This window comes from Bufo bufo, chromosome 1 (assembly GCF_905171765.1).
Source record: "Bufo bufo chromosome 1, aBufBuf1.1, whole genome shotgun sequence".
NCBI lineage: Eukaryota > Metazoa > Chordata > Amphibia > Anura > Bufonidae > Bufo > Bufo bufo.
The window spans coordinates 842369624-842513802 of NC_053389.1; the positions used below are offsets into that span (position 1 = coordinate 842369624).

Genomic DNA, 144179 nt, shown 5'->3' on the forward strand with positions numbered 1-144179 from the left:
ACTGAACTGAACAGAACGGAGCGCTCCAAAATGCATTCCGTTCCGTTTAGTTGCGTTCCCATACCGGATGGCAGCAGCACAAGGAGACCACAGCGTGGCAAGGTGACATAGTGTGGAGGTGGCATCAGCATGAGGAGGCCACAGAGTGGCAAGCTGACAGTGTGGAGGTGGCAGCAGCATGAGGAGACCACAGAGTGTCAAGGTGACATAGTGTGGAGGTGGCAGCAGCATGAGGAGGCCACAGAGTGGCAAGGTGACATAGTGTGGAGGTGGCAGCAGCATGAGGAGGCCACAGAGTGGCAAGGTGACATAGTGTGGAGGTCTCAGCAGCATGAGGAGGCCACAGAGTGGCAAGGTGACATAGTGTGGAGGTGGCAGCAGCATGAGGAGGCCACAGAGTGGCAAGGTGACATAGTGTGGAGGTGGCAGCAGCATGAGGAGGCCACAGAGTGGCAAGGTGACATAGTGTGGAGGTGGCAGCAGCATGAGGAGGCCACAGAGTGGCAAGGTGACATAATGTGGAGGTGGCAGCAGCATGAGGAGGCCACAGATTGGCAATGTGACATAGTGTGGAGGTGGCAGCAGCATGAGGAGACCACAGAGTGGCAAGGTGACATAGTGTGGAGGTGGCAGCAGCATGAGGAGGCCACAGAGTGGCAAGTTGACATAGTGTGGAGGTGGCAGCAGCATGAGGAGGCCACAGAGTGGCAAGGTGACATAGTGTGGAGGTGGCAGCAGCATGAGGAGGCCACAGAGTGGCAAGGTGACATAGTGTGGAGGTGGCAGCAGCATGAGGAGGCCACAGAGTGGCAAGTTGACATAGTGTGGAGGTGGCAGCAGCCTCAGGAGGCCACAGAGTGGCAAGGTGACATAGTGTGGAGGTGGCAGCAGCATGAGGAGGCCACAGAGTGGCAAGCTGACAGTGTGGAGGTGGCAGCAGCATGAGGAGACCACAGAGTGTCAAGGTGACATAGTGTGGAGGTGGCAGCAGCATGAGGAGGCCACAGAGTGGCAAGCTGACAGTGTGGAGGTGGCAGCAGCATGAGGAGACCACAGAGTGTCAAGGTGACATAGTGTGGAGGTGGCAGCAGCATGAGGAGGCCACAGAGTGGCAAGGTGACATAGTGTGGAGGTGGCAGCAGCATGAGGAGGCCACAGAGTGGCAAGGTGACATAGTGTGGAGGTCTCAGCAGCATGAGGAGGCCACAGAGTGGCAAGGTGACATAGTGTGGAGGTGGCAGCAGCATGAGGAGGCCACAGAGTGGCAAGGTGACATAGTGTGGAGGTGGCAGCAGCATGAGGAGGCCACAGAGTGGCAAGGTGACATAGTGTGGAGGTGGCAGCAGCATGAGGAGGCCACAGAGTGGCAAGGTGACATAATGTGGAGGTGGCAGCAGCATGAGGAGGCCACAGATTGGCAATGTGACATAGTGTGGAGGTGGCAGCAGCATGAGGAGACCACAGAGTGGCAAGGTGACATAGTGTGGAGGTGGCAGCAGCATGAGGAGGCCACAGAGTGGCAAGTTGACATAGTGTGGAGGTGGCAGCAGCATGAGGAGGCCACAGAGTGGCAAGGTGACATAGTGTGGAGGTGGCAGCAGCATGAGGAGGCCACAGAGTGGCAAGGTGACATAGTGTGGAGGTGGCAGCAGCATGAGGAGGCCACAGAGTGGCAAGTTGACATAGTGTGGAGGTGGCAGCAGCCTCAGGAGGCCACAGAGTGGCAAGGTGACATAGTGTGGAGGTGGCAGCAGCATGAGGAGGCCACAGAGTGGCAAGGTGACATAGTGTGGAGGTAAGTTGCAATTTTCTGTGACGCGCGTTTCGGCTCCAATACGAGCCTTTCTCACACATGATACAATATACATGATTTGAATAGACCGCCTAGGCAGAAGTGACATCAAGTAACCATGGTGATCAATTAAACAAAATAAAGCAAAAACAGAAACACGTGAAGAAACAGCCCAACTGCAGCAGCATCAATCAAGACAAAGTTACTTAAATAGTATAAGGAATTCTCCAAGAATTGAGACTTCTTCCCAGTCAGATGATGCGGTTGGGGGTTCTTCACGTTTTCTGAAAAGAATAAAGAAAAAAACCAAATAAACACATGGAATATAACATGCACATAATGGTGGAGCTTGGAAATCACAGGAAGCTATGCAGATCATACTCCCGGTTTAAACCCATGGGCTCAAGTGTCTGCAATGTGTGAATCCAATAGGATTCGCGTCTTTTTAACATTTTAATCCTGTCTCCCCCTCTGCGCGGTTATGCCACATGTTCGATAATTTGAAAGCGTAATTGCGCGATGTTATGTTTGCAGCGATCAAAGTGGTAGGGAATCGGTAAGAGCAGGTTCTTTTTTCGTATGGTGGACTTGTGTTTCGAGAAGCGATCCTTCCTTCGCATGGAAGTTTCTCCTATCTACAGGAGTCCACATGGACATTTCAATAGATCCACTATATAGTTACTGTCCCCTAACAGGAAATCGCTTGCCCGTGTGGGGATGTGAGAAATATTCCCCTCTAATCGCACTCTAACCGTGTATACATCCCAGGCAGGGAAACCTACCCGTCCTTGGAGTAGACCATGTTTGTTGGGGCTTCTCAGTCTGGCCACTGGCCACTGCCCACGTCAGCCGGTACCACCATATCGCCAATGTTCTTATTGCGCTTATAACATATTAAAGGAGAGCTCTTGAACTCCTCCACAGAGGGGTATGCCCGGGACAAAACGTTCCAATGTCGATTTAAAATATGCCGACACTTGTTAACCCATGGATGGTATTTAGTGACACATGGAATACGTGACCTCTTTGCCTCCTTCTGAGGAGCCGGAGAAGTGACCCTTGTCCTCTCACCATTCAGCACTGAAGTGGTGTAACCCCGACTCTCAAATCTCACTGACATCTCATTTAGGCGATTTTCCTTAACCCTTGCACTAGAGACAATCCTATCAGTATTTTTATATACAAGTCAGTCTCTACCGCTCCGTTCTCACTCCTAATCACCAGGTGTCCAAAAAATGTATTTCATGGACATCATAGTGCAGCGTGAACCGAAGTTCAGGCCAAATCGAGTTTAAGTAGTCTGCAAAATCGCGAAGGGATCGAATGCCGCCCCGCCACACGCAAAACACGTCATCGATGAATCTTCGCCAAAAAATACAATGGACTTTAAACAGTTCATTACTGTAGATATATTTATCCTCAAACCATGACATGTAGGAATTTGCGTATGGCGGTGCGGCATTCGAGCCCATCGTGGCCAAGAAAAACACAAGACGAGCAGGACGTCATTATCGGCGGCATCGATGCACCGAGGACAACGCGCTCTCAGGTACAAGAGACACTCTAGTATTTAACATCTCTTCCAAAAGCTTGAGTCCGCTACAACTACAGGTACTGAGAAGGGACTATCGTTTTGCCCGACCAGTCCACTGGACAGTTTCGAACTTGACATGGACTGCCAGCGCTTCTTTCGGAATGTCCGGCCTAAGGCACACTTTGTAAGCGCACATTCAGATAAAATAGGTGAAGAGAGGGTTAATGTAGCCGATACCTGTCTTATGTTAAAGGATTTTGGCCTGAGAATAAAAAGCAGTTTTCAGCCACCCAAATGTTACCCCCTCTGTGGAAACATTTGTCTCCTTGGCACAGCTGATATCTCACAGGCTTCTTTACAGGAGGTGACACAGTGCGGCTTTCATTTAAGGCTGTTGAGGATCTGACACAGGATAATAGCCTGATTTTTAAACCTGCTGACGAAGGGGGTGCCCTTGTCCTAATGGACAAAGAATACTACATTAACGAGATCTTGGGTCAGTTAGCCAATACTGATGTCTATCGCCCTTTAAATGAAGACCCGGTGTTTATTATCAAGAAGAAGCTTTGCACTTTGGTTGATGCGTTTGTATCCAATCAGACCATTGGAATATCTGATTAATCATCATCCTGTGACGCCAGTCCTCTATTCACTTCCCAAGGTGCATAAGTCCTTAACTCAACCCCCTGGCCGTCCGATTGTGGCCCTAACTGATTCTCTTCAATCCCCACCAGCGATTCTCCTTGAAAAACTCATGACACCTCTTACTAAAAATATGCCGTCTTTTTTGCTGGATACTAATCAGTTTTTGGGTGAGGTTGGGCACCTGGTGTTACAGGATGAGGATTTATTGGCCACCTTTGATGTGTGTTCATTGTACACTTCTATCATACATTCTAAGGGTATACGGCAGGGATGGCCAACCTGAGGCTCTCCAGCTGTTGCAAAACTACAACTCCCAGCATGCCCAGACTGCCTATAGGTATCAGCCTACAGCAGGGCATGATGGGAGTTGTAGTTTTACAACAGCTGGAGAGCCGCAGGTTGGCCATGCCTGGTATACGGGCTGTAGAGTGGCTTTTGTCCTTTTCCTCTCATACTGAACGTGAGAAACAATTCTTCCTGTGTTTGCTCCAGATTATTTGGGGTTATTTTTTGTTCCAGGACACGTACTATCAGCAGTGCTGTGGGACCGCGATGGGCTCGAATGCCGCACCGCCATACGCAAATTCCTACATGTCATGGTTTGAGGATAAATATATCTACAGTAATGAACTGTTTAAAGTCCATTGTATATTTTGACGAAGATTCGTCGATGACGTGTTTTGTGTGTGGCGGGGCGGCATTCGATCCCTTTGCGATTTTGCAGACTACTTACAGCCGGTTCAGACCTGAGCATTTTACAGTGCGTTCCTACGCGCTGTAAAACACTCAACAAGGAGAGACCAATGCTTCCCTATCGGCATGGTTCTCACCTTGGCGTTTTACAGCACGTACGATCGCGCTGTAAAATGCCCGACGCCCCAAGAAGTTCAGGAGCTTCTATGGGGCGTAGTGTCGCACGTTCCCATACATAGACTTCCGGGAACGCGCGACAATAGGCGTTCGCTTGTCTCTGCGGTGCGATTGTAAACGCCCGTACAATCGCACATACAGAGCGTACGTTCAGTACGCTCTGGTGTGAACCCAGCGTGTAACTCGATTTGGCCTGAACTTCGGTTCACGCTGCACTATGATGTCCATGAAATACATTTTTTGGACACCTGGTGATTAGGAGTGAGAACGGAGTGGTAGAGACTGACTTGTATATAAAAATACTGATAGGAATTCTCTCCTCCATTATTCTAGTTATCATCCTCCTACAGTCAAAAAAGCACTGCCCCATTCTCAGTTCCAGAGGGTCCGTAGGATTGTCTCTAGTGCAAGGGTTAAGGAAAATCGCCTAAATGAGATGTCAGTGAGATTTGAGAGTCGGGGTTACCCCACTTCAGTGCTTAATGGTGAGAGGACAGGGTCACTTCTCCGGCTCCTCAGAAGGAGGCAAAGAGGGCACGTATTCCATGTGTCACTAAATACCATCCATGGGTTAACAAGTGTCGGCATATTTTAAATCGACATTGGAACGTTTTGTCCCGAGCATACCCCTCTGTGGAGGAGTTCAAGAGCTCTCCTTTAATATGTTATAAGCGCAATAAGAACATTGGCGATATGGTGGTACGGGCTGACGTGGGCAGTGGCCAGACTGAGAAGCCCCAACAAACATGGTCTACTCCAAGGACGGGCACGTTTCCCTGCCTGGGATGTATACACGGTTCGAGTGCGATTAGAGGGGAATATTTCTCACATCCCCACACGGGCAAGCGATTTCCTGTTAGGGGACAGTAACTATATAGTGGATCTATTGAAATGTCCGTGTGGACTCCTGTAGATAGGAGAAACTTCCATGCGAATGTTCTACATGTCTTTGATAAAAAAAAAATGTTTGGGTAAAAAAAAAATGGTTTGGGTAAAAGTTATAGCGTTTACAAACTATGGTACAAAAATGTGAATTTCCGCTTTTTGAAGCAGCTCTGACTTTCTGAGCACCTGTCATGTTTCCTGAGGTCCTACAATGGCCAGACAGTACAAACACCCCACTCGGAAAGTAGACACCCTAAGGTATTCACTGATGGGCATAGTGAGTTCATAGAACTTTTTATTTTTTGTCACAAGTTAGTGGAAAATGATGATTTTTTTTTTTTTCTTACAAAGTCTCATATTCCACTAACTTGTGACAAAAAATAAAAACTTCTATGAAATCACTATGCCCATCACGAAATACCTGGGGGTGTCTTCTTTCCAAAATGGGGTCACTTGTGGGGTGGTTATACTGCCCTGGCATTCTAGGGGCCCAAATGTGTGGTAAGAAGTTTGAAATCAAAATGTGTAAAAAATGACCGGTGAAATCCGAAAGGTGCTCTTTGGAATGTGGGCCCCTTTGCCCACCTAGGCTGCAAAAAAGTGTCACACATGTGGTATCTCCGTACTCAGGAGAAGTTGGGGAATGTGTTTTGGGGTGTCATTTTACATATACCCATGCTGGGTGAGAGAAATATCTTGGTCAAATGCCAACTTTGTATAAAAAAATGGGAAAAGTTGTCTTTTGCCAAGATATTTCTCTCACCCAGCATGGGTATATGTAAAATGACACCCCAAAACACATTCCCCAACTTCTCCTGAGTACGGAGATACCACGTGTGACACTTTTTTGCAGCCTAGGTGGGCAAAGGGGCCCATATTCCAAAGAGCAGCTTTCGGATTTCACCGGTCATTTTTTACACATTTTGATTTCAAACTTCTTACCACACATTTGGGCCCCTAGAATGCCAGGGCAGTATAACTACCCCACAAGTGACCCCATTTTGGAAAGAAGACACCCCCAGGTATTTCGTGATGGGCATAGTGAGTTCATAGAAGTTTTTATTTTTTGTCACAAGTTAGTGGAATATGAGACTTTGTAAGGGAAAAAATAAATAAATAAATAAATAAATCATCATTTTCCGCTAACTTGTGACAAAAAATATAAAATTCTAGGAACTCGCCATGCCCCTCACGGAATACCTTGGGGTGTCTTCTTTCCAAAATGGGGTCACTTGTGGGGTAGTTATACTGCCCTGGCATTTTCCAGGGGCCCTAATGTGTGGTAAGTAGGTAAATGACCTGTGAAATCCAAAAGGTGCTCTTTGGAATGTGGGCCCCTTTGCCCACCTAGGCTGCAAAAAAGTGCCACACATGTGGTATCGCCGTATTCAGGAGAAGTTGGGGAATGTGTTTTGGGGTGTCATTTTACATATACCCATGCTGGGTGAGAGAAATATCTTGGTCAAATGCCAACTTTGTATAAAAAAATGGGAAAAGTTGTCTTTTGCCAAGATATTTCTCTCTCCCAGCATGGGTATATGTAAAATGACACCCCAAAACACATTCCCCAACTTCTCCTGAGTACGGAGATACCACGTGTGACACTTTTTTGCAGCCTAGGTGGGCAAAGGGGCCCATATTCCAAAGAGCACCTTTCGGATTTCACAGGTCATTTTTTACACATTTTGATTTCAAACTTCTTACCACACATTTGGGCCCCTAGAATGCCAGGGCAGTATGACTACCCCACAAGTGACCCCATTTTGGAAAGAAGACACCCCCAGGTATTTCGTGATGGGCATAGTGAGTTCATGGAAGTTTTTATTTTTTGTCACAAGTTAGTGGAATATGAGACTTTGTAAGGGAAAAAAAAAAATAAAATCATCATTTTCCGCTAACTTGTGACAAAAAATATAAAATTCTAGGAACTCGCCATGCCCCTCACGGAATACCTTGGGGTGTCTTCTTTCCAAAATGGGGTCACTTGTGGGGTAGTTATACTGCCCTGGCATTTTCCAGGGGCCCTAATGTGTGGTAAGTAGGTAAATGACCTGTGAAATCCGAAAGGTGCTCTTTGGAATGTGGGCCCCTTTGCCCACCTAGGCTGCAAAAAAGTGCCACACATGTGGTATCGCCGTATTCAGGAGAAGTTGGGGAATGTGTTTTGGGGTGTCATTTTACATATACCCATGCTGGGTGAGATAAATATCTTGGTCAAATGCCAACTTTGTATAAAAAAATGGGAAAAGTTGTCTTTTGCCAAGATATTTCTCTCACCCAGCATGGGTATATGTAAAATGACACCCCAAAACACATTCCCCAACTTCTCCTGAATACGGAGATACCACATGTGTGACACTTTATTGCAGCCTAGGTGGGCAAAGGGGCCCATATTCCAAAGAGCACCTTTCGGATTTCACCGGTCATTTTTTACACATTTTGATTTCAAACTTCTTACCACACATTTGGGCCCCTAGAATGCCAGGGCAGTATAACTACCCCACAAGTGACCCCATTTTGGAAAGAAGACACCCCCAGGTATTTCGTGATGGGCATAGTGAGTTCATGGAAGTTTTTATTTTTTGTCACAAGTTAGTGGAATATGAGACTTTGTAAGGGAAAAAAAATAAATTAAAAAAATCATAATTTTCCGCTAACTTGTGACAAAAAATATAAAATTCTAGGAACTCGCCGTGCCCCTCACGGAATACCTTGGGGTGTCTTCTTTCCAAAATGGGGTCACTTGTGGGGTAGTTATACTGCCCTGGCATTTTCCAGGGGCCCTAATGTGTGATAAGTAGGTAAATGACCTGTGAAATCCTAAAGGTGCTCTTTGGAATGTGGGCCCCTTTGCCCACCTAGGCTGCAAAAAAGTGTCACACATGTGGTATCGCCGTATTCAGGAGAAGTTAGGCATTGTGTTTTGGGGTGTCTTTTTACATATACTCATGCTGGGTGAGAGAAATATCTCGGCAAAAGACAACTTTTCCCATTTTTTTATACAAAGTTGGCATTTGACCAAGATATTTATCTCACCCAGCATGGGTATATGTAAAATGACACCCCAAAACACATTGCCCAACTTCTCCTGAGTACGGCGATACCAGATGTGTGACACTTTTTTTGTAGCCTTGATGCGCAAAGGGGCCCACATTCCTTTTATGAGGGCATTTTTAGACATTTGGATCCCAGACTTCTTCTCACGCTTTAGGGCCCCTAGAATGCCAGGGCAGTATAAATACCCCACATGTGGCCCCATTTTGGAAAGAAGACACCCCAAGGTATTCAATGAGGGGCATGGCGAGTTCATAGATTTTTTTTTTTTTTGGCACAAGTTAGCGGAAATTGATTTTATTTATTTTTTTCTCACAAAGTCTCCCTTTCCGCTAACTTGGGACAAAAATTTCAATCTTTCATGGACTCAATATGCCCCTCACGGAATACCTGGGGGTGTCTTCTTTCCGAAATGGGGTCACATGTGGGGTATTTATACTGCCCTGGCATTCTAGGGGCCCTAAAGCGTGAGAAGAAGTCTGGAATATAAATGTCTAAAAAATTTTACGCATTTGGATTCCGTGAGGGGTATGGGGAGTTCATGTGAGATTTAATTTTTTGACACAAGTTAGTGGAATATGAGACTTTGTAAGAAAAAAAAAATAATTTCCGCTAACTTGGGCCAAAAAAATGTCTGAATGGAGCCTTACAGAGGGGGGAATCAATGACAGGGGGGTGATCAATGACAGGGGGGTGATCAGAGAGTCTATGTGGGGTGATCACCCCCCTGTCATTGATCAACCCCCTATAAGGCTCCATTCAGATGTCCGTATGTGTTTTGCGGATCCGATCCATGTATCCGTAAAAACCATACGGACATCTGAATGCAGCCTGACAGGGGGGGGTGATCAATGACAGGGGGGGTGATCAATGACAGGGGGGTGATCAGGGAGTCTATATGGGGTGATCACCCCCCCGGAAGGCTCCAGGGAGACGCCTGTATGTGTTTTGCGGATCCGATCCATCTATCAGTGGATCCGTAAAAATCATGCGGACATCTGAATGGAGCTTTACAGGGGGGTGATCAATGACAGGGGGGTAATCAATGACAGGGGGGTGATCAGGGAGTCTATATGGGGTGATCACCACAGTCATTGATCACGCCCCTGTAAGGCTCCATTCAGACGTCCGTATGCGTTTTGCGGATCCGATCCATCTATCAGTGGATCCGTAAAAATCATGCGGACATCTGAATGGAGCTTTACAGGGGGGTGATCAATGACAGGGGGGTAATCAATGACAGGGGGGTGATCAGGGAGCCTATATGGGGTGATCAGGGGTGATCAAGGGTGATCAAGGGTGAAAATAAGGGGTTAATAAGTGACAGGGGGGGGGTGTAGTGTAGTGGTGCTTGGTGCAACATATTACTGAGCTACCTGTGTCCTCTGGTGGTCGATTCAAACAAAGGGGACCACCAGAGGACCAGGTAGCAGGTATATTAGACGCTGTTATCAAAACAGCGTCTAATATACCTGTTAGGGGTTAAAAAAATCACATCTCCAGCCTGCCAGCGAACGATCGCCGCTGGCAGGCTGGAGATCCACTCTCTTACCTTCCGTTCCTGTGAGCACGCGTGCCTGTGTGCGCGCGTTCACAGGAAATCTCGCGTCTCGCGAGATGACGCATATATGCGTGACTGTGCGCAGGGCTGCCACCTCTGGAACGCGATCCTGCGTTAGGCGGTCCGGAGGTGGTTAAATCGTGTATATTGTATCATGTGTATGCCATATTTGTTTGAGAAAGGTTCGTATTGGAGCCGAAACGCGCGTCACAGAAAATTGCAACTTATATGTGACGAATAAAGGATTTAATTCGCAAAAGACAAAGTGAGTGCCGGTCTCTTCTCCTAATACATGTGGGATTGTGATCTCGGACACGTGCACCACGCCTCTTGGACAGAGTGCCGGCTGACCACTACCTGATAGTGTGGAGGTGGCAGCAGCATGAGGAGACCACAGAGCGGCAAGGTGATATAGTGTGGAGGTGGCAGCAGCCTCAGTAGGCCACAGAGTGGCAAGGTGACATAGTGTGGAGGTGGCAGCAGCCTCAGGAGGCCACAGAGTGACAAGGTGACATAGTGTGGAGGTGGCAGCAGCCTCAGGAGGCCACAGAGTGGCAAGGTGACATAGTGTGGAGGTGGCAGCAGCATGAGGAGGCCACAGAGCGGCAAGGTGACATAGTGTGGAGGTGGCAGCAGCCTCAGGAGGCCACAGAGTGGCAAGGTGACATAGTGTGGAGGTGGGTGGCAATTCCAGTACCCGCGGAAGATGGTGGGTGAAAGAAAGAGCACTTGGCATCAGATGTGTGGCATCAGGCGGGTGACAGCATCAGAATTGAAGCTGAGGCAGGTAGCAAGAAGAATCCGGTCTCTTTTGTCAAAATGTTGGTGTGGCACCATGGATGATCTAGTCTGATGCATCAGGAATTGGTGGGTGAAAATCCTGGCTGATCCACGCCTGATTCATCTTGACAAAGGTCAGTCTCTCCACATTTTGTGTCGACAGGCGAGTTCTTCTTGGGGTAACTATAGCTCCTGCCGCACTAAACACCCGCTCTGATGCCACACTACTGGCCGGGCAGGATAGCTTTTCCAGGGCAAACTCTGCCAGTTGCGGCCACAAATCCAGTTTGGCTGCCCTGTAGTCCAGCGGATCTTCAATGTGGGGTGGCAGGGTGCTATCCAAGTATGCCACCACCTGCTGGTTCAGGTCCTGCTCCGGGTCTAGCTGCTGCTGCTGGTGAGTAGTTTCTTCACTAGGCGCATGAAGAAAGCTGCTCATCATGGACTCTAGACTGAAGTTGGTGCTGATGGAGCTGGAACTGCTCCTACCCCCGACCCTGCCATAGCAGCCATGGCAGAGGAACGTGAGCGCAGAGGGCCACCCCGATCAGACCTGCGAGAGGATGGATGATGGCGCAGATAGGCAGTAGCCAACTGACTACATAGGGTGTCTCTAGAGTAGTTTAGTTTGTTCTCCCTCCCAGCGGGTGTAAAAAAGGACCCCATCTTGGACCGATAGCGAGGGTCCAACAAGGTGGAGAGCCAGAAGTCATCCCTCTGCCGAATGATGACTATTCGTCTGTCACTACCCAAGCAAGTGAGCATGCATCGGGCCATTTGCGCAAGTGACTCGGAGGGACTCCCTGCCTCCATCTCCACTGCATACTGCCACGGTGTGTCTGGGTCCTCGGCCTCGTCTTCCTCATCGCCCTATAGCTCCTCTGGCTGCTCCTGCTCCTCCTCTCCTGTCACCTGTGTGTAAAAACCACCCATTTCACTACACACTGCTTGTGCTCCAATGTCCTCCTCCTCCAGATCAGCCCCCACAGGGCTCATGTGGCCATGAGATTTAGGTGCCACATCTCCTGTTGTGCCTTTTCATAGGTATATGCATTGATATCCAATTCATTCTAGTCAAGATGGATGTTCATTGCCTTTAAGAGCCATGCTCGACTATATTTACAATTTTGTATGTCTTGAGTAGGCCGAAGTAAGGTCGCACAAAGATTTCTGTGTAAAAAGGTTTCTACTCTTCAGTGTTATTCTTCCCATAAATGTACCAGTCTGAGAAGAATACTCTTTGTCTACTTATAAATTTATGACGGGAGATAAAGATAAGCTCTATGCAGCTGGTGATAATTACCTATACAATTAGGTATTTATTAATGAAGCAAAATATATAATATTCATGTATTCATTTAATGAGCCTTAGTCCTTAGCATAAGACAATCAGTAGGACATATATATATATATATATATATATATATATTACTTTATATTATATTGTTATATGCTATGAAGACAAAATGTATCCAGTATATTATATATATTTCTCATTAGAGGAATATTTGTCTCTAAAAGAGTGTCTGTAAAGATGTGTATTTTGTAACAATTAATCACATCTTTGGTATGACAGGAGGTACTGATATCTCTGTGAGAAAACAAGGCCATTCATATCATTGTGGTCCATAAATCAACAGTGTGAGAAACATTCAGAGAGACGCCTAGAGGTCTGTCTCTAATTGCTACAAGTGTCAGAATTAATCCCTATAGCTTTGAATTAAAGCTTCTAAGGTCAAATGTATAGAATACATTTTATTCAGACTTACATAAGTTAACCCTTTATACTATGATGTAAATCGCTTATACAGCAGTGCCACCTAGGTATCAGTAGGTGACATTACAACAGTAGCAAAAGTGCATTCTGGGTTAGGTTATGATGTCACATTTTTTATCAATGGTCACGCCCATCCGACAATGATTGGAAAGTTCCAAACTAGGAAGGTGTGTCTAACTGATAAGTTTGTGATCATAAACCACACAAAGAGAGAAAGGGAGAAGTGGAGCTCTCTAGAGGGGTCTATCAAGATGAAAGCCATGGAGAGATGCGCTATGATGGACCACCCAGCTTTCCTAGGAGCAGAAGTGAGATTCCTACTAGGACTTGGTAAGAGACACAGAAAATTATATTTCATTTTATTAAGACTAATTTGATAGTGTGGGTGAAATTATACCATCTAGATTGGCGAATAAATAAATTAATTAATTGATCATCTCCATATTGAGATGTAGTCTTAGGATATTGTGAGGCTTCATTCTACCTGCAGAAGAATCTAGACTCATAATCTAGCAAAGCATTAAATGATTGCTTATATATATATATATTTATAGAACATTCTTCGCCAAGCTAAATGATGGATTCCCACAGGAAAGACTTATTTCAAGTCCTTCCCATTTAAGATATGGTCCAGCAAAGATCCTAGATCCCTGTTATTTGTCTTAATAGTCTTACCAAAGTTATATATGTGAAAATAGTCCAGGATGGGGCGGAAGGATACAGTTATCTCTTCTAAGTTATATCCTTGGATGGATTTGCCCATCTGGAAGTCATGTGATGTGACTTGGTTAGAGGGGGGTGGAATGTATTTAGCATTCCAAATTGATGTCTAGGATTAGACATGCCCATCCTGATATCATGAGGTTTTCTCTGAACAGAAGTAATGTATATAAATTATGTTCATATTTTGATATCCCAACCTAATAATAGCTTGTGTATAATGTGACAAGTTATTTCCACTCACATGTATTGTAAGGCTTGTAATGCCTTATATTAACACAAAATATATTCATTTGCATGTATCATTGTGTTTATTTACTTATATATGTTTATAACCTTGTAACCAATAAATCTGCATATTTTTATAATACCTGTGTATTATTGTATAATGCAGAACTACATGTTTATACTTAACGTCACCTCACGTCAAAATAACTTATTTATCTGAGGAAATAGTCGGACTCAGATGTGAATTGTATCAATTAGTTTGTCTACAATTCACCAGGTCATGATTTTAAGAATTTATGACAAATTTTATAAATTTTATTTCTTATGGTTAATTATTTTTATGACCATAATTAATAATTCTTAATTGAATTATTACTTCCCGACACTCCAGTCCCCTGACTAGCCAGATTTACCAAGATCTGTTCCAGGACATGAAGCAGTGAAATGACATTGTTCATCCCGTAGTCCTGGCGACTGACAAATAATGTGGCCTCCTAAAAGGGCCTGAGCAATCGACAGGTATCATGCATGAGCTGCCACCTGCTGACGTTAAAGTTACACAGGGGAGTACTCCTGTCCACTTGGATCATCAAGAAATCGTTATGGCCTTTCTCTGTTCGTACAGTCGGTCCAACATATGGAGGGTGGAATTCCAACGGGTGGAAACGCTGCATATCAGACTATGCTGGGGGATGCCGTTCTGCCACTGCAGTTCAAGGAAGGGTGTGTTTTGCGGTGTACGAGTGGCTGAAGTGCATGCAAAGTTTCCTGGCCATTTTTAGGATGTCTTGCAGATGGGTGGAAGACTTCAGGAACCGCTTGACAACCAGATTGAACACATGTGCCATGCAGGGCGCATGGCTCATCCCTCCTTGATGCAGCGCCGACACCATGTTCTTCCCGTTGTCGGTCACCATGGTTCCGATTTTCAGTTGTCGCGGAGAAAGCCAGGATTCAATTTCTTGATGAAGGACAGGAGCAGTTCCTCCCCTGTGTTACTCAGTTTACCCAGGCAAACGAGGTGCAGAACAGCATGACACCACCGTGCCCTGCAAATGTGGTATGCTGGAGGGGCACTGTGAATTGTCCCTGCAGTGAAGGCTGAGGACACGGTGGAGGATGAGGAGGCAGAGGCGGACATCGTCACAGGACCAATGGAGTGAGAACGTGGAGGCAGAAGTGGCGTCACCTGGCCAAGTTGCTGGTGTGGCTGGGTAGGAACCACATTCACCCAATGGGCCGTAAAGGACATGTATTGTCCCTGACCGTAGTTACAGCTCCACACGTTGGCGCTGCCGTGCACTTTGGCAGACACCGACAGGCTCGAGGACTGGCCCATCTTCTGTTCTGGATGTGTGTGCAGGCCTGGTACTGCCTTTTTGGCAAAGAAATGATGGCTTGCGACTCTCCACCTCGACTCGGCACAAGCCATCAGTTCTCTGAAAGGTGCAGAGTCCACCACTTGAAAAGGGAGGGACTGCAGCACCAGAAACTTGGACAGGAGCACGTTCAGCTTCTGCGCCGTTGGATAAGTGCACGTATACTGTTGTCTCTTGGCAATCGCTTTGGTGATCGATTGCTGACGGAATGACTGACGAGGAGTAGGAGGAGCAGGAGCATCAGGACCAGCAGATAGTAGGAAGGACAGACAGCTTCCTTCGGCTGAGGTGGTGGAGCCTTGACTACCTGAAACCAGGTTGCTGCGGCAGGCTGGACTACCACATCAGAGCATCGGTTCTCCCAGGCCACTTTATGGTGATGCTGCATATGTTGATGCAGGGCCATGGTGCCAACATTGGCACCCTGGCCACGCTTCCCCTTCTGCCCACAGATTCTACATATGGCCACGTTCACCTCTGTCTGATGCAAGAGAGGCGGCTACCACAGTAAAAATTGCTGACAGCCTCTCCTCTAAACAGACTCAGGAGGCCAGGGAGTTCGTTAGTCGGAACACGGATGTGTTCTTGGACCTCCCTGGATGCACGTCCATAATCCAGCATGACATTGTCACTGAGCCCCAGGCAAAAGTCTGATTAAAACCATACCGGGTACCCGAGGCTCGGCGACAAGCCGTATCGGAGGAGGTGCAGCTAATGTTGCAGCTAGACGTCATTGAGGAGTCAAAAAGTGAGTGGGCCAGTCCTATAGTATTGATACCCAAGCCGGACGGGAAGTTGCGGTTTTGTAACGACTTTCAAAAACTTAATGAGGTTTCCAAATTCGATGCGTATCCCATGCCCCGGGTGGATGAGCTCATCGAGAGGTTAGGACAAGCCCGGTATTTTTCTGTTTTGGACCTCACTAAAGGTTACTGGCAGGTGCCCTTAATGGAGGCTGCCAAAGAGAAAACTACCTTCATCACGCCTGAGGGGCTGTATCAATATAAGGTCTTACCCTTTAGTCTGCATGGCGCCCCCGCCACCTTTCAGCAACTAATGGGCATTGTACTTCGTCCACATCGTCGGTACGCTTCGGCTTACCTGGATGATATTGTTATTCACAGTACCGATTGGGAAAGTCACCTACCCAAAGTGCAGGCTGTAGTGGACTCCCTTCGGAAAGCTGGCCTAACCGCCAACCCAAAGAAAGGTGCGATAGGGTTAGAAGAGACTAAGTACCTGGGGTATGTCATTGGGCGCGGAGTCCTCAAACCCCAAGTGAACAAAATAGAGGAGATACGGAATTGGCCCGACCTGTCACCACGAGGCAAATAAAGTAATTCTTGGGAATGGTGGGCTAATACATGAGGTTTGTTCTGACTTTGCTACTCTAGCCGCACCCTTGACAGGGCTCTTGAAGGGACACAAGTCAGTGATGGTTCGCTGGGATGATCGGGCGGAAGAGGCTTTTTCCACTTTGAAGTCGGCCCTGTGCAGATCACCAGTTTTGTTGACACCTGACTTCAATAGGGAGTTCATAGTACAGACCGATGCCTCTGAAGTAGGTCTCGGTGCTGTACTGTCTCAGGCAGTCAATGGGGAGGAGCATCCCGTTGTCTTCCTCAGCCATGAGCTCACCCCAGCCGAGACCCAGTATAGTGGAGAGAGAGTGCCTGGCCATCAAGTGGGCATTAGAATCTCTCCGCTATTATTAATTTGAGAGAAAATTCCGCCTGGTGACCGACCACTCCCCTCTCAAGTGGATGAGCCAGGCCAAGGACAGAAATGCCCAGGTCACCCGATGGTTTCTCTCCCTACAAAACTTTAAGTTTTCGGTGGAACACAGGGCAAGCCGGTTACAGGGAAACACGGATGGCCTGTCCCAGGTACACTGTCTGGCGTGTGTTCACCCCCTCAGGGTCGAACAAGGGGGGGGGTATGTGACACAGTGAGAGGTTTGGTCTGGGAAAACAGATATTTTCCCCCCAGCATGTGCTGCTGGGCTGATTTACAGCCAGGTGAGGTCAAATACCGGACCGGATTTTAAATGCCGATCCGGGTTTTGGCAGCACCTGGCTATCCTTAAATAGGCAGCTGGGCTCAGAAGCCAGGTCTCTGTGTTGGGATCTGGGAGCCTTGTGTCTGGATGAAGGCTTGCTACCTGTATGGAGTGAAAACAGGTTGGTGCTGCTATAAGCAAGGACTCTTTGAGGCAGAATGGCCGCATGGTGTGAATTACCACCAACACCGCAAGGTGACTTTTTGTTTGAATATGACTGCTTGTTTTGTCACTTGCCTAAAATGTGAATAAAACACTGAACTGTTCTGATTCAAAGAACTTGTTTGTTGCCTCTGTACTGCATCCGCTAATCCTGTCTACCAGAGCAAGTCCCCACAATATATATATACACACTCATGAACCTAAAGAATCATCAATAACCTGTACTTAGTAATGTAAGGGGGTATGTGCAGCTCCAGGGGTGTGTGTTCACTATTACTTGTGTATAGAAAACCATATTATTACTTTATATATACACATGAGCCTAAAGAATCATCAATAACTTGAACTTAGTAATGTAAGAGGGAATGTAAATCTCCAGGGGTGTGCGTTCACTATTACTTGTGTTCAGAAAACCATATAATTACATAATATATACACATGAGCCCAAATAATCATCAATAAACTGTACTTAGTAATGTAAGGGGGTATGTGCAGCTCCTGGGGTGTGCGTTCACTATTACTTATGTATAGAAAACCATATTATTACATTATATATATATACACTGCTCAAAAAAATAAAGGGAACACTTAAACAACACAATGTAACTCCAAGTCAATCCCACTTCTGTGAAATCAAACTGTCCACTTAGGAAGCAACACTGAGTGACAATCAATTTCACATGCTGTTGTGCAAATGGGATAGACAACAGGTGGAAATTATAGGCAATTAGCAAGACACCCCCAATAAAGAAGTGGTTCTGCAGGTGGTGAACACAGACCACTTCTCAGTTCCTATGCTTCCTGGCTGATGTTTTGGTCACTTTTGAATGCTGGCGGTGCTTTCACTCTAGTGGTAGCATGAGACGGAGTCTACAACCCACACAAGTGGCTCAGGTAGTGCAGCTTATCCAGGATGGCACATCAATGCGAGCTGTGGCAAGAAGGTTTGCTGTGTCTGTCAGCGTAGTGTCCAGAGCATGGAGGCACTACCAGGAGATAGGCCAGTACATCAGGAGACGTGGAGGAGGCCGTAGGAGGGCAACAACCCAGCAGCAGGACCGCTACCTCCGCCTTTGTGCAAGGAGGAACAGGAGGAGCACTGCCAGAGCCCTGCAAAATGACCTCCAGCAGGCCACAAATGTGCATGTGTCTGCTCAAACGGTCAGAAACAGACTCCATGAGGGTGATAGGAGGGCCCGACGTCCACAGGTGGGGGTTGTGCTTACAGCCCAACACCATGCAGGACGTTTGGCATTAGCCAGAGAACAGCAAGATTGGCAAATTCGCCACTGGCGCCCTGTGCTCTTCACAGATGAAAGCAGGTTCACACTGAGCACATGTGACAGACGTGACAGAGTCTGGAGACGCCGTGGAGAACGTTCTGCTGCCTGCAACATCCTCCAGCATGACCGGTTTGGCATTGGGTCAGTAATGGTGTAGGGTGGCATTTCTTTGGAAGGCCGCACAGCCCTCCATGTGCTCGCCAGAGGTAGCCTGACTGCCATTAGGTACCGAGATGAGATCCTCTGACCCCTTGTGAGACCATATGCTGGTGCGGTTGGCCCTGGGTTCCTCCTAATGCAAGACAATGCTAGACCTCATGTGGCTGGAGTGTGTCAGCAGTTCCTGCAAGACAAAGGCATTGATGGTATGGACTGGCCCGCCCGTTCCCCAGACTTGAATCCAATTGAGCACATCTGGGACATCATGTCTCGCTCTATCCACCAACATCACGTTGCACCACAGACTGTCCAGGAGTTGGCAGAGGCTTTAGTCCAGGTCTGGGAGGAGATCCCTCAGGAGACCGTCCGCCACCTCATCAGGAGCATGCACAGGGGTTGTAGGGAGGTCATACAGGCACGTGGAGGCCACACACACTACTGAGCCTCATTTTGACTTGTTTTAAGGACATTACATCAAAGTTGGATCAGCCTGTAGTGTGTTTTTCCACTTTAATTTTGAGTGTGACTCCAAATCCAGACCTCCATGGGTTGAAAAATTTGATTTCCATTTTTTTATTTTTGTGTGATTTTGTTGTCAGCGCATTCAGCTGTGTAAAGAACAAAGTATTTCAGAAGAATATTTAATTAACTCAGATCTAGGATGTGTTATTTTTGTGTTCCCTTTATTTTTTTGAGCAGTGTATATACACATGAGTATAATGAATCAGCAATAAACTGTACTTATTAATGTAAGGGGGTATGTACAGCTCCAGGTGTGTGTTTTCATTATTACTTGTGTATAGAAATCCATATTATTACATTATATATATACACATGATTATAAAGAATCATAAACATACTGTACTTAGTTATGTAAGGGGGTATGTACAGCTCCAGGGGTGTGTGTTCATTATTACTTGTGTATAGAAAACCATATTATTACATTAGATATACACATGAGTATAATGAATTATCAATAAACTGTACTTAGTAATGTAAGGGGGCATGTACAGCTCCAGGGGTGTGTGTTCACTATTGTCTATAGAAAACCATATTATTACATTATATATATATATATATATATATATATATATATACACACACACACATAAGTATAAAGAATCATCAATAACCTGTACTTAGTAATGTAAGGGGGTATGTACAGCTCCAGGTGTGTGTGTTCACTATTACTTGTGTATAGAACACCATATTATTACATTATATATCCACATGAGTATAAAGAATCATCAATATACTGTACTTAGTATTGTATGGGGGTATGGACAGCTCCAGGGGTGTGTGTTCACTGATACTTGTGTATAGAAAACCATATTATCACATTATATATATATATATATATATATATATACACATACACAGAACTGTAAAGAAAGCAATAAATGACAAAAAGAAAGCATATAAAACACTAAAACAGGAGGGTAGCGAAGAAGCACTGAAAAACTATAAGGAAAAAAATAGAACATGTAAAAAACAAATACAAGCGGCCAAACTAGAGACCGAGAGATTAATTGCCAAAGAGAGTAAAACTAACCCTAAAATGTTCTTCAATTATATAAATGTTAAAAAGTATAAATCTGAAGGTGTCGGCCCTCTACAGAGTAATGAGGGGGGAGTCGCAGAGAGCGACGAGGAGAAAGCAAAGCTGTTAAATATTTTTTTCTCCAATGTATTCACTGAGGAAAATAAACTGTCAGATGAAATGCTGAATGTTGAAATAAATTCCCCATTAAAAGTGTCCTGTCTGACCCAGGAAGAAGTACAACAGCGACTTAAAAAGATTAAAATAGACAAATCGCCAGGACCAGATGGCATACACCCCCGTATCCTAAGTAAATTAAGTAATGTCATAGCTAGACCCTTATTTCTGATATTTGTGGACTCTATACTGACAAGGAATGTCCCACAGGATTGGCGCATAGCAAATGTGGTGCCAATATTCAAAAAGGGTTCAAAAACAGAGCCTGGAAACTATATGCCGGTAAGTGTAACATCTGTTGTGGGTAAACTGTTTGAAGGTTTTCTGAGAGATGCTATCTTAGAGCATCTTAACGGAAATAAGCAAATAACGCCATATCAGCATGGCTTTGTGAGGGATCGGTCATGCCAAACTAATTTAATCAGTTTCTATGAGGAGGTAAGTTCTAGACTTGTCCGCGGCGAATCAATGGATGTCGTATATCTGGACTTCTCCAAAGCATCTGACACTGTACCACATAAAAGGTTAGTATATAAAATGAGAATGCTCGGACTGGGAGAAAACATCTGTAAGTGGGTAAGTAACTGGCTGAGGGATAGAAAACAGAGGGTGGTTATTAACGGTACTGTGGCGAAACCAACCTCGCCACTGGGTTTTGGAGAGGCCTGTTTATCAGCCTCTTGCCTCAGAATTATGGCCCATACTAACTTTTAAACCCCTGAACCTATTCAAGTGAATTTTGGATAGGTTTGTCCCCAAGTTATACTGTTTAAATTGATGTTAGTTATATGTATGGCCAATGTAAACTCACAAAGTTGTAACAATTTATAATAAGTGTAACTTGTCAGCTTGGGAGGAATATGCTGGGTGTGTTTCTATTGTGCCATTGTCCCATTGTGTGTTTAAATGGTGATGTCTGTCCTGTTATATCCACATGTGTATTGGTGACTTCTCTTTGTCTTGAGAGATAATTGGATTACGCCTCGGGTGTCTCCAGGGCAGAGAGGAGGAAACCATGATGCATTGTGGGGATGTGTTGTGTCTGTGTGTCCTAAGTGCTGTTTATCTGTCCTATGTCACAGTCTTCATTCTGGTCCCCTAGGGGCGTGTACACCAGATGGGCTTGGTTGTTTTATACCTCCCTGTGGGCGGACCTGTATTTGCAAACAACTGTAATAAAAACCAGGCTGGGTGTGCCAGCACCTGAGACCACTGCTTGACCCTCAACACGGAGCCTTGTCTCGTTATTGGGGGGATCCGCAGTATGCTGTTAGAGACTGATTGCCAGGAGTGTAAGCTGATTCCTGTTCGTCTGCTAGCAGCTATTCGTGAGGTTCCAGTTTGGAGTGCTATTTTGTATCCAGTTCGGGAGTTGGTGTCCTGCAGTAACTGTGCCTGTCTCTCAGAATAGGGGCATATCGCCTAAACGGATTTTAACCCCTTGTCTGCTGAAACGGTCCGTTATATTGGTGGCAAGCAGCGGGATCGTTCCTACAGCCAGAAGGACAGCTACAGGAGACACCATTTCTTTGGATTTTACAACTTAAGGGCAACGCATGTCTCAGTACAGCGACCCTAAAAGCACCAGGATGGAACCAGCAGTGGAGTACAGATACTCTGTGGAGGAATTTGACCGTATGATGTGGTTGCGGCTGAACTTCTTTGGACCCAATCCAGCTGAGAAATATGTGAAGTTCGTGAGGAGTCTAGTGTTCAAGACCCTACTATACCGGGCAGAAGGTGACGGTCAGCTGCCACGTTGGGTGGCCCTCCATCGGAAATTACAGTTGCAGGACAGAGAGAGCTCAGTCTCCTCTCCCCAGCGGCAGAGTGTCCAGCAGGGAATTGGGAGCCCAGTCTCCATTCCCCAGCGGCAGTGTGAATTGCAGGGAATTGGGAGCCCAATCTCCATTCCCCAGCGGCAGTGTGAAGTGCAGGGAGAGGAGAGCAGCGTCCTCCCTCCCCAGCGGCAGGCTGAGTTACAGGGGGCAGAGGTAGTTGTTCCTGCCCCCCAGCAGCAGAGTGATATGCCGGGAAGGCAGTGTGAAATGCAGGGAGAGGAGAGCAGCGTCCTCCCTCCCCAGCGGCAGGCTGAGTTACAGGGGGCAGAGGTAGTTGTTCCTGCCCCCCAGCAGCAGAGTGATTTTTTGGGAATTGGGAGCCCAGTCTCCATTCCCCAGCGGCAGAGTGTCCAGCAGGTAATAGAGAGCCCAGTCTCCTTTCCCCAGCAGCAGGACACTGTATTGGGAGCGGAGACGGTCGGTCGCCCTCCCCAGCGGCTGGAAGTATGTATGGGAGAGGAGCTCGTTACCCCCTCTCTTCAGCGGCAGCTTAACGCACCAGGGGGAGACAGTAAGCCCCACAACAGTGCAGATGGGACTGTGGTCTCTGCACCTACAGCACAGGGGGTAGAGACAGTCGGTCTCCCCCTGCAACAACCAGACTCTAAGCCAGGGAGCAACACAGAGACCGGGAGTACCAGCTTCCAACATAACCTTGGTGGACTCACTGGACAGAGACAGGCTACCAAATGCAACAGGTCCAGTATTGGGTTGTGGGTGGGCTGCCAGACTAACTCAGGTACCGACCGGCGTGAGGTCAGGTATCTGGTTAGTCTTCCCTAGGGGGGGGGGGGGGAGATGTGTGGCGAAACCAACCTCGCCACTGGGTTTTGGAGAGGCCTGTTTATCCACCTCTTGCCTCAGGATTATGGGCCATATACTAACTTTTAAACCCCTGAACCTATTCAAGTGAATTTTGGATAGGTTTGTCCCCAAGTTATACTGTTTAAATTGATGTAAGTTATATGTATGGCCAATGTAAACTCACAAAGTTGTAACAATTTATAATAAGTGTAACTTGTCAGCTTGGGAGGAATATGCTGGGTGTGTTTCTATTGTGCCATTGTCCCATTGTGTGTTTAAATGGTGATGTCTGTCCTGTTGTCTGCACATGTGTATTGGTGATTTCTCTTTGTCTTGAGAGATAATTGGATTACGCCTCGGGTGTCTCCAGGGCAGAGAGGAGGAAACCATGATGCATTGTGGGGATGTGTTGTGTCTGTGTGTCCTAAGTGCTGTTTATCTGTCCTATGTCACAGTCTTCATTCTGGTCCCCTAGGGGCGTGTACACCAGATGGGCTTGGTTGTTTTATACCTCCCTGTGGGCGGTCCTGTATTTGCAAACAACTGTAATAAAAACCAGGCTGGGTGTGCCAACACCTCAGACCACTGCTTGACCCTCAACACAGAGCCTTGTCTCGTTATTGGGGGGATCCGATGTATGCTGTTAGAGACTGATTGCCAGGAGTGTAAGCTGATTCCTGTTCGTCTGCTAGCAGCTATTCGTGAGGTTCCAGTTTGGAGTGCTACTTTGTATCCAGTTCGGGAGGTTGGTGTTCTGCAGTAGCTGTGCCTGTCTCTCAGAAAGGGGCTTATCGCCTAAACGGATTTTAAACCCTTGTCTGCTGAAACGGTCTGTTACAGGTACACACTCAGATTGGGTCACTGTCACTAGTGGGGTACCCCAGGGGTCAGTACTGGAGGGGTCACTGTCACTAGTGGAGTACCTCAGGGGTCAGTATTGGGCCCTATTCTCTTGAATATATTTATTAATGATCTTGTAGAAGGCTTGCATAGTAAAATATCAATTTTTTGCAGATGACACTAAACTGTGTAAAGTAATTTACACTGAAGAGGACAGTATACTGTATATATACTACAGAGGACAGTGTACTACTACAGAGGGATCTGGATAGACTGGAGTCTTGGGCAGATAAGTGGCAGATAAAGTTTAACACTGACAAATGTAAAGTTATGCACATGGGAAGGAATATTGCAAGTCACCCGTACATACTAAATGTAAAACAATGGGTAACACTGACATGGAAAAGGATCTAGGAATTTTAATAAACAGCAAACTAAGCTGCAAAAACCAGTGTCAGGCAGCTGCTGCCAAGGCCAATAAGATAATGGGGGCATCAGATGGGGCATAGATGCCGGTGATGAGAACATAGTCCTACCACTTTACACATCACTAGTCAGACCACACATGGAGTACTGTGTACAGTTCTGGGCTCCTGTGAACAAGGCAGACATAGCAGAGCTGGAGAGGGTCCAGAGGAGGGCAACTAAAGTAATACCTGGAATGGGGCAACTGCAGTACCCTGAAAGATTATCAAAATTAGGGTTATTCACTTTAGAAAAAAGACGACTGAGGGGAGATCTAATTACTATGTATAAATATATCAGGGGTCAGTACAGAGATCACTCCCATCATCTATTTATCCCCAGGACTGTGACTGTGACGAGGGGACATCCTCTGCGTCTGGAGGAAAGAAGGTTTGTACACAAACATAGAAGAGGATTCTTTACTGTAAGAGCAGTGAGACTATGGACTCTTTACTGTAAGAGCAGTGAGACTATGGACTCTTTACTGTAAGAGCAGTGAGACTATGGACTCTTTACTGTAAGAGCAGTGAGACTATGGACTCTTTACTGTTAGAGCAGTGAGACTATGGACTCTTTACTGTTAGAGCAGTGAGACTATGGACTCTTTACTGTTAGAGCAGTGAGACTATGGACTCTTTACTGTAAGAGCAGTGAGACTATGGACTCTTTACTGTAAGAGCAGTGAGACTGTGGACTCTTTACTGTAAGAGCAGTGAGACTGTGGACTCTACTGTAAGAGCAGTGAGACTATGGACTCTTTACTGTAAGAGCAGTGAGACTGTGGACTCTACTGTAAGAGCAGTGAGACTATGGACTCTATACGGTAAGAGCAGTGAGACTATGGACTCTATACTGTAAGAGCAGTGAGACTATGGACTATATACTGTAAGAGCAGTGAGACTGAGGACTCTTTACTGTAAGAGCAGTGAGACTATGGACTCTTTACTGTAATAGCAGTGAGACTATGGACTCTTTACTGTAAGAGCAATGAGACTATGGACTCTATACTGTAAGAGCAGTGAGACTATGGACTCTTTAGAGTAAGAGCAGTGAGACTATGGACTATTTACTGTAAGAGCAGTGAGACTATGGACTCTTTACTGTAAGAGCAGTGAGACTATGGACTCTATACTGTAAGAGCAGTGAGACTATGGACTCTTTGCTGTAAGAGCAGTGAGACTATGGACTCTTTACTGTAAGAGCAGTGAGACTATGGACTCTTTACTGTAAGAGCAGTGAGACTATGGACTCTTTAGAGTAAGAGCAGTGAGACTATGGACTCTATACTGTAAGAGCAGTGAGACTATGGACTCTTTACTGTAAGAGCAGTGAGACTATGGACTCTTTACTGTAAGAGCAGTGAGACTATGGACTCTATACTGTAAGAGCAGTGAGACTATGGACTCTTTACTGTAAGAGCAGTGAGACTATGGACTCTATACTGTAAGAGCAGTGAGACTATGGACTCTTTACTGTATGAGCAGTGAGCCTATGGACTCTTTACTGTAAGAGCAGTGAGACTATGGACTCTTTACTGTAAGAGCAGTGAGACTATGGACTCTTTACTGTAAGAGCAGTGAGACTATGGACTCTTTACTGTAAGAGCAGTGAGACTATGGACTCTTTACTGTAAGAGCAGTGAGACTATGGACTCTATACTGTAAGAGCAGTGAGACTATGGACTCTTTACTGTATGAGCAGTGAGCCTATGGACTCTTTACTGTAAGAGCAGTGAGACTATGGACTCTTTACTGTAAGAGCAGTGAGACTATGGACTCTTTACTGTAAGAGCAGTGAGACTATGGACTCTTTACTGTAAGAGCAGTGAGACTATGGACTCTTTACTGTAAGAGCAGTGAGACTATGGACTCTATACTGTAAGAGCAGTGAGACTATGGACTCTTTACTGTAAGAGCAGTGAGACTATGGACTCTTTGCTGTAAGAGCAGTGAGACTATGGACTCTTTACTGTAAGAGCAGTGAGACTATGGACTCTTTACTGTAAGAGCAGTGAGACTATGGACTCTTTAGAGTAAGAGCAGTGAGACTATGGACTCTATACTGTAAGAGCAGTGAGACTATGGACTCTTTACTGTAAGAGCAGTGAGACTATGGACTCTTTACTGTAAGAGCAGTGAGACTATGGACTCTATACTGTAAGAGCAGTGAGACTATGGACTCTTTACTGTAAGAGCAGTGAGACTATGGACTCTATACTGTAAGAGCAGTGAGACTATGGACTCTTTACTGTATGAGCAGTGAGCCTATGGACTCTTTACTGTAAGAGCAGTGAGACTATGGACTCTTTACTGTAAGAGCAGTGAGACTATGGACTCTTTACTGTAAGAGCAGTGAGACTATGGACTCTTTACTGTAAGAGCAGTGAGACTATGGACTCTTTACTGTAAGAGCAGTGAGACTATGGACTCTTTACTGTAAGAGCAGTGAGACTATGGACTCTATACTGTAAGAGCAGTGAGACTATGGACTCTTTACTGTATGAGCAGTGAGCCTATGGACTCTTTACTGTAAGAGCAGTGAGACTATGGACTCTTTACTGTAAGAGCAGTGAGACTATGGACTCTTTACTGTAAGAGCAGTGAGACTATGGACTCTTTACTGTAAGAGCAGTGAGACTATGGACTCTTTACTGTAAGAGCAGTGAGACTATGGACTCTATACTGTAAGAGCAGTGAGACTATGGACTCTTTACTGTAAGAGCAGTGAGACTATGGACTCTTTGCTGTAAGAGCAGTGAGACTATGGACTCTTTACTGTAAGAGCAGTGAGACTATGGACTCTTTACTGTAAGAGCAGTGAGACTATGGACTCTTTAGAGTAAGAGCAGTGAGACTATGGACTCTATACTGTAAGAGCAGTGAGACTATGGACTCTTTACTGTAAGAGCAGTGAGACTATGGACTCTTTACTGTAAGAGCAGTGAGACTATGGACTCTATACTGTAAGAGCAGTGAGACTATGGACTCTTTACTGTAAGAGCAGTGAGACTATGGACTCTATACTGTAAGAGCAGTGAGACTATGGACTCTTTACTGTATGAGCAGTGAGCCTATGGACTCTTTACTGTAAGAGCAGTGAGACTATGGACTCTTTACTGTAAGAGCAGTGAGACTATGGACTCTTTACTGTAAGAGCAGTGAGACTATGGACTCTTTACTGTAAGAGCAGTGAGACTATGGACTCTTTACTGTAAGAGCAGTGAGACTATGGACTCTATACTGTAAGAGCAGTGAGACTATGGACTCTTTACTGTAAGAGCAGTGAGACTATGGACTCTATACGGTAAGAGCAGTGAGACTATGGACTCTATACTGTAAGATCAGTAAGACTATGGACCTCTTTACTGTAAGAGCAGTGAGACTATGGACTCTATACTGTAAGAGCAGTGAGACTATGGACCTCTTTACTGTAAGAGCAGTGAGACTATGGACTCTTTACTGTAAGAGCAGTGAGACTGAGGACTCTTTACTGTACGAGCAGTGAGACTATGGACTCTTTACTGTAAGAGCAGTGAGACTATGGACTCTTTACTGTAAGAGCAATGAGACTATGGACTCTTTAGAGTAAGAGCCGTGAGACTATGGACTATTTACTGTAAGAGCAGTGAGACTATGGACTCTTTACTGTAAGAGCAGTGAGACTATGGACTCTTTAGAGTAAGAGCCGTGAGACTATGGACTATTTACTGTAAGAGCGGTGAGACTATGGACTCTTTACTGTAAGAGCAGTGAGACTATGGACTCTTTACTGTAAGAGCAGTGAGACTATGGACTCTATACTGTAAGATCAGTGAGACTATGGACTCTATACTGTAAGATCAGTGAGACTATGGACTCTATACTGTAAGATCAGTGAGACTATGGACTCTATACTGTAAGAGCAGTGAGACTATGGACTCTTTACTGTAAGAGCAGTGAGACTATGGACTCTATACTATAAGAGCAGTGAGACTATGGACTCTTTACGGTAAGAGCAGTGAGACTATGGACTCTTTACTGTAAGAGCGGTGAGACTATGGACTCTTTACTGTAAGAGCAGTGAGACTATGGACTCTTTACTGTAAGAGCAGTGAGACTATGGACTCTTTACTGTAAGAGCAGTGAGACTATGGACTCTATACTGTAAGAGCAGTGAGACTATGGACTCTTTACTGTAAGAGCAGTGAGACTATGGACTCTTTACTGTAAGATCAGTGAGACTATGGACTCTATACTGTAAGAGCAGTGAGACTATGGACTCTTTACTGTAAGAGCAGTGAGACTATGGACTCTTTACTGTAAGAGCAGTGAGACTATGGACTCTTTACTGTAAGAGCAGTGAGACTATGGACTCTATACTGTAAGAGCAGTGAGACTATGGACTCTTTACTGTAAGAGCAGTGAGACTATGGACTCTTTACTGTAAGAGCAGTGAGACTATGGAACTCTCTGCCTGAGGAGGTGGTGATGGTGAGTACAATAAAGGAGTTCAGGAGGGGCCTGGATGTATTTCTGGACTGTAATAATATTACAGGCTATAGCTACTAGAGAGGGGTCGTTGTTCCAGGGAGTTAGGCTACTTTCACACTTGCGTTCAGAACGGATCCGTTTGCATAACCATGAACAAAAAAAAAAAAAAAATGTATTTATTTTTTTTTGTTCATGATAATGCAAACGGATCCGTTTTGACTTTACATTGAAAGTCAATGGGGGACGGATCCGTTTGAAAATTGAGCCATACTGTGTCATCTTCAAACGGATCCGTCCCCATTGACTTACATTGTAAGTCTGGACGGATCCGTTTGCCTCCGCACGGCCAGGCGGACACCCGAACGCTGCAAGCTGCGTTCAGGTGTTCGCTCACTGAGCGGAGCGGAGGCTGAACGCTGGCAGACGGATGCATTCTGAGCGGATCCGCGTCCACTCAGAATGCATTAGGGCTGGACGGATCCGTTCGGGGCCGCTTGTGAGAGCCTTTAAACGGATCTCACAAGCGGAGCCCCGAACGCTAGTGTGAAAGTAGCCTTATTCTGATGCCTGATTGGAGTCGGGAAGGAATTTTTTTTCCCCTAAAGTGGGGAAAATTGGCTTCTACCTCACAGGGTTTTTTGCCTTCCTCTGGATCAACTTGCAGGATAACAGGCCGAACTGGATGGACAAATGTCTTTTTTCGGCCTTATGTACTATGTTACTAGTATAAAGAATCATCAATAACCTGTACTTAGTAATGTAAGGGGGTATGTGCAGCTCCAGGGGTGTGTGTTCACTATTACTTGTGTATAGAAAACCATATTATTACATTATATATACACACGAGTATAAAGAATCATCAATAACCTGTACTTAGTAATGTAAGGGGGCATGTACAGCTCCAGGGGTGTGTGTTCACTATTACTTGTGTATAGAAAACCATATTATTACATTAGATATACACATGAGTATAAAGAATCATCAATAACCTGTACTTAGTAATGTAAGGGGGTATGTACAGCTCCAGGGGTGTGTGTTCACTATTACTTGTGTATAGAAAACCATATTATTACATTATATATACACATGAGTATAAAGAATCAGCAATAACCTGTACTTAGTAATGTAAGGGGGCATGTACAGCTACAGGGGTGTGTGTTCACTATTACTTGTGTATAGAAAACCATATTATTACATTATATATACACACGAGTATAAAGAATCATCAATAACCTGTACTTAGTAATGTAAGGGGGCATGTACAGCTCCAGGGGTGTGTGTTCACCATTACTTGTGTATAGAAAACCATATTATTACATTATATATACACATGAGTATAAAGAATCATCAATAACCTGTACTTAGTAATGTAAGGGGGTATGTACAGCTCCAGGGGTGTGTGTTCACTATTACTTGTGTATAGAAAACCATATTATTACATTATATATACACACGAGTATAAAGAATCATTAATAAACTGTACTTAGTAATGTAAGGGGGTATGTACAGCTCCAGGGGTGTGTGTTCATTATTACTTGTGTATAGAAAACCATATTATTACATTATATATACACATGAGTATAAAGAATCAGCAATAACCTGTACTTAGTAATGTAAGGGGGTATGTACAGCTCCAGGGGTGTGTGTTCACTATTACTTGTGTATAGAAAACCATTTTATTACATTATATATACACACGAGTATAAAGAATCATCAATAACCTGTACTTAGTAATGTAAGGGGGCATGTACAGCTCCAGGGGTGTGTGTTCACTATTACTTGTGTATAGAAAACCATATTATTACATTAGATATACACATGAGTATAAAGAATCATCAATAACCTGTACTTAGTAATGTAAGGGGGTATGTGCAGCTCCAGGGGTGTGTGTTCACTATTACTTGTGTATAGAAAACCATATTATTACATTAGATATACACATGAGTATAAAGAATCATCAATAACCTGTACTTAGTAATGTAAGGGGGGTATGTACAGCTCCAGGGGTGTGTGTTCACTATTACTTGTGTATAGAATACCATATTATTACATTATATATACACATGAGTATAAAGAATCATCAATAACCTGTACTTAGTAATGTAAGGTGGTATGTGCAGCTCCAGGGGTGTGTGTTCACTATTACTTGTGTATAGAAAACCATATTATTACATTATATATACACATGAGTATAAAGAATCAGCAATAACCTGTACTTAGTAATGTAAGGGGGCATGTACAGCTACAGGGGTGTGTGTTCACTATTACTTGTGTATAGAAAACCATATTATTACATTATATATACACATGAGTATAAAGAATCAGCAATAACCTGTACTTAGTAATGTAAGGGGGTATGTACAGCTCCAGGGGTGTGTGTTCACTATTACTTGTGTATAGAAAACCATATTATTACATTAGATATACACATGAGTATAAAGAATCATCAATAACCTGCACTTAGTAATGTAAGGGGGTATGTACAGCTCCAGGGGTGTGTGTTCACTATTACTTGTGTATAGAAAACCCTATTATTACATTAGATATACACACGAGTATAAAGAATCATCAATAACCTGTACTTAGTAATGTAAGGGGGTATGTACAGCTCCAGGGGTGTGTGTTCACTATTACTTGTGTATAGAAAACCATATTATTACATTAGATATACACACGAGTATAAAGAATCAGCAATAACCTGTACTTAGTAATGTAAGGGGGTATGTACAGCTCCAGGGGTGTGTGTTCACTATTACTTGTGTATAGAAAACCATATTATTACATTATATATACACACGAGTATAAAGAATCAGCAATAACCTGTACTTAGTAATGTAAGGGGGTATGTACAGCTCCAGGGGTGTGTGTTCACTATTACTTGTGTATAGAAAACCATATTATTACATTAGATATACACACGAGTATAAAGAATCATCAATAACCTGTACTTAGTAATGTAAGGGGGTATGTGCAGCTTCAGGGGTGTGTGTTCACTATTACTTGTGTATAGAAAACCATATTATTACATTAGATATACACACGAGTATAAAGAATCATCAATAACCTGTACTTAGTAATGTAAGGAGGTATGTACAGCTCCAGGGGTGTGTGTTCACTATTACTTGTGTATAGAAAACCATATTATTACATTAGATATACACGAGTATAAAGAATCATCAATAACCTGTACTTAGTAATGTAAGGGGGTATGTACAGCTCCAGGGGTGTGTGTTCACTATTACTTGTGTATAGATAACCATATTATTACATTATATATACACATGAGTATAAAGAATCATCAATAACCTGTACTTAGTAATGTAAGGGGGTATGTACAGCTCCAGGGGTGTGTGTTCACTATTACTTGTGTATAGATAACCATATATTATTACATTATATATACACTTGAGTATAAAGAATCATCAATAACCTGTACTTAGTAATGTAAGGGGGTATGTGCAGCTTCAGGGGTGTGTGTTCACTATTACTTGTGTATAGAAAACCATATTATTACATTAGATATACACACTAGTATAAAGAATCATCAATAACCTGTACTTAGTAATGTAAGGAGGTATGTACAGCTCCAGGGGTGTGTGTTCACTATTACTTGTGTATAGAAAACCATATTATTACATTAGATATACACGAGTATAAAGAATCAGCAATAACCTGTACTTAGTAATGTAAGGGGGTATGTACAGCTCCAGGGGTGTGTGTTCACCATTACTTGTGTATAGAAAACCATATTATTACATTATATATACACATGAGTATAAAGAATCATAAATAACCTGTACTTAGTAATGTAAGGGGGTATGTACAGCTCCAGGGGTGTGTGTTCACTATTACTTGTGTATAGAAAACCATATTATTACATTATATATACACATGAGTATAAAGAATCATCAATAACCTGTACTTAGTAATGTAAGGGGGTATGTGCAGCTCCGAACCTTTCTGTCTCAATGCCTACAATGTACGGTCTTTGATGTCTGTTTTCTTTTTGTTACATGGTTTTAAGCTGCGTTACACCTTAGCTTGGTGGTAGAGAGAGGACCACTTAGTCTTAGGCTGAGTTCACACTTGTTATTTGTTCAGTTATTTCCATCACCGATTGGCAACCAGGTGCGGGTCAGAAACATAGGACAGGTGCAGATCTTTCCATTATACCTGATCTCTGTGGAGGCTTTACTACAATAACTGATGGAAATAACTGAAGTGTGAACTCAGCCTTAATGTACACGACTATTCCTCGTGTTTATATCCTTTTACACTGTGAGACTAATCACAGAAATACAGTATTAGGAAACAGATGCCTTTGTTAACAGCACAAGCCGGGGTATTGAAGAATGATGCAGACTTACAATGGTATAAGACAGGGTTGGCCAACCTGCAGCCCTCCAGTTGTTGCAAAACTACAACTCCCAGCATGCCCAGACTGTCTACAACTATCAGCCTACAGCAGGGCATGGTGGGAATTGTAGTTTCACAACAGTTGGAGAGCTGCAGTTTGGCCATCCCTGGTATAGGAGGTAGTGCAGCTATAATGCTACATACCCTGAAGATACTCATGTTTGTTTTAGACAGATGATGTACCCCTAGAATACAGATGAGCCTTTTCCTGGCCAAAGTGATATTTCACGCCCTCCGGAGCAGAAACACGCCGACATCAGTGACATGGAGGTTTCCCCTGAAATCAGCTCTCAACCATAGTCACACAGTCCCTCTGAGAGTCTTCCTGTACACGAGGATGTAGTAGTAGGCATGGAAGAGGTAGAAGACCGGCATTTGGTTGTAGGATCTACCGGCCTGCTATTTGTACTCAGTCCTTATCAACCAACCACTATGGATAAAGAGGTAGAAGTTGTGCTCTCTTGGATAACAGCAAGTGCAAAGAAAGTCAGCAGCATTGGTGCATTAATGAAGAAGTATCACGCTTCAAAATGCAAGGAGGAAGCGCTGCAAAATATTGAAGCCAAAAGCTCATATTTGAGGTGTTAAAATGTCTAGGGAAACAAGGCCATGGCACTAATGAAATCACTCTACAACCCTAAGAGCTCTGCCATCAGCCATGTCTTAGAAATAATCTCACTGCCATCCCAACATGAGACGCCTTGAAAAAAATCACCTCGACAAATGTATTCAAGAAAGTGAAAAAAGCGCCTACAGGAAAGAGGAGAAACGTCAGTCGCCGAGGAAGTCTTGAGACTTTATCATACAAGACTGGAAGTAAAGGTCTGCTGTCCCTAGTACATTGTATTAGGAAACGATTGCTTCAGAAATAGGTGAAAAAAGGCATCCACCTTGATTCCACCCAGGGTGCAGGTGAAAAAAGACATCCACATTGTTTCCACCCAGGGTGCAGGTGACAAAAGACATCCACGTTGTTTCCACCTAGGGTGCAGGTGAAAAAAGACATCCACATTGTTTCCACCCAGGGTGCAGGTGACAAAAGACATCCACGTTGTTTCCACCTAGGGTGCAGGTGAAAAAAGGCATCCACCTTGATTCCACCCAGGGTGCAGGTGAAAAAAGACATCCACGTTGTTTCCACCCAGGGTGCAGGTGAAAAAAGGCATCCACCTTGATTCCACCGAGGGTGCAGGTGAAAAAAGGCATCCACCTTGATTCCACCCAGGGTGCAGGTGAAAAAAGGCATCCACCTTGATTCCACCCAGGGTGCAGGTGAAAAAAGGTATCCACCTTGATTCCACCGAGGGTGCAGGTGAAAAAAGGCATCCACCTTGATTCCACCCAGGGTGCAGGTGAAAAAAGGTATCCACGTTGATTCCACCCAGGGTGCAGGTGAAAAAAGGCATCCACCTTGATTCCACCGAGGGTGCAGGTGAAAAAAGGCATCCACCTTGATTCCACCGAGGGTGCAGGTGAAAAAAGGTATCCACGTTGTTTCCACCCAGGGTGCAGGTGAAAAAAGGCATCCACGTTGATTCCACCGAGGGTGCAGGTGAAAAAAGGCATCCACGTTGATTCCACCCAGGGTGCAGGTGAAAAAAGGCATCCACGTTGTTTCCACCCAGGGTGCAGGTGAAAAAAGACATCCACCTTGATTCCACCGAGGGTGCAGGTGAAAAAAGACATCCACGTTGATTCCACCCAGGGTGCAGGTGAAATAAGACATCCACCTTGATTCCACCCAGGGTGCAGGTGAAAAAAGACATCCACGTTGATTCCACCGAGGGTGCAGGTAAAAAAAAGACATCCACCTTGATTCCACCGAGGGTGCAGGTGAAAAAAGACATCCACGTTGATTCCACCGAGGGTGCAGGTGAAAAAAGACATCCACGTTGATTCCACCGAGGGTGCAGGTGAAAAAAGACATCCACGTTGATTCCACCCAGGGTGCAGGTGAAATAAGACATCCACCTTGATTCCACCCAGGGTGCAGGTGAAATAAGACATCCACCTTGATTCCACCCAGGGTGCACGAATTGTAGACCAGGCAACAGTTATTGTTTGATAGGTGAAAAATGAAGACATCCAAGAAGACCTTCGGTGATTCCTATTACAGATGCATTTGGTGGAGGATTTTATGAATTCTTGATGGGCTTTACTGCCATAAAATTGCTGGCGAATCATTTGATGGTGCTGCAAACATGTGGAGCTCCTACGTGGGCCTCAGAGCACAAACTGCAAAAGTAGTGCCCGATTCCATCTAAATCTGGCGTTCCAGCCATGTCCTAAATCCCTGCAATTCTGATTGCTGTGACGTCCTTTTAAATTGCACGCCAGCTTTTATTGGAGAAGAACATATGGGCAGAACAACTACAAAAAAGGCAGCGGAAAGAAGAACTTTTAAGATGAAACTAGATGTCAGGCAGAGGAGAAGAAGGCTCTTGGCTGTCCGGAGAAAGACTCTCTTTATTTAGACGCTATTGAGGTTTTAATCTCAGAATTGGACAACTGATTCAAGAACCACCTCTGAGGCCACATCCCGGTATGAACAGCTGCTCCCTGTGAGACCGCTCTAACAGCAACGCTATTCCTATTTTTAATGTGATTGGTTCGGTTTCAAAATATTTGTAAACTAGTGGCCTGGACTTCATGGTGGCCTGGACTTTATGGTGGCCTGGACAATGATTGTCATGGGGACACTAGCTGAGAATATCAGTGGATGACACTGTTATATGGGACCGGTGGATGTCACACTGTTATGGGGGATCTCTGGATGTCACACTGTTATGGGGGATCTGTGGATGTCACACTGTTATGGGGGATCTGTGGATGTCACACTGTTATGGGGATCTCTGGATGTCACACTGTTATGGGGGATCTCTGGATGTCTTGAGGGGCGGCGCTGTACTACACAGGCTGGCGGCACTACATGGCATACAGAGATGCCGCCAGCCTGCAGACAGTTACGGTACTGGTCCGGATACTCCTAGACCAGCTCACATGGAGGAGATCGGGCGCAGCACTTGGTCATCAGTGAAACCGCCAGCCCGCTGCTTAGTGCCGCAACGTATGCACGGGCTGGCGGCTTCACTGAAGGGTACCGTGAGCGCTGCCCACCCGTTCTCGGGTCTGTCCTCCCGCCTGTTCTCCCATTGTTTTATGGCAGCTCAGGAGCAGTTAGTGAGAGCTCATGAGCTGCATTAAGTTACACATTTGGGCCACATTCGTTTTATAAGACGCACTAACTATTTCCCTCTACTTTGGAGGGAAAAAAAGTGCGTCTTATAAAGCAAAAAATACGGTACTTTACATTCCCCATATGTCTACTTCATGTTTGGATCATTTTGGGAATGATATTTTATTGTTGGGGGACGTTACAAGGCTTAGAAGTTTAGAAGCAAATCTTGAAATTTTTCTAAAATTTTCAAAAACCCACTTTTTAGGGACCAGTTCAGGTCTGAAGTCACTTTGCGAGGCTTACATAATAGAAACCACCCAAAAATGACCCCATTCTAGAAACTACACCCCTCAAGGTGCGCCGTATGGTTTTTGGAAGGCAGATTTTGCTGGAGTGTTTTTTTTTACACCATGTCCCATTTGAAGCCCCCCCCTGATGCACCCCTAGAGTAGAAACTCCAAAAAAGTGACCCCATCTAAGAAACTACACCCCTCAAGGTATTCAAAACGGATTTTACAAACTTTGTTAACCCTTTAGGTGTTCCACAAGATTTAATGAAAAATAGAGATACAATTTAAAAATTTCACTTTTTTGGCAGATTTTCCATTTTAATAATTTTTTCCCAGTTACAAAGCAAGGGTTAACAGCCAAACAAAACTCAATATTTATGGCTCTGATTCTGTAGTTTACAGAAACACCCCATATGTGGTTGTAAACTGCTGTACGGGCACACGGCAGGGCGCAGAAGGAAAGGAATGCCATACGGTTTTTGGAAGGCAGATTTTGCTGGACCGTTTTTTTTGACACCATGTCCCATTTCAAGCCCCCCTGATGCACCCCTAGAGTAGAAACTCCATAAAAGTGACCCCATTTTAGAAACTACAGGATAGGGTGGCAGTATTGTTAGTACTAGTTTATGGTACATATGATTTTTGATTGCTCTATAGTACACTTTTTGTGAGGCAAGGTAACAAGAAATAGCTGTTTTGGCACCGTTTTTATTTTTTGTTATTTTCAAATTTAGGGTTAGATCATGTAATATTTTTACAGAGCAGGTTGTCACGGACGCGGCGATACCTAATATGTATACTATTTATTTATGTAAGTTTTACACAATGATTTCATTTTTGAAACAAAAAATATCATGTTTTAGTGTCTCCATAGTCTGAGCGCCATAGTTTTTTCAGTTTTTGGGCAAATATCTTGGGTAGGGTATGATTTTTGCGGGATGAGATGAGTGTTTGATTGGCACTATTTTGGGGTGCGTATGACTTTTTGATCGCTTGCTATTACACTTTTTGTGATGTAAGGTGACAAAAAATAGCTTTTTTTACACCGTTTATTTTTTTTAAAAAAATTAACGGTATTCACCTGAGGGGTTAGGTCATGTGATATTTTTATAGAGCAGGTTATTACAGACGCGGCAATACCTAATATGTATACTTTTTTTTTATTTATGCAAGTTTTACACAATTATTTCATTTTTGAAACAAAAACAAAAAAATCATGTTTTAGTGTTTCCATATTCTGAGAGCCATAGTTTTTTCAGTTTTTGGGCGATTATCTTAGGTAGGGTCTGATTTTTTGCGTTATGAGGTGACGGTTTGATTGGTACTATTTTGGCGTACATACAACTTTTTTTATCACTTTTATTACCTTTTTTGGGAAGTAAGGTGGGCAAAATTTCAATTTCATCATAGTTTTTTATTTTTTATTTTTATGGCGTTCACCGTTCGGGTAAAGTAACATGACCGTTTTATAGATCAGGTCGTTACGGACACGGTGATATCAAACATGTGTAGGGAATTTTTTTTTTTTTCATTTTTAATCAGTGATGAGTGTTTTTTGATTTTTACTTTTTTTTCCACTTTTTTTTACTTTTTTTTGACCTAGACCCACTTGGTTCATGAAAATCCAGTGGGTCTGATGTCTGTATAATACAGTACACTATATAGTGTATTGTACTGTATTTTCACTTTACAAAGTCTGATTAGACTTCTGCCTTTAGCAGAAGTCTAATCAGCACCATGGACAGCCTCTGACCAGTACCATGGACAGCCGGACGCCTGTGAAGGTGTCCGGTTGCCATGGTAACCATCACTCGCTGCCACAGCAGAGCAGTGGGTGATGGGGAGGGAGGGTGGCCCGCTCCCTCTCCCATCAGGGGCTGAAAAGGCACAGCAGCCCCCGATGGGAGAGAGCTCCCTCCCTCTTAACCTTTTCCATACATCGGTCCCTTCGGACCGCAGCATGGGAGGGGTTAAACGCATGGCATCTGATGATCGCATGCCTGCCCGCCCCCCCAAGCACCGCCCGCTCCGCCCGCCCTCTTTGCCGCACTCCCCGCACCCCCCTGCTGCGCCCGCCGGCAGATAACAAAGAGGGCAGCAGGGGGGGGTTAAACATTAAAATAAAGCTTATTTGAAGTTTCACAGGACCCCCCGGCGCATCTAGCCAAGGTGCCTGCTCAATGATTTGAGCACTCACCGGGTTCCGATCACCGCCGCCCGCCGGGCGGTGGTGATCGGAACCATACATGACGTACCGGTACGTCATGTGTCCTGAATGTCTACCTCACATGTCCTATATAAGTGTATGGAACTTGAATAAAGCTCTCAGGGGGATGGGGAGATGCATTCATGAAACCAAATTGTGCGTCTGGTCTCATTATGAAAGCAGTATGGAGCGCTTATACTTATACTTCTAATTGATTTGGCACCACACAAAGAAGATGAGAATCACATGAATTGCGATAACAGTACTTACTGACTATCATTTACACAAGTGTCATGTGAAAGAGCATTCAGCAAACCAAAACTCATAAAAACAAGACTGCGTGTTACAATGAGACAAGACCTGCTAGAGTCACTCATCATTATGTCGGTAGAAAGAGTTCAGTTTCAAGATCTGATGGAAATTGTCTGAAAATTCACAACTATTGAGATCTTTGTTGACTGAAGAATGTTGAGTATTGTGAAGGGGACCTGTCTCCTGTCTTGACATTCAGGTAATTCAAATATTTATTTAAAATACATAAAATTGTGAATCAACCCTACAAAGATGTGAGGTATAAATTAAAGTCCATATAACGCGTTTCGTGGGTCTGTGCCTTCTTCAGATGTAGGACTAGTGGATGTGATAGCATAGCTTAGCTGAGATGAGTATTTGGCAGAAGCGAGTGGTCAACTGCAGAGGACAAGTCAAGGAGGAGGAGGAGGACAGAGTAATGGAGAAGGCAGAGGACAGGTCCAGGAGGAGGAGGACAGAGTAATGGAGAAGGCAGAGGACAGGTCCAGGAGGAGGAGGACAGAGTAATGGAGAAGGCAGAGGACAGGTCAAGGAGAAGGAGCACAGAGTAATGTAGAAGGCAGAGGACAGGTCAAGGAGGAGAAGCACAGAGTAATGTAGAAGGCAGAGGACAGGTCAAGGAGGAGAAGCACAGAGTAATGTAGAAGGCAGAGGACAGGTCAAGGAGGAGAAGCACAGAGTAATGTAGAAGGCAGAGGACAGGTCAAGGAGGAGAAGCACAGAGTAATGTAGAAGGCAGAGGACAGGTCAAGGAGGAGGAGGACAGAGTAATGTAGAAGGCAGAGGACAGGTCAAGGAGGAGAAGCACAGAGTAATGTAGAAGGCAGAGGACAGGTCAAGGAGGAGAAGCACAGAGTAATGTAGAAGGCAGAGGACAGGTCAAGGAGGAGAAGCACAGAGTAATGTAGAAGGCAGAGGACAGGTCAAGGAGGAGAAGCACAGAGTAATGTAGAAGGCAGAGGACAGGTCAAGGAGGAGAAGCACAGAGTAATGTAGAAGGCAGAGGACAGGTCAAGGAGGAGGAGGACAGAGTAATGTAGAAGGCAGAGGACAGGTCAAGGAGGAGAAGCACAGAGTAATGTAGAAGGCAGAGGACAGGTCAAGGAGGAGGAGGACAGAGTAATGTAGAAGGCAGAGGACAGGTCAAGGAGGAGAAGCACAGAGTAATGTAGAAGGCAGAGGACAGGTCAAGGAGGAGAAGCACAGAGTAATGTAGAAGGCAGAGGACAGGTCAAGGAGGAGGAGGACAGAGTAATGTAGAAGGCAGAGGACAGGTCAAGGAGGAGAAGCACAGAGTAATGTAGAAGGCAGAGGACAGGTCAAGGAGGAGAAGCACAGAGTAATGTAGAAGGCAGAGGACAGGTCAAGGAGGAGAAGCACAGAGTAATGTAGAAGGCAGAGGACAGGTCAAGGAGGAGAAGCACAGAGTAATGTAGAAGGCAGAGGACAGGTCAAGGAGGAGAAGCACAGAGTAATGTAGAAGGCAGAGGACAGGTCAAGGAGGAGAAGCACAGAGTAATGTAGAAGGCAGAGGACAGGTCAAGGAGGAGAAGCACAGAGTAATGTAGAAGGCAGAGGACAGGTCAAGGAGGAGAAGCACAGAGTAATGTAGAAGGCAGAGGACAGGTCAAGGAGGAGAAGCACAGAGTAATGTAGAAGGCAGAGGACAGGTCAAGGAGGAGAAGCACAGAGTAATGTTGAAGGCAGAGGACAGGTCAAGGAGGAGAAGCACAGAGTAATGTAGAAGGCAGAGGACAGGTCAAGGAGGAGAAGCACAGAGTAATGTAGAAGGCAGAGGACAGGTCAAGGAGGAGAAGCACAGAGTAACGTAGAAGGCAGAGGACAGGTCAAGGAGGAGAAGCACAGAGTAATGTAGAAGGCAGAGGACAGGTCAAGGAGGAGGACAGACAATGACGTCTGCCCAAATAACCAATGGAAACACTAATGTTTGAATATGTTGTATGTTAACATTATGTGCGTATATTTTAATGTGATTTCTATATTTTTGTGCTTGTTGCATTGTTGGTTTATTTTCTTATTTTATAATTTATTTTCAATACATTTTACACAGTTTACTTAAGGCTACTTTCACACTTGCGTTGTTCTTTTCCGGCATAGAGTTCCGTCACAGGGGCCCTATACCGGAAAAGAACTGATCAGGTATGTCCCCATGCATTCTGAATGGAGAGTAATCCGTTCAGGATGCATCAGGATGTCTTCAGTTCAAGCGTTTTGACTGATCAGGCAAAAGAGAAAACCGTAGCATGCTACGGTTTTATCTCTGGCTAAAAAAACTGAAGACTTGCCTGAATGCCAGATCAGGCATTTTTTCCCATAGGAATGTATTAGTGCCGGATCCGTCCTTCCGGTATGCGCATGCGCAGACTGAAAAAAAGGTGAAAAAATAAGCTCATGAGCTGCATTAAGTTACACATTTGGGCCACATTCGTTTTATAAGACGCACTAACTATTTCCCTCTACTTTGGAGGGAAAAAAAGTGCGTCTTATAAAGCAAAAAATACGGTACTTTACATTCCCCATATGTCTACTTCATGTTTGGATCATTTTGGGAATGATATTTTATTGTTGGGGGACGTTACAAGGCTTAGAAGTTTAGAAGCAAATCTTGAAATTTTTCAAAAATTTTCAAAAAAGCACTTTTTAGGGACCAGTTCAGGTCTGAAGTCACTTTGCGAGGCTTACATAATAGAAACCACCCAAAAATGACCCCATTCTAGAAACTACACCCCTCAAGGTGCGCCGTATGGTTTTTGGAAGGCAGATTTTGCTGGAGTGGTTTTTTTGACACCATGTCACATTTGAAGCCCCCCTGATGCACCCCTAGAATAGAAACTCCAAAAAAGTGACCCCATCTAAGAAACTACACCCCTCAAGGTATTCAAAACTGATTTTACAAACTTTGTTAACCCTTTAGGTGTTCCACAAGATTTAATGAAAAATAGAGATACAATTTAAAAATTTCACTTTTTTGGCAGATTTTCCATTTTAATAATTTTTTTCCAGTTACAAAGCAAGGGTTAACAGCCAAACAAAACTCAATATTTATGGCTCTGATTCTGTAGTTTACAGAAACACCCCATATGTGGTCGTAAACTGCTGTACGGGCACACGGCAGGGCGCAGAAGGAAAGGAACGCCATACGGTTTCTGTAAGGCAGATTTTGCTGGACCGTTTTTTTTGACACCGTGTCCCATTTGAAGCCCCCCTGATGCACCCCTAGAGTAGAAACTCCAAAAAAGTGACCCCATTTTAGAAACTACGGGATAGGGTGGCAGTATTGTTAGTACTAGTTTAGGGTACATATGATTTTTGATTGCTCTATATTACACTTTTTGTGAGGCAAGGTAACAAGAAATAGCTGTTTTGGCACCGTTTTTATTTTTTGTTATTTTCAAATTTAGGGTTAGATCATGTAATATTTTTACAGAGCAGGTTGTCACGGACGCGGCGATACCTAATATGTATACTATTTATTTATTTATGTAAGTTTTACACAATGATTTCATTTTTGAAACAAAAAATATCATGTTTTAGTGTTTCCATAGTCTGAGAGCCATAGTTTTTTCAGTTTTTGGGCAAATATCTTGGGTAGGGTATGATTTTTGCGGGATGAGATGAGTGTTTGATTGGCACTATTTTGGGGTGCGTATGACTTTTTGATTGCTTGCTATTACACTTTTTGTGATGTAAGGTGACAAAAAATAGCTTTTTTTACACCGTTTATTTTTTTTTTTAAAAAATTTACGGTATTCACCTGAGGGGTTAGGTCATGTGATATTTTTATAGAGCAGGTTATTACAGATGCGGCAATACCTAATATGTATACTTTTTTTTTATTTATGCAAGTTTTACACAATTATTTCATTTTTGAAACAAAAACAAAAAAAATCATGTTTTAGTGTTTCCATATTCTGAGAGCCATAGTTTTTTCAGTTTTTGGGCGATTATCTTAGGTAGGGTCTCATTTTTTGAGTTATGAGGTGACGGTTTGATTGGTACTATTTTGGCGTACATTCAACTTTTTTGATCACTTTTATTACCTTTTTTGGGAAGTAAGGTGGGCAAAATTTCAATTTCATCATAGTTTTTTATTTTTTATTGCGTTCACCGTTCGGGTAAAGTAACATGACCGTTTTATAGATCAGGTCGTTACGGACGCGGTGATATCAAACATGTGTAGGGAATTTTTTTTTTTTCATTTTTAATCAGTGATGAGTGTTTTTTGATTTTTACTTTTTTTTCCACTTTTTTTTAACTTTTTTTTGACCTAGACCCACTTGGTTCATGAAAATCCAGTGGGTCTGATGTCTGTATAATACAGTACACTATATAGTGTATTGTACTGTATTTTCACTTTACAAAGTCTGATTAGACTTCTGCCTTTAGCAGAAGTCTAATCAGCACCATGGACAGCCTCTGACCAGTACCATGGACAGCCGGACGCCTGTGAAGGTGTCCGGTTGCCATGGTAACCATCACTCGCTGCCACAGCAGAGCAGTGGGTGATGGGGAGGGAGGGTGGCCCGCTCCCTCTCCCATCAGGGGCTGAAAAGGCACAGCAGCCCCCGATGGGAGAGAACTAGAAGACGTCTGCAAGGAGGAATGGAGGAAAATCCCTCAAAAGAGCAGAGCATGAAAGACGGCCCAGGAATCTCACAGAACTAGAAGACGTCTGCAAGGAGGAATGGAGGAAAATCCCTCAAAAGAGCAGAGCATGAAAGACGGCCCAGGAATCTCACAGAACTAGAAGACGTCTGCAAGGAGGAATGGAGGAAAATCCCTCAAAAGAGCAGAGCATGAAAGACGGCCCAGGAATCTCACAGAACTAGAAGACGTCTGCAAGGAGGAATGGAGGAAAATCCCTCAAAAGAGCAGAGCATGAAAGACGGCCCAGGAACCTCACAGAACTAGAAGACGTCTGCAAGGAGGAATGGAGGAAAATCCCTCAAAAGAGCAGAGCATGAAAGACGGCCCAGGAATCTCACAGAACTAGAAGACGTCTGCAAGGAGGAATGGAGGAAAATCCCTCAAAAGAGCAGAGCATGAAAGACGGCCCAGGAACCTCACAGAACTAGAAGACGTCTGCAAGGAGGAATGGAGGAAAATCCCTCAAAAGAGCAGAGCATGAAAGACGGCCCAGGAACCTCACAGAACTAGAAGACGTCTGCAAGGAGGACATTCCCTTAAATAAGAACTGAAAGACTCTGTGATGTTACAAAAAGTGTTTACAAAGCTGTGATACTTGCCGATGTGTGCGCTACTAGGCACTAACCATGCAGGGGGCCCAAAGTTTTCCTTCGGGCCCTTTACATTTTTGGAAAATGTAAAAGATAAAAATAAAATAATGTTTTTGCTTAAATTACAATGTGAATGCGTGATCTGTAACTTTCTGTCTTTTGGAGATCATTTCATCTTTAACTCAGCTGTTCCCAGTAACAAGAATATCAGGGGCCCAAACCTTTGCATGCTACTGAACGTGATGAGAAGGTCTGTACGGCGCGATCCCAGGCAATGTGGCCATGTAGACGTTTGATATGACTTTGCCCTGACTGCTCCATGTAGGTGACACGTCTGCCACCATTGAGGTGCAGTCTCGTTGCGGCACGGACACCATTTGCAGGTGGCGGTCAGCAACTAAGACTCCAGGCAGCAGCAATGGGCACAAGGCTCAGAGATTAGAAAACCAGATCTTTAATGATAAGTGGAGCCGACAAGTCTGACATTAAATATGTTATATACACACACACCTATGTACAGGACATGGGGGGGGGGTCAATATACACAGATTGGGGGGGGGGGCCTGATTGGTAGAAAATGGGCGATAATAATGACAATACGGCAACACCAGGCCATTCTGGTGACATCTCATGGAGAGGACAAGCGTCTATCCTTTGTTGATCCTCAATTTAAAGATGACTCGCCCTTGGTACAAGTCCCGGGAATCCTGATTGTTGATGTTGGCTGCATTGACACGGCACTCCACCATGTGGTCCACGTTCTTCGCCACATTCAGGAACTTTACCGCCACGAATGGCTGCGTGTAGTTTTGCTGTGGGAAGAGGAAGAGATTCTTCAGCAGGGTGACACAATGTTCTCAGGCATCACCATACAGCACATTGTGAAAGAAATGAAATGGTTAATGAACATGAATTGTGCTAATTGCACTTAATTGTCAAGTATTCTCAATTTTAAGCATAACTACTGCTTGGGGTTGGACATTCCATTGTGAGACTGCTCTTACTGTAAAGAAGCTTTCCTATATCAGTGACTAGGAATGCTAGCATAGCCCCTGACATTACTACTGCTTGGGGTTGGACATTACATTGTGAGACTGCTCTTACTGTAAAGAAGCTTTCCTATATCAGTGACCAGGAATACTAGCATAGCCCCTGACATTACTACTGCTTGGGGTTGGACATTCCATTGTGAGACTGCTCTTACTGTAAAGAAGCTTTCCTATATCAGTGACCAGGAATACTAGCATAGCCCCTGACATTACTACTGCTTGGGGTTGGACATTCCATTGTGAGACTGCTCTTACTGTAAAGAAGCTTTCCTATATCAGTGACCAGGAATACTAGCATAGCCCCTGACATTACTATTACTTGGGGTTGGACATTCCATTGTGAGACTGCTCTTACTGTAAAGAAGCTTTCCTATATCAGTGACCAGGAATACTAGCATAGCCCCTGACATTACTACTGCTTGGGGTTGGACATTCCATTGTGAGACTGCTCTTACTGTAAAGAAGCTTTCCTATATCAGTGAGCAGGAATGCTAGCATAGCCCCTGACATTACTACTGCTTGGGGTTGGACATTCCACTGTGAGACTGCTCTTACTGTAAAGAAGCTTTCCTATATCAGTGAGCAGGAATGCTAGCATAGCCCCTGACATTACTACTGCTTGGGGTTGGACATTCCACTGTGAGACTGCTCTTACTGTAAAGAAGCTTTCCTGTATCAGTGACCAGGAATGCTAGCATAGCCCCTGACATTACTACTGCTTGGGGTTGGACATTCCATTGTGAGACTGCTCTTACTGTAAAGAAGCTTTCCTATATCAGTGAGCAGGAATACTAGCATAGCCCCTGACATTACTATTACTTGGGGTTGGACATTCCATTGAGAGACTGGTCATACTGTAAAGAAGCTTTCCTGTATCAGTGACCATGAATGCTAGCATAGCCACTGACATTACTACTGCTTGGGGTTGGACATTCCATTGTGAGACTGCTCTTACTGTAAAGAAGCTTTCCTGTATCAGTGACCAGGAATACTAGCATAGCCCCTGACATTACTACTGCTTGGGGTTGGACATTCCATTGTGCGACTGCTCTTACTGTAAAGAAGCTTTCCTGTATCAGTGACCAGGAATACTAGCATAGCCCCTGACATTACTACTGCTTGGGGTTGGACATTCCATTGTGAGACTGCTCTTACTGTAAAGAAGCTTTCCTATATCAGTGACTAGGAATGCTAGCATAGCCCCTGACATTACTATTACTTGGGGTTGGACATTCCATTGTGAGACTGCTCATACTGTAAAGAAGCTTTCCTATATCAGTGAGCAGGAATACTAGCATAGCCCCTGACATTACTATTACTTGGGGTTGGACATTCCATTGTGAGACTGCTCTTACTGTAAAGAAGCTTTCCTATATCAGTGACCAGGAATACTAGCATAGCCCCTGACATTACTACTGCTTGGGGTTGGACATTCCATTGTGAGACTGCTCTTACTGTAAAGAAGCTTTCCTATATCAGTGACCAGGAATACTAGCATAGCCCCTGACATTACTACTGCTTGGGGTTGGACATTCCATTGTGAGACTGCTCTTACTGTAAAGAAGCTTTCCTATATCAGTGACCAGGAATACTAGCATAGCCCCTGACATTACTATTACTTGGGGTTGGACATTCCATTGTGAGACTGCTCTTACTGTAAAGAAGCTTTCCTATATCAGTGACCAGGAATACTAGCATAGCCCCTGACATTACTACTGCTTGGGGTTGGACATTCCATTGTGAGACTGCTCTTACTGTAAAGAAGCTTTCCTATATCAGTGAGCAGGAATGCTAGCATAGCCCCTGACATTACTACTGCTTGGGGTTGGACATTCCACTGTGAGACTGCTCTTACTGTAAAGAAGCTTTCCTATATCAGTGAGCAGGAATGCTAGCATAGCCCCTGACATTACTACTGCTTGGGGTTGGACATTCCACTGTGAGACTGCTCTTACTGTAAAGAAGCTTTCCTGTATCAGTGACCAGGAATGCTAGCATAGCCCCTGACATTACTACTGCTTGGGGTTGGACATTCCATTGTGAGACTGCTCTTACTGTAAAGAAGCTTTCCTATATCAGTGAGCAGGAATACTAGCATAGCCCCTGACATTACTATTACTTGGGGTTGGACATTCCATTGAGAGACTGGTCATACTGTAAAGAAGCTTTCCTGTATCAGTGACCATGAATGCTAGCATAGCCACTGACATTACTACTGCTTGGGGTTGGACATTCCATTGTGAGACTGCTCTTACTGTAAAGAAGCTTTCCTGTATCAGTGACCAGGAATACTAGCATAGCCCCTGACATTACTACTGCTTGGGGTTGGACATTCCATTGTGCGACTGCTCTTACTGTAAAGAAGCTTTCCTGTATCAGTGACCAGGAATACTAGCATAGCCCCTGACATTACTACTGCTTGGGGTTGGACATTCCATTGTGAGACTGCTCTTACTGTAAAGAAGCTTTCCTATATCAGTGACTAGGAATGCTAGCATAGCCCCTGACATTACTATTACTTGGGGTTGGACATTCCATTGTGAGACTGCTCATACTGTAAAGAAGCTTTCCTATATCAGTGAGCAGGAATACTAGCATAGCCCCTGACATTACTATTACTTGGGGTTGGACATTCCATTGTGAGACTGCTCTTACTGTAAAGAAGCTTTCCTGTATCAGTGACCAGGAATACTAGCATAGCCCCTGACATTACTACTGCTTGGGGTTGGACATTCCATTGTGAGACTGCTCTTACTGTAAAGAAGCTTTCCTAAATCAGTAACTAGGAATGCTAGCATAGCCCCTGACATTACTACTGCTTGGGGTTGGACATTCCATTGTGAGACTGCTCTTACTGTGAAGAAGCTTTACTATATCAGTGACCAGGAATACTAGCATAGCTCCTGACATTACTACTGCTTGGGGTTGGACATTCCATTGTGAGACTGCTCTTACTGTAAAGAAGCTTTCCTGTATCAGTGACCAGAAATACTAGCATAGCCCCTGACATTACTACTGCTTGGGGTTGGACATTCCATTGTGAGACTGCTCTTACTGTAAAGAAGCTTTCCTATATCAGTGACCAGGAATACTAGCATAGCCCCTGACATTACTACTGCTTGGGGTTGGACATTCCATTGGGAGACTGCTCTTACTGTAAAGAAGCTTTCCTATATCAGTGACCAGGAATGCTAGCATAGCCCCTGACATTACTACTGCTTGGGGTTGGACATTCCATTGTGAGACTGCTCTTACTGTAAAGAAGCTTTCCTATATCAGTGACTAGGAATGCTAGCATAGCCCCTGACATTACTACTGCTTGGGGTTGGACATTCCATTGGGAGACTGCTCTTACTGTAAAGAAGCTTTCCTATATCAGTGAGCAGGAATACTAGCACAGCCCCTGACATTACTACTGCTTGGGGTTGGACATTCCATTGTGAGACTGCTCTTACTGTAAAGAAGCTTTCCTATATCAGTGACTAGGAATGCTAGCATAGCCCCTGACATTACTACTGCTTGGGGTTGGACATTCCATTGTGAGACTGCTCTTACTGTAAAGAAGCTTTCCTATATCAGTGACTAGGAATGCTAGCATAGCCCCTGACATTACTACTGCTTGGGGTTGGACATTCCATTGTGAGACTGCTCTCACTGTAAAGAAGCTTTCCTATATCAGTGACCAGAAATACTAGCATAGCCCCTGACATTACTATTACTTGGGGTTGGACATTCCATTGTGAGACTGCTCTTACTGTAAAGAAGCTTTCCTATATCAGTGACCAGGAATACTAGCATAGCCCCTGACATTACTATTACTTGGGGTTGGACATTCCATTGTGAGACTGCTCTTACTGTAAAGAAGCTTTCCTATATCAGTGACCAGGAATACTAGCATAGCCCCTGACATTACTACTGCTTGGGGTTGGACATTCCATTGTGAGACTGCTCTTACTGTAAAGAAGCTTTCCTATATCAGTGAGCAGGAATACTAGCATAGCCCCTGACATTACTACTGCTTGGGGTTGGACATTCCACTGTGAGACTGCTCTTACTGTAAAGAAGCTTTCCTATATCAGTGAATTTGGGATTTTTACTTCTCAGACTCATGTGTCCACACTTTAAAATTGTCCATAAATGGTGCATCGAGAGATGAAGATGTCTGGAGGATCTCAGGGGAAGGTCAGATAGAAGACGTCTGGAGCAGCCACTTACCTGCGCTCTGTTCCCATAATACGGAAAGTACTTCAGGTCAATTCCTCCCAGGCCGGAAGGTGCGAAGGTGGGGAAGTACTGGATGTCGCCCAGGAGACTATTATTATTCTGGAAATGAGGAGAATATATGTGAGGAAGACTGGAAAACAGACAGCGAGCGTGGAGCTCGCATCGTCACAGCTACGTGTATAGCGTCTATAGTGCCCCTATAGAATGTGTGTAAGGAGGACTGACACAGACCGGACACATCACCTATATATTATATAATATACACCTACAGTACAGCGTCTATAGTGCCCCTATAGTATGTGTGTAAGGAGGACTGACACAGACCGGACACATCACCTATATATTATATAATATACACCTACAGTACAGCGTCTATAGTGCCCTATAGTATGTGTGTAAGGAGGACTGACACAGACCGGACACATCACCTATATATTATATAATATACACCTACAGTACAGCGTCTATAGTGCCCCTATAGTATGTATGTAAGGAGGACTGACACAGGCCGGACACATCACCTATATATTATATAATATACACCTACAGTACAGCGTCTATAGTGCCCCTATAGTATGTGTGTAAGGAGGACTGACACAGACCGGACACATCACCTATATATTATATAATATACACCTACAGTACAGCGTCTATAGTGCCCCTATAGTATGTGTGTAAGGAGGACTGACACAGGCCGGACACATCACCTATATATTATATAATATACACCTACAGTACAGCGTCTATAGTGCCCTATAGTATGTGTGTAAGGAGGACTGACACAGACCGGACACATCACCTATATATTATATAATATACACCTACGTGTACAGCGTCTATAGTGCCCTATAGTATGTTTGTAAGGAGGACTGACACAGACCGGACACATCACCTATATATTATATAATATACACCTACAGTACAGCGTCTATAGTGCCCCTATAGTATGTGTGTAAGGAGGACTGACACAGACCGGACACATCACCTATATATTATATAATATACACCTACAGTACAGCGTCTATAGTGCCCCTATAGTATGTATGTAAGGAGGACTGACACAGACCGGACACATCACCTATATATTATTATAATATACACCTACAGTACAGCGTCTATAGTGCCCCTATAGTATGTGTGTAAGGAGGACTGACACAGACCGGACACATCACCTATATATTATATAATATACACCTACAGTACAGCGTCTATAGTGCCCCTATAGTATGTGTGTAAGGAGGACTGACACAGACCGGACACATCACCTATATATTATATAATATACACCTACAGTACAGCGTCTATAGTGCCCTATAGTATGTGTGTAAGGAGGACTGACACAGGCCGGACACATCACCTATATATTATATAATATACACCTACAGTACAGCGTCTATAGTGCCCCTATAGTATGTGTGTAAGGAGGACTGACACAGACCGGACACATCACCTATATATTATATAATATACACCTACAGTACAGCGTCTATAGTGCCCCTATAGTATGTGTGTAAGGAGGACTGACACAGGCCGGACACATCACCTATATATTATATAATATACACCTACAGTACAGCGTCTATAGTGCCCTATAGTATGTGTGTAAGGAGGACTGACACAGAACGGACACATCACCTATATATTATATAATATACACCTACAGTACAGCGTCTATAGTGCCCCTATAGTATGTGTGTAAGAAGGACTGACACAGACCAGACACATCACCTATATATTATATAATATACACCTACGTGTACAGCGTCTATAGTGCCCTATAGTATGTGTGTAAGGAGGACTGACACAGACCGGACACATCACCTATATATTATATAATATACACCTACGTGTACAGCGTCTATAGTGCCCCTATAGTATGTGTGTAAGGAGGACTGACACAGGCCGGACACATCACCTATATATTATATAATATACACCTACAGTACAGCGTCTATAGTGCCCCTATAGTATGTGTGTAAGGAGGACTGACACAGACCGGACACATCACCTATATATTATATAATATACACCTACAGTACAGCGTCTATAGTGCCCCTATAGTATGTGTGTAAGGAGGACTGACACAGACCGGACACATCACCTATATATTATATAATATACACCTACAGTACAGCGTCTATAGTGCCCCTATAGTATGTGTGTAAGGAGGACTGACACAGACCGGACACATCACCTATATATTATATAATATACACCTACGTGTACAGCGTCTATAGTGCCCTATAGTATGTGTGTAAGGAGGACTGACACAGACCAGACACATCACCTATATATTATATAATATACACCTATGTGTATAGCGTCTATAGTGCCCCTATAGTATGTGTGTAAGGAGGACTGACACAGACCGGACACATCACCTATATATTATATAATATACACCTACAGTACAGCGTCTATAGTGCCCCTATAGTATGTGTGTAAGGAGGACTGACACAGACCGGACACATCACCTATATATTATATAATATACACCTACAGTACAGCGTCTATAGTGCCCCTATAGTATGTGTGTATGGAGGACTGACACAGACCGGACACATCACCTATATATTATATAATATACACCTACGTGTACAGCGTCTATAGTGCCCCTATAGTATGTGTGTAAGGAGGACTGACACAGACCAGACACGTCACCTATATATTATATAATATACACCTACAGTACAGCGTCTATAGTGCCCTATAGTATGTGTGTAAGGAGGACTGACACAGACCAGACACATCACCTATATATTATATAATATACACCTACGTGTACAGCGTCTATAGTGCCCCTATAGTATGTGTGTAAGGAGGACTGACACAGACCGGACACATCACCTATATATTATATAATATACACCTACAGTACAGCGTCTATAGTGCCCCTATAGTATGTGTGTAAGGAGGACTGACACAGACCGGACACATCACCTATATATTATATAATATACACCTACGTGTACAGCATCTATAGTGCCCCTATAGTATGTGTGTAAGGAGGACTGACACAGACCGGACACATCACCTATATATTATATAATATACACCTACGTGTACAGCGTCTATAGTGCCCCTATAGTATGTGTGTAAGGAGGACTGACACAGACCGGACACATCACCTATATATTATATAATATACACCTACAGTACAGCATCTATAGTGCCCCTATAGTATGTGTGTAAGGAGGACTGACACAGGCCGGACACATCACCTATATATTATATAATATACACCTACAGTACAGCGTCTATAGTGCCCCTATAGTATGTGTGTAAGGAGGACTGACACAGGCCGGACACATCACCTATATATTATATAATATACACCTACAGTACAGCGTCTATAGTGCCCCTATAGTATGTGTGTAAGGAGGACTGACACAGGCCGGACACATCACCTATATATTATATAATATACACCTACAGTACAGCGTCTATAGTGCCCTTATAGTATGTGTGTAAGGAGGACTGACACAGGCCGGACACATCACCTATATATTATATAATATACACCTACAGTACAGCGTCTATAGTGCCCTATAGTATGTGTGTAAGGAGGACTGACACAGGCCGGACACATCACCTATATATTATATAATATACACCTACAGTACAGCGTCTATAGTGCCTCTATAGTATGTGTGTAAGGAGGACTGACACAGACCGGACACATCACCTATATATTATATAATATACACCTACAGTACAGCGTCTATAGTGCCCTATAGTATGTGTGTAAGGAGGACTGACACAGACCGGACACATCACCTATATATTATATAATATACACCTACAGTACAGCGTCTATAGTGCCCCTATAGTATGTGTGTAAGAAGGACTGACACAGGCCGGACACATCACCTATATATTATATAATATACACCTACAGTACAGCGTCTATAGTGCCCCTATAGTATGTGTGTAAGGAGGACTGACACAGGCCGGACACATCACCTATATATTATATAATATACACCTACAGTACAGCGTCTATAGTGCCCTATAGTATGTGTGTAAGGAGGACTGACACAGGCCGGACACATCACCTATATATTATATAATATACACCTACAGTACAGCGTCTATAGTGCTCCTATAGTATGTGTGTAAGGAGGACTGACACAGACCGGACACATCACCTATATATTATATAATATACACCTACAGTACAGCGTCTATAGTGCCCCTATAGTATGTGTGTAAGGAGGACTGACACAGACCGGACACATCACCTATATATTATATAATATACACCTACAGTACAGCGTCTATAGTGCCCCTATAGTATGTGTGTAAGGAGGACTGACACAGGCCGGACACATCACCTATATATTATATAATATACACCTACAGTACAGCGTCTATAGTGCCCCTATAGTATGTATGTAAGGAGGACTGACACAGACCGGACACATCACCTATATATTATATAATATACACCTACGTGTACAGCATCTATAGTGCCCCTATAGTATGTGTGTAAGGAGGACTGACACAGACCAGACACATCACCTATATATTAGATAATATACACCTACGTGTACAGCGTCTATAGTGCCCCTATAGTATGTGTGTAAGGAGGACTGACACAGACCGGACACATCACCTATATATTATATAATATACACCTACAGTACAGCGTCTATAGTGCCCCTATAGTATGTATGTAAGGAGGACTGACACAGACCGGACACATCACCTATATATTATATAATATACACCTACGTGTACAGCATCTATAGTGCCCCTATAGTATGTGTGTAAGGAGGACTGACACAGACCAGACACATCACCTATATATTATATAATATACACCTACAGTACAGCGTCTATAGTGCCCCTATAGTATGTGTGTAAGGAGGACTGACACAGACCGGACACATCACCTATATATTATATAATATACACCTACGTGTACAGCGTCTATAGTGCCCTATAGTATGTGTGTAAGGAGGACTGACACAGACCGGACACATCACCTATATATTATATAATATACACCTACAGTACAGCGTCTATAGTGCCCTATAGTATGTGTGTAAGGAGGACTGACACAGAACGGACACATCACCTATATATTATATAATATACACCTACAGTACAGCGTCTATAGTGCCCCTATAGTATGTGTGTAAGGAGGACTGACACAGGCCGGACACATCACCTATATATTATATAATATACACCTACAGTACAGCGTCTATAGTGCCCCTATAGTATGTGTGTAAGGAGGACTGACACAGGCCGGACACATCACCTATATATTATATAATATACACCTACAGTACAGCGTCTATAGTGCCCCTATAGTATGTGTGTAAGGAGGACTGACACAGGCCGGACACATCACCTATATATTATATAATATACACCTACAGTACAGCGTCTATAGTGCTCCTATAGTATGTGTGTAAGGAGGACTGACACAGGCCGGACACATCACCTATATATTATATAATATACACCTACAGTACAGCGTCTATAGTGCCCTAAGTATGTGTGTAAGGAGGACTGACACAGACCGGACACATCACCTATATATTATATAATATACACCTACAGTACAGCGTCTATAGTGCCCCTATAGTATGTGTGTAAGGAGGACTGACACAGGCCGGACACATCACCTATATATTATATAATATACACCTACAGTACAGCGTCTATAGTGCCCCTATAGTATGTGTGTAAGGAGGACTGACACAGACCGGACACATCACCTATATATTATATAATATACACCTACAGTACAGCGTCTATAGTGCCCCTATAGTATGTGTGTAAGGAGGACTGACACAGACCGGACACATCACCTATATATTATATAATATACACCTACAGTACAGCGTCTATAGTGCCCTATAGTATGTGTGTAAGGAGGACTGACACAGACCGGACACGTCACCTATATATTAGATAATATACACCTACGTGTACAGCGTCTATAGTGCCCCTATAGTATGTGTGTAAGGAGGACTGACACAGACCAGACACATCACCTATATATTATATAATATACACCTACAGTACAGCGTCTATAGTGCCCCTATAGTATGTGTGTAAGGAGGACTGACACAGACCGGACACATCACCTATATATTATATAATATACACCTACGTGTACAGCGTCTATAGTGCCCTATAGTATGTGTGTAAGGAGGACTGACACAGACCGGACACATCACCTATATATTATATAATATACACCTACAGTACAGCGTCTATAGTGCCCTATAGTATGTGTGTAAGGAGGACTGACACAGAACGGACACATCACCTATATATTATATAATATACACCTACAGTACAGCGTCTATAGTGCCCCTATAGTATGTGTGTAAGGAGGACTGACACAGGCCGGACACATCACCTATATATTATATAATATACACCTACAGTACAGCGTCTATAGTGCCCCTATAGTATGTGTGTAAGGAGGACTGACACAGGCCGGACACATCACCTATATATTATATAATATACACCTACAGTACAGCGTCTATAGTGCCCCTATAGTATGTGTGTAAGGAGGACTGACACAGACCGGACACATCACCTATATATTATATAATATACACCTACAGTACAGCGTCTATAGTGCCCCTATAGTATGTGTGTAAGGAGGACTGACACAGACCAGACACATCACCTATATATTATATAATATACACCTACAGTACAGCGTCTATAGTGCCCCTATAGTATGTGTGTAAGGAGGACTGACACAGGCCGGACACATCACCTATATATTATATAATATACACCTACAGTACAGCGTCTATAGTGCCCCTATAGTATGTGTGTAAGGAGGACTGACACAGACCGGACACATCACCTATATATTAGATAATATACACCTACGTGTACAGCGTCTATAGTGCCCCTATAGTATGTGTGTAAGGAGGACTGACACAGACCAGACACATCACCTATATATTATATAATATACACCTACAGTACAGCGTCTATAGTGCCCCTATAGTATGTGTGTAAGGAGGACTGACACAGACCGGACACATCACCTATATATTATATAATATACACCTACGTGTACAGCGTCTATAGTGCCCTATAGTATGTGTGTAAGGAGGACTGACACAGACCGGACACATCACCTATATATTATATAATATACACCTACAGTACAGCGTCTATAGTGCCCTATAGTATGTGTGTAAGGAGGACTGACACAGAACGGACACATCACCTATATATTATATAATATACACCTACAGTACAGCGTCTATAGTGCCCCTATAGTATGTGTGTAAGGAGGACTGACACAGGCCGGACACATCACCTATATATTATATAATATACACCTACAGTACAGCGTCTATAGTGCCCCTATAGTATGTGTGTAAGGAGGACTGACACAGGCCGGACACATCACCTATATATTATATAATATACACCTACAGTACAGCGTCTATAGTGCCCCTATAGTATGTGTGTAAGGAGGACTGACACAGACCGGACACATCACCTATATATTATATAATATACACCTACAGTACAGCGTCTATAGTGCCCCTATAGTATGTGTGTAAGGAGGACTGACACAGACCAGACACATCACCTATATATTATATAATATACACCTACAGTACAGCGTCTATAGTGCCCCTATAGTATGTGTGTAAGGAGGACTGACACAGGCCGGACACATCACCTATATATTATATAATATACACCTACAGTACAGCGTCTATAGTGCCCCTATAGTATGTGTGTAAGGAGGACTGACACAGACCGGACACATCACCTATATATTATATAATATACACCTACAGTACAGCGTCTATAGTGCCCCTATAGTATGTGTGTAAGGAGGACTGACACAGGCCGGACACATCACCTATATATTATATAATATACACCTACAGTACAGCGTCTATAGTGCCCTATAGTATGTGTGTAAGGAGGACTGACACAGACCGGACACATCACCTATATATTATATAATATACACCTACAGTACAGCGTCTATAGTGCCCTATAGTATGTGTGTAAGGAGGACTGACACAGACCGGACACATCACCTATATATTATATAATATACACCTACAGTACAGCATCTATAGTGCCCTATAGTATGTGTGTAAGGAGGACTGACACAGACCGGACACATCACCTATATATTATATAATATACACCTACAGTACAGCGTCTATAGTGCCCCTATAGTATGTGTGTAAGGAGGACTGACACAGACCGGACACATCACCTATATATTATATAATATACACCTACAGTACAGCGTCTATAGTGCCCCTATAGTATGTGTGTAAGGAGGACTGACACAGACCGGACACATCACCTATATATTATATAATATACACCTACAGTACAGCGTCTATAGTGCCCTATAGTATGTGTGTAAGGAGGACTGACACAGACCGGACACGTCACCTATATATTATATAATATACACCTACAGTACAGCGTCTATAGTGCCCCTATAGTATGTGTGTAAGGAGGACTGACACAGACCGGACACATCACCTATATATTATATAATATACACCTACAGTACAGCGTATATAGTGCCCCTATAGTATGTGTGTAAGGAGGACTGACACAGACCGGACACATCACCTATATATTATATAATATACACCTACAGTACAGCGTCTATAGTGCCCCTATAGTATGTGTGTAAGGAGGACTGACACAGGCCGGACACATCACCTATATATTATATATTATACACCTACAGTACAGCGTCTATAGTGCCCCTATAGTATGTGTGTAAGGAGGACTGACACAGACCGGACACATCACCTATATATTATATAATATACACCTACAGTACAGCGTCTATACTGCCCCTATAGTATGTGTGTAAGGAGGACTGACACAGACCGGACACGTCACCTATATATTATATAATATACACCTACAGTACAGCGTCTATAGTGCCCTATAGTATGTGTGTAAGGAGGACTGACACAGACCGGACACGTCACCTATATATTATATAATATACACCTACAGTACAGCGTCTATAGTGCCCCTATAGTATGTGTGTAAGGAGGACTGACACAGACCGGACACATCACCTATATATTATATAATATACACCTACAGTACAGCGTCTATAGTGCCCTATAGTATGTGTGTAAGGAGGACTGACACAGACCGGACACATCACCTATATATTATATAATATACACCTACAGTACAGCGTCTATAGTGCCCCTATAGTATGTGTGTAAGGAGGACTGACACAGACCGGACACATCACCTATATATTATATAATATACACCTACAGTACAGCGTCTATAGTGCCCCTATAGTATGTGTGTAAGGAGGACTGACACAGGCCGGACACATCACCTATATATTATATAATATACACCTACAGTACAGCGTCTATAGTGCCCCTATAGTATGTGTGTAAGGAGGACTGACACAGGCCGGACACATCACCTATATATTATATAATATACACCTACAGTACAGCGTCTATAGTGCCCTATAGTATGTGTGTAAGGAGGACTGACACAGACCGGACACATCACCTATATATTATATAATATACACCTACAGTACAGCGTCTATAGTGCCCCTATAGTATGTGTGTAAGGAGGACTGACACAGGCCGGACACATCACCTATATATTATATAATATACACCTACAGTACAGCGTCTATAGTGCCCCTATAGTATGTGTGTAAGGAGGACTGACACAGACCGGACACATCACCTATATATTATATAATATACACCTACAGTACAGCGTCTATAGTGCCCCTATAGTATGTGTGTAAGGAGGACTGACACAGGCCGGACACATCACCTATATATTATATAATATACACCTACGTGTACAGCGTCTATAGTGCCCTATAGTATGTGTGTAAGGAGGACTGACACAGGCCGGACACATCACCTATATATTATATAATATACACCTACAGTACAGCGTCTATAGTGCCCCTATAGTATGTGTGTAAGGAGGACTGACACAGACCGGACACATCACCTATATATTATATATTATACACCTGCGTGTACAGCATCTATAGTGCCCCTATAGTATGTGATTAAGGAGGACTGACACAGGCCGGACACATCACCTATATATTATATAATATACACCTACAGTACAGCATCTATAGTGCCCCTATAGTATGTGTGTAAGGAGGACTGACACAGACCGGACACATCACCTATATATTATATAATATACACCTACATGTACAGCGTCTATAGTGCCCCTATAGTATGTGTGTAAGGAGGACTGACACAGGCCGGACACATCACCTATATATTATATAATATACACCTACAGTACAGCGTCTATAGTGCCCCTATAGTATGTGTGTAAGGAGGACTGACACAGACCGGACACGTCACCTATATATTATATAATATACACCTACAGTACAGCGTCTATAGTGCCCCTATAGTATGTGTGTAAGGAGGACTGACACAGGCCGGACACATCACCTATATATTATATAATATACACCTACAGTACAGCGTCTATAGTGCCCTATAGTATGTGTGTAAGGAGGACTGACACAGACCGGACACATCACCTATATATTATATAATATACACCTACAGTACAGCGTCTATAGTGCCCCTATAGTATGTGTGTAAGGAGGACTGACACAGACCGGACACATCACCTATATATTATATAATATACACCTACAGTACAGCGTCTATAGTGCCCTATAGTATGTGTGTAAGGAGGACTGACACAGACCGGACACATCACCTATATATTATATAATATACACCTACAGTACAGCGTCTATAGTGCCCCTATAGTATGTGTGTAAGGAGGACTGACACAGACCGGACACATCACCTATATATTATATAATATACACCTACAGTACAGCGTCTATAGTGCCCTATAGTATGTGTGTAAGGAGGACTGACACAGACCGGACACATCACCTATATATTATATATTATACACCTACAGTACAGCGTCTATAGTGCCCCTATAGTATGTGTGTAAGGAGGACTGACACAGACCGGACACATCACCTATATATTATATAATATACACCTACAGTACAGCGTCTATAGTGCCCCTATAGTATGTGTGTAAGGAGGACTGACACAGACCGGACACATCACCTATATATTATATAATATACACCTATGTGTACAGCGTCTATAGTGCCCCTATAGTATGTGTGTAAGGAGGACTGACACAGACCGGACACGTCACCTATATATTATATAATATACACCTACAGTACAGCGTCTATAGTGCCCCTATAGTATGTGTGTAAGGAAGACTGACACAGGCCGGACACATCACCTATATATTATATAATATACACCTACAGTACAGCGTCTATAGTGCCCTATAGTATGTGTGTAAGGAGGACTGACACAGACCGGACACATCACCTATATATTATATAATATACACCTACAGTACAGCGTCTATAGTGCCCTATAGTATGTGTGTAAGGAGGACTGACACAGGCCGGACACATCACCTATATATTATATAATATACACCTACAGTACAGCGTCTATAGTGCCCTATAGTATGTGTGTAAGGAGGACTGACACAGACCGGACACATCACCTATATATTATATAATATACACCTACAGTACAGCGTCTATAGTGCCCTATAGTATGTGTGTAAGGAGGACTGACACAGACCGGACACATCACCTATATATTATATAATATACACCTACAGTACAGCGTCTATAGTGCCCTATAGTATGTGTGTAAGGAGGACTGACACAGACCGGACACGTCACCTATATATTATATAATATACACCTACAGTACAGCGTCTATACTGCCCCTATAGTATGTGTGTAAGGAGGACTGACACAGGCCGGACACATCACCTATATATTATATAATATACACCTACGTGTACAGCGTCTATAGTGCCCTTATAGTATGTGTGTAAGGAGGACTGACACAGACCGGACACATCACCTATATATTATATAATATACACCTACAGTACAGCGTCTATAGTGCCCCTATAGTATGTGTGTAAGGAGGACTGACACAGACCGGACACATCACCTATATATTATATAATATACACCTACAGTACAGCGTCTATAGTGCCCCTATAGTATGTGTGTAAGGAGGACTGACACAGGCCGGACACATCACCTATATATTATATAATATACACCTATGTGTACAGCGTCTATAGTGCCCTATAGTATGTGTGTAAGGAGGACTGACACAGACCGGACACATCACCTATATATTATATAATATACACCTACAGTACAGCGTCTATAGTGCCCCTATAGTATGTGTGTAAGGAGGACTGACACAGACCGGACACATCACCTATATATTATATAATATACACCTACAGTACAGCGTCTATAGTGCCCCTATAGTATGTGTGTAAGGAGGACTGACACAGACCGGACACATCACCTATATATTATATAATATACACCTACAGTACAGCGTCTATAGTGCCCCTATAGTATGTGTGTAAGGAGGACTGACACAGACCGGACACATCACCTATATATTATATAATATACACCTACGTGTACAGCGTCTATAGTGCCCTATAGTATGTGTGTAAGGAGGACTGACACAGGCCGGACACATCACCTATATATTATATAATATACACCTACAGTACAGCGTCTATAGTGCTCCTATAGTATGTGTGTAAGGAGGACTGACACAGACCGGACACATCACCTATATATTATATAATATACACCTACAGTACAGCGTCTATAGTGCCCCTATAGTATGTGTGTAAGGAGGACTGACACAGACCGGACACATCACCTATATATTATATAATATACACCTACAGTACAGCGTCTATAGTGCCCCTATAGTATGTGTGTAAGGAGGACTGACACAGACCGGACACATCACCTATATATTATATAATATACACCTACAGTACAGCGTCTATAGTGCCCTATAGTATGTGTGTAAGGAGGACTGACACAGGCCGGACACATCACCTATATATTATTTAATATACACCTACAGTACAGCGTCTATAGTGCCTCTATAGTATGTGTGTAAGGAGGACTGACACAGACCGGACACATCACCTATATATTATATAATATACACCTACAGTACAGCGTCTATAGTGCCCTATAGTATGTGTGTAAGGAGGACTGACACAGGCCGGACACATCACCTATATATTATATAATATACACCTACAGTACAGCGTCTATAGTGCCCTATAGTATGTGTGTAAGGAGGACTGACACAGACCGGACACATCACCTATATATTATATAATATACAACTACAGTACAGCGTCTATAGTGCCCCTATAGAATGTGTGTAAGGAGGACTGACACAGACCGGACACATCACCTATATATTATATAATATACACCTACAGTACAGCGTCTATAGTGCCCCTATAGTATGTGTGTAAGGAGGACAGACACAGACCGGACACATCACCTATATATTATATAATATACACCTACAGTACAGCGTCTATAGTGCCCCTATAGAATGTGTGTAAGGAGGACTGACACAGGCCGGACACATCACCTATATATTATATAATATACACCTACAGTACAGCGTCTATAGTGCCCTATAGTATGTGTGTAAGGAGGACTGACACAGGCCGGACACATCACCTATATGTTATATAATATACACCTACAGTACAGCGTCTATAGTGCCCCTATAGTATGTGTGTAAGGAGGACTGACACAGGCCGGACACATCACCTATATATTATATAATATACACCTACAGTACAGCGTCTATAGTGCCCCTATAGTATGTGTGTAAGGAGGACTGACACAGGCCGGACACATCACCTATATATTATATAATATACACCTACAGTACAGCGTCTATAGTGCCCCTATAGTATGTGTGTAAGGAGGACTGACACAGACCGGACACATCACCTATATATTATATAATATACACCTACAGTACAGCATCTATAGTGCCCTATAGTATGTGTGTAAGGAGGACTGACACAGACCGGACACATCACCTATATATTATATAATATACACCTACAGTACAGCGTCTATAGTGCCCTATAGTATGTGTGTAAGGAGGACTGACACAGGCCGGACACATCACCTATATATTATATAATATACACCTACAGTACAGCGTCTATAGTGCCCTATAGTATGTGTGTAAGGAGGACTGACACAGACCGGACACATCACCTATATATTATATAATATACACCTACAGTACAGCATCTATAGTGCCCTATAGTATGTGTGTAAGGAGGACTGACACAGACCGGACACATCACCTATATATTATATAATATACACCTACAGTACAGCGTCTATAGTGCCCCTATAGTATGTGTGTAAGGAGGACTGACACAGGCCGGACACATCACCTATATATTATATAATATACACCTACAGTACAGCGTCTATAGTGCCCTATAGTATGTGTGTAAGGAGGACTGACACAGACCGGACACATCACCTATATATTATATAATATACACCTACAGTACAGCGTCTATACTGCCCCTATAGTATGTGTGTAAGGAGGACTGACACAGGCCGGACACATCACCTATATATTATATAATATACACCTACAGTACAGCGTCTATAGTGCCCTATAGTATGTGTGTAAGGAGGACTGACACAGACCGGACACATCACCTATATATCATATAATATACACCTACAGTACAGCGTCTATAGTGCCCTATAGTATGTGTGTAAGGAGGACTGACACAGACCGGACACATCACCTATATATTATATAATATACACCTACAGTACAGCGTCTATAGTGCCCTATAGTATGTGTGTAAGGAGGACTGACACAGGCCGGACACATCACCTATATATTATATAATATACACCTACAGTACAGCGTCTATAGTGCCCTATAGTATGTGTGTAAGGAGGACTGACACAGACCGGACACATCACCTATATATTATATAATATACACCTACAGTACAGCGTCTATAGTGCCCTATAGTATGTGTGTAAGGAGGACTGACACAGGCCGGACACATCACCTATATATTATATAATATACACCTACAGTACAGCGTCTATAGTGCCCTATAGTATGTGTGTAAGGAGGACTGACACAGACCGGACACATCACCTATATATTATATAATATACACCTACAGTACAGCGTCTATAGTGCCCCTATAGTATGTGTGTAAGGAGGACTGACACAGGCCGGACACATCACCTATATATTATATAATATACACCTACAGTACAGCGTCTATAGTGCCCTATAGTATGTGTGTAAGGAGGACTGACACAGGCCGGACACATCACCTATATATTATATAATATACACCTACAGTACAGCGTCTATAGTGCCCTATAGTATGTGTGTAAGGAGGACTGACACAGGCCGGACACATCACCTATATATTATATAATATACACCTACAGTACAGCGTCTATAGTGCCCTATAGTATGTGTGTAAGGAGGACTGACACAGACCGGACACATCACCTATATATTATATAATATACACCTACAGTACAGCGTCTATAGTGCCCCTATAGTATGTGTGTAAGGAGGACTGACACAGACCGGACACATCACCTATATATCATATAATATACACCTACAGTACAGCGTCTATAGTGCCCTATAGTATGTGTGTAAGGAGGACTGACACAGGCCGGACACATCACCTATATATTATATAATATACACCTACAGTACAGCGTCTATAGTGCCCCTATAGTATGTGTGTAAGGAGGACTGACACAGACCGGACACATCACCTATATATTATATAATATACACCTACAGTACAGCGTCTATAGTGCCCTATAGTATGTGTGTAAGGAGGACTGACACAGACCGGACACATCACCTATATATTATATAATATACACCTACAGTACAGCGTCTATAGTGCCCTATAGTATGTGTGTAAGGAGGACTGACACAGACCGGACACGTCACCTATATATTATATAATATACACCTACAGTACAGCGTCTATACTGCCCCTATAGTATGTGTGTAAGGAGGACTGACACAGGCCGGACACATCACCTATATATTATATAATATACACCTACGTGTACAGCGTCTATAGTGCCCTTATAGTATGTGTGTAAGGAGGACTGACACAGACCGGACACATCACCTATATATTATATAATATACACCTACAGTACAGCGTCTATAGTGCCCCTATAGTATGTGTGTAAGGAGGACTGACACAGACCGGACACATCACCTATATATTATATAATATACACCTACAGTACAGCGTCTATAGTGCCCCTATAGTATGTGTGTAAGGAGGACTGACACAGGCCGGACACATCACCTATATATTATATAATATACACCTATGTGTACAGCGTCTATAGTGCCCTATAGTATGTGTGTAAGGAGGACTGACACAGACCGGACACATCACCTATATATTATATAATATACACCTACAGTACAGCGTCTATAGTGCCCCTATAGTATGTGTGTAAGGAGGACTGACACAGGCCGGACACATCACCTATATATTATATAATATACACCTACAGTACAGCGTCTATAGTGCCCCTATAGTATGTGTGTAAGGAGGACTGACACAGACCGGACACATCACCTATATATTATATAATATACACCTACAGTACAGCGTCTATAGTGCCCCTATAGTATGTGTGTAAGGAGGACTGACACAGACCGGACACATCACCTATATATTATATAATATACACCTACAGTACAGCGTCTATAGTGCCCCTATAGTATGTGTGTAAGGAGGACTGACACAGACCGGACACATCACCTATATATTATATAATATACACCTACGTGTACAGCGTCTATAGTGCCCTATAGTATGTGTGTAAGGAGGACTGACACAGGCCGGACACATCACCTATATATTATATAATATACACCTACAGTACAGCGTCTATAGTGCCCCTATAGTATGTGTGTAAGGAGGACTGACACAGACCGGACACATCACCTATATATTATATAATATACACCTACAGTACAGCGTCTATAGTGCCCCTATAGTATGTGTGTAAGGAGGACTGACACAGACCGGACACATCACCTATATATTATATAATATACACCTACGTGTACAGCGTCTATAGTGCCCTATAGTATGTGTGTAAGGAGGACTGACACAGGCCGGACACATCACCTATATATTATTTAATATACACCTACAGTACAGCGTCTATAGTGCCTCTATAGTATGTGTGTAAGGAGGACTGACACAGACCGGACACATCACCTATATATTATATAATATACACCTACAGTACAGCGTCTATAGTGCCCTATAGTATGTGTGTAAGGAGGACTGACACAGACCGGACACATCACCTATATATTATATAATATACAACTACAGTACAGCGTCTATAGTGCCCCTATAGAATGTGTGTAAGGAGGACTGACACAGACCGGACACATCACCTATATATTATATAATATACACCTACAGTACAGCGTCTATAGTGCCCCTATAGTATGTGTGTAAGGAGGACAGACACAGACCGGACACATCACCTATATATTATATAATATACACCTACAGTACAGCGTCTATAGTGCCCCTATAGAATGTGTGTAAGGAGGACTGACACAGGCCGGACACATCACCTATATATTATATAATATACACCTACAGTACAGCGTCTATAGTGCCCTATAGTATGTGTGTAAGGAGGACTGACACAGGCCGGACACATCACCTATATGTTATATAATATACACCTACAGTACAGCGTCTATAGTGCCCCTATAGTATGTGTGTAAGGAGGACTGACACAGGCCGGACACATCACCTATATATTATATAATATACACCTACAGTACAGCGTCTATAGTGCCCCTATAGTATGTGTGTAAGGAGGACTGACACAGGCCGGACACATCACCTATATATTATATAATATACACCTACAGTACAGCGTCTATAGTGCCCCTATAGTATGTGTGTAAGGAGGACTGACACAGACCGGACACATCACCTATATATTATATAATATACACCTACAGTACAGCATCTATAGTGCCCTATAGTATGTGTGTAAGGAGGACTGACACAGACCGGACACATCACCTATATATTATATAATATACACCTACAGTACAGCGTCTATAGTGCCCTATAGTATGTGTGTAAGGAGGACTGACACAGGCCGGACACATCACCTATATATTATATAATATACACCTACAGTACAGCGTCTATAGTGCCCTATAGTATGTGTGTAAGGAGGACTGACACAGACCGGACACATCACCTATATATTATATAATATACACCTACAGTACAGCATCTATAGTGCCCTATAGTATGTGTGTAAGGAGGACTGACACAGACCGGACACATCACCTATATATTATATAATATACACCTACAGTACAGCGTCTATAGTGCCCCTATAGTATGTGTGTAAGGAGGACTGACACAGGCCGGACACATCACCTATATATTATATAATATACACCTACAGTACAGCGTCTATAGTGCCCTATAGTATGTGTGTAAGGAGGACTGACACAGACCGGACACATCACCTATATATTATATAATATACACCTACAGTACAGCGTCTATACTGCCCCTATAGTATGTGTGTAAGGAGGACTGACACAGGCCGGACACATCACCTATATATTATATAATATACACCTACAGTACAGCGTCTATAGTGCCCTATAGTATGTGTGTAAGGAGGACTGACACAGGCCGGACACATCACCTATATATTATATAATATACACCTACAGTACAGCATCTATAGTGCCCCTATAGTATGTATGTAAGGAGGACTGACACAGGCCGGACACATCACCTATATATTATATAATATACACCTACAGTACAGCGTCTATAGTGCCCCTATAGTATGTGTGTAAGGAGGACTGACACAGACCGGACACATCACCTATATATTATATAATATACACCTACAGTACAGCGTCTATAGTGCCCCTATAGTATGTGTGTAAGGAGGACTGACACAGACCGGACACATCACCTATATATTATATAATATACACCTACAGTACAGCATCTATAGTGCCCTATAGTATGTGTGTAAGGAGGACTGACACAGACCGGACACATCACCTATATATTATATAATATACACCTACAGTACAGCGTCTATAGTGCCCCTATAGTATGTGTGTAAGGAGGACTGACACAGACCGGACACATCACCTATATATCATATAATATACACCTACAGTACAGCGTCTATAGTGCCCTATAGTATGTGTGTAAGGAGGACTGACACAGACCGGACACATCACCTATATATTATATAATATACACCTACAGTACAGCGTCTATAGTGCCCTATAGTATGTGTGTAAGGAGGACTGACACAGGCCGGACACATCACCTATATATTATATAATATACACCTACAGTACAGCGTCTATAGTGCCCTATAGTATGTGTGTAAGGAGGACTGACACAGGCCGGACACATCACCTATATATTATATAATATACACCTACAGTACAGCGTCTATAGTGCCCTATAGTATGTGTGTAAGGAGGACTGACACAGACCGGACACATCACCTATATATTATATAATATACACCTACAGTACAGCGTCTATAGTGCCCCTATAGTATGTGTGTAAGGAGGACTGACACAGGCCGGACACATCACCTATATATTATATAATATACACCTACAGTACAGCGTCTATAGTGCCCTATAGTATGTGTGTAAGGAGGACTGACACAGGCCGGACACATCACCTATATATTATATAATATACACCTACAGTACAGCGTCTATAGTGCCCTATAGTATGTGTGTAAGGAGGACTGACACAGGCCGGACACATCACCTATATATTATATAATATACACCTACAGTACAGCGTCTATAGTGCCCTATAGTATGTGTGTAAGGAGGACTGACACAGACCGGACACATCACCTATATATTATATAATATACACCTACAGTACAGCGTCTATAGTGCCCCTATAGTATGTGTGTAAGGAGGACTGACACAGACCGGACACATCACCTATATATCATATAATATACACCTACAGTACAGCGTCTATAGTGCCCTATAGTATGTGTGTAAGGAGGACTGACACAGGCCGGACACATCACCTATATATTATATAATATACACCTACAGTACAGCGTCTATAGTGCCCCTATAGTATGTGTGTAAGGAGGACTGACACAGACCGGACACATCACCTATATATTATATAATATACACCTACAGTACAGCGTCTATAGTGCCCTATAGTATGTGTGTAAGGAGGACTGACACAGACCGGACACATCACCTATATATTATATAATATACACCTACAGTACAGCGTCTATAGTGCCCCTATAGTATGTGTGTAAGGAGGACTGACACAGGCCGGACACATCACCTATATATTATATAATATACACCTACAGTACAGCATCTATAGTGCCCCTATAGTATGTGTGTAAGGAGGACTGACACAGACCGGACACATCACCTATATATTATATAATATACACCTACCGTACAGCGTCTATAGTGCCCCTATAGTATGTGTGTAAGGAGGACTGACACAGACCGGACACATCACCTATATATTATATAATATACACCTACAGTACAGCGTCTATAGTGCCCCTATAGTATGTGTGTAAGGAGGACTGACGCAGACCGGACACATCACCTATATATTATATAATATCACAGAGACCGGACACGTCACCCATACATTATATAATATCACACAGACCGGACACGTCACCTATACATTATATTATGTCACACAGACCGGACACGTCACCCATACATTATATAATATCACACAGACCAGACACGTCACCCATACATTATATAATATCACACAGACCGGACACGTCACCCATACATTATATAATATCACACAGACCGGAGACGTCACCCATACATTATATAATATCACAGAGACCGGACACATCACCCATACATTATATAATATCACACAGACCGGACACGTCACCTATACATTATATTATGTCACACAGACCAGACACGTCACCCATACATTATATAATATCACACAGACCGGACACGTCACCCATACATTATATAATATCACACAGACCGGACACGTCACCCATACATTATATTATGTCACACAGACCGGACACGTCACCTATACATTATATTATGTCACACAGACCGGACACGTCACCCTTACATTATATAATATCACACAGACCGGACACGTCACCCATACATTATATAATATCACACAGACCAGACACGTCACCCATACATTATATAATATCACACAGACCGGACACGTCACCCATACATTATATAATATCACACAGACCAGACACGTCACCCATACATTATATAATATCACACAGACCGGACACGTCACCCATACATTATATAATATCACACAGACCGGACACGTCACCCATACATTATATAATATCACAGAGACCGGACACATCACCCATACATTATATAATATCACACAGACCGGACACGTCACCCATACATTATATAATATCACACAGACCGGACACGTCACCCATACATTATATAATATCACACAGACCGGACACGTCACCCATACATTATATTATGTCACACAGACCAGACACGTCACCCATACATTATATAATATCACACAGACCGGACACGTCACCCATACATTATATAATATCACACAGACCGGACACGTCACCCATACATTATATTATGTCACACAGACCGGACACGTCACCTATACATTATATTATGTCACACAGACCGGACACGTCACCCATACATTATATAATATCACAGAGACCGGACACATCACCCATACATTATATAATATCACACAGACCGGACACGTCACCTATACATTATATTATGTCACACAGACCAGACACGTCACCCATACATTATATAATATCACACAGACCGGACACGTCACCCATACATTATATAATATCACACAGACCGGACACGTCACCCATACATTATATTATGTCACACAGACCGGACACGTCACCTATACATTATATTATGTCACACAGACCGGACACGTCACCCTTACATTATATAATATCACACAGACCGGACACGTCACCCATACATTATATTATGTCACATAGATTGGACACGTCACCTATACATTATATTATGTCACATGAAGCGGACAGGCCTGTACATTATATAATAGCCCAGACCTGACACTCCCTCCTCCTCCTCCTGGTGCATTATATAAGCGACAGACACAATATCTATCCAATAGACGCGATGCACGAAGCATCCGTTATATAAGGGACACGTAGGTCTATAATCAGGGAGGTTTAGCCAAGAGTTAATTTGAAGCAGAAGATCTAATCTGGAATTTGTGGAGCCCTTAGAGGCGGCGTGTACAGGGTTAATCCTATGCGGGTGAGTGAAGGAAATTCTATAGGGAATATATATATATATAGACTGGGATCATATATATATATATACAGGGTGCTCTATGAGCTCTGCCTCTTACCGTCTCATTTACCGCACCTCTTAGCTTCTAATGATAATAAAGAGAGAGAGTCTGAGCCTTATGATAGAGGAGCATGGACGTGGCCACCCACCTGAGACCTCTGCACACTTACCTGCCCAGTACAGTTGATGGTTATAGAATCCTTAGACAGATTGTTAATCGGCTGCGGTAAGAAATTTACCACCTGCAGAGAGAAACACAGCAAAATGAAGCCAAGAAGGATTCAATGGAAGACAGAAGAGATGGGCAGTGTGAACCGGGCAAATAGGAACGGTGACATGGCAACTGTGGACCTGGGTGAGGGCAACTGTGGACCTGCGTGAGGGCAACTGTGGACCTGCGTGAGGGCAACTGTGGACCTGGGTGAGGGCAACTGTGGACCTGCGTGAGGGCAACTGTGGACCTGGGTGAGGGCAACTGTGGACCTGGGTGAGGGCAACTGTGGACCTGGGTGAGGGCAACTGTGGACCTGCGTGAGGGCAACTGTGGACCTGCGTGAGGGCAACTGTGGACCTGCGTGAGGGCAACTGTGGACCTGCGTGAGGGCAACTGTGGACCTGCGTGAGGGCAACTGTGGACCTGCGTGAGGGCAACTGTGGACCTGCGTGAGGGCAACTGTGGACCGGCGTGAGGGCAACTGTGGACCTGCGTGAGGGCAACTGTGGACCTGCGTGAGGGCAACTGTGGACCTGCGTGAGGGCAACTGTGGACCTGCGTGAGGGCAACTGTGGACCTGCGTGAGGGCAACTGTGGACCTGCGTGAGGGCAACTGTGGACCTGCGTGAGGGCAACTGTGGACCTGCGTGAGGGCAACCGTGGACCTGCGTGAGGGCAACTGTGGACCTGCGTGAGGGCAACTGTGGACCTGCGTGAGGGCAACTGTGGACCTGCGTGAGGGCAACTGTGGACCGGCGTGAGGGCAACTGTGGACCGGCGTGAGGGCAACTGTGGACCGGCGTGAGGGCAACTGTGGACCTGCGTGAGGGCAACTGTGGACCTGCGTGAGGGCAACTGTGGACCTGCGTGAGGGCAACTGTGGACCTGCGTGAGGGCAACTGTGGACCTGCGTGAGGGCAACTGTGGACCTGCGTGAGGGCAACTGTGGACCTGCGTGAGGGCAACTGTGGACCTGCGTGAGGGCAACTGTGGACCTGCGTGAGGGCAACTGTGGACCTGCGTGAGGGCAACTGTGGACCTGCGTGAGGGCAACTGTGGACCTGCGTGAGGGCAACTGTGGACCGGCGTGAGGGCAACTGTGGACCGGCGTGAGGGCAACTGTGGACCGGCGTGAGGGCAACTGTGGACCGGCGTGAGGGCAACTGTGGACCGGCGTGAGGGCAACTGTGGACCGGCGTGAGGGCAACTGTGGACCGGCGTGAGGGCAACTGTGGACCGGCGTGAGGGCAACTGTGGACCGGCGTGAGGGCAACTGTGGACCGGCATGAGGGCAACTGTGGACCGGCGTGAGGGCAACTGTGGACCGGCTTGATGGGAACTGCGGACCGGTGTGATGGGAACTGTGGACCGGTGAGATGGGAATTGTGAACCGGTGAGATGGGAATTGTGGACTGGTGAGATGGGACGTGTTGACAGGCGAGATGAGGAATGGGGATGTTTGGATTGGTAAAATGGGATATGTGGACAGCTGAGATGGGACATGTGGTCGAGTGAGATGGGATGTGTGGACAGGTGAGATGAGGTATGTAGACAGGCGAGATGGGATGTGTGGACAGGTGAGCTGAGGTATGTAGACAGGCGAGATGGGATGTGTGGACCGGTGAGATGAGGCAAGTGGACACGTGTGAGGAGGTTTGGACAGGTAAGGTGGGAAGTGTGGGCAGGTGAGATGAGGTATGTAGACAGGCGAGATGGGGCATGTAAATGTTTGGATTGGTAAGATGGGATATGTGGACAGGTGAGATGGGACATGTGGTTGAGTGAGATGGGATTTGTGGACAGGTGAGATGAGGTATGTAGACAGGTGAGATGAGTTTTGTAGACAGGCGAGATGAGGTATGTAGACAGTCGAGAAGAGGTATGTAGATAGGCGAGAAGAGGTATGTAGATAGGCGAGATGTGTTTGGGATTGGTAGGCAGGTGAGATGAGGTATGTAGATAGGCGAGATGGGTTTGGGATTGGTAGGCAGGTGAGATGAGGTATGTAGATAGGCGAGATGGGTTTGGGATTGGTAGGCAGGTGAGATGAGGTATGTAGACAGGTGTGATGGGTTTGGTAGGCAGGTGAGATGAGGTATGTAGACAGGTGTGATGGGTTTGGGATTGGTAGGCAGGTGAGATGAGGTATGTAGACAGGTGTGATGGGTTTGGGATTGGTAGGCAGGTTAGATGAGGTATGTAGACAGGTGTGATGGGTTTGGGATTGGTAGGCAGGTGAGATGAGGTATGTAGACAGGTGTGATGGGTTTGGGATTGGTAGGCAGGTGAGATGAGGAACTCATTGGAAACATGATTTTTGATGGAATAAAATAAGGAAGGTTCACCTTGTTCATCTTTATGAGCACACATGGCGCTCCAGATGAATATCCGTAGTTAGGATCTGAGAGACCAGAACAGCTTCCCAGTACGTCTCTAATAAACTGGCATGCTTTTTTTGGATAATTCCGCACATCTCCAGTGTCGTCCTGCCGGTAGTATTGTCCAGAGGTGCAATTGACTCCTCTCTCCGTCTGCACGGTCTCGTTATAATCTGGGCAAGAGAGGTAAGTGAACCTTGTTATTATCCACTATTTTAGGGGGGTGTAATACTCAAGTAAGATGGTGCGAGAAGATGAAAGCTGCTGAGGGTGCAAATGTCTATGAGAACAATGGGTAATCCTTATGTAAATATTGAAAACATCCCCTCACCTTGAAGCAAAGTGTTGAGACTTTTCACGTAATCCCCCCAGGTGCCATTCGTGGGGCCATTTATGGTCTCAGTCATACTATATACTACCTCCGTGGTGTCCATCTTGGGGCGAATCATAAGACCTGGTGAAAATTTGAGAAAAAATGATAAGTTCTTGGAAAGGTGTGTGATGGTTCCTCTAATTCTATCTACTATACAAGGGCTGAAGCATGGAGAAACCCAGGCCAATCTTCCTGCCCCAAGCAGGTTTTGGGTTAGGGAAACTATTGACCTCATGGGTGGAGGATGCACCTCAGATCTCTCAGAAAGCTCTTAAAGGTGCCTTTATAGACAGTAAATTTCCATTCACCAGAATGTTGTTGTTTTGGCGGGAAACACATGCATTTCTGCAAACCCCATTCAGGTGAATGGAACTGATTTCAGTTTATAGAAAATCTGCCACATTAAGGTTTTTGCCTCCTTCATGTCTTGACTATTTGGTGAGCAAAGTATCTGCTGCTTTAGTTGAATGAAGACCATAACAGTACTTAAAGGGTGTATCCAGGAAAAGATATTTATGACCTCCTCAGGCTAGGTCCTCAGTATCAGATCTGTGGGGGTGCAATACCTGGGACCCCCGCTGATCAGCTGTTAGAAGAGGCCTAGGTCACATGGCCTAGTTGCAGTCCGGTTCACGTCAATAGGGCTGAGCTGCAATACCGAGCACTGCCACTATACAATGTATGATCCTGTAATTAGAAAGCTCCCAGGAGCCTGAATCCCTCACCATAGCTTTGTGAGCACAGCAGCACCCTAAAACAGCTGGTCGCCAGGGATGCCGGGACTTAGACCCCTGCTTGACAAGGCTGTTTAACATTTTTGGGTTCGGGGGTCGGGGGGAAGGGGGACACAGAACATCTCAAGAGAAATTTGCTTTAGCTTACTGGCCTTGGGGAGTACTCTTTGTGGTGCGCTTTATCATTAGGGAGATCAGAAAATATTCATGATACCAGGCAGCACTGCTCTCCCTTTTTGACAAGAATAGATACAAATTTGCATATCTTAATTTTGCTGACATTAGACATGATATCCCCTCTTTTCGGTTTGGTCAGGCAAGCTAATTTGTATCCCTTTGGGTTTCTGGGAAAGATATTTAAATACTTAAAAAAAGAAAACACTAATCTTCTCTGATAAAGATATATGAATTTGCATATATTCTTCCTAGAAACCAAGTATCCCTTGCGCACAGTACTCATCATGCGTATTTACAGGTCCTCCTAATACTAATGAGCATCCCAAAGAGTACCCCCCCCCCCCCTCAAGGCCAGTCAGCTAAGCAAAACACTTCTCTCTTGAGACAATCTGGTTGGCTGGAAGGAGAGGTAGCTCGCATGTCTGAGGGAGAGAAGTGTAGTCCTGGATGGTGCATTCTAGTTTTCTCGTCTCACTTTCAGTTGAATGTTGTATTGCTGGTTTGTCTGAGATATATCTCCAAAAATTTGGGTCTTTTAGAAACCAAGATTTTTGGGGAAATATAAAGAATTCTTAAAGGGTAGGATGGATTTGCTCATACTTTCTAAAAAACTGAATATTTTTCAATCCATTTCAGACAACTAAAGGTACATCCACAGTTGAAAAACATGCACAGTTCAGTTTTCTTTCCAAAAGTATTAAAAGAACTGAGTGTTTCTCAACTACAGAATATCCTTCCAGTCACAGTGCAGCCTTTTAAACAGACTTATGCAGCAAAACTTGGAAAATAGCTAAGCCAGCCTCACATCTGCAACTAGCTTTTTTAGGACAAAAACCCTTTCTCAGAGAAAAACAGATAGAACCAGCTTTTCTAGTTGAGAGGCCTTGAGGGAATCTCTGGGTGGGTACTATATGAAAAGTAGCACATCTTCTGACATCAGATAGGCTTAGGAAATCTAATTTGTATACTGCATGCTTCCCAGAAACCCAGAGGGGTATTGCCTGGAGTACAGTACTCCACACATACAGTATTCTATGAATACTACAGTAGGTGCTCTCCATAATGAGAACCCCACAGACAACACATACATATTTCCCAGAAACCCAGAGTAGCATGCTTGTCTCAGTCTTTTGTAAACAAAAACCAGGAGTTGAACCTAGAAACATATAATGAAAATATCTGTGCCTCTTCCATGCTTGAACCCTTAGTTTTGTCATACAAATACTGACCATGTAAAGTGGCCTACATTATCCCTCTGGACTCTTCAATGAAATCATTAGGGAATTACCTGGATTGGCCAGTCGATCGGCATATTTTGGAGTATATTCATCTATCGTCTGTAGCATCACCCACATACTGAGTGAGAAGATGGCCGTAAGGAAGGCATAAAACACCGCGTAGAACAACAGAATCAGCGCTGCAGGACAGAAAGGGTTAATGACATTAGTAACCATGATATAAGGGAAGCAGTGAAATAATTTCTCCCGTCTTTGCCGTCCCCTTCCTGGATGTGGCAAGTAGCCTCCAGAATGCCCCCTAAGATGTCCACTCCAGGAGGATTTAATGGATATGGTCAGTACCATCCAGAATGCCCCCTAAGATGTCCACTCCAGGAGGATTTAATGGATATGGTCAGTTCCATCCAGAATGCCCCCTATGATGTCCACTCCTAGAAGATTTAATGGATATGGTCAGTTCCATCCAGAATGCCCCCTAAGATGTCCACTCCAGGAGGATTTAATGGATAAGGTCAGTTCCATCCAGAATGCCCCCTATGATGTCCACTCCAGGAGGATTTAATGGATATGGTCAGTTCCTTCCAGAATGCCCCCTATGATGTCCACTCCAGTGGCCAGTGCCTCTATTATTAATAGAATATTCAGAACCGTAGAGAGGCCTTCAGTCTCTCCTACACTCATACATAGGTATGAAGGACACTTCAGGAACAGAGAAGGTGTGGAGAGTAAATCCACTTCATGTTCTGCACTCTTCAGACCTCGCTGTAAAGATTCAGGTGTCCCGACACCCAATACCACCCACAGCGGAGAGAACTGTTTCTTCAAATAATATCAGAAAAAAATACAGTGAGCATGTGCGTGACAACGCTAGTCATGGATGAAGACATCTGCTGCCACATGTAATCCCCTCATTCCCTCTAATCCCAGGCTTCATTCATTCTCCTTATTACCAATACGTTCCACTCAGCTTCTTAGAAACCATGTAGTGAAAGAAATAGACGATAGAACTAATGTACCTTACCCATCATTCCTGCACCTTACCTCTCTATACCCATCATTCCTGCACCTTACCTCTCTATACCCATCATTCCCGCACCTTACCTCTCTATACCCATCATTCCTGCACCTCACCTCTCTATACCCATCATTCCTGCGCCTCACCTCTCTATACCCATCATTCCTGCACCTCACCTCTCTATACCCATCATTCCCGCACCTCACCTCTCTATACCCATCATTCCTGCACCTTACCTCTCTATACCCATCATTCCTGCACCTTACCTCTCTATACCCATCATTCCTGCGCCTCACCTCTCTATACCCATCATTCCTGCGCCTCACCTCTCTATACCCATCATTCCTGCGCCTCACCTCTCTATACCCATCATTCCTGCACCTCACCTCTCTATACCCATCATTCCTGTACCTTACCTCTCTATACCCATCATTCCTGCACCTTACCTCTCTATACCCATCATTCCTGCACCTTACCTCTCTATACCCATCATTCCTGCACCTCACCTCTCTATACCCATCATTCCTGCACCTTTCCTCTCTATACCCATCATTCCTGCACCTTACCTCTTTATACCCATCATTCCTGCACCTTACCTCTCTATACCCATCATTCCTGCACCTTACCTCTCTATACCCATCATTCCTGCACCTCACCTCTCTATACCCATCATTCCTGCACCTTACCTCTCTATACCCATCATTCTTGCACCTTACCTCTCTATACCCATCATTCCTGCACCTTACCTCTCTATACCCATCATTCCTGCACCTTACCCGTCTATACCCAGCGAATCGCGTTAAAAAACATCTATTTCCTGGCTGCAGAGAGCGTGTATAGGGGTGTAGAACACTGTGCCTGTATAGCGGTGTAGAGCACTGTGCCTGTATAGTGGTGTAGAACACTGTGCCTGTATAGTGGTGTAGAACACTGTGCCTGTATAGCGGTGTAGAGCACTGTGCCTGTATAGTGGTGTAGAACACTGTGCCTGTATAGTGGTGTAGAACACTGTGCCTGTATAGCGGTGTAGAACACTGTGCTGTATAGTGGTGTAGAACACTGTGCCTGTATAGGGGTGTAGAGCACTGTGCCTGTATAGTGGTGTAGAACACTGTGCTGTATAGTGGTGTAGAACACTGTGCCTGTATAGGGGTGTAGAGCACTGTGCCTGTATAGTGGTGTAGAACACTGTGCCTGTATAGCGGTGTAGAACACTGTGCCTGTATAGTGGTGTAGAACACTGTGCCTGTATAGTGGTGTAGAACACTGTGCCTGTATAGTGGTGTAGAACACTGTGCCTGTATAGTGGTGTAGAACACTGTGCCTGTATAGGGGTGTAGAGCACTGTGCCTGTATAGCGGTGTAGAACACTGTGCCTGTATAGCGGTGTAGAACACTGTGCCTGTATAGCGGTGTAGAACACTGTGCCTGTATAGCGGTGTAGAACACTGCCTGTATAGGGGTGTAGAACACTGTGCCTGTATAGCGGTGTAGAACACTGTGCCTGTATAGTGGTGTAGAACACTGTGCCTGTATAGTGGTGTAGAACACTGTGCCTGTATAGTGGTGTAGAGCACTGTGCCTGTATAGAGGTGTAGAACACGGTGCCTGTATAGTGGTGTAGAACACTGTGCCTGTATAGGGGGTGTAGAACACTGTGCCTGTATAGGGGGTGTAGAACACTGTGCCTGTATAGTGGTGTAGAACACTGTGCCTGTATAGCGGTGTAGAACACTGTGCCCGTATAGCGGTGTAGAACACTGTGCCTGTATAGCGGTGTAGAACACTGTGCCTGTATAGCGGTGTAGAACACTGTGCCTGTATAGTGGTGTAGAACACTGTGCCTGTATAGCGGTGTAGAACACTGTGCCTGTATAGCGGTGTAGAACACTGTGCCTGTATAGCGGTGTAGAACACTGTGCCTGTATAGTGGTGTAGAACACTGTGCCTGTATAGTGGTGTAGAGCACTGTGCCTGTATAGAGGTGTAGAACACTGTGCCTGTATAGTGGTGTAGAACACTGTGCCTGTATAGCGGTGTAGAACACTGTGCCTGTATAGGGGGTGTAGAACACTGTGCCTGTATAGTGGTGTAGAACACTGTGCCTGTATAGTGGTGTAGAACACTGTGCCTGTATAGCGGTGTAGAACACTGTGCCTGTATAGCGGTGTAGAACACTGTGCCTGTATAGTGGTGTAGTACACTGTGCCTGTATAGTGGTGTAGAACACTGTGCCTGTATAGCGGTGTAGAACACTGTGCCTGTATAGCGGTGTAGAACACTGTGCCTGTATAGTGGTGTAGAACACTGTGCCTGTATAGCGGTGTAGAACACTGTGCCTGTATAGTGGTGTAGAACACTGTGCCTGTATAGCGGTGTAGAACACTGTGCCTGTATAGCGGTGTAGAACACTGTGCCTGTATAGTGGTGTAGAACACTGTGCCTGTATAGCGGTGTAGAACACTGTGCCTGTATAGTGGTGTAGAACACTGTGCCTGTATAGCGGTGTAGAACATTGTGCCTGTATAGCGGTGTAGAACACTGTGCCTGTATAGCGGTGTAGAACACTGTGCCTGTATAGCGGTGTAGAACACTGTGCCTGTATAGCGGTGTAGAGCACTGTGCCTGTATAGCGGTGTAGAACACTGTGCCTGTATAGTGGTGTAGAACACTGTGCCTGTATAGTGGTGTAGAACACTGGGCCTGTATAGTGGTGTAGAACACTGTGCCTGTATAGCGGTGTAGAACACTGTGCCTGTATAGTGGTGTAGAACACGGTGCCTGTATAGTGGTGTAGAACACTGTGCCTGTATAGGGGGTGTAGAACACTGTGCCTGTATAGTGGTGTAGAACACTGTGCCTGTATAGCGGTGTAGAACACTGTGCCCGTATAGCGGTGTAGAACACTGTGCCTGTATAGGGGTGTAGAGCACTGTGCCTGTATAGCGGTGTAGAACACTGTGCCTGTATAGCGGTGTAGAACACTGTGCCTGTATAGTGGTGTAGAACACTGTGCCTGTATAGTGGTGTAGAACACTGTGCCTGTATAGCGGTGTAGAACACTGTGCCTGTATAGTGGTGTAGAACACTGTGCCTGTATAGCGGTGTAGAACACTGTGCCTGTATAGTGGTGTAGAACACTGTGCCTGTATAGTGGTGTAGAACACGGTGCCTGTATAGCGGTGTAGAACACTGTGCCTGTATAGCGGTGTAGAACACTGTGCCTGTATAGCGGTGTAGAACACTGTGCCTGTATAGCGGTGTAGAACACTGTGCCTGTATAGTGGTGTAGAACACTGTGCCTGTATAGCGGTGTAGAGCACTGTGCCTGTACAGCGGTGTAGAACACTGTGCCTTGCAGTAACACACATAGGGAGTCTGCTGTGGTAGTGAGATAATACTGTGAGTCCGTATGACATGCAGATGACAGGCGTCGCTCTTACAATCACTGCACACCTCACTTATTGGGGCAGTCACGGGGCCAAAACTGACCAAATAACTCCAGTGTGAACTCAGCCTTACAGGTCGATGTTAGCGCCAAGAAGAAGCGCACTCCTCTTACAGCACCGTCAGCTGATTCCACATAGAACCACCCTACAGAACCTGTTCTATTAACCCCTTATACAAGTAGAGCCCCCGACAGAGTGGAGAGGGGGTCAGCAGTAAGGTTGTGGTGACGTCACTGATTATTTTGCCCTTCCTCTGATCCGTCGGAACAATATCCCCCAAAAAACGGATCCTGTCTGTGGAGCGTCCGCCTTCACTCGGTCAGCATTTGGTCAGTAATCCATCAGTATTAGTAATGCCAAAAAAAACAGGAGTGGATCCAAAACAGAGATGACACGTGGATGGAATACTTGCATGTCTTCTGTGTTTTGTACCCTTGGCTCCTGACCTCCCACTGCTGCCACCCTTCTGCCACCCGCCCATGCTAGCGACTTGCTGGCTCCGCTGCTGCCTTATGGGCAAGCTGCCACCCTCTTCTCCCGATGATGATGAAGCCCCTTCGTCACCAGGCTCCCGTGCTATCAGCTACATCATCATCATCATCATCAAGTAGTGTCTGCACGTCACCGATGTCCTCCTCAACGGTCTCTGGGTCAGGAGCCTCACCGCTCACAACACTACCTCCCACACCACTCTCCTCATCACTACTTGCCCGCCTAGCGGAGAAAGTCTCCTCCACATCTTGGCTGCCCAGGAGCTGCTGACTGTCCTCTAGTAGCTCATCCTCACTGTATAGTGGAGCTGATCCCACAGCATATAATACTTCTCTGGCTGAGGGAACAGAAAAGGACAGAGGCAGGTTGAGGACAGGTGAGGGCACAGGGCCTGCTCCCGGGCCATGCCAACTAAGGGTTGTGTCTGACGAACCCACCGACTCTTGGTCGGGGGTGTCTGATGTCACTTGGGACGAAGTGGATGACCGAGTCAACCATTCAAGAACCGCTGGGTTGCTGGTCAAGACACGACCGCTAGCTGACACCGGGAGCTCAGGCCTCTCGCTGCGACCCCTGCTGCCACTGCCCCTTACTCTGCTGCGACCTCTGCCTGCGCCAGAAACATTGAGGCCTCTGCCCCTCCCCTGTGCAGGGCCGGGCACTTCTCTGCCCGACATACTGTTACATCAAATCAATAAATAGGAAATTAAACCACCCCAAAAAAGTCTGTAATTTTCTCACAACACAACGGATAATAAGCCCTTCTTTCCACTTATACACACCACAAGAGCTTTAGAACATATAACTGCACCGCTGAACAGCTAATATATTTTTCTTTTCCACTAATACACGCCACAAAGGACTTTAGAACATATAACTTCACTGCTGAATGGCAAACAGGCCCTTATTTTTTTCCACTAATAGACACCACAAAAGGCTTTATAACATATAACTGCACCGCTGAACGGCAAATATATATATTTTTTGCCAATACACACCACAAAAGGCTTTAGAACATATAGCTGCACCGCTGAACGGCAAATATATTTTACTTTTGTCAGAAATACACAACAAAAAGGGCTGACATTTTCGCACTTCACCACCCCCTTTTTTCCCACTAATACAAGCCCAAAAAAAGTCTTTACAACAGATAACTGCACCGCTGAACGGCAAATATAATTTTTCTTTTTCCACTAACACACGACAAAAAGTCTGTAATTTTCACACTTAACCACACAGCGGCTAATAAGCCCTTTTTTCCCACTAATACAAGCCAAAAACTGCTGTAGAACATATAACTGCACCGCACAAGGGCAAATAAGATGTAGAAATATCTCCCTGTAGTAACCCTGTTAATGCCGGTATCACACAGAAAGTACACCCTAATAAGAGGGGTTTACTGGAATTACGGAGCTGTATACTGGCAATGTGGATGCGCAGTCAGTGCAGCAAGGTGTAATAGGATTGTTCCTGTTCCCCAGGCTGTGACCTCCCCGACTGAACCCAGTTCTACAGAAATGCTGTGGACTGATTCCTCCCTGTCCTTTCCCTGAACTTCTATTCAGCAAAATAAAAGTTTTCAGCTCTTCCCTCGCACTGTCCCTAGCGCCTGCTGACGTCTCTCCCTGCACTAAGTACGCTGGGAAATGGCAGAATCCAAGATGGCTGCCGCTGTTTATAGGGCTGTGACATCACAGGGCTGGCCTGCTGCTGATTGGCTGCATGCATTGCATTATGGATGATCCCGCCTTCCCAAAATTCCTTGCTCCATGTCCTCACACGTGCAGCAGCCATTTTAGGCAAAAATGTGATTCGTTACCACGAAGCATGAGGAAATTCAGATTCGGTGCGAATCTAATTTTTCCTGAAATTCATATAAAATTCTATTTCATCAGCTTCGATTCGCTCATCTCTAATGGGTATATAGAGAAGTAAGGTGCAGGAATGATGGGTATAGAGAAGTAAGGTGCAGGAATGATGGGTATAGAGAGGTAAGGTACAGGAATGATGGGTATAGAGAGGTAAGGTGCAGGAATGATGGGTATATAGAGAAGTAACATACAGGAATGATGGGTATAGAGAGGTAATATACAGGAATGATGGGTATAGAGAGGTAAGGTACAGGAATGATGGGTATAGAGAGGTAAGGTACAGGAATGATGGGTATAGAGAGGTAAGGTGCAGGAATGATGGGTATATAGAGAAGTAACATACAGGAATGATGGGTATAGAGAGGTAAGGTGCAGGAATGATGGGTATAGAGAGGTAAGGTACAGGAATGATGGATATAGAGAGGTAAGGTGCAGGAATGATGGGTATAGAGAAGTAATATACAGGAATGATGGGTATAGAGAGGTAAGGTACAGGAATGATGGGTATATAGAGAAGTAACATACAGGAATGATGGGTATAGAGAGGTAATATACAGGAATGATGGGTATAGAGAGGTAAGGTGCAGGAATGATGGGTATAGAGAGGTAAGGTACAGGAATGATGGGTATAGAGAGGTAATATACAGGAATGATGGATATAGAGAGGTAAGGTGCAGGAATGATGGGTATAGAGAGGTAAGGTGCGGGAATGATGGGTATAGAGAGGTAAGGTGCAGGAATGATGGGTATAGAGAGGTAAGGTGCAGGAATGATGGGTATAGAGAGGTAAGGTGCAGGAATGATGGGTATAGAGAGGTAAGGTGCAGGAATGATGGGTATAGAGAGGTAAGGTGCAGGAATGATGGGTATAGAGAGGTGAGGTACAGGAATGATGGGTATAGAGAAGTAAGGTGCAGGAATGATGGGTATAGAGAGGTAAGGTGCAGGAATGATGGGTATAGAGAGGTAAGGTGCAGGAATGATGGGTATAGAGAGGTGAGGTACAGGAATGATGGGTATAGAGAGGTAAGGTGCAGGAATGATGGGAATAGAGAGGTAAGGTGCAGGAATGATGGGTATAGAGAGGTAAGGTGCAGGAATGATGGGTATAGAGAGGTAAGGTGCAGGAATGATGGGTATAGAGAGGTGAGGTGCAGGAATGATGGGTATAGAGAGGTAAGGTGCAGGAATGATGGGTATAGAGAGGTAAGGTGCAGGAATGATGGGTATAGAGAGGTAAGGTGCAGGAATGATGGGTATAGAGAGGTAAGGTGCAGGAATGATGGGTATAGAGAGGTAAGGTGCAGGAATGATGGGTATAGAGAGGTAAGGTGCAGGAATGATGGGTATAGAGAGGTAAGGTGCAGGAATGATGGGTATAGAGAGGTAAGGTGCAGGAATGATGGGTATAGAGAGGTAAGGTGCAGGAATGATGGGTATAGAGAGGTAAGGTGCAGGAATGATGGGTATAGAGAGGTAAGGTGCGGGAATGATGGGTATAGAGAGGTAAGGTGCAGGAATGATGGGTATAGAGAGGTAAGGTGCAGGAATGATGGGTATATAGAGAAGTAACATACAGGAATGATGGGTATAGAGAGGTAAGGTGCAGGAATGATGGGTATAGAGAGGTAAGGTGCAGGAATGATGGGTATAGAGAGGTAAGGTGCAGGAATGATGGGTATAGAGAGGTAAGGTGCAGGAATGATGGGTATATAGAGAAGTAACATACAGGAATGATGGGTATAGAGAGGTAAGGTGCAGGAATGATGGGTATAGAGAGGCAAGGTACAGGAATGATGGGTATAGAGAGGTAAGGTACAGGAATGATGGGTATAGAGAGGTAAGGTGCAGGAATGATGGGTATAGAGAGGTAAGGTGCAGGAATGATGGGTATAGAGAGGTAAGGTGCAGGAATGATGGGTATAGAGAGGTAAGGTGCAGGAATGATGGGTATAGAGAGGTAAGGTGCAGGAATGATGGGTATAGAGAGGTAAGGTGCAGGAATGATGGGTATAGAGAGGTAAGGTGCAGGAATGATGGGTATAGAGAGGTAAGGTGCAGGAATGATGGGTATAGAGAGGTAAGGTGCAGGAATGATGGGTATAGAGAGGTAAGGTGCAGGAATGATGGGTATAGAGAGGTAAGGTGCAGGAATGATGGGTATAGAGAGGTAAGGTGCGGGAATGATGGGTATAGAGAGGTAAGGTGCAGGAATGATGGGTATAGAGAGGTAAGGTGCAGGAATGATGGGTATATAGAGAAGTAACATACAGGAATGATGGGTATAGAGAGGTAAGGTGCAGGAATGATGGGTATAGAGAGGTAAGGTGCAGGAATGATGGGTATAGAGAGGTAAGGTGCAGGAATGATGGGTATATAGAGAAGTAACATACAGGAATGATGGGTATAGAGAGGTAAGGTGCAGGAATGATGGGTATAGAGAGGCAAGGTACAGGAATGATGGGTATAGAGAGGTAATATACAGGAATGATGGGTATAGAGAGGTGAGGTGCAGGAATGATGGGTATAGAGAGGTAAGGTGCAGGAATGATGGGTATAGAGAGGTAAGGTGCAGGAATGATGGGTATAGAGAGGTAAGGTGCAGGAATGATGGGTATAGAGAGGTAAGGTGCAGGAATGATGGGTATAGAGAGGTAAGGTACAGGAATGATGGGTATAGAGAGGTAAGGTGCAGGAATGATGGGTATAGAGAGGTAAGGTGCAGGAATGATGGGTATAGAGAGGTAAGGTGCAGGAATGATGGGTATAGAGAGGTAAGGTGCAGGAATGATGGTTATAGAGAGGTAAGGTGCAGGAATGATGGGTATAGAGAGGTGAGGTGCAGGAATGATGGGTATAGAGAGGTAAGGTGCAGGAATGATGGGTATAGAGAGGTAAGGTGCGGGAATGATGGGTATAGAGAGGTAAGGTGCAGGAATGATGGGTATAGAGAGGTAAGGTGCAGGAATGATGGGTATAGAGAGGTAAGGTACAGGAATGATGGGTATAGAGAGGTAATATACAGGAATGATGGGTATAGAGAGGTAAGGTGCAGGAATGATGGGTATAGAGAGGTAAGGTGCAGGAATGATGGGTATATAGAGAAGTAACATACAGGAATGATGGGTATAGAGAGGCAAGGTACAGGAATGATGGGTATAGAGAGGTAAGGTGCAGGAATGATGGGTATAGAGAGGTAAGGTGCAGGAATGATGGTTATAGAGAGGTAAGGTGCAGGAATGATGGGTATAGAGAGGTGAGGTGCAGGAATGATGGGTATAGAGAGGTAAGGTGCAGGAATGATGGGTATAGAGAGGTAAGGTGCAGGAATGATGGGTATAGAGAGGTAAGGTGCAGGAATGATGGGTATAGAGAGGTAAGGTGCAGGAATGATGGTTATAGAGAGGTAAGGTGCAGGAATGATGGGTATAGAGAGGTGAGGTGCAGGAATGATGGGTATAGAGAGGTAAGGTGCAGGAATGATGGGTATAGAGAGGTAAGGTGCAGGAATGATGGGTATAGAGAGGTAAGGTGCAGGAATGATGGGTATAGAGAGGTAAGGTGCAGGAATGATGGGTATAGAGAGGTAAGGTACAGGAATGATGGGTATAGAGAGGTAATATACAGGAATGATGGGTATAGAGAGGTAAGGTGCAGGAATGATGGGTATAGAGAGGTAAGGTGCAGGAATGATGGGTATAGAGAGGTAAGGTGCAGGAATGATGGGTATAGAGAGGTGAGGTGCAGGAATGATGGGTATAGAGAGGTAAGGTGCAGGAATGATGGGTATAGAGAGGTAAGGTGCAGGAATGATGGTTATAGAGAGGTAAGGTGCAGGAATGATGGGTATAGAGAGGTGAGGTGCAGGAATGATGGGTATAGAGAGGTAAGGTGCAGGAATGATGGGTATAGAGAGGTAAGGTGCAGGAATGATGGGTATAGAGAGGTAAGGTGCAGGAATGATGGGTATAGAGAGGTAAGGTGCAGGAATGATGGGTATAGAGAGGTAAGGTACAGGAATGATGGGTATAGAGAGGTAATATACAGGAATGATGGGTATAGAGAGGTAAGGTGCAGGAATGATGGGTATAGAGAGGTAAGGTGCAGGAATGATGGGTATAGAGAGGTAAGGTGCAGGAATGATGGGTATAGAGAGGTGAGGTGCAGGAATGATGGGTATAGAGAGGTAAGGTGCAGGAATGATGGGTATAGAGAGGTAAGGTGCAGGAATGATGGGTATAGAGAGGTAATATACAGGAATGATGGGTATAGAGAGGTGAGGTGCAGGAATGATGGGTATAGAGAGGTAAGGTGCAGGAATGATGGGTATAGAGAGGTAAGGTGCAGGAATGATGGGTATATAGAGAAGTATCTCTGTCCCCAGTATCCCCCCTCCCCAGAATCTCCTTGCTCCACATCTCCTCTCTTCGGGATCTTCTCTCCCCAGTATCTCCTCTCTTCAAGATCCCCCCTTTTCATGATCTCCTCTCCCCAGCATATCCTCTTTCCAGTGTCTTTTCTCCCCAGTATCTCCTCTCCCTAGTATCTACTTTCCCTAATATCTCCACTCTTCAAGATCTCCTCTGTACAGAATATCACCTTCCCAGCATCTCATCTTTACAGGATATCCTCTCTCCAGCATATCTTCTCCCCATTATCTCCTCTCCCTAGTATCTCCTTTCTATAATATCTCCTCTCTGCAAGATCTCCTCTCCCCAGTACCTTGTTTCCCCAGTATCTAGTCTCTTCAAGATCTCCACTGCCCAGCATGTCATCGTCCTAGCATATCCTCTCTTCAGGATCTTCTCTCCCCAACAACTCCTTTCCCAGCATCTCCTCTTCTTAGTATCTCCTCTCTTCAAAATCTCCTCTCTCCAACATGTCCTCTTTTCAGGATCTCCTTCCCAGCATCTCCTCTCCATAGCATCTTCTCTCCCCTCCTCTCCCCAGCATCTCCTCTCCCCAGCATCTCCTCTCCCCAGCATCTCCTCTCCCCAGCATCTCCTCTCCCCAGCATCTCCTCTCCCCAGCATCTCCTCTCCCCAGCATCTCCTCTCCCCAGCATCTCCTCTCCCCAGCATCTCCTCTCCCCAGCATCTCCTCTCCCCAGCATCTCCTCTCCCCAGCATCTCCTCTCCCCAGCATCTCCTCTCCCCAGCATCTCCTCTCCCCAGCATCTCCTCTCCCAAGCATCTCCTCTCCCAAGCATCTCCTCTCCCAAGCATCTCCTCTCCCAAGCATCTCCTCTCCCCGGTGTTTCCTTACCCCAGCTGCTTCCTGTCCGACCCATAAATTCCCGTGTCCTTGGGTTCCACATAAATTCCTTGAATTCTTCCGTCATTTGGCTACAGCTCTTCTTCTGTGCGAGGGCAGCCATGGTGCTGATCCTCTAATCTCCAGCAGGTGACTAATCCCCAGATCTGGAGCAGCAGCATATTTATCTCCTTACAGAATCCTCCCTCATGAATAATAATCAGCTCCCTCCACCAATCAGCATTGACCCGCATTGTAACAAAGTAGCAAGGTCTGAACTATGCAGCATTCCTAGAAACTGGAACTGGGCGGCATCACACCTGACCGGAATAGATACATGGCTCAGCCAGGGGTGCACCACCAAGGAGGCCAAGTGAGGCGATCACGATTAGATACATGGCTCAGAAGACTGTATCACACCTGACCGGAATAGATACATGGCTCAGCCAGGGGTGCACCACCAAGGAGGCCAAGTGAGGCGATCACGATTAGATACACAGCTCAGAAGACTGTATCACACCTGACCGGAATAGATACATGGCTCAGCCAGGGGTGCACCACCAAGGAGGCCAAGTGAGGCGATCACGATTAGATACATGGCTCAGCAGGCAGTATCACACAGGACAGGATTAGATACATGGCTCAGCCAGGGGTGCACCACCAAGGAGGCCAAGTGAGGCGATCACGATTAGATACACAGCTCAGAAGACTGTATCACACAGGACAGGATTAGATACATGGCTCAGCCAGGGGTGCACCACCAAGGAGGCCAAGTGAGGCGATCACGATTAGATACACAGCTCAGAAGACTGTATCACACCTGACCGGAATAGATACATGGCTCAGCCAGGGGTGCACCACTAAGGAGGCCAAGTGAGGCGATCACGATTAGATACACAGCTCAGCAGACTGTATCACACAGGACAGGATTAGATACATGGCTCAGCCAGGGGTGCACCACCAAGGAGGCCAAGTGAGGCGATCACAATTAGATACATGGCTCAGCAGGCAGTATCACACAGGACAGGATTAGATACATGGCTCAGCCAGGGGTGCACCACCAAGGAGGAAGCAGACTGTATCACACAGGATTGGATTAGATACATGGCTCAGCCAGGGGTGCACCACCAATGAGGCCAAGTGAGGCGATCACGATTAGATACACAGCTCAGCAGACTGTATCACACAGGACAGGATTAGATACACAGCTCAGCAGACTGTATCACACAGGACAGGATTAGATACACAGCTCAGCAGACTGTATCGCACAGGATAGGATTAGATACACAGCTCAGCAGACAGTATCACACAGGATAGGATTAGATACACAGCTCAGCAGACAGTATCACACAGGATAGGATTAGATATACGGCTCAGCAGACAGTATCACACAGGATAGGATTAGATACACAGCTCAGCAGACAGTATCACACAGGATAGGATTAGATACACAGCTCAGCAGACAGTATCACACAGGATAGGATTAGATACACAGCTCAGCAGACTGTATCACACAGGATAGGATTAGATACACAGCTCAGCAGACTGTATCACACAGGATAGGATTAGATACACAGCTCAGCAGACTGTATCACACAGGATAGGATTAGATACACAGCTCAGCAGACAGTATCACACAGGATAGGATTAGATACACAGCTCAGCAGACTATCACACAGGATAGGATTAGATACACAGCTCAGCAGACTGTATCACACAGGATAGGATTAGATACACAGCTCAGCAGACAGTATCACACAGGATAGGATTAGATACACGGCTCAGCAGACAGTATCACACAGGAGAGGATTAGATACACGGCTCAGCAGACAGTATCACACAGGAGAGGATTAGATACACGGCTCAGCAGACAGTATCACACAGGATAGGATTAGATACAGCAGCTCAGCAGACAGTATCACACAGGATAGGATTAGATACACAGCTCAGCCGACAGTATCACACATCTGAGGCAGGGCTTCAGGAGTGAATGATGGGGGCAGTAGTACTGTGTGGTTCTCTGAGGGCACATGTTCGGGGGTTGTAGTTTCTGTCCCGGGGTGGGGGGACATTGTGTGCAGAGTGTCCGGGCGTGGCCCTCTCGCTCCCGGAACCTGCTGGGCCACTTCTGGAGCCGTCAGGTACAGACTGGATCTTTCTGTCCTTCGCTCTTCACGTCCTTATTAAAATACCTGACCTGATTCCTATCACAGACGTTCAGCCACATCCCTCCCCGGGCCCAGGAGCTGACACTTCTTCTCATCCACTGGACTCAACCAGGAAGACAAGATGGGGCCCCGGCATCAGAGAAGATTCCCAAGGGCCCTCCCTCGGGAGGAATCCGGGGCCCAACACTCACCACCACAGTGCAGCACAATATACCGCCCCAGCAGAACCAGATACCACAGTGCAGCACAATATATACCGCCCCAGCAGAACCAGATACCACAGAGCAGCACAATATACTGCCCCAGCAGAACCAGATACCACAGTGCAGCACAATATACTGCCCCAGCAGAACCAGATACCACAGTGCAGCACAATATACTGCCCCAGCAGAACCAGATACCACAGTGCAGCACAATATACCGCCCCAGCAGAACCAGATACCACAGTGCAGCACAATATACTGCCCCAGCAGAACCAGATACCACAGTGCAGCACAATATACCGCCCCAGCAGAACCAGATACCACAGTGCAGCACAATATACCGCCCCAGCAGAACCAGATACCACAGTGCAGCACAATATACTGCCCCAGCAGAACCAGATACCACAGTGCAGCACAATATACTGCCCCAGCAGAACCAGATACCACAGAGCAGCACAATATACTGCCCCAGCAGAACCAGATACCACAGTGCAGCACAATATACTGCCCCAGCAGAACCAGATACCACAGTGCAGCACAATATACTGCCCCAGCAGAACCAGATACCACAGTGCAGCACAATATACCGCCCCAGCAGAACCAGATACCACAGTGCAGCACAATATACCGCCCCAGCAGAACCAGATACCACAGTGCAGCACAATATACTGCCCCAGCAGAACCAGATACCACAGTGCAGCACAATATACTGCCCCAGCAGAACCAGATACCACAGTGCAGCACAATATACCGCCCCAGCAGTACCAGATACCACAGTGCAGCACAATATACTGCCCCAGCAGAACCAGATACCACAGTGCAGCACAATATACCGCCCCAGCAGAACCAGATACCACAGTGCAGCACAATATACCGCCCCAGCAGAACCAGATACCACAGTGCAGCACAATATACTGCCCCAGCAGAACCAGACACCACAGTGCAGCACAATATACTGCCCCAGCAGAACCAGATACCACAGTGCAGCACAATATACCGCCCCAGCAGAACCAGATACTACAGTGCAGCACAATATACCGCCCCAGCAGAACCAGATACCACAGTGCAGCACAATATACTGCCCCAGCAGAACCAGATACCACAGTGCAGCACAATATACTGCCCCAGCAGAACCAGATACCACAGTGCAGCACAATATACTGCCCCAGCAGAACCAGACACCACAGTGCAGCACAATATACTGCCCCAGCAGAACCAGATACCACAGTGCAGCACAATATACCGCCCCAGCAGAACCAGATACTACAGTGCAGCACAATATACCGCTCCAGCAGAACCAGATACCACAGTGCAGCACAATATACTGCCCCAGCAGAACCAGATACCACAGTGCAGCACAATATACCGCCCCAGCAGAACCAGATACCACAGTGCAGCACAATATACCCCCCCAGCAGAACCAGATACCACAGAGCAGCACAATATACTGCCCCAGCAGAACCAGATACCACAGTGCAGCACAATATACTGCCCCAGCAGAACCAGATACCACAGTGCAGCACAATATACTGCCCCAGCAGAACCAGATACCACAGTGCAGCACAATATACTGCCCCAGCAGAACCAGATACCACAGTGCAGCACAATATACCGCCCCATCAGAACCAGATACCACAGTGCAGCACAATATATACCGCCCCAGCAGAACCAGATACCACAGTGCAGCACAATATACTGCCCCAGCAGAACCAGATACCACAGTGCAGCACAATATATACCGCCCCAGCAGAACCAGATACCACAGAGCAGCACAATATACTGCCCCAGCAGAACCAGATACCACAGTGCAGCACAATATACTGCCCCAGCAGAACCAGATACCACAGTGCAGCACAATATACTGCCCCAGCAGAACCAGATACCACAGTGCAGCACAATATACCGCCCCAGCAGAACCAGATACCACAGTGCAGCACAATATACCGCCCCAGCAGAACCAGATACCACAGTACAGCACAATATACCGCCCCAGCAGAACCAGATACCACAGTGCAGCACAATATACCGCCCCAGCAGAACCAGATACCACAGTGCAGCACAATATACTGCCCCAGCAGAACCAGATATCACAGTGCAGCACAATATACCGCCCCAGCAGAACCAGATACCACAGTGCAGCACAATATACTGCCCCAGCAGAACCAGATACCACAGTGCAGCACAATATACCGCCCCAGCAGAACCAGATACCACAGTGCAGCACAATATACTGCCCCAGCAGAACCAGATACCACAGTGCAGCACAATATACTGCCCCAGCAGAACCAGATACCACAGTGCAGCACAATATACCGCCCCAGCAGAACCAGATACCACAGTGCAGCACAATATACCGCCCCAGCAGAACCAGATACCACAGTGCAGCACAATATACCGCCCCAGCAGAACCAGACACCACAGTGCAGCACAATATACCCCCCCAGCAGAACCAGATACCACAGTGCAGCACAATATACCGCCCCAGCAGAACCAGATACCACAGTGCAGCACAATATACCGCCCCAGCAGAACCAGATACCACAGTGCAGCACAATATACCGCCCCAGCAGAACCAGATACCACAGTGCAGCACAATATACCGCCCCAGCAGAACCAGATACCACAGTGCAGCACAATATACCGCCCCAGCAGAACCAGATACCACAGTGCAGCACAATATACCGCCCCAGCAGAACCAGATACCACAGTGCAGCACAATATACCGCCCCAGCAGAACCAGATACCACAGTGCAGCACAATATACTGCTCCAGCAGAACCAGATACCACAGTGCAGCACAATATACCGCCCCAGCAGAACCAGATACCACAGTGCAGCACAATATACTGCCCCAGCAGAACCAGATACCACAGTGCAGCACAATATACCGCCCCAGCAGAACCAGATACCACAGTGCAGCACAATATACCGCCCCAGCAGAACCAGATACCACAGTGCAGCACAATATACCGCCCCAGCAGAACCAGATACCACAGTGCAGCACAATATACTGCTCCAGCAGAACCAGATACCACAGTGCAGCACAATATACCGCCCCAGCAGAACCAGATACCACAGTGCAGCACAATATACCGCCCCAGCAGAACCAGATACCACAGTGCAGCACAATATACCGCCCCAGCAGAACCAGATACCACAGTGCAGCACAATATACTGCCCCAGCAGAACCAGATACAGTGCAGCACAATATACTGCCCCAGCAGAACCAGATACCACAGTGCAGCACAATATACTGCACCAGCAGAACCAGATACCACAGTGCAGCACAATATACTGCCCCAGCAGAACCAGATACCACAGTGCAGCACAATATACCGCCCCAGCAGAACCAGATACCACAGTGCAGCACAATATACCGCCCCAGCAGAACCAGATACCACAGTGCAGCACAATATACTGCTCCAGCAGAACCAGATACCACAGTGCAGCACAATATACCGCCCCAGCAGAACCAGATACCACAGTGCAGCACAATATACCGCCCCAGCAGAACCAGATACCACAGTGCAGCACAATATACCGCCCCAGCAGAACCAGATACCACAGTGCAGCACAATATACTGCCCCAGCAGAACCAGATACCACAGTGCAGCACAATATACTGCCCCAGCAGAACCAGATACCACAGTGCAGCACAATATACTGCACCAGCAGAACCAGATACCACAGTGCAGCACAATATACTGCCCCAGCAGAACCAGATACCACAGTGCAGCACAATATACCGCCCCAGCAGAACCAGATACCACAGTGCAGCACAATATACCGCCCCAGCAGAACCAGATACCACAGTGCAGCACAATATACCGCCACAGCAGAACCAGATACCACAGTGCAGCACAATATACAGCCCCAGCAGAACCAGATACCACAGTGCAGCACAATATACTGCTCCAGCAGAACCAGATACCACAGTGCAGCACAATATACTGCCCCAGCAGAACCAGATACCACAGTGCAGCACAATATACTGCCCCAGCAGAACCAGATACCACAGTGCAGCACAATATACTGCCCCAGCATAACCAGATACCACAGTGCAGCACAATATACCGCCCCAGCAGAACCAGATACCACAGTGCAGCACAATATACCGCCCCAGCAGAACCAGATACCACAGTGCAGCACAATATACCGCCCCAGCAGAACCAGATACCACAGTGCAGCACAATATACCGCCCCAGCAGAACCAGATACCACAGTGCAGCACAATATACCGCCCCAGCAGAACCAGATACCACAGTGCAGCACAATATACTGCCCCAGCAGAACCAGATACCACAGTGCAGCACAATATACTGCCCCAGCAGAACCAGATACCACAGTGCAGCACAATATACCGCCCCAGCAGAACCAGATACCACAGTGCAGCACAATATACCGCCCCAGCAGAACCAGATACCACAGTGCAGCACAATATACTGCCCCAGCAGAACCAGATACCACAGTGCAGCACAATATACCGCCCCAGCAGAACCAGATACCACAGTGCGGCACAATATACTGCCCCAGCAGAACCAGATACCACAGTGCAGCACAATATACCGCCCCAGCAGAACCAGATACCACAGTGCGGCACAATATACCGCCCCAGCAGAACCAGATACCACAGTGCAGCACATTATACTGCCCCAGCAGAACCAGATACCACAGTGCAGCACAATATACTGCTCCAGCAGAACCAGATACCACAGTGCAGCACAATATACTGTATATTGTACATACCCTAGAGTACTTTACCTATAACCTTAGTGCTCCCAGTAAAAAAACCTGAAATACTCCCTTTTAACAGTGTTGGCCCCAGTACGGATCCTAGAGTACTCTACCAATAACTGTAATGGACCCAGTACAGACCCCTTGGATTCTCCACTTACAGTTGTAAGAAGAAGTATGTGAACCCTTTGGAATGATATGGATTTCAGCACAAATTGGTCATAAAATGTGATCTGATCTTCATCTAAGTCACAACAATAGACAATCACAGTCGGCTTAAACTAATAACACACAAAGAGTTAAATTTTACCATGTTTTTATTGAACACACCATGTAAACATTCACAGTGCAGGTGGAAAAAGTATGTGAACCCTTGGATTTAATACCTGGTTGAACCTCCTTTGGCAGCAATAACTTCCACCAAACGTTTCCTATAGTTGCAGATCAGACGTGCACAACGGTCAGGAGTAATTCTTCACCATTCCTCTTTACAGAACTGTTTCAGTTCAGCAATATTCTTGGGATGTCTGGTGTGAATCGCTTTCTTGAGGTCATGCCACAGCATCTCCATCGGGTTGAGGTCAGGACTCTGACTGGGCCACTCCAGAAGGCGTATTTTCTTCTGTTTAAGCCATTCTGTTGTTGATTTACTTCTTGCTTTGGGTCGTTGTCCTGTTGCAGCACCCATCTTCTGTTGAGCTTCAGCTGGTGGACAGATGGCCTTAAGTTCTCCTGCAAAATGTCTTGATAAACTTGGGAATTCATTTTTCCTTCGATGATAGCAATCCGTCCGGGCCCTGACGCAGCAAAGCAGCCCCAAACCATGATGCCCCCACCACCATACCTCACAGTTGGGATGAGGTTTTGATGTTGGTGTGCTGTGCCTCTTCTCCACACATAGTGTTGTGTGTTTCTTCCAAACAACTCCACTTTGGTTTCATCTGTCCACAGAATATTTTGCCAGTACTGCTGTGGGACATCCAGGTGCTCTTCTGCAAACTGTAGACGTGCAGCAATGTTTTTTTGGACAGCAGTGGCTTCCTCTGTGGTGTCCTCCCATGAAATCCATTCTTGTTTAGTGTTTTACGTATCGTAGATTCGCTAACAGGGATGTCAGCATATGCCAGGGACTTCTGTAAGTCTTTAGCTGACACTCTAGGTTTCTTCTTCACCTCATTGAGCAGTCTGCGCTGTGCTCTTGCAGTCATCTTTACAGGACGGCCGCTCCTAGGGAGAGTAGCAGCAGTGCTGAACTTTCTCCATTTATAGACAATGTGTCTTACCGTGGACTGATGAACAGCAAGGCTTTTGGAGATACTTTTATAACCCTTTCCAGCTTTATGCAAGTCAACAATTCTTAATCGTAGGTCTTCTGAGAGCTCTTTTGTGCGAGGCATCATTCACATCAGGCAATGCTTCTTGTGAAAAGCAAACCCAGAACTGGTGTGTGTTTTTATAGGGCAGGGCAGCTGTAGCCAACACCTCCGATCTCATCTCATTGATTGGACTCCAGTTGGCTGACACCTCACTCCAATTAGCTCTTGGAGATGTCATTAGTCTAGGGGTTCACATACTTTTTCCACCTGCACTGTGAATGTTTACATGGTGTGTTCAATAAAAACATGGTAACATTTAACTCTTTGTGTGTTATTAGTTTAAGCAGACTGTGATTGTCTATTGTTGTGACTTAGATGGAGATCAGATCACATTTTATGACCAATTTGTGCAGAAATCCATATCATTCCAAAGGGTTCACATACTTTTTCTTGCAACTGTATAAGAGTGATGGAGCACTCCACTTACAGTATATCAGATCCGGGAGTTTTCTATGGGTCCTGTACAGATCCTGGGGTACTCCACCTATAACAGTTATGGGCCCTGTACAGATCCTGGGGTACTCCACCTATAACAGTTATGGGCCCCGTACAGATCCTGGGGTACTCCACCTATAACAGTGATGGGCCCTGTATAGATCCTGGGGTACTCCACCTATAACAGTGATGGGTCCTGTACAGATCCTGGGGTCCTCCACCTATAACAGTGATAGGCCCCGTACAGACACCTGGTATACTCCACCTATAACAGTGATGGGTCCTATATAGATCCTGGGGTACTCCACCTATAACAGTGATGGGCCCAGTACAGATCTTGGGGTACTCCACCTATAACAGTGATGGGTCCTGTATAGATCCTGGGGTACTCCACCTATAACAGTGATGGGCCCTGTATAGATCCTGGGGTACTCCACCTATAACAGTGATGGGCCCTGTATAGATCCTGGGGTACTCCACCTATAACAGTGATGGGTCCTGTACAGATCCTGGGATACTCCACCTATAACAGTGATGGGTCCTGTACAGATCCTGGGGTACTCCACCTATAACAGTGATGGGCCCTGTATAGATCCTGGGGTACTCCACCTATAACAGTGATTGGCCCCGTACAGATCTTGGGGTACTCCACCTATAACAGTGATTGGCCCCGTACAGACACCTGGTATATTCCACCTATAACAGTTATGGGCCCCGTACAGACACCTGGTATATTCCACCTATAACAGTGATGGGTCCTGTACAGATCCTGGGGTACTCCACCTATAACAGTTATGGGCCCTGTACAGATCCTGGGGTACTCCACCTATAACAGTTATGGGCCCCGTACAGATCCTGGGGTACTCCACCTATAACAATGATGGGCCCAGTACAGATCTTGGGGTACTCCACCTATAACAGTGATGGGTCCTGTATAGATCCTGGGGTACTCCACCTATAACAGTTATGGGCCCCGTACAGATCTTGGGGTACTCCCCGTATAACAGTGATGGGCCCAGTACAGATCCTGGGGTACTCCACCTATAACAGTGATGGGCCCCGTACAGATCCTGGGGTACTCCCCGTATAACAGTGATGGGCCCTGTATAGATCCTGGGGTACTCCCCGTATAACAGTGATGGGCCCTGTATAGATCCTGGGGTACTCCACCTATAACAGTGATGGGCCCTGTACAGACACCTGGGGTACTCCACCTATAACAATGATGGGCCCAGTACAGATCTTGGGGTACTCCACCTATAACAGTGATGGGCCCTGTATAGATCCTGGGGTACTCCACCTATAACAGTGATGGGCCCTGTACAGACACCTGGGGTACTCCACCTATAACAGTGATGGGCCCAGTACAGATCTTGGGGTACTCCACCTATAACAGTGATGGGTCCTGTATAGATCCTGGGGTACTCCACCTATAACAGCTATGGGCCCCATACAGATCCTGGGGTACTCCCCGTATAACAATGATGGGCCCAGTACAGATCTTGGGGTACTCCACCTATAACAGTGATGGGCCCCATACAGACACCTGGGGATCTTCACATATGGCATTGATGGGCCCTGTACAGATCCTGGGGAACTCCATCTATAGCAGTGATGGGCCCCATACACACAAGGGGTACTCCACCTATAACAGCTATGGGCCCCGTACAGACACCTGCGGTATTCCCCGTATTACAATGATGGGCCCAGTACAGATCCTGGGATACTCCACCTATAACAGAGATGTGCCCCGTACTGATTCTGGGGTACTCAACCTACTACAGTGATCGGCCCCGTATAGACACCTGGGGTACTCCACCTATTACAGCGATGGGCCCCATTTAGATCCTGGGGTACTTCACCTACTATAGTGATGGGCCCCATATAGACACCTGGGGTACTCCACCTATTAAAGTTATGGGCCCCGTATATGGACACTTGGGGTACTTCACCTGTAACAGTGATGGGCCCTGTATAGACACCTATACTAGTGATGTGCCCAGTACAGATTCTGGGGTACTCCACCTATAAGAGTGATGGGTCCTGTACAGATCCTGGGGTACTCCACCTATAACAGTTATGGGCCCCGTACAGATCCTGGGGTACTCCACCTATAACAATGATGTGCCCCGTACAGATCCTGGGGTACTCCACCTATAACAATGATGGGCCCAGTACAGATCTTGGGGTGCTCCACCTATAACAGTGATGGGTCCTGTACAGATCCTGGGGTACTCCACCTATAAGAGTGATGGGCCCCATTTAGATCCTGGGGTACTTCACCTACTATAGTGATGGGCCCCATATAGACACCTGGGATACTCCACCTATTAAAGTTATGGGCCCCGTATATGGACACTTGGGGTACTTCACCTGTAACAGTGATGGGCCCTGTATAGACACCTATACTAGTGATGTGCCCAGTACAGATTCTGGGGTACTCCACCTATAAGAGTGATGGGTCCTGTACAGATCCTGGGGTACTCCACCTATAACAGTGATGGGTCCTGTACAGATCCTGGGGTACTCCACCTATAAGAGTGATGGGTCCTGTATAGATCCTGGGGTACTCCACCTATAACAGTGATGGGTCCTGTACAGATCCTGGGGTACTCCACCTATAACAGTGATGGGTCCTGTACAGATCCTGGGGTACTCCACCTATAACAGTGATGGGTCCTGTACAGATCCTGGGGTACTTCACCTATAACAGTGATGGGTCCTGTACAGATCCTGGGGTACTCCACCTATAAGAGTGATGGGCCCCATTTAGATCCTGGGGTACTTCACCTACTATAGTGATGGGCCCCATATAGACACCTGGGATACTCCACCTATTAAAGTTATGGGCCCCGTATATGGACACTTGGGGTACTTCACCTGTAACAGTGATGGGCCCTGTATAGACACCTATACTAGTGATGTGCCCAGTACAGATCCTGGGGTACTCCACCTATAACAGTGATGGGTCCTGTACAGATCCTGGGGTACTCCACCTATAACAGTGATGGGCCCCGTACAGATCCTGGGGTACTCCCCGTATAACAGTGATGGGCCCCGTACAGATCCTGGGGTACTCCACCTATAACAGTGATGGGCCCTGTATAGATCCTGTGGTACTCCACCTATAACAGTGATGGGCCCTGTATAGATCCTGGGGTCCTCCACCTATAACAGTGATGTGCCCAGTACAGATCCTGGGGTACTCCACCTATAACAATGATGTGCCCAGTACAGATCCTGGGGTACTCCACCTATAACAGTGATGGGTCCTGTACAGATCCTGGGGTACTCCACCTATAACAGTGATGGGTCCTGTACAGATCCTGGGGTACTCCACCTATAACAGTGATGGGTCCTGTACAGATCCTGGGGTACTTCACCTATAAGAGTGATGGGCCCCATTTAGATCCTGGGGTACTCCACCTATAACAATGATGTGCCCAGTACAGATCCTGGTATACTCCACCTATAACAGTGATGGGTCCTGTACAGATCCTGGGGTACTCCACCTATAACAGTGATGGGTCCTGTACAGATCCTGGGGTACTTCACCTATAAGAGTGATGGGCCCCATTTAGATCCTGGGGTACTTCACCTACTATAGTGATGGGCCCCATATAGACACCTGGGATACTCCACCTATTAAAGTTATGGGCCCCGTATATGGACACTTGGGGTACTTCACCTGTAACAGTGATGGGCCCTGTATAGACACCTATACTAGTGATGTGCCCAGTACAGATTCTGGGGTACTCCACCTATAAGAGTGATGGGTCCTGTACAGATCCTGGGGTACTCCACCTATAACAGTGATGGGTCCTGTACAGATCCTGGGGTACTCCACCTATAACAGTGATGGGTCCTGTACAGATCCTGGGGTACTCCACCTATAACAGTGATGGGCCCCATTTAGATCCTGGGGTACTTCACCTACTATAGTGATGGGCCCCATATAGACACCTGGGATACTCCACCTATTAAAGTTATGGGCCCCGTATATGGACACTTGGGGTACTTCACCTGTAACAGTGATGGGCCCTGTATAGACACCTATACTAGTGATGTGCCCAGTACAGATCCTGGGGTACTCCACCTATAACAGTGATGGGTCCTGTACAGATCCTGGGGTACTCCACCTATAACAGTGATGGGCCCCGTACAGATCCTGGGGTACTCCCCGTATAACAGTGATGGGCCCCGTACAGATCCTGGGGTACTCCACCTATAACAGTGATGGGCCCTGTATAGATCCTGTGGTACTCCACCTATAACAGTGATGGGCCCTGTATAGATCCTGGGGTCCTCCACCTATAACAGTGATGGGTCCTGTACAGATCCTGGGGTACTCCACCTATAACAGTGATGGGTCCTGTACAGATCCTGGGGTACTTCACCTATAAGAGTGATGGGCCCCATTTAGATCCTGGGGTACTCCACCTATAACAATGATGTGCCCAGTACAGATCCTGGTATACTCCACCTATAACAGTGATGGGTCCTGTACAGATCCTGGGGTACTCCACCTATAACAGTGATGGGTCCTGTACAGATCCTGGGGTACTTCACCTATAAGAGTGATGGGCCCCATTTAGATCCTGGGGTACTTCACCTACTATAGTGATGGGCCCCATATAGACACCTGGGATACTCCACCTATTAAAGTTATGGGCCCCGTATATGGACACTTGGGGTACTTCACCTGTAACAGTGATGGGCCCTGTATAGACACCTATACTAGTGATGTGCCCAGTACAGATTCTGGGGTACTCCACCTATAAGAGTGATGGGTCCTGTACAGATCCTGGGGTACTCCACCTATAACAGTGATGGGTCCTGTACAGATCCTGGGGTACTCCACCTATAACAGTGATGGGTCCTGTATAGATCCTGGGGTACTCCACCTATAACAGTGATGGGCCCCATTTAGATCCTGGGGTACTTCACCTACTATAGTGATGGGCCCCATATAGACACCTGGGATACTCCACCTATTAAAGTTATGGGCCCCGTATATGGACACTTGGGGTACTTCACCTGTAACAGTGATGGGCCCTGTATAGACACCTATACTAGTGATGTGCCCAGTACAGATCCTGGGGTACTCCACCTTTAAGAGTGATGGGTCCTGTACAGATCCTGGGGTACTCCACCTATAACAGTGATGGGCCCAGTACAGATCTTGGGGTGCTCCACCTATAACAGTGATGGGCCCAGTACAGATCTTGGGGTACTCCACCTATAACAGTGATGGGTCCTGTACAGATCCTGGGGTACTCCACCTATAACAGTGATGGGTCCTGTACAGATCCTGGGGTACTCCACCTATAAGAGTGATGTACAGACTCGTTGGGTACTCCACGTATAACAGTGATGGGCCCCGTACAGATCCTGGGATACTCCACCTATAAGAGTGATGTACAGACTCGTTGGGTACTCCACGTATAACAGTGATGGGCCCCGTACAGATCCTGGGATACTCCACCTATTACCATGATGGGCCCCCTACAGATCCTGGGCCGTGTATTCGGGTATTTGGCTTCCCTCTAGCTAGCTTATGATATTATGACATTAGGTGGGACATTGTGTTCTTTGATCCTCCTGGGAACATCGGGTTTCGTTTAGCTTTAGGGTTATGTTTGTGGATAGTAGAGATGAGAGAATTTCTCAACAATTCAATTTGGTCGGTTCGCCGAATTATCCAATAAGATTTGATTTGATCCGAATTTAGCAGTAAGTCTGTGGTGATGTCACTGATTATTTTGCCCTTCCTCTGATCCGTCAGAACAATAACCCCCAAAAAACGGATCCTGTCTGTTGAGCATCTGCCTTCACTCGGTCACATATATTTTTTCCTTTTTTCCCCCATTTCTACACCCACAAAAAAGAAATATAACAATCACAATTCACCGCAGAATGGCTAATGGGACATACGTATATTTTCTTTTTCTACATCACGTAAATGGCTGTAGTACAATGTTACTTCACCGCTGAACGACAATTAAGACATTTTTTTTATGATTAATAAACCCCCCCCCCCAAAAAAAAATAATAATCACAATTCACTGCAGAACGGCAGTTAAGACATATTCTTTTTCCCATTTCTATACCCCAAATAAGAAATATAACAGTCACAATCCACCGCAGAACGGCTAATGGGACGTACATTTCCTATTAATACACCCTGTAAATGGCTGTAGTACAATGTAACTTCACCGCTGAACGGCAATTAGGACATATACTTTTTCCTATGTTTGCTGGAATTATTGATGTATCATATAGTGCAAACCTGAAAGCAGCAGTATAACTGCAATATGGATCCCCAATTAGTGCAGCCAGGTGTAATCGAATCGCCCCCATTACCCAGGCTGTACTCTCTCCTATTGCACCTGTTCTCCTGTTATAGTGTAGATTATTGCTCCCTATCCTTTCCCTGCACCTTGAATGATCTTTCCCTGCACTTGTAAATCCTTTTACTAGCACAATGAAGTTTTTCCTCGCACTGTCCCTAGCGCCTGCTGCCGTCTCTCCCTGCACTAAGTGTACTGAAAAATGGCAGAATCCAAGATGGCTGAGGCTATTTATAGGGCTGTGACGTCTCAGTGTCACGGTGCGGTTTACCGTGCCGTGTGTTGCCGTGCAGGCTGGCTGCACGCCGTTTGTGTACTGGCTGTGGGTGATTCCGTGCTGGTTGCTTTTGGCTGCACGCTGTTTGTGTACTGGCTGTGGGTGATTCCGTGCTGGTTGCTTTTGGCTGCGGTATCTGGTGTGAACCTGCCCGTGTACGTGTGTACCCCTTTGACGGTGTCTGTAGTTCTGTTCAGTGTTCCGGTCGCCATGGGCAATGCCCGGTCCTGTTCTGAGCTCAGGTGCAGATGGGGTTAACTCCCCTGGGTGCACTTGTTCAGCACCTATTTCTCCCTGTGTGTCCTGTTCCTGGGGTCAGTTCTGGTTTAGTTGTTCGGTCTGTCAGTTTGTCCTGTTCCGTTCTTGGTGTAGCTCCTTGCTGCTGACCCAAGGGGTCTTTCTATCTGTCCGTTCATATGGTTCCACCTAGGTTTTCTGTTCCTTGTTTTGCCATGTCCTGTTCTGTCTGTATCTGGCCTATATTTTGCTATTTGTTCCTGTTCTGTTCCTTGCTAGCCTAGCCGTGCTTAACTGTATCCGTTGTCATGTCTGCATTCCTGTAGAGCCTAGCAGAGCTTATCTGCGTCTGTTCCTGTTATTGTCTGTCCGGCAGTCCTTACTGCTTCTGTTATTCAGTTCATGTCTGCTTCTGTTCTTGTTTTATGTCTGCCTCCGTAAGGGGGTCCCTGGCTTCCCTGGAGGGGGAACCGCCATCCGTGTGCAGCTCTGCCTGGGGCCGCTTAGCTTCTATCGCTTGCGGCGCAGGTAACTGCTTCTGCCTTTGGTATGCCTTGCCTGTCTGTAGTACCTGCATCTGTATCGCTGTCTGTCTCGGCTGGTACCTTTGTTGATATCTTCTGGTCTGCTGCAACCATTGTTGGTATCGTCTGGTCTGCTGGACCAGCTGCCACTGACTCGGTTTGCGCTCTGGAGTCACCCCTGGCCACTACCGTGGCTCAAGTCTATCCAGAGGCGCTAGTGAAGACCTGGTGTTGCTTCGTTATGCCCCACCAGAGTATTACCAGTCAGTGGCACAGTGGGTACTCTGGGTACTAGCTAGCTGCTGATTGGCTGCATGCATGCTATTGTCCCTCGTTCCTAGAGTTCTTTGCTCCATGTCCTCACATGTGCAGCAGCCATTTTAGGAAAAAATGTGATTCGTTGCCACGAAGTGTGAGGAAATTCGGATTCGGTGCGAATCTATTTTTTTCTGAAATTCGGATAGCATTCCACTTCGTCAACTTCGATTCGCTGGTTAGGTTTGTGTTGGTTAGGGTTGGGGTTAGTTGTTTTTTTTGTTGGGGTGCTCTGAACTCTGCTCCCGTCTGTTGGTTTCTCACCCGTCTGACCCTTAATCATTCTAAACATGTAGTCTGCTCAGTTGTTACCCATCAGGTCCAGGCTGCATATTTACTGGAAACCATTTCAGAAGAAGTCTCTGATGTGACCTGAACAGTGATCCTAAATTCTTCAAATTCAACCCATAGTTTCCAACAACCTCAGACTGAGCTTAAATCCAAATGCCGAATAGCTGAAGATGGTGGATTACATGTCTGGGCAGCATCTACTGCCAAAAGTAAAAAAGTTCTGACCTTTTTTATTTTAAACGTAAAAAAAAAAATAATCTGACAGAGCAGCACGTTCTTATTCCAGCTCCGTCCAGCGGCTTTTTCTGCAGGTTCCATCCACCGGCTCCGTCCACCTACCCTTAGCGACCTGCTGAAATCACTAATGGTTGGCTTGACAGTGCAGAGCTTGAAAGGGTTGAACTGGAGACCCCAGAGGGTCAGACATGACTTTTCCGGGCAATTGGGGAGCTTTCTCTTTGAGTATGAATCTAATTGGCCGACCGAGTTGGTTGAATTGAATCTCATGGAGAGACATGATGGTGTTATAACCAAGTCTGCCATTTTAACCCAATCAGCCTGACCTAATGATCTCCAGCCTTGTGCTCGTCAACATTCTCAACATTCTCACGTTAACAAGACGATTACTGAAATGATCTCAGCAGGTCCTTTAATGACAGCAATGAAATGCAGTGGAAAGGTTTTTTCGGGATTAAGTTAATTTTCATGGCAAAGAAGGACTATGCAATTCATCTGATCGCTCTTCATAACATTCTGGAGTAGATGCAAATTGCTATTATAAAAACATAAGCAGCAACTTTTCCAATATTTATCTAATTCTCAAAACTTTTGGCCACGACTGTATAACACTGCCGCCTCCGCAGCAGATAGTCCATGTACATAACACGTGTTGAAAAGATATCACAAAATGGCGGTATGCATAAGATGGAGGTTCAACTGTTCAATCTTGTCATTCAACGTAAAATGGTGGATATATTTCTCTCTTCAGTATCTGTACTCTCCCTTTAAGTTATTTAAGCACTTTATGATCTCTCTGCTCAACTTAGTTTGCAGTTTGCAGTATGCAATTACTTATGATCTGGTATGAGCAGTTCGTAGTTTGTATGCAATTTGTATGGAATGGGGTTTGTATGCTTTCGAATTGTATTTGCAATTTGGTGGAACTGTAAGTAAACACACATAACTGGTTCAGTATACAGTTCTAATCACAATGCTAAGAATAGGAATATTATATAACTGTTCTAAATACATATTTAAGCCTCTTGTTCCCATAAAACTGGACTCTGACTGGAACTGTGTGTCTGTTCAGCTCCTCTCTCTGGTGAGTAATGATTCCAGCAGCTCATGCTAGGGAAATTCCCAGACAGCCTGTGTGTGAGGCTGGCTGTGATTGGTGAAAACTCTTGCTGTGTGAGAAGCTGGCTGTGATTGGTCGAGACTTCTGCCCAGCAACAACAGATTAACACTATACTTTCTGTTTCTGCTGTGTCACTGAACTTACCTTACATTATATAATGATTCTTAAAGTCATATTATCTTTTTCTGCTTCTGTGAACACAAAATATATAACAGTTATATGACATCCAAACATGAAGTCACTGTAAATAACTCTGCTTTTGTCTTTAACACAAATATAGGAACTGTATTAAGGTTATTGGCAGGTCTAGCTGTATACACCTAGGACAGGTCCTAACTGGCCAGCTACACAGGGGTGTGTGTCGGCAGTATACAGAGAGTGGCAGAGTGGAGGGCTATGTGTGACTTATATACACTTCCAGACAGATGTATGAAGCAGTAGACCCTACATGCCGCCACCACCACATGCACACCCCCCACACTGCACAGGAGGAGTGAAGAGGACCTGTCTCTGTGGAGTCCGTCCTTCTCTACAGTAAAACCACCCCATGGTGCTCTAATGGCCTCACAGATCTGTCTGAGGGCATATTTCCTGTATTCAACTGTTTGCGACTTAGTCCGCTGAACCAAGCTGTGCCCCCCCCCCCTCCCCGGGAGTTATGCAGTACCCCAGTCCAAGGGCTCCTTCCCCAGACCTGGCCTGGAGAAGCCTGGAAAGTGGGGCGGCTGTGGATATAGTGAGGTAAGTAGAAGTCTGCACAGAGGAGCGGCTGTGGATATAGTGAGGCAAGTAGAATCCTGGACAGAGGGACGGCTGTAGATATAGTGAGGCAAGTAGAATCCTGGACAGAGGGATGGCTGTAGATATAGTGAGGTAAGTAGAAGCCTGCACAGGGGGGCAGCTGTGTATATAGTGAGGTAAGTAGAAGCTTAAACAGAGGGGAAGCTATGTATATAGTAGGTGAGTAGAACCCTGGACAGATGGGCAGCTGTGGATGTAGTGAGGTAAGTAGAAGCCTGCACAGGGGGGCAGCTGTGTATATAGTGAGGTAAGTAGAAGCTTAAACAGAGGGGAAGCTATGTATATAGTAGGTGAGTAGAACCCTGGACAGAGGGGCGGCTGTGGAGGTAGTGAGGGCCGTAGAACCCTGGACAGATGGTCAGCTGTGGATGTAGTGAGGGTAGTAGTATCCAGGAAAGAGGGATGGCTGTGGAGATAGTGAGATGAGTAGAAGCCTGGAGAGAGGGGCAGCTGTGGATGTAGTGAGGGTAGTAGAACCCTGGACAGATGGGCAGCTGTGGATGTAGTGAGGTAGGTAGAAGCCTGGACAGAGGGGCGGCTGTGGAGGTCGTGAGGGTAGTAGAACCCTGGACAGATGGGCAGCTGTGGATGTAGTGAGGTAGGTAGAAGCCTGGACAGAGGGGCGGCTGTGGAGGTCGTGAGGGTAGTAGAACCCTGGACAGAGGAGGCGGCTGTGGAGGTAGTGAGGGTAGTAGAACCCTGGACAGAGGAGGCGGCTGTGGAGGTAGTGAGGGTAGTAGAACCCTGGACAGAGGGGCGGCTGTGGAGGTAGTGAGGGTAGTAGAACCCTGGACAGAGGGGCGGCTGTGGAGGTAGTGAGGGTAGTAGAACCCTGGACAGAGGGGCGGCTGTGGAGGTCGTGAGGGTAGTAGAACCCTGGACAGAGGGGCGGCTGTGGAGGTAGTGAGGGTAGTAGAACCCTGGACAGAGGGGCGGCTGTGGATGTAGTGAGGATAGTAGAATCCAGGAAAGAGGGATGGCTGTGGAGATAGTGAGATGAGTAAAAGCCTGGACAGAGGGATGGCTGTGGATATAGTGAGGTAAGTAGAAGCCTGCACAGGGGGGCAGCTGTGTATATAGTGAGGTAAGTAGAAGCTTAAACAGAGGGGAAGCTATGTATATAGTAGGTGAGTAGAAGCCTGGACAGAGGGGCGGCTGTGGAGGTAGTGAGGGTAGTAGAACCCTGGACAGATGGTCAGCTGTGGATGTAGTGAGGGTAGTAGTATTTAGGAAAGAGGGATGGCTGTGGAGATAGTGAGATGAGTAGAAGCCTGGACAGAGGGGCAGCTGTGGATGTAGTGAGGGTAGTAGTATCCAGGAAAGAGGGATGGCTGTGGAGATAGTGAGATGAGTAGAAGCCTGGACAGAGGGGCGGCTGTGGATCTGGGGAGGTGATTAGAAGCCGAGACAGAGGTGTGGTGGTGTGCATAATGAGGTGAGTAGAAGCCTGGACAGAGGGACGGCTGTGGATATAGTGAGGAGAGTAGAAGCCTGGACAGAAGGACGGCTGTGGATGTAGTGAGGTGAGTAGAAGCATGGACAGAGGGACGGCTGTGGATGCATTGAGGCAAGTAGAATCCTGGACAGAGGGGCGGCTGTGGATGTAGTGAGATGAGTAGTAGCCTGGACAGAGGGTCAGCTGTGGATATAGTGAGGTGAGTAGAAGCCTGGTAAGAGGGCCGGCTGTGGATGTAGTGAAGTAGAAGCCTGGACAGAGGGGCGGCTGTGGATATAGTGAGGTAAGTAGAAGCCTGGACAGAGGGTCAGCTGTAGATATAGTGAGGTAAGTAGAAGCCTGGACAGAGGGGCAGCTGTGGATGTAGTGAGGTAAGTAGAAGCCTGGACAGAGGGACGGCTGTGGATGTAGTGAGGTGAGTAGAAGCATGGACAGAGGGCCGGCTGTGGATGTAGTGAGGTGAGTAGAAGCCTGGACAGAGGGGCGGCTGTGGATGTAGTGAAGTAAGTAGAAGCCTGGACAGAGGGACGGCTGTGGATTTAGTGAGGTGAGTAGAAGCATGGACAGAGGGGTGGCTGTGGATGTAGTGAGGGTAGTAGAACCCTGGACAGATGGGCAGCTGTGGATGTAGTGAGGTAGGTAGAAGCCTGGACAGAGGGGCGGCTGTGGAGGTCGTGAGGGTAGTAGAACCCTGGACAGAGGAGGCGGCTGTGGAGGTAGTGATGGTAGTAGAACCCTGGACAGATGGGCAGCTGTGGATGTAGTGAGGTAGGTAGAAGCCTGGACAGAGGGGCGGCTGTGGAGGTCGTGAGGGTAGTAGAACCCTGGACAGAGGAGGCGGCTGTGGAGGTAGTGAGGGTAGTAGAACCCTGGACAGAGGGGCGGCTGTGGAGGTCGTGAGGGTAGTAGAACCCTGGACAGAGGAGGCGGCTGTGGAGGTAGTGAGGGAAGTAGAACCCTGGACAGAGGAGGTGGCTGTGGAGGTAGTGAGGGTAGTAGAACCCTGGACAGAGGGGCGGCTGTGGAGGTAGTGAGGGTAATAGAACCCTGGACAGAGGGGCGGCTGTGGAGGTAGTGAGGGTAGTAGAACCCTGGACAGAGGGGCGGCTGTGGATGTAGTGAGGATAGTAGAATCCAGGAAAGAGGGATGGCTGTGGAGATAGTGAGATGAGTAAAAGCCTGGACAGAGGGATGGCTGTGGATATAGTGAGGTAAGTAGAAGCCTGCACAGGGGGGCAGCTGTGTATATAGTGAGGTAAGTAGAAGCTTAAACAGAGGGGAAGCTATGTATATAGTAGGTGAGTAGAAGCCTGGACAGAGGGGCGGCTGTGGAGGTCGTGAGGGTAGTAGAACCCTGGACAGAGGAGGCGGCTGTGGAGGTAGTGAGGGTAGTAGAACCCTGGACAGATGGGCAGCTGTGGATGTAGTGAGGTAGGTAGAAGCCTGGACAGAGGGGCGGCTGTGGAGGTCGTGAGGGTAGTAGAACCCTGGACAGAGGAGGCGGCTGTGGAGGTAGTGAGGGTAGTAGAACCCTGGACAGATGGGCAGCTGTGGATGTAGTGAGGTAGGTAGAAGCCTGGACAGAGGGGCGGCTGTGGAGGTCGTGAGGGTAGTAGAACCCTGGACAGAGGAGGCGGCTGTGGAGGTAGTGAGAGTAGTAGAACCCTGGACAGAGGGGCGGCTGTGGAGGTCGTGAGGGTAGTAGAACCCTGGACAGAGGAGGCGGCTGTGGAGGTAGTGAGGGTAGTAGAACCCTGGACAGAGGAGGTGGCTGTGGAGGTAGTGAGGGTAGTAGAACCCTGGACAGAGGGGCGGCTGTGGAGGTAGTGAGGGTAATAGAACCCTGGACAGAGGGGCGGCTGTGGAGGTAGTGAGGGTAGTAGAACCCTGGACAGAGGGGCGGCTGTGGATGTAGTGAGGATAGTAGAATCCAGGAAAGAGGGATGGCTGTGGAGATAGTGAGATGAGTAAAAGCCTGGACAGAGGGATGGCTGTGGATATAGTGAGGTAAGTAGAAGCCTGCACAGGGGGGCAGCTGTGTATATAGTGAGGTAAGTAGAAGCTTAAACAGAGGGGAAGCTATGTATATAGTAGGTGAGTAGAAGCCTGGACAGAGGGGCGGCTGTGGAGGTAGTGAGGGTAGTAGAACCCTGGACAGATGGGCAGCTGTGGATGTAGTGAGGTAGGTAGAAGCCTGGACAGAGGGGCGGCTGTGGAGGTCGTGAGGGTAGTAGAACCCTGGACAGAGGGGCGGCTGTGGAGGTAGTGAGGGTAGTAGAACCCTGGACAGAGGGGCGGCTGTGGATGTAGTGAGGATAGTAGAATCCAGGAAAGAGGGATGGCTGTGGAGATAGTGAGATGAGTAAAAGCCTGGACAGAGGGATGGCTGTGGATATAGTGAGGTAAGTAGAAGCCTGCACAGGGGGGCAGCTGTGTATATAGTGAGGTAAGTAGAAGCTTAAACAGAGGGGAAGCTATGTATATAGTAGGTGAGTAGAAGCCTGGACAGAGGGGCGGCTGTGGAGGTAGTGAGGGTAGTAGAACCCTGGACAGATGGGCAGCTGTGGATGTAGTGAGGTAGGTAGAAGCCTGGACAGAGGGGCGGCTGTGGAGGTCGTGAGGGTAGTAGAACCCTGGACAGAGGAGGCGGCTGTGGAGGTAGTGAGGGTAGTAGAACCCTGGACAGATGGGCAGCTGTGGATGTAGTGAGGTAGGTAGAAGCCTGGACAGAGGGGCGGCTGTGGAGGTCGTGAGGGTAGTAGAACCCTGGACAGAGGAGGCGGCTGTGGAGGTAGTGAGGGTAGTAGAAGCCTGGACAGAGGGGCGGCTGTGGAGGTAGTGAGGATAGTAGTATCCAGGACAGAGGGATGGCTGTGGATGTAGTGAGGAGAGTAGTAGCCTGGACAGAGGGTTGGCTGTGGATATAGCGCTCTTGGATGTCACAAAAGAATATGATGCTGTACCTCTTGGAGACGAAAATGTTTTTTGGAGACTTAGATATCGATGGTCATCAATATCAGATTAGCAAGGGTACAACACCCATCATCCGCACCAATTCGCTGTTTTGGGTAGCCACCAGCACTAGGAACTATACAGTTCTGAAGTATTTAGAGAGATATGGAGTTGGGGGACAAGGATTTACAAAGATTTGGTGCGGCCTCGTCTGAAATATGCAGTTCAGTTCTGGGCACCAGTTTTTAAAAGAATGCCCTGGAGCTGGAGAGAGTACAAAGGAGAGCGACTAAACTGGTGAGGGGCACGAAGGACACATTAGAAGAATTATATGCATTTCATCTTGAGAAGAGAAGGGAGAGTCATGGACATGATTAGGGTTTATTTAAGGATTCCTTAGGCTCCATTCACACGTCCGCAATGTGTTTTGCGGATACACGGAGCCACGGATCCGCAAAACACGGAAAGCGGCAATGTGCGTTCCGCATTTTGCGGACCGCACATTGCCGACATAATAGAATATGCCTGTTCTTGTCCGCAATTGCGGACAAGAATAGGACATGTTCTATTTTTTTGCGGAAACGGAAGCACGGATGCGGAAGTGCGGATCCGCAAATGTGGATGCGGACAGCACATTCCGTCCCCATAGAGAATGAATGGGTCCGCACCCTTTCCGCAAAATTGCGGAAAGGATGCGGACCCATTTTGCGGACGTGTGAATGGAGCCTAACTGTAAGAGCTGTGAATGTGTGGAGCAGTCACCTCCGGACGTGGTCACAGCAGGAACAGGGGGCGGTATTATACAAGGATTCTTTACTGTAAGAGCTGTGAATGTGTGGAGCAGTCACCTCAGGACGTGGTCACAGCAGGTACAGGGGACAGGTATCTACAAGGCTTATTTACTGTAAGAGCTGTGAATCTGTGGAACAGACACCTCAGGACGTGGTCACAGAAGGTACAGGGGACAGGTATCTACAAGGCTTCTTTACTGTAAGAGCTGTGAATCTGTGGAACAGACACCTCAGGACGTGGTCACAGCAGGTACAGGGGACAGGTATCTACAAGGCTTCTTTACTGTAAGAGCTGTGAATCCGTGGAACAGACACCTCAGGACGTGGTCACAGCAAGTACAGGGGACAGGTATCTACAAGGCTTCTTTACTGTAAGAGCTGTGAATCTGTGGAACAGACACCTCAGGACGTGGTCACAGCAGGTACAGGGGACAGGTATCTACAAGGCTTCTTTACTGTAAGAGCTGTGAATCTGTGGAACAGACACCTCAGGACGTGGTCACAGCAAGAACAGGGGGCGGTATTATACAAGGATTCTTTACTGTAAGAGCTGTGAATCTGTGGAGCAGTCACCTCAGGACGTGGTCACAGCAGGAACAGGGGACGGTTTATACAAGGCTTCTTTACTGTAAGAGCTGTGAATCTGTGGAACAGACACCTCAGGACGTGGTCACAGCAGGAACAGGGAACAGGTATCTACAAGGCTTCTTTACTGTAAGAGCTGTGAATCTGTGGAGCAGTCACCTCCGGACGTGGTCACAGCAGGTACAGGGGACGGGTATCTACAAGGCTTCTTTACTGTAAGAGCTGTGAATCTGTGGAACAGACACCTCAGGACGTGGTCACAGCAGGAACAGGGGACGGTTTATACAAGGCTTCTTTACTGAAAGAGCTGTGAATCTGTGGAGCAGTCACCTCCAGACGTGGTCACAGCAGGAACAGGGGACAGGTTTATACAAGGCTTCTTTACTGTAAGAGCTGTGACTCTGTGGAGCAGTCACCTCCAGACGTGGTCACAGCAGGTACAGGGGACGGGTATCTACAAGGCTTCTTTACTGTAAGAGCTGTGACTCTGTGGAGCAGTCACCTCCGGACGTGGTCACAGCAGGAACAGGGGACGGTTTATACAAGGATTCTTTACTGTAAGAGCTGTGAATCTGTGGAGCAGTCACCTCAGGACGTGGTCACAGCAGGAACAGGGGACGGTTTATACAAGGATTCTTTACTGTAAGAGCTGTGAATCTGTGGAGCAGTCACCTCAGGACGTGGTTACAGCAGGTACAGGGGACGGTTTATACAAGGCTTCTTTACTGTAAGAGCTGTGAATCTGTGGAACAGACACCTCAGGACGTGGTCACAGCAGGAATAGGGGACGGTTTATACAAGGCTTCTTTACTGTAAGAGCTGTGAATCTGTGGAACAGACACCTCAGGACGTGGTCACAGCAGGTACAGGGGACAGGTATCTACAAGGCTTCTTTACTGTAAGAGCTGTGAATCCGTGGAACAGACACCTCAGGACGTGGTCACAGCAGGTACAGGGGACAGGTATCTACAAGGCTTCTTTACTGTAAGAGCTGTGAATCCGTGGAACAGACACCTCAGGACGTGGTCACAGCAGGTACAGGGGACAGGTATCTACAAGGCTTCTTTACTGTAAGAGCTGTGAATCTGTGGAATAGACACCTCAGGACGTGGTCACAGCAGGTACAGGGGACAGGTATCTACAAGGCTTCTTTACTGTAAGAGCTGTGAATCTGTGGAGCAGTCACCTCCGGACGTGGTCACAGCAGGAACAGGGGACAGGTTTATACAAGGCTTCTTTACTGTAAGAGCTGTGAATCTGTGGAACAGACACCTCAGGACGTGGTCACAGCAGGTACAGGGGACAGGTATCTACAAGGCTTCTTTACTGTAAGAGCTGTGAATCTGTGGAGCAGTCACTTCCGGACGTGGTCACAGCAGGAACAGGGGACGGTTTATACAAGGCTTCTTTACTGTAAGAGCTGTGAATCTGTGGAATAGACACCTCAGGACGTGGTCACAGCAGGTACAGGGGACAGGTATCTACAAGGCTTCTTTACTGTAAGAGCTGTGAATCTGTGGAATAGACACCTCAGGACGTGGTCACAGCAGGAACAGGGGACGGTTTATACAAGGATTCTTTACTGTAAGAGCTGTGAATCTGTGGAGCAGTCACCTCAGGACGTGGTCACAGCAGGAACAGGGGACGGTTTATACAAGGCTTCTTTACTGTAAGAGCTGTGACTCTGTGGAGCAGTCACCTCCAGACGTGGTCACAGCAGGAACAGGGGACAGGTTTATACAAGGCTTCTTTACTGTAAGAGCTGTGACTCTGTGGAGCAGTCACCTCCAGACGTGGTCACAGCAGGTACAGGGGACGGGTATCTACAAGGCTTCTTTACTGTAAGAGCTGTGACTCTGTGGAGCAGTCACCTCCGGACGTGGTCACAGCAGGAACAGGGGACGGTTTATACAAGGATTCTTTACTGTAAGAGCTGTGAATCTGTGGAGCAGTCACCTCAGGACGTGGTCACAGCAGGAACAGGGGACGGTTTATACAAGGATTCTTTACTGTAAGAGCTGTGAATCTGTGGAGCAGTCACCTCAGGACGTGGTTACAGCAGGTACAGGGGACGGTTTATACAAGGCTTCTTTACTGTAAGAGCTGTGAATCTGTGGAACAGACACCTCAGGACGTGGTCACAGCAGGAATAGGGGACGGTTTATACAAGGCTTCTTTACTGTAAGAGCTGTGAATCTGTGGAACAGACACCTCAGGACGTGGTCACAGCAGGTACAGGGGACAGGTATCTACAAGGCTTCTTTACTGTAAGAGCTGTGAATCCGTGGAACAGACACCTCAGGACGTGGTCACAGCAGGTACAGGGGACAGGTATCTACAAGGCTTCTTTACTGTAAGAGCTGTGAATCCGTGGAACAGACACCTCAGGACGTGGTCACAGCAGGTACAGGGGACAGGTATCTACAAGGCTTCTTTACTGTAAGAGCTGTGAATCTGTGGAATAGACACCTCAGGACGTGGTCACAGCAGGTACAGGGGACAGGTATCTACAAGGCTTCTTTACTGTAAGAGCTGTGAATCTGTGGAGCAGTCACCTCCGGACGTGGTCACAGCAGGAACAGGGGACAGGTTTATACAAGGCTTCTTTACTGTAAGAGCTGTGAATCTGTGGAACAGACACCTCAGGACGTGGTCACAGCAGGTACAGGGGACAGGTATCTACAAGGCTTCTTTACTGTAAGAGCTGTGAATCTGTGGAGCAGTCACTTCCGGACGTGGTCACAGCAGGAACAGGGGACGGTTTATACAAGGCTTCTTTACTGTAAGAGCTGTGAATCTGTGGAATAGACACCTCAGGACGTGGTCACAGCAGGTACAGGGGACAGGTATCTACAAGGCTTCTTTACTGTAAGAGCTGTGAATCTGTGGAATAGACACCTCAGGACGTGGTCACAGCAGGAACAGGGGACGGTTTATACAAGGATTCTTTACTGTAAGAGCTGTGAATCTGTGGAGCAGTCACCTCAGGACGTGGTCACAGCAGGAACAGGGGACGGTTTATACAAGGCTTCTTTACTGTAAGAGCTGTGACTCTGTGGAGCAGTCACCTCCAGACGTGGTTACAGCAGGTACAGGGGACGGGTATCTACAAGGCTTCTTTACTGTAAGAGCTGTGACTCTGTGGAGCAGTCACCTCCGGACGTGGTCACAGCAGGAACAGGGGATGGTTTATACAAGGCTTCTTTACTGTAAGAGCTGTGAATCTGTGGAACAGACACCTCAGGACATGGTCACAGCAGGAACAGGGGACGGTTTATACAAGGCTTCTTTACTGTAAGAGCTGTGAATCTGTGGAACAGACACCTCAGGACGTGGTCACAGCAGGAACAGGGAGCGGTTTATACAAGGCTTCTTTACTGTAAGAGCTGTGAATCTGTGGAATAGACACCTCCGGACGTGGTCACAGCAGGAACAGGGGACAGGTATCTACAAGGCTTCTTTACTGTAAGAGCTGTGAATCTGTGGAATAGACACCTCAGGACGTGGTCACAGCAGGAACAGGGGACGGTTTATACAAGGATTCTTTACTGTAAGAGCTGTGAATCTGTGGAGCAGTCACTTCAGGACGTGGTCACAGCAGGAACAGGGGACGGTTTATACAACGCTTCTTTACTGTAAGAGCTGTGAATCTGTGGAACAGACACCTCAGGACGTGGTCACAGCAAGAACAGGGGGCGGTATTATAGAAGGATTCTTTACTGTAAGAGCTGTGAATCTGTGGAGCAGTCACCTCAGGACGTGGTCACAGCAGGAACAGGGGACGGTTTATACAAGGCTTTTTTACTGTAAGAGCTGTGAATCTGTGGAAGAGACACCTCAGGACGTGGTCACAGCAGGAACAGGGAACAGGTATCTACAAGGCTTCTTTACTGTAAGAGCTGTGAATCTGTGGAATAGATACCCCCGGACGTGGTCACAGCAGAGACAGGGGACTGGTTTATACAAGGCTTCTTTACTGTAAGAGCTGTGAATCTGTGGAACAGACACCTCAGGACGTGGTCACAGCAGGAACAGGGAACAGGTATCTACAAGGCTTCTTTACTGTAAGAGCTGTGACTCTGTGGAGCAGTCACCTCCGGACGTGGTCACAGCAGGAACAGGGGACGGTTTATACAAGGCTTCTTTACTGTAAGAGCTGTGAATCTGTGGAACAGACACCTCAGGACGTGGTCACAGCAGGAACAGGGGACGGTTTATACAAGGCTTCTTTACTGTAAGAGCTGTGAATCTGTGGAGCAGTCACCTCCAGACGTGGTCACAGCAGGAACAGGGGACAGGTTTATACAAGGCTTCTTTACTGTAAGAGCTGTGAATCTGTGGAACAGACACCTCAGGACGTGGTCACAGCAGGAACAGGGGACGGTTTATACAAGGCTTCTTTACTGTAAGAGCTGTGAATCTGTGGAACAGACACCTCAGGACGTGGTCACAGCAGGAACAGGGAGCGGTTTATACAAGGCTTCTTTACTGTAAGAGCTGTGAATCTGTGGAGCAGTCACCTCCAGACGTGGTCACAGCAGGAACAGGGGACAGGTTTATACAAGGCTTCTTTACTGTAAGAGCTGTGAATCTGTGGAACAGACACCTCAGGACGTGGTCACAGCAGGAACAGGGGACGGTTTATACAAGGCTTCTTTACTGTAAGAGCTGTGAATCTGTGGAGCAGTCACCTCCAGACGTGGTCACAGCAGGAACAGGGGACAGGTTTATACAAGGCTTCTTTACTGTAAGAGCTGTGAATCTGTGGAACAGACACCTCAGGACGTGGTCACAGCAGGAACAGGGGACGGTTTATACAAGGCTTCTTTACTGTAAGAGCTGTGAATCTGTGGAATAGACACCTCCGGACGTGGTCACAGCAGGAACAGGGGACGGGTTTATACAAGGATTCTTTACTGTAAGAGCTGTGAATCTGTGGAACAGACACCTCAGGACGTGGTCACAGCAGGAACAGGGAGCGGTTTATACAAGGCTTCTTTACTGTAAGAGCTGTGAATCTGTGGAACAGACACCTCAGGACGTGGTCACAGCAGGAACAGGGGACAGGTATCTACAAGGCTTCTTTACTGTAAGAGCTGTGAATCTGTGGAATAGAGACCTCAGGACGTGGTCACAGCAGGAACAGGGGATGGGTTTTAAAAAAGCTTTGATAAATTTAAAGAAGTAAATAGCATTAATGCTAATATCCGCCACCAAAAGAGGATATCCAGCATCTGTATGACTGCCACCACAAGAAGATATCCAGGATCTGTATGACAACCACCACGGGAGGATATCCAGAATCTGTATGACCACCACCACAGGAGGATATCCAGAATCTGTATGACAACCACCACAAGATGATATCCAGGATCTATATGACCACCACAAGAGAATATCCAGCCTGTGTATGACCGTTACCACAGGGGGATATCCAGCATCTGTACGACTGCAACCATAAGAGGATATCTAGTATCTGTATGACCTCCACCACAGTAGGATATCCAGCCCCTGTATGACCGCCACAACAGGAGGATATCCAGGATGTGTATGACTTCCACCACAAGAAGATATCCAGGATCTGTATGACCACCACCACGGGAGGATATCCAGCATCTGTATGACCACCATCACAGGAGGATGTCCAGAATCTGTATTACTGCCACCACAGGAGCATATCCAGCATCTGTATGACCGCCACCACAGGGGAATATCCAGCATCTGTATGACCACCACAGGAGCATATCCAGCATCTGTATGACCACCACAGTAGGATATCCAGCATCTGTATGACCACCACAGTAGGATATCCAGCCTCTGTATGACCGCCACAACAGTGGGATATCCAGCATATGTATGACTGCCAGCACAGGAGGATATCCAGCATATGTATGCCTGCAGCACAGGAGGATATCGAACATCTGTATGACCACAGGAGCATAGCCCGCCACTGTATGACCACCACCATGGGAGGATATCCAGTCTCTGTATGACTGCCACCATGGGAGGATATCCAGTCTCTGTATGACAGCCACCTTGGGAGGTGTAAGAAGGAACAAGGAGCAGTCATTGACGGAAGATACGTGTCACCGATGTTCCTGGCCTCGGTGAGGTAAGAACCGGATTTTTCCCTGAAGTGTCAGTTTTGCAATTGCAGGCTGACACTTCAGCTGTTAGTGTGGCTGTAAGGCCGATCCGGGCCGGTTCTTATTGGGAGCAGCCAAAGAGCAGGGTGGGTGCCTGTTCCCCACGTTCCAGGCCAGGTTTTGGGTAGAGATGTCCTGAACTATTCGCCGGCGAATAGTTCCCGGCAAACATCGCTTGTTCGCGTTCGCCGCGGCGGGCGAACATATGCAATGTTCGGTCCATCCCCTATTCATCATCATTGTGTAAACTTTGACCCTGTACCTCACAGTCAGCAGACACATTCCAGCCAATCAGCAGCAGACCCTCCCTCCCAGACCCTCCCACATCCCGGACAGCAGCCATCTTAGATTCATTCGGAAGCTGCAGTGTCACAAATTTGACTAAGTTGTAATCGCAATGTGATTAATACAGGTTCTATTAATCGCATTGGGAATTTAACTTACCAGACTCTGCGTCAACTCCGTAATTTCCATGGATCCCCCTCCGGCATGCCACAGTCCAGGTGTTAGTCCCCTTGAAACAACTTCTCCATCACTATTGTGGCCAGAAAGAGTCCCTGTAGGTCTTAAAATTCGCCTGCCTATTGAAGTCTATGGCGGTTCGCCCGTTCACGAACATTTGCGGAAATTCGCGTTCGCGAACGAAAAAATTTATGTTCGCAACATCTCTAGTTTTGGGCTGGGATTTAAAACCCCAGCCAGCATGTTCAGCTGTGTGGACTATCCTCCGTCAGTCTGAGCGGTTGGGCCGGGACCAGGCCTGCTATATTGTAGCACGTGGACTTCTGCTTCCTTCAAGGACTTGTGCTGCAGCCTGGTGTGAACTAACACCAGACACAAGGCGACCGCTTCTCCTTGAACTTGTTATTTCGTCCCTTTACGTCTGAGTGAATAAAACACTGAACTGTTTAAGTTAAAGACGTTGTCATTGCCTCTGTACTGCGTCCGCAGCCTGTCTACCAGAGAGAATCCCCTCAGAGGATATCCAGCCTCTGTATGACCATCACAACGGGAGGATATCCAGCCTCTGTATGACCACAGGAGGATATCCAGCCTCTGTATGACTACAGGAGGATATCCAGCCTCTGTATGACCACAGGAGGATATCCAGCCTCTGTATGACCATCACAACGGGAGGATATCCAGCCTCTGTATGACCATCACAACGGGAGGATATCCAGCCTCTGTATGACCACAGGAGGATATCCAGCCTCTGTATGACTGTCACCACAGGAGGATATCCAGCCTCTGTATGACCATCACAACGGGAGGATATCCAGCCTCTGTATGACTGTCACCACAGGAGGATATCCAGCCTCTGTATGACCACAGGAGGATATCCAGCCTCTGTATGACTGTCACCACAGGAGGATATCCAGCCTCTGTATGACTGTCACCACGGGAGGATATCCAGTATCTGTATGACCACAGGAGGATATCCAGCCTCTGTATGACCATCACAACGGGAGGATATCCAGCCTCTGTATGACCACAGGAGGATATCCAGCCTCTGTATGACTGTCACCACAGGAGGATATCCAGCCTCTGTATGACCGTCACCACAGGAGGATATCCAGCCTCTGTATGACCGTCACCACAGGAGGATATCCAGCCTCTGTATGACCATCACAACGGGAGGATATCCAGCCTCTGTATGACCACAGGAGGATATCCAGCCTCTGTATGACTGTCACCACAGGAGGATATCCAGCCTCTGTATGACCATCACAATGGGAGGATATCCAGCATCTGTATGACCATCACAACGGGAGGATATCCAGCCTCTGTATGACCACAGGAGGATATGCAGCCTCTGTATGACTGTCACCACAGGAGGATATCCAGCCTCTGTATGACTGTCACCACAGGAGGATATCCAGCCTCTGTATGACCGTCACCACAGGAGGATATCCAGCCTCTGTATGACCGTCACCACAGGAGGATATCCAGCATCTGTATGACCTCCACCACAGGAGGATATCCAGCCTCTGTATGACCATCACAACGGGAGGATATCCAGCCTCTGTATGACCATCACAACGGGAGGATATCCAGCCTCTGTATGACCACAGGAGGATATGCAGCCTCTGTATGACTGTCACCACAGGAGGATATCCAGCCTCTGTATGACTGTCACCACAGGAGGATATCCAGCCTCTGTATGACCGTCACCACAGGAGGATATCCAGCCTCTGTATGACCGTCACCACAGGAGGATATCCAGCCTCTGTATGACCGTCACCACAGGAGGATATCCAGCCTCTGTATGACCGTCACCACAGGAGGATATCCAGCCTCTGTATGACCATCACAACGGGAGGATATCCAGCCTCTGTATGACCATCACAACGGGAGGATATCCAGGCTCTGTATGACTGTCACCACAGGAGGATATCCAGCCTCTGTATGACTGTCACCACAGGAGGATATCCAGCATCTGTATGACCAACACAACGGGAGGATATCCAGCATCTGTATGACCAACACAACGGGAGGATATCCAGTATCTGTATGACCATCACAACGTGAGGATATCCAGCCTCTGTATGACTGTCACCACAGGAGGATATCCAGCCTCTGTATGACTGTCACCACGGGAGGATATCCAGCCTCTGTATGACTGTCACAACGGGAGGATATCCAGCCTCTGTATGACTGTCACCACAGGAGGATATCCAGCCTCTGTATGACTGCCACCACAGGAGGATATCCAGCCTCTGTATGACTGTCACAACGGGAGGATATCCAGCCTCTGTATGACTGTCACAACGGGAGGATATCCAGCCTCTGTATGACTGCCACCACAGGAGGATATCCAGCCTCTGTATGACCATCACAACGGGAGGATATCCAGCGTCTGTATGACCGTCACAACGGGAGGATATCCAGCCTCTGTATGACTGTCACCACAGGAGGATATCCAGCATCTGTAGGACCACCTCACTCGCATTACATTCTCCATGCATTCTATTTTTCTTTTTGGCTACTGTATATAGGAAATTGTATCATTATTTTTCCAGGGCTGATAATGTGTGACCGGGGGGTAAGACACAGACGATACACCGTGTTCTGACGAGCTATGGGTCTGTCCATACCAGCAAGCTCCGGTTGTCTCTAGTTCTGCTTGTCTTCTTCATGACCTCAGGGCTGCACACGACCGTCCAGTTGGACCAGTCTTACAAGTGTAACCTCCAGAACTGGAGGCGACTGGCAGAGAAGGTACAGATGCTGGTAGATGTATGAACAGATGAGGAGCGTCTCAGTCTGAGAAGACAGAAGGAGGTTGGCGAGTGCGTGCTACCTGCAGGTCTCTGGGGGGGGGGGGGGGGGGGGGGGGGCACACAGCAATGAGAAGACAGAAGGAGGTTGGCGAGTGCGTGCTACCTGCAGGTCTCTGGGGGGGGGGGGGGAAGGGGGGGCACACAGCAATGAGAAGACAGAAGGAGGTTGGCGAGTGCATGCTACCTGCAGGTCTCTGGGGGGGGGGGAAGGGGGGGCACACAGCAATGAGAAGACAGAAGGAGGTTGGCGAGTGCATGCTACCTGCAGGGCTCTGGGGAGGGGGGGGGCACACAGCAATGAGAAGACAGAAGGAGGTTGGCGAGTGCATGCTACCTGCAGGTCTTTGGGGGGGGGGGGGCGAACAGCAATGAGAAGACAGAAGGAGGTTGGCGAGTGCATGCTACCTGCAGGGCTCTGGGGGGGGGGGGGCACACAGCAATGAGAATACAGAAGGAGGTTGGCGAGTGCATGCTACCTGCAGGGCACTGGGAGGGGGGGCACAGAGCAATGAGAAGACAGAAGGAGGTTGGCGAGTGCATGCTACCTGCAGGGCTCTGGGGAGAGGGGGGGCACACAGCAATGAGAAGACAGAAGGAGGTTGGCGAGTGCATGCCACCTGCAGGTCTCTGGGGAGGGGGGCACACAGCAATGAGAAGACAGAAGGAGGTTGGCGAGTGCATGCTACCTGCAGGGCTCTGGGGAGAGGGGGGGCACACAGCAATGAGAAGACAGAAGGAGGTTGGCGAGTGCATGCTACCTGCAGGGCTCTGGGGAGGGGGGGGGGCACACAGCAATGAGAAGACAGAAGGAGGTTGGCGAGTGCATGCTACCTGCAGGGCTCTGGGGGGGCACACAGCAATGAGAAGACAGAAGGAGGTTGGCGAGTGCATGCTACCTGGAGGTCTCTGGGGAGGGGGGGGGCACAGAGCAATGAGAAGACAGAAGGAGATTGGCGAGTGCATGCTACCTGCAGGGCTCTGGGAGGGGGGGCACACGTCAATGAGAAGACAGAAGAAGGTTGGCGAGTGCATGCTACCTGCAGGGCTCTGGGGAGGGGGGGGGGGCACAGAGCAATGAGAAGACAGAAGGAGGTTGGCGAGTGCATGCTACCTGCAGGGCTCTGGGGAGGGGGGGGGGCACACAGCAATGAGAAGACAGAAGGAGGTTGGCGAGTGCATGCTACCTGGAGGTCTCTGGGGAGGGGGGGGGCACAGAGCAATGAGAAGACAGAAGGAGATTGGCGAGTGCATGCTACCTGCAGGGCTCTGGGAGGGGGGGGGGGCACAGAGCAATGAGAAGACAGAAGGAGGTTGGCAAGTGCATGCTACCTGCAGGGCTCTGGGGAGGGGGGGCACAGAGCAATGAGAAGACAGAAGGAGGTTGGTGAGTGCATGCTACCTGCAGGGCTCTGGGGAGGGTGGGGGGGCACACAGCAATGAGAAGACAGAAGGAGGTTGGCGAGTGCATGCTACCTGGAGGTCTCTGGGGAGGGGGGGGGCACAGAGCAATGAGAAGACAGAAGGAGATTGGCGAGTGCATGCTACCTGCAAGGCTCTGGGGGGGGGGGGGGGGGCACACAGCAATGAGAAGACAGAATGGGGGTTGGTGAGTGCATGCTACCTGCAGGGCTCTAGGGGGGGGGGGCACACAGCAATGAGAAGACAGAAGGAGATTGGCGAGTGCATGCTACCTGGAGGTCTCTGGGGGGGGGGGGGGGGGGCACAGAGCAATGAGAAGACAGAAGGAGATTGGCGAGTGCATGCTACCTGCAAGGCTCTGGGGGGGGGGGGGGGCACACAGCAATGAGAAGACAGAATGGGGGTTGGCGAGTGCATGCTACCTGCAGGGCTCTAGGGGGGGGGGCACACAGCAATGAGAAGACAGAAGGAGGTTGGCGAGTGCATGCTACCTGGAGGTCTCTGGGGAGGGGGGGGGCACAGAGCAATGAGAAGACAGAAGGAGATTGGCGAGTGCATGCTACCTGCAAGGCTCTGGGGGGGGGGGGGGGCACACAGCAATGAGAAGACAGAATGGGGGTTGGTGAGTGCATGCTACCTGCAGGGCTCTAGGGGGGGGGGGCACACAGCAATGAGAAGACAGAAGGAGATTGGCGAGTGCATGCTACCTGCAGGTCTCTGGGGGGGGGGGGGGGCACAGAGCAATGAGAAGACAGAAGGAGATTGGCGAGTGCATGCTACCTGCAAGGCTCTGGGGGGGGGGGGCACACAGCAATGAGAAGACAGAATGGGGGTTGGCGAGTGCATGCTACCTGCAGGGCTCTAGGGGGGGGGGGGCACACAGCAATGAGAAGACAGAAGGAGGTTGGCGAGTGCATGCTACCTGCAGGGCTCTGGGGGGGCACACAGCAATGAGAAGACAGAAGGAGGTTGGCGAGTGCATGCTACCTGCAGGGCTCTGGGGGGGGGGGGGCACACAGCAATGAGAAGACAGAAGGAGGTTGGCGAGTGCATGCTACCTGCAGGGCTCTGGGGGGGGGGGGGCACACAGCAATGAGAAGACAGAAGGAGATTGGCGAGTGCATGCTACCTGCAAGGCTCTGGGGGGGGGGGGGGGGGGCACAGCAATGAGAAGACAGAAGGAGGTTGGCGAGTGCATGCTACCTGCAGGGCTCTGGGGAGAGGGGGGGCACAGAGCAATGAGAAGACAGAAGGAGGTTGGCGAGTGCATGCTACCTGCAGGTCTCTGGGGAGGGGGGGGGGGCACAGAGCAATGAGAAGACAGAAGGAGGTTGGCGAGTGCATGCTACCTGCAGGTCTCTGGGGAGGGGGGGGCACACAGCAATGAGAAGACAGAAGGAGGTTGGCGAGTGCATGCTACCTGCAGGGCTCTGGGGAGGGGGGCACACAGCAATGAGAAGACAGAAGGAGGTTGGCGAGTGCATGCTACCTGCAGGGCTCTGGGGAGGGTGGGGGGGCACACAGCAATGAGAAGACAGAAGGAGGTTGGCGAGTGCATGCTACCTGCAGGGCTCTGGGGGGGGGGGGCACACAGCAATGAGAAGACAGAAGGAGGTTGGCGAGTGCATGCTACCTGCAGGGCTCTGGGGAGGGTGGGGGGGCACACAGCAATGAGAAGACAGAAGGAGGTTGGCGAGTGCATGCTACCTGGAGGTCTCTGGGGAGGGGGGGGGCACAGAGCAATGAGAAGACAGAATGGGGGTTGGCGAGTGCATGCTACCTGCAGGGCTCTAGGGGGGGGGGCACACAGCAATGAGAAGACAGAAGGAGGTTGGCGAGTGCATGCTACCTGCAGGGCTCTGGGGGGGGGGGGGGCACACAGCAATGAGAAGACAGAATGGGGGTTGGCGAGTGCATGCTACCTGCAGGGCTCTAGGGGGGGGGGCACACAGCAATGAGAAGACAGAAGGAGGTTGGCGAGTGCATGCTACCTGCAGGGCTCTGGGGGAGGGGGGGGGCACACAGCAATGAGAAGACAGAAGGAGATTGGCGAGTGCATGCTACCTGCAAGGCTCTGGGGGGGGGGGGCACACAGCAATGAGAAGACAGAATGGGGGTTGGCGAGTGCATGCTACCTGCAGGGCTCTAGGGGGGGGGGGCACACAGCAATGAGAAGACAGAAGGAGGTTGGCGAGTGCATGCTACCTGCAGGGCTCTGGGGGGGGGGGGGCACACAGCAATGAGAAGACAGAAGGAGGTTGGCGAGTGCATGCTACCTGCAGGGCTCTGGGGGGGGCACACAGCAATGAGAAGACAGAAGGAGGTTGGCGAGTGCATGCTACCTGCAGGGCTCTGGGGGGGGGGGGGGGCACACAGCAATGAGAAGACAGAAGGAGGTTGGCGAGTGCATGCTACCTGCAGGGCTCTGGGGGGGGGGGGGCACACAGCAATGAGAAGACAGAAGGAGATTGGCGAGTGCATGCTACCTGCAAGGCTCTGGGGGGGGGGGGGCACAGCAATGAGAAGACAGAAGGAGGTTGGCGAGTGCATGCTACCTGCAGGGCTCTGGGGAGAGGGGGGGCACAGAGCAATGAGAAGACAGAAGGAGGTTGGCGAGTGCAAGCTACCTGCAGGGCTCTGGGGAGGGGGGGGGGGCACAGAGCAATGAGAAGACAGAAGGAGGTTGGCGAGTGCATGCTACCTGCAGGGCTCTGGGGGGGGGGCACACAGCAATGAGAAGACAGAAGGAGGTTGGCGAGTGCATGCTACCTGCAGGGCTCTAGGGGGGAGGGGGGGTACGGAGCAATGAGAAGACAGAAGGAGGTTGGCGAGTGCATGCTACCTGCAGGGCTCTGGGGAGGGGGGGGGGCACACAGCAATGAGAAGACAGAAGGAGGTTGGCGAGTGCATGCTACCTGCAGGTCTCTGGGGGGGGGGGCACAGAGCAATGAGAAGACAGAAGGAGGTTGGGGAGTGCATGCTACCTGCAGGGCTCTGGGGGGGGGGGAAGGGGGGGCACACAGTAATGAGAAGACAGAAGGAGGTTGGCGAGTGCATGCTACCTGCAGGTCTCTGGGGAGGGGGGGGGCACGGAGCAATGAGAAGACAGAAGGAGGTTGGCGAGTGCATGCTACCTGCAGGGCTCTGGGGAGGAGGGGGCACACAGCAATGAGAAGACAGAAGGAGGTTGGCGAGTGCATGCTACCTGCAGGGCTCTGGGGGGGGCACACAGCAATGAGAAGACAGAAGGAGGTTGGCGAGTGCATGCTACCTGCAGGTCTCTGGGGGGGGGGCACACAGCAATGAGAAGATAGAAGGAGGTTGGCGAGTGCATGCTACCTGCAGGGCTCTGGGGAGGGGGGGCACAGCAATGAGAAGACAGAAGGAGGTTGGCGAGTGCATGCTACCTGCAGGGCTCTGGGGGGGGGGGGCACACAGCAATGAGAAGACAGAAGGAGGTTGGCGAGTGCATGCTACCTGCAGGTCTCTGGGGGGGGGGCACACAGTAATGAGAAGACAGAAGGAGGTTGGCGAGTGCATGCTACCTGCAGGGCTCTGGGGGGGGGGGCACACAGCAATGAGAAGACAGAAGGAGGTTGGCGAGTGCATGCTACCTGCAGGTCTCTGGGGAGGGGGGGGGGCACACAGTAATGAGAAGACAGAAGGAGGTTGGCGAGTGCATGCTACCTGCAGGTCTCTGGGGGGGGGGGGCACACAGCAATGAGAAGACAGAAGGAGGTTGGCGAGTGCATGCTACCTGCAGGGCTCTGGGGGGGGGGGCACACAGCAATGAGAAGACAGAATGGGGGTTGGCAAGTGCATGCTACCTGCAGGGCTCTGGGGAGGGTGGGGGGGGCACACAGCAATGAGAAGACAGAAGGAGGTTGGCGAGTGCATGCTACCTGCAGGGCTCTGGGGGGAGGGCACACAGCAATGAGAAGACAGAAGGAGGTTGGCGAGTGCATGCTACCTGCAGGTCTCTGGGGGGGGGGGGCACACAGCAATGAGAAGACAGAAGGAGGTTGGCGAGTGCATGCTACCTGCAGGTCTCTGGGGGGGGGGCACACAGTAATGAGAAGACAGAAGGAGGTTGGCGAGTGCATGCTACCTGCAGGTCTCTGGGGGGGGGGGGCACACAGTAATGAGAAGACAGAAGGAGGTTGGCGAGTGCATGCTACCTGCAGGGCTCTGGGGGGGGGGGGCACACAGCAATAAGAAGACAGAAGGAGGTTGGCGAGTGCATGCTACCTGCAGGGCTCTGGGAGGGGGGGGGGGCACACAGCAATGAGAAGACAGAAGAAGGTTGGCGAGTGCATGCTCCCTGCAGGTCTCTGGGGAGGAGGGGCACACAGCAATGAGAAGACAGAAGGAGGTTGGCGAGTGCATGCTACCTGCAGGGCTCTGGGGGGAGGGGGGGGGCACAGAGCAATGAGAAGACAGAAGGAGGTTGGCGAGTGCATGCTACCTGCAGGTCTCTGGGGGGGGGGGCACACAGCAATGAGAAGACAGAAGGAGGTTGGCGAGTGCATGCTACCTGCAGGTCTCTGGGGGGGGGCACAGAGCAATGAGAAGACAGAAGGAGGTTGGCGAGTGCATGCTACCTGCAGGGCTCTGGGGAGGGGGGGGGGGCACAGAGCAATGAGAAGACAGAAGGAGGTTGGCAAGTGCATGCTACCTGCAGGGCTCTGGGGGGGGGGGCACACAGCAATGAGAAGACAGAATGGGGGTTGGCAAGTGCATGCTACCTGCAGGGCTCTGGGGAGGGTGGGGGGGGCACACAGCAATGAGAAGACAGAAGGAGGTTGGCGAGTGCATGCTAACCGCAGGGCTCTGGGGGGGGCACACAGCAATGAGAAGACAGAAGGAGGTTGGCGAGTGCATGCTACCTGCAGGGCTCTGGGGGGGGGGGCACACAGCAATGAGAAGACAGAAGGAGGTTGGCGAGTGCATGCTACCTGCAGGGCTCTGGGGAGGGGGGGGCACACAGCAATGAGAAGACAGAAGGAGGTTGGCGAGTGCATGCTACCTGCAGGGCTCTGGGAGGGGGGGCACACAGCAATGAGAAGACAGAAGGAGGTTGGCGAGTGCATGCTACCTGCAGGGCTCTGTGGAGAGGGGGGGCACACAGCAATGAGAAGACAGAAGGAGGTTGGCGAGTGCATGCTACCTGCAGGTCTCTGGGGGGGGGCACAGAGCAATGAGAAGACAGAAGGAGGTTGGCGAGTGCATGCTACCTGCAGGTCTCTGGGGGGGGGGGGGCACACAGCAATGAGAAGACAGAAGGAGGTTGGCGAGTGCATGCTACCTGCAGGGCTCTGGGGGGGAGGGGGGGGCACAGAGCAATGAGAATACAGACGGAGGTTGGCGAGTGCATGCTACCTGCAGGTCTCTGGGGGGGGGGGGGCACACAGCAATGAGAAGACAGAAGGAGGTTGGCGAGTGCATGCTACCTGCAGGGCTCTGGGGAGGGGGGGGGGCACAGAGCAATGAGAAGACAGAAGGAGGTTGGCGAGTGCATGCTACCTGCAGTGCTCTGGGGAGGGTGGGGGGGGGCACACAGCAATGAGAAGACAGAAGGAGGTTGGCGAGTGCATGCTACCTGCAGGGCTCTGGGGAGGGGGGGGCACACAGCAATGAGTCGACAGAAGGAGGTTGGCGAGTGCATGCTACCTGCAGGGCTCTGGGGAGGGGGGGGCACACAGCAATGAGAAGACAGAAGGAGGTTGGCGAGTGCATGCTACCTGCAGGGCTCTGTGGAGAGGGGGGGCACACAGCAATGAGAAGACAGAAGGAGGTTGGCGAGTGCATGCTACCTGCAGGGCTCTGGGGGGGGGGGGGCACACAGCAATGAGAAGACAGAAGGAGGTTGGCGAGTGCATGCTACCTGCAGGGCTCTGGGGGGGGGGGGGGGGCACAGAGCAATGAGAATACAGACGGAGGTTGGCGAGTGCATGCTACCTGCAGGTCTCTGGGGAGGGGGGGCACACAGCAATAAGAAGACAGAAGGAGGTTGGCGAGTGCATGCTACCTGCAGGGCTCTGCGGAGGGGGGGGGTACGGAGCAATGAGAAGACAGAAGGAGGTTGGCGAGTGCATGCTACCTGCAGGGCTCTGGGGAGGGGGGGGCACACAGCAATGAGTCGACAGAAGGAGGTTGGCGAGTGCATGCTACCTGCAGGGCTCTGGGGAGGGGGGGGCACACAGCAATGAGAAGACAGAAGGAGGTTGGCGAGTGCATGCTACCTGCAGGGCTCTGGGGGGGGGGGGGGGCACACAGCAATGAGAAGACAGAAGGAGGTTGGCGAGTGCATGCTACCTGCAGGGCTCTGGGGGGGGGGGGGGGGCACAGAGCAATGAGAATACAGACGGAGGTTGGCGAGTGCATGCTACCTGCAGGTCTCTGGGGAGGGGGGGCACACAGCAATAAGAAGACAGAAGGAGGTTGGCGAGTGCATGCTACCTGCAGGGCTCTGGGGGGAGGGGGGGTACGGAGCAATGAGAAGACAGAAGGAGATTGGCGAGTGCATGCTACCTGCAGGGCTCTGGGGAGGGGGGGGGGGCACACAGCAATGAGAAGACAGAAGGAGGTTGGCGAGGGCATGCTACCTGCAGGTCTCTGGGGGGGGGGCACAGAGCAATGAGAAGACAGAAGGAGGTTGGCGAGTGCATGCTACCTGCAGGGCTCTGGGGAGGGGGGGGGGGGCACAGAGCAATGAGAAGACAGAAGGAGGTTGGCGAGTGCATGCTACCTGCAGTGCTCTGGGGAGGGTGGGGGGGGGCACACAGCAATAAGAAGACAGAAGGAGGTTGGCGAGTGCATGCTACCTGCAGGGCTCTGGGGAGGGGGGGGCACACAGCAATGAGTCGACAGAAGGAGGTTGGCGAGTGCATGCTACCTGCAGGGCTCTGGGGAGGGGGGGGGGCACACAGCAATGAGAAGACAGAAGGAGGTTGGCGAGTGCATGCTACCTGCAGGTCTCTGGGGAGGGGGGGGGGGCACGGAGCAATGAGAAGACAGAAGGAGGTTGGTGAGTGCATGCTACCTGCAGGGCTCTGGGGAGGGGGGGGGCACAGAGCAATGAGAAGACAGAAGGAGGTTGGTGAGTGCATGCTACCTGCAAGGCTCTCGGGAGGGGGGGGGCACACAGCAATGAGAAGACAGAAGGAGGTTGGCGAGTGCATGCTACCTGCAGGGCTGTGGGGAGGGGGGGGGGCACAGAGCAATGAGAAGACAGAAGGAGGTTGGCAAGTGCATGCTAACCGCAGGGCTCTGGGGGGGGCACACAGCAATGAGAAGACAGAAGGAGGTTGGCGAGTGCATGCTACCTGCAGGGCTCTGGGGGGAGGGGGGGTACGGAGCAATGAGAAGACAGAAGGAGGTTGACGAGTGCATGCTACCTGCAGGTCTCTGGGGAGGGGGGGGGCACGGAGCAATGAGAAGACAGAAGGAGGTTGGCGAGTGCATGCTACCTGCAGGGCTCTGGGGGGGGGGGGGGCACACAGCAATGAGAAGACAGAAGGAGGTTGGCGAGTGCATGCTACCTGCAGGGCTCTGGGGGGGGGGGGGGGGGCACACAGCAATGAGAAGACAGAAGGAGGTTGGCGAGTGCATGCTACCTGCAGGTCTCTGGGAAGGGGGGGGCAGAATTCGGCTGGTCCCAGGGACCCTCCTCCAGCAGAAAGGACAAACCGCAGAGAGATGTTACAGAAGGACACGGACGACAGACTGGGATTAGAGCCGGATTAATGGCTCCCAGCAGATTAACTCAAGCGAGCAGATTACTGGCTGCAGTGATCCGAGCAAGAGGAGCAAACAGTCTAATTTCTGCCGCTCCCCGAGCTCCAGACCCCAGGAATATCGCCCCCATGCTTTACATTCCATTCCGCTCCACAAAACGGGGACCGGCGGCGTAACCCGCACAGGAACAGCCGTACACCGTCCACGAGTATACCCAGCACTGCAGAGAGATGTAAGAACAGCCGTACACCGTCCACTAGTATACCCAGCACTGCAGAGAGATGTAAGAACAGCCGTACACCGTCCACTAGTATACCCAGCACTGCAGAGAGATGTAAGAACAGCCAAACACCGTCCACTAGTATACCCAGCACTGCAGAGAGATGTAAGAACAGCCGTACACCGTCCACTAGTATACCCAGCACTGCAGAGAGATGTAAGAACAGCCGTACACCGTCCACTAGTATACCCAGCACTGCAGAGAGATGTAAGTACAGCCGTACACCGTCCACTAGTATACCCAGCACTGCAGAGAGATGTACACCGTCCACTAGTATACCCAGCACTGCAGAGAGATGTAAGAACAGCAGTACACCGTCCACTAGTATACCCAGCACTGCAGAGAGATGTAAGAACAGCCGTACACCGTCCACTAGTATACCCAGCACTGCAGAGAGATGTAAGAACAGCTGTACACCGTCCACTAGTATACCCAGCACTGCAGAGAGATGTAAGAACAGCCGTACACCGTCCACTAGTATACCCAGCACTGCAGAGAGATGTAAGAACAGCCGTACACCGTCCACTAGTATACCCAGCACTGCAGAGAGATGTAAGAACAGCTGTACACCGTCCACTAGTATACCCAGCACTGCAGAGAGATGTAAGAACAGCCGTACACCGTCCACTAGTATACCCAGCACTGCAGAGAGATGTAAGAACAGCTGTACACCATCCACTAGTATACCCAGCACTGCAGAGAGATGTAAGAACAGCTGTACACCGTCCACTAGTATACCCAGCACTGCAGAGAGATGTAAGAACAGCCGTACACCGTCCACTAGTATACCCAGCACTGCAGAGAGATGTAAGAACAGCCGTACACCGTCCACTAGTATACCCAGCACTGCAGAGAGATGTAAGAACAGCCGTACACCATCCACTAGTATACCCAGCACTGCAGAGAGATGTAAGAACAGCCGTACACCGTCCACTAGTATACCCAGCACTGCAGAGAGATGTAAGAACAGCCGTACACCGTCCACTAGTATACCCAGCACTGCAGAGAGATGTAAGAACAGCCGTACACCGTCCACTAGTATACCCAGCACTGCAGAGAGATGTAAGAACAGCCGTACACCGTCCACTAGTATACCCAGCACTGCAGAGAGATGTAAGAACAGCCGTACACCGTCCACTAGTATACCCAGCACTGTAGAGAGATGTAAGAACAGCCGTACACCGTCCACTAGTATACCCAGCACTGCAGAGAGATGTAAGAACAGCCGTACACCGTCCACTAGTATACTCAGCACTGCAGAGAGATGTACACCGTCCACTAGTATACCCAGCACTGCAGAGAGATGTAAGAACAGCCGTACACCATCCACTAGTATACCCAGCACTGCAGAGAGATGTAAGAACAGCCGTACACCGTCCACTAGTATACCCAGCACTGTAGAGAGATGTAAGAACAGCCGTACACCGTCCACTAGTATACCCAGCACTGCAGAGAGATGTAAGAACAGCCGTACACCGTCCACTAGTATACCCAGCACTGCAGAGAGATGTAAGAACAGCCGTACACCATCCACTAGTATACCCAGCACTGCAGAGAGATGTAAGAACAGCCGTACACCGTCCACTAGTATACCCAGCACTGCAGAGAGATGTAAGAACAGCCGTACACCGTCCACTAGTATACCCAGCACTGCAGAGAGATGTAAGAACAGCCGTACACCGTACACTAGTATACCCAGCACTGCAGAGAGATGTAAGAACAGCCGTACACCGTCCACTAGTATACCCAGCACTGCAGAGAGATGTAAGAACAGCCGTACACCATCCACTAGTATACCCAGCACTGCAGAGAGATGTAAGAACAGCCGTACACCGTCCACTAGTATACCCAGCACTGCAGAGAGATGTAAGAACAGCCGTACACCGTCCACTAGTATACCCAGCACTGCAGAGAGATGTACACCGTCCACTAGTATACCCAGCACTGCAGAGAGATGTAAGAACAGCCGTACACCGTCCACTAGTATACCCAGCACTGCAGAGAGATGTAAGAACAGCCGTACACCGTCCACTAGTATACCCAGCACTGCAGAGAGATGTAAGAACAGCCGTACACCGTCCACTAGTATACCCAGCACTGCAGAGAGATGTAAGAACAGCCGTACACCGTCCACTAGTATACCCAGCACTGCAGAGAGATGTAGGAACAGCCGTACACCATCCACTAGTATACCCAGCACTGCAGAGAGATGTAAGAACAGCTGTACACCGTCCTCTAGTATACCCAGCACTGCAGAGAGATGTAAGAACAGCCGTACACCATCCACTAGTATACCCAGCACTGCAGAGAGATGTAAGAACAGCCGTACACCGTCCACTAGTATACCCAGCACTGCAGAGAGATGTAAGAACAGCCGTACACCGTCCACTAGTATACCCAGCACTGCAGAGAGATGTACACCGTCCACTAGTATACCCAGCACTGCAGAGAGATGTAAGAACAGCCGTACACCGTCCACTAGTATACCCAGCACTGCAGAGAGATGTAAGAACAGCCGTACACCATCCACTAGTATACCCAGCACTGCAGAGAGATGTAAGAACAGCCGTACACCGTCCACTAGTATACCCAGCACTGCAGAGAGATGTAAGAACAGCCGTACACCGTCCACTAGTATACCCAGCACTGCAGAGAGATGTAAGAACAGCCGTACACCGTCCACTAGTATACCCAGCACTGCAGAGAGATGTAAGAACAGCCGTACACCGTCCACTAGTATACCCAGCACTGCAGAGAGATGTAAGAACAGCTGTACACCGTCCTCTAGTATACCCAGCACTGCAGAGAGATGTACACCGTCCACTAGTATATCCAGCACTGCAGAGAGATGTAAGAACAGCCGTACACCGTCCACTAGTATACCCAGCACTGCAGAGAGATGTAAGAACAGCCGTACACCGTCCACTAGTATACCCAGCACTGCAGAGAGATGTAAGAACAGCCGTACACCGTCCACTAGTATACCCAGCACTGCAGAGAGATGTACACCGTCCACTAGTATACCCAGCACTGCAGAGAGATGTACACCGTCCACTAGTATACCCAGCACTGCAGAGAGATGTAAGAACAGCCGTACACCGTCCACTAGTATACCCAGCACTGCAGAGAGATGTAAGAACAGCCGTACACCGTCCACTAGTATACCCAGCACTGCAGAGAGATGTAAGAACAGCCGTACACCGTCCACTAGTATACCCAGCACTGCAGAGAGATGTAAGAACAGCCGTACACCGTCCACTAGTATACCCAGCACTGCAGAGAGATGTAAGAACAGCCGTACACCGTCCACTAGTATACCCATCACTGCAGAGAGATGTAAGTACAGCCGTACACCATCCACTAGTATACCCAGCACTGCAGAGAGATGTAAGAACAGCCGTACACCGTCCACTAGTATACCCAGCACTGCAGAGAGATGTAAGAACAGCCGTACACCGTCCACTAGTATACCCAGCACTGCAGAGAGATGTAAGAACAGCCGTACACCGTCCACTAGTATACCCAGCACTGCAGAGAGATGTAAGAACAGCCGTACACCATCCACTAGTATACCCAGCACTGCAGAGAGATGTAAGAACAGCCGTACACCGTCCACTAGTATACCCAGCACTGCAGAGAGATGTAAGAACAGCCGTACACCGTCCACTAGTATACCCAGCACTGCAGAGAGATGTAAGAACAGCCGTACACCGTCCACTAGTATACCCAGCACTGCAGAGAGATGTAAGAACAGCCGTACACCGTCCACTAGTATACCCAGCACTGCAGAGAGATGTAAGAACAGCCGTACACCATCCACTAGTATACCCAGCACTGCAGAGAGATGTAAGAACAGCCGTACACCGTCCACTAGTATACCCAGCACTGCAGAGAGATGTAAGAACAGCCGTACACCGTCCACTAGTATACCCAGCACTGCAGAGAGATGTAAGAACAGCCGTACACCATCCACTAGTATACCCAGCACTGCAGAGAGATGTAAGAACAGCCGTACACCGTCCACTAGTATACCCAGCACTGCAGAGAGATGTAAGAACAGCCGTACACCGTCCTCTAGTATACCCAGCACTGCAGAGAGATGTAAGTACAGCCGTACACCGTCCACTAGTATACCCAGCACTGCAGAGAGATGTAAGAACAGCCGTACACCGTCCTCTAGTATACCCAGCACTGCAGAGAGATGTAAGAACAGCCGTACACCATCCACTAGTATACCCAGTACTGCAGAGAGATGTAAGAACAGCTGTACACCGTCCACTAGTATACCCATCACTGCAGAGAGATGTAAGAACAGCCGTACACCATTCACTAGTATACCCAGCACTGCAGAGAGATGTAAGAACAGCTGTACACCGTCCACTAGTATACCCAGCACTGCAGAGAGATGTAAGAACAGCCGTACACCATCCACTAGTATACCCAGCACTGCAGAGAGATGTAAGAACAGCCGTACACCGTCCACTAGTATACCCAGCACTGCAGAGAGATGTAAGAACAGCCGTACACCGTCCACTAGTATACCCAGCACTGCAGAGAGATGTAAGAACAGCCGTACACCGTCCACTAGTATACCCAGCACTGCAGAGAGATGTAAGAACAGCCGTACACCATCCACTAGTATACCCAGCACTGCAGAGAGATGTAAGAACAGCCGTACACCGTCCACTAGTATACCCAGCACTGCAGAGAGATGTAAGAACAGCCGTACACCGTCCACTAGTATACCCAGCACTGCAGAGAGATGTAAGAACAGCCGTACACCGTCCTCTAGTATACCCAGCACTGCAGAGAGATGTAAGAACAGCCGTACACCATCCACTAGTATACCCAGTACTGCAGAGAGATGTAAGAACAGCTGTACACCGTCCACTAGTATACCCATCACTGCAGAGAGATGTAAGAACAGCCGTACACCATTCACTAGTATACCCAGCACTGCAGAGAGATGTAAGAACAGCTGTACACCGTCCACTAGTATACCCAGCACTGCAGAGAGATGTAAGAACAGCCGTACACCGTCCACTAGTATACCCAGCACTGCAGAGAGATGTAAGAACAGCTGTACACCGTCCACTAGTATACCCAGCACTGCAGAGAGATGTAAGAACAGCCGTACACCGTCCACTAGTATACCCAGCACTGCAGAGAGATGTAAGAACAGCCGTACACCGTCCACTAGTATACCCAGCACTGCAGAGAGATGTAAGAACAGCCGTACACCATTCACTAGTATACCCAGCACTGCAGAGAGATGTAAGAACAGCTGTACACCGTCCACTAGTATACCCAGCACTGCAGAGAGATGTAAGAACAGCCGTACACCGTCCACTAGTATACCCAGCACTGCAGAGAGATGTAAGAACAGCTGTACACCGTCCACTAGTATACCCAGCACTGCAGAGAGATGTAAGAACAGCCGTACACCGTCCACTAGTATACCCAGCACTGCAGAGAGATGTAAGAACAGCCGTACACCGTCCACTAGTATACCCAGCACTGCAGAGAGATGTAAGAACAGCTGTACACCGTCCACTAGTATACCCAGCACTGCAGAGAGATGTAAGAACAGCCGTACACCGTCCACTAGTATACCCAGCACTGCAGAGAGATGTAAGAACAGCCGTACACCGTCCACTAGTATACCCAGCACTGCAGAGAGATGTAAGAACAGCCGTACACCGTCCACTAGTATACCCAGCACTGCAGAGAGATGTAAGAACAGCCGTACACCGTCCACTAGTATACCCAGCACTGCAGAGAGATGTAAGAACAGCTGTACACCGTCCACTAGTATACCCAGCACTGCAGAGAGATGTAAGAACAGCCGTACACCGTCCACTAGTATACCCAGCACTGCAGAGAGATGTAAGAACAGCCGTACACCATCCACTAGTATACCCAGCACTGCAGAGAGATGTAAGAACAGCCGTACACCATCCACTAGTATACCCAGCACTGCAGAGAGATGTAAGAACAGCTGTACACCATCCACTAGTATACCCAGCACTGCAGAGAGATGTAAGAACAGCCGTACACCGTCCACTAGTATACCCAGCACTGCAGAGAGATGTAAGAACAGCCGTACACCATCCACTAGTATACCCAGCACTGCAGAGAGATGTAAGAACAGCCGTACACCGTCCACTAGTATACCCAGCACTGCAGAGAGATGTAAGAACAGCTGTACACCATCCACTAGTATACCCAGCACTGCAGAGAGATGTAAGAACAGCCGTACACCGTCCACTAGTATACCCAGCACTGCAGAGAGATGTACACCGTCCACTAGTATACCCAGCACTGCAGAGAGATGTAAGAACAGCCGTACACCATCCACTAGTATACCCAGCACTGCAGAGAGATGTAAGAACAGCCGTACACCATCCACTAGTATACCCAGCACTGCAGAGAGATGTAAGAACAGCCGTACACCGTCCACTAGTATACCCAGCACTGCAGAGAGATGTACACCGTCCACTAGTATACCCAGCACTGCAGAGAGATGTAAGAACAGCCGTACACCGTCCACTAGTATACCCAGCACTGCAGAGAGATGTAAGAACAGCCGTACACCGTCCACTAGTATACCCAGCACTGCAGAGATATGTAAGAACAGCCGTACACCGTCCACTAGTATACCCAGCACTGCAGAGAGATGTAAGAACAGCTGTACACCGTCCACTAGTATACCCAGCACTGCAGAGAGATGTAAGAACAGCCGTACACCATCCACTAGTATACCCAGCACTGCAGAGAGATGTAAGATCAGCCGTACACCGTCCACTAGTATACCCAGCACTGCAGAGAGATGTAAGTACAGCCGTACACCGTCCACTAGTATACCCAGCACTGCAGAGAGATGTAAGAACAGCCGTACACCGTCCACTAGTATACCCAGCACTGCAGAGAGATGTAAGAACAGCCGTACACCGTCCACTAGTATACCCAGCACTGCAGAGAGATGTAAGAACAGCCGTACACCGTCCACTAGTATACCCAGCACTGCAGAGAGATGTAAGAACAGCCGTACACCGTCCACTAGTATACCCAGCACTGCAGAGAGATGTAAGAACAGCTGTACACCGTCCACTAGTATACCCAGCACTGCAGAGAGATGTAAGAACAGCCGTACACCGTCCACTAGTATACCCAGCACTGCAGAGAGATGTAAGAACAGCCGTACACCGTACACTAGTATACCCAGCACTGCAGAGAGATGTAAGAACAGCCGTACACCGTCCACTAGTATACCCAGCACTGCAGAGAGATGTAAGAACAGCCGTACACCATCCACTAGTATACCCAGCACTGCAGAGAGATGTAAGAACAGCCGTACACCATCCACTAGTATACCCAGCACTGCAGAGAGATGTAAGAACAGCTGTACACCATCCACTAGTATACCCAGCACTGCAGAGAGATGTAAGAACAGCTGTACACCCTCCACTAGTATACCCAGCACTGCAGAGAGATGTAAGAACAGCTGTACACCGTCCACTAGTATACCCAGCACTGCAGAGAGATGTAAGAACAGCCGTACACCGTCCACTAGTATACCCAGCACTGCAGAGAGATGTAAGAACAGCCGTACACCCTCCACTAGTATACCCAGCACTGCCGAGAGATGTACACCGTCCACTAGTATACCCAGCACTGCAGAGAGATTTAAGAACAGCCGTACACCGTCCACTAGTATACCCAGCACTGCAGAGAGATGTAAGAACAGCCGTACACCCTCCACTAGTATACCCAGCACTGCAGAGAGATGTAAGAACAGCCGTACACCGTCCACTAGTATACCCATCACTGCAGAGAGATGTAAGAACAGCCGTACACCATCCACTAGTATACCCAGCACTGCAGAGAGATGTAAGAACAGCCGTACACCGTCCACTAGTATACCCAGCACTGCAGAGAGATGTAAGAACAGCCGTACACCGTCCACTAGTATACCCAGCACTGCAGAGAGATGTAAGAACAGCCGTACACCGTCCACTAGTATACCCAGCACTGCCGAGAGATGTAAGAACAGCCGTACACCGTCCACTAGTATACCCAGCACTGCAGAGAGATGTAAGAACAGCCGTACACCGTCCACTAGTATACCCAGCACTGCAGAGAGATGTAAGAACAGCCGTACACCGTCCACTAGTATACCCAGCACTGCAGAGAGATGTAAGAACAGCCGTACACCGTCCACTAGTATACCCAGCACTGCCGAGAGATGTAAGAACAGCCGTACACCGTCCACTAGTATACCCAGCACTGCAGAGAGATGTAAGAACAGCCGTACACCCTCCACTAGTATACCCAGCACTGCCGAGAGATGTACACCGTCCACTAGTATACCCAGCACTGCAGAGAGATATAAGAACAGCCGTACACCGTCCACTAGTATACCCAGCACTGCAGAGAGATGTAAGAACAGCCGTACACCGTCCACTAGTATACCCAGCACTGCAGAGAGATGTAAGAACAGCTGTACACCGTCCACTAGTATACCCAGCACTGCAGAGAGATGTAAGAACAGCCGTACACCGTCCACTAGTATACCCAACACTGCAGAGAGATGTAAGAACAGCCGTACACCGTCCACTAGTATATCCAGCACTGCAGAGAGATGTACACCGTCCACTAGTATACCCAGCACTGCAGAGAGATGTAAGAACAGCCGTACACCGTCCACTAGTATACCCAGCACTGCAGAGAGATGTACACCGTCCACTAGTATACCCAGCACTGCAGAGAGATGTATGAACAGCCGTACACCATCCACTAGTATACCCAGCACTGCAGAGAGATGTATGAACAGCCGTACACCATCCACTAGTATACCCAGCACTGCAGAGAGATGTAAGAACAGCCGTACACCGTCCACTAGTATACCCAGCACTGCAGAGAGATGTAAGAACAGCCGTACACCGTCCACTAGTATACCCAGCACTGCAGAGAGATGTAAGAACAGCCGTACACCGTCCACTAGTATACCCAGCACTGCAGAGAGATGTACACCGTCCACTAGTATACCCAGCACTGCAGAGAGATGTAAGAACAGCCGTACACCGTCCTCTAGTATACCCAGCACTGCAGAGAGATGTATGAACAGCCATACACCATCCACTAGTATACCCAGCACTGCAGAGAGATGTAAGAACAGCCGTACACCGTCCACTAGTATACCCAGCACTGCAGAGAGATGTAAGAACAGCCGTACACTGTCCACTAGTATACCCAGCACTGCAGAGAGATGTAAGAACAGCCGTACACCGTCCACTAGTATACCCAGCACTGCAGAGAGATGTAAGAACAGCCGTACACCGTCCACTAGTATACCCAGCACTGCAGAGAGATGTAAGAACAGCCGTACACCGTCCACTAGTATACCCAGCACTGCAGAGAGATGTAAGAACAGCCGTACACCGTCCACTAGTATACCCAGCACTGCAGAGAGATGTATGAACAGCCATACACCATCCACTAGTATACCCAGCACTGCAGAGAGATGTAAGAACAGCCGTACACCGTCCTCTAGTATACCCAGCACTGCAGAGAGATGTATGAACAGCCGTACACCATCCACTAGTATACCCAGCACTGCAGAGAGATGTAAGAACAGCCGTACACCGTACACTAGTATACCCGGCACTGCAGAGAGATGTAAGAACAGCCGTACACCATCCACTAGTATACCCAGCACTGCAGAGAGATGTAATTACAGCCGTACACCATCCACTAGTATACCCAGCACTGCAGAGATATGTAAGAACAGCCGTACACCGTCCACTAGTATACCCAGCACTGCAGAGAGATGTAAGAACAGCCGTACACCGTCCACTAGTATACCCAGCACTGCAGAGAGATGTAAGAACAGCCGTACACCGTCCACTAGTATACCCATCACTGCAGAGAGATGTAAGAACAGCCGTACACCGTCCACTAGTATACCCAGCACTGCAGAGAGATGTAAGAACAGCCGTACACCGTCCACTATTATACCCAGCACTGCAGAGAGATGCAAGAACAGCCGTACACCGTCCACTAGTATACCCAGCACTGCAGAGAGATGTAAGAACAGCCGTACACCATCCACTAGTATACCCAGCACTGCAGAGAGATGTAAGAACAGCCGTACACCATCCACTAGTATACCCGGCACTGCAGAGAGATGTAAGAACAGCCGTACACCGTCCACTAGTATACCCAGCACTGCAGAGAGATGTAAGAACAGCCGTACACCGTCCACTAGTATACCCAGCACTGCAGAGAGATGTAAGAACAGCCGTACACCGTCCACTAGTATACCCAGCACTGCAGAGAGATGTAAGAACAGCCGTACACCGTCCTCTAGTATACCCAGCACTGCAGAGAGATGTAAGAACAGCCGTACACCGTCCACTAGTATACCCAGCACTGCAGAGAGATGTAAGAACAGCCGTACACCGTCCACTAGTATACCCAGCACTGCAGAGAGATGTAAGAACAGCCGTACACCGTCCACTAGTATACCCAGCACTGCAGAGAGATGTAAGAACTGCCGTACACCGTCCACTAGTATACCCAGCACTGCAGAGAGATGTAAGAACAGCCGTACACCATCCACTAGTATACCCAGCACTGCAGAGAGATGTAAGAACAGCCGTACACCGTCCACTAGTATACCCAGCACTGCAGAGAGATATAAGAACAGCCGTACACCGTCCACTAGTATACCCAGCACTGCAGAGAGATGTACACCGTCCACTAGTATACCCAGCACTGCAGAGAGATGTAAGAACAGCCGTACACCATCCACTAGTATACCCAGCACTGCAGAGAGATGTAAGAACAGCTGTACACCGTCCACTAGTATACCCAGCACCGCAGAGAGATGTAAGAACAGCCGTACACCGT

General features: G+C 47.2%; 1 protein-coding gene and 1 long non-coding RNA gene across 5 annotated transcripts; one reads left to right on the forward strand and one right to left on the reverse strand.

Moving 5' to 3' along the window:
• Positions 1–45120: 45120 nt before the first annotated feature.
• LOC120986732 (sodium/potassium-transporting ATPase subunit beta-2-like) lies at positions 45121–89702 on the reverse strand. Its single transcript, XM_040415446.1, has 7 exons — positions 89567–89702; positions 77525–77653; positions 75284–75406; positions 74920–75125; positions 72531–72602; positions 49949–50056; positions 45121–45496 (listed from the first exon to the last, which is right to left on the reverse strand). The coding sequence occupies exons 1-7, from the start codon at positions 89676–89678 to the stop codon at positions 45332–45334; spliced, it is 915 nt and encodes a 304-aa protein (XP_040271380.1). The 5' UTR covers positions 89679–89702; the 3' UTR covers positions 45121–45331.
• LOC120986733 lies at positions 84874–88880 on the forward strand. 4 transcript variants are annotated; one of them, XR_005775768.1, is made up of 5 exons: positions 84874–84907; positions 84968–85177; positions 85266–86653; positions 87106–87375; positions 87528–88880. It is a non-coding gene; the product is annotated as an uncharacterized LOC120986733 (long non-coding RNA). The 4 variants fall into 4 exon arrangements; XR_005775771.1 differs by lacking the exons at positions 84874–84907; positions 84968–85177 and having other exon boundaries at positions 85192–86653; positions 87528–87887; positions 87948–88880; XR_005775769.1 differs by lacking the exons at positions 84874–84907; positions 84968–85177 and having other exon boundaries at positions 85192–86653; positions 87106–87285; positions 87316–87375.
• Positions 89703–144179: the final 54477 nt, after the last annotated feature.

What these genes read in the sequence shown, in the direction of transcription:
- LOC120986732 (XM_040415446.1), bottom strand. Translation starts at nt 89,678, where the DNA reads ATGGCTGCCCTCGCACAGAAGAAGAGCTGTAGCCAAATGACGGAAGAA. An exon ending in TCGGACAGGAAGCAGCTGGG is followed by an intron (nt 77,654 to 89,566) that starts GTAAGGAAACAC and finishes TCTGTCCTGCAG; the next exon opens with CGCTGATTCTGTTGTTCTAC. An exon ending in TGCTCATAAAGATGAACAAG is followed by an intron (nt 72,603 to 74,919) that starts GTGAACCTTCCT and finishes TTCTCTCTGCAG; the next exon opens with GTGGTAAATTTCTTACCGCA.